The sequence below is a fragment of the Acartia tonsa genome, chromosome 7, assembly GCF_053477335.1.
Source record: "Acartia tonsa isolate MP-2025a chromosome 7, ASM5347733v1, whole genome shotgun sequence".
In the NCBI taxonomy this organism is placed as follows: Eukaryota; Metazoa; Arthropoda; class Copepoda; order Calanoida; family Acartiidae; genus Acartia; species Acartia tonsa.
Window position 1 is genome coordinate 27,042,895 of NC_137266.1, and position 115,927 is coordinate 27,158,821.

At 31.2% G+C, this 115,927-nt stretch overlaps 1 protein-coding gene across 1 annotated transcript; it reads left to right on the top strand.

Annotated features, from left to right (window-relative positions):
* The first annotated feature begins 3,229 nt into the window (after positions 1-3,229).
* Positions 3,230-82,842, top strand: LOC145325171 (protein amalgam-like). Its single transcript, XM_080168036.1, has 16 exons — positions 3,230-3,336; positions 17,316-17,711; positions 29,538-29,643; positions 38,095-38,206; positions 38,756-38,845; positions 39,599-39,683; positions 47,076-47,152; positions 51,965-52,062; positions 56,622-56,707; positions 57,546-57,636; positions 58,415-58,517; positions 59,221-59,302; positions 62,369-62,486; positions 67,941-68,048; positions 80,787-80,869; positions 81,034-82,842. The coding sequence occupies exons 2-16, from the start codon at positions 17,654-17,656 to the stop codon at positions 81,126-81,128; spliced, it is 1,392 nt and encodes a 463-aa protein (XP_080024162.1). The 5' UTR covers positions 3,230-3,336; positions 17,316-17,653; the 3' UTR covers positions 81,129-82,842.
* The last annotated feature ends 33,085 nt before the right edge of the window (positions 82,843-115,927 follow it).

The window sequence follows — 115,927 nt, forward strand, 5'->3', positions numbered from 1 at the left end:
TACATTTGATTCACATGTTGTGCAATTAATCTTTTACTGCATTTTATTTTAAATAAGCTTGTTGTTGCTGCACTTTTAAGGAACAAAATTGTCCTTGTTTTAAATACGGAGGTTGAATTGCTGGAAATTAATTTTATTATTTTAATGATTACTTTTCAAAATGATAAACAAAAATATTGTTGAGTTTATTCAAAGAGCAATGATAAATTTTCCATTGATAGAAGGTTCTTTTATTCTTCTTTAAATAAACAAAGAGATAGATTGATAGAATAAAAAAGTCCATTGGATTGTTAAATATTCATAGACAATCCAATGGACCAATTAAGTTGAATACTGGATGCTATTCGTAATGGCTATATTTACAAAAAAAACAGAAGAAAACAGCTGGAAGCATCACATTCCCCCAATAGCTAGACTGTTTGACAGAGAAACGGACGGGAATTATAGAGTAGCTTCGCTACATATAAACAAGAATTGAAAATTTACTTTTTACTTCATTTATATTTTTTAAAGAAAGGGATTACTATGAGTTGAAATTAAATCTTACCTTAATCAATTCGGATTAAGTCAAAATACCCAATTTAGATTTTTCTGGAATATTCCATTAAAGGCTTGAAATATGAAAGAAAACAATTATTTTAGAATCACAATTTTTTGTAATGAATGTTGTGTCCTCATAGCCTAAAACATGCCTTGCAGGGACTAAGATTGACTTATATGTAAAAGTGAATTTAGAAGGCCCTGCCGTTCATAAGATCTTGAGGCTAAAACTTAGCTTCACTTATAATATCAGCCGTTTTAAACATTTAGATGAAGAATAAAATCATTTCTATAAAATAAGAATTAAAAAGAAATTAGATTCTAAAACAAGGATGATAACATCCATAATTAACGGAGCAGAAAAAATTCACTGAGAAAAAAAAATTAAATACTGGATGCTCATTCAATGCTTAATCTAAGCAAAATATTCACCTGTCTATCTCAAAAGCAGCTGAGAAAATCAAATCAACCCCATAACGTTACGGAATGACGGACGGACGGTCAAACGGACGGTCAGACGAACGAACAGAATGACGGACAGACGAACGGACAGACGAACGGACAGACGGACGGACAGACGGACTAGAGTAGCTTCGCTAATAAAATTATATTTCTAATTTTCTAATATTGACAAAAACATTCCAAGATTAATGAATAAAATTCTATAATCCCTCAAAATATTACTTCTCCCCAAAATATGTTACAACTAGGACAATTATATATTTTTTTTAAATCAATAAAATTTAATTTTTAACACATTACCAATTATGGCTAAACAAATTCGCAATTATGTTCGTAAGGGACAAATTATCTCTATAACGGCTGGTAAACTGTTTATTAATATGTCAGGAAAGCTAATTATGCTCGAAAAGTTTTTATATAGAATACAATAAGACAAAGAATAATAGATCGTTTCGAATTTTATTAAAAACAATAGAACTAAATACAAAAAACACACCAAATCTAACTATCCGAATATACCTTCTTAAAAATGCATCATAGAGAGTATTTAGAAGATAATTATGAGTATCCCACCTCCCCCATAATCCTTCTTTCTTATATCCAAAACTTAAAAAAAAAGTTTCCCATTGTCACATATAAAAATGTTCTTACAAAATCTAGGAAAAGTTATTTCATAATTGGTGGACCATCTAAATAATGATGTTTATGAATTTACTAATTTGATTGCATAGTTTGTTTTTAATCATATTTTCACAAAAATGAATGTTAAAAATATCAGCAACAATTTTATATTTCTATAAAAAGTAACTTCTGTCTATGTTTGATGTGAAGGATCTCGCTAACCCCTAAACCGATATGTTTCTCTTTTAGATACATTGAATCTTCTCATATGTCTAGGGAAGGTTTATTGCAATTTTTAGGGAGTGTACCAACTATCCATTGAGATTTCGACCCTACGAAAAAAGACTCACTTGACACTTTTTTCCTTTTTATTTTTAAAACTAAAATCACACGTATAAGGTCGACTAACCTCTCCTTTATCACTGAAGTACCCCTAGATGCCTCTAGGGGCGGAGCCACTAGCTTGCTATAAAGCAAAGGAAAAATTAGCAAGATTGTAAAAACTATGTTGCTAAGCACGTGTTAGTGTGACATATATTAATATTTTTACACCTTCAGTCTCATTTACTCATTTCTTTATAATAATATTTTTGTAATGTTAGATCCATGATTATTTTATTACTTTACTTATCAATCAAATATCCACTTTCTCTGAAAGAGTTACTCGTAGAACATTAAAACAGCCTAAAATCCTACAAGTTCAATCAGTTTAGTGATTTTAAGGAACAAACAAACTAAAATCATCTCAATACCTAATTACAAGGGACAAACATAAGCTTCTCTGAATAGAAGATTGAAATATGTATAACTGCATGCATTCTTCTCTAAGAAATTCAATTTAAAAACATACCTATTATTTTTATATTCTTCTTGAATTAGGTAACATTTTATAGTATACTAGTAGCTGCCCCCCCCCCCCCCCAATAATCTAGAGGCCCTGTATTGGAAAAAATAACCTAAAACCATTCCAAGACTTAAATCAAAAAGCTTAAATAGCCTAAAACCATCCCTAAACCTATGTGAAGCTTTTTTAAACCTAGTAGCTCAATCGGTTCAATATAGTTCAAGCTTCACACAAATAAGCTTACTTTTTTATATAATAAGATAATCTTATATTTTTACTTGTATGTTATTCTCGTGTATCGCGTATGTACCGTATGTTACAAATTCGCGTAGCGAATTCACGGTGAAATTAACAGAGTCAATTTTCATGTTTATTAACAATTTTTCCGTGTCTTTCTTTGGGATAGATAGATAAATAGCGCGTAATTCGGAGCTATTTTTCGTCCGACTTCTTTTTCTCTCGAACGGTGACACCCCTTAATTTAGTTTCCCTCCCTTTTTTCCCAAAAGAGCAAAGCGGTATTAGGGGAAATTAGAGGGATGAGAGAGGAAGAGGGGTGGGAGACAAGGTGGTTTTGAACGGAGAAAGTAATGGGGTCGTTAACGGTGGTTCATACATTGAAATCCGGTCAATTAGCGGCCCCGGACGTTGCGTATCCTCTTAACCCCCCCCTATTCCTCTTCCCTTACTCAACCCTATGTCCTTTTCTCTCTCTCTCGCTATCTAATTTCTCTAACTTCCTACTATTCTTACTATTAGATTAGTATAGTTTTACTACTATTCACCGTAAAGTGTATTTGCGGATTTATTTTTAAAAAATCGAACATTTTTGTGTGAAAAAAGTGAATTTGAAAAAGCAACTAAGGAAAGTGTGGTTTAAAAATATGATAAAAGTTTAAATCAAATGAAGCATTCAATTATATGTAATAGTTTGGGTCTGTTCTTAATTTTTAATTGTTAAAAAAAAACCAGTAAATCACATTGAAGAAAAACATTAAAAACACATTTTTATATAAGGCTGTTAATTGGAATTATTCCCCCATTTCTCTATATTCAAAACAGTCCTATTTTTTGGTTGCACAGCTACTCTATAACTTGTAAGAAAGTCTAAACGTACGAGTTAGTTGAGATAATTAACAACATCTTCAAATTAATTGAATAACTAAAAAATTTACTTTCTTAGATTACTTACACACTAATAAACAACCCGAGGAATATTACTTTTAAGTGATTTGTTCACAATATTTTTGTATTTGATAATTAAACATATCATGTATATTTGCCTTTTCAATTAATATTTTAGATTGTCATTGCTACGCTACTTGTGGACTTTATCATTCTTGATATGATATGTTTTTATAGCTGCTTTATAACGATAATTCCAATAACAAAATTAGGTCTTTTATTGAAATATTGTTATTTTAGTATTTTTATAGTTGTTTAAAAAATGATTTAATACAGCTATAAAAATCATCTTTTTACATCTATTATTAACTTATGGTTAGTTTATTATTTGTTAAATTGTTTCAAAACGTTTGTATATTCTTAATTATATTTTTATGCTTGTGCTTTTAAGCAATAGATGTTTTAAGATTTTCGTTTTCTCTAAAGATCTCTGAATCAATTAATTTTTACAGCTTAGCAAATATCATAAGATTGTTTGGGAACATTTTATATAATTTCTTGGGATTTGAACTAATTTTTGTACCCCTTCTCTCACCCTATGAATACAAAGCCTCTAGATGTTAGGGGCGAATCCTCTAGTAACTTTATAAGTCCTCGTACCAAACAACCTATAAATTGTATTTTTTTTTTTTAAATTTTAAATTCATATCAATAGCATTACTACCTTGGGCAATAACTTAAAAATGAAACTAAAGTGGATTTAATTAGATTTCAATACTATACTAGTAGTAAATTGTGTGAGCTAATGTCTGTTAAGATCTCTAAATAGCTCGGTCGTTCATTACATTGTCTTTATTGGATTGTATTAACGGAACAAGGAAGGTTTAAGGCTATTTGGCAGATAAATGAAAACCAAATCGCATCCTTTCAATTTTAAGAGTTCCAAATGAAATAGTTTTATGTAATCTAGAGAATTGTTATGATGCTTTTAGAATTTATAATCCATCTGACCTTCTTCAAAACTAGAAGAATAAAGGGTTCAAGACTTCATTTAAAGAAAGAATACTTTGCCTCTAACATTTCAACAAGTTAAAATTAAACGTTACCCTATTATTTCTTGGTTAATAACAATCATATATAAATCCTTTAAATAAGTGTTTTGATACTCATTTTAAAAGTATATTAAAATAAAATAAAAAATCGTCTAAAATAATTTAGGTAAATTTTTCAAAAGTTTTATGTTTTAAAAGAAGAAAATAACTATCCATTGATTCTCATTTGTTTCTTTCCAGATTAAAATTTATTTCGGTGGCCTAGGCTGAATTTTAAACTAGGGAATCAAATATCAAAGCCTAGTTTTATTTCGGTTTCCTTTTACTATTCTCTTCTTTTATATCACATTGTATTTTATTGTAAAACTTACTTTTTTAACAGAAAAAAATTCAGTTAATATATATTTTAAAAGATGCTTCAAAGTATTTAATGGATAATTCCTGTAAGTTTTTTAAAAGCGAAGCTTTTCTATAATTAGGGTCGGTCCGTCCGTCCGTCCGTACGTCCGTCCGTCCGTCCGTACGTCCGTCCGTCCGAGATAGATAGCTTTTATTCGTTAATTTAGTCATGTTAGAATTGTCCTATCGATTTCAAACTTTGCATGATGATTCCTGTAGTAGTTGGGTACGATTTAGAAAGCGTAGCAACTCTATAATCATTACCAGAATGTCCGTACGTCCATTTTGAACATGTTGATTTTTCTACTTTTTTAACAACAAATTTTCAAGTGTTTTAATTATCCGTTTGATCTGATTTTTGGTATATTGATTCCCGGGACAACAAAGAACAATATTATAGGCGAAGCAACTCTATAATCAAGTCCAAAAATGTAAGTATGTCCATAAACATTATCCTGTTTTTAAGCAGTTTTTCAACAAATTTACCTACAATTTTGATTCGACATTTATACATTTATGTTCCAATTTTTCAGTTCAGATACTATACAAGTGTTAATGTCCGTTTGTCCTACCGTTTCAGTGCTTCGCTTTTATGGATGTTGTCATCCTTGTTTTATCTTAAGCTTAGGATCTCGAAAACTCGAACTGAAAAATCCCGGGATGGTTTTAGGCTAATTTGGATGGTAGAGGCCCAATTGCTAATGTAAAATAGTAAAAGGTTTTTTAAAAAACTATCAACAAAGCTTCATGGTTTTTAGCTGTTTAATTTTTGAATTTATGTATTTTTGCTTTCCCCCTCACAATTCAAATAAAGATTCCATAGACTCTGGGGGTGCAGCCACTAGTAATCGATGAAATAAATCAAATAACATCTTTTTGCTGTTGAAATAATGTAAGAAAATGCAAACAACGTAACTTTTGACAGAAATCTAATCCCTTTTGATTTTTGGATTAACGGAAAAAGAATTATAATGAAATGACTGTGTCAGCATTTTTTGACCAGTCAATTGTTAACTTAAAAATTTATGTAAATTTCTTTTTAATTTCAGTGTTTATATATCAATTTATATTTTCTACACATAAAGAATTACTGATGTATGACTTTTTGTATTTTTATTTGTAAAAGAAATTGAAAGTACATTTATTTTTTTTGATTTGATATGTAATTAGTAGCTTAGAATATAATTTTATTGTCATAAAATGACTTTCTAAATTCTATTACTAAATTATCTTAGACTTAAGGTTTTTAAATATTGCAAAGAATATTTGAAGAAAAATGCAGCTTAGAATAATCAAAATTTTATCAGTTTCAATAAAAATCTGGAAAAAATTTGAAAAAGGAAAGAAGCTTGGTTTTAAAAAAAGTGTTAGTTCTTTCTAAAATCAAATAAAAACATAAGAAAAATATACTTTTTATGATAATAAAGAAAAGAATAAAAAGTTTACAGGAAAATATGAAATTATAAGTTATTTATGATTTATTACTATGATCAAATATTATTGGGGGAATTGTAAGAAAAGTTTTAGTAAAACAAAGAAAAGTATCATAGTAGACTTATAACAAGGATTAAACTTTCCAAAGTTAGGGATTATCCTAACATTTAAGACAAATAAAGGGTAAATAAATACATTGAAATCATATTTAGTATCATCCAGTAAAATACCGCAGCTAAAGTCTTTTCTGCTAATAAAAATAACAGTTCATTTAAAACCTCAAAAATATTTACATGCCAATTTTTGCAAAACGATGAATTCATAATTGGATTTTTTTATTAAAATAAAGCTCTGAGATATTGAATGACAAGTGATTGTAATATAAGTTCTAATAAAAGCTATACCTCCTCACAAAGAAAATTGTAAATGTATAACTTTTATTAGGGTAAAGGAATGAGTAAATTTTTTTTTGTGAAATGAATAAAACTTTAAAAAATATAATTGTAATCAATTAAGTAAATAATTCTAATATGTAAGCTAGTTCATGACTAATGATCTCAGAAAATGGTGGACCGAATTGATTGCACTTTTTAGGAAAGCTTTTCAAATGTCTAATGGTTTATGCTATTTTCCTGACCTACCGTACCCTAGAGGGTAGGGGCGGGGCGAAGCAGCTTTTATTAAATTTGAATTGAAGATATAAATTTTTAGCATCATTAGTATCAACTTCTGATCAATTTACGTATCCCTTATTCTATAAATGTATAAAAGTCTTGCTAAAAAGTAAAGAAATATATCAGAGCTGTCAAACTTAATAGACCAAACCAGACGCAGTCAGAATTATGGACGTACAATGGAATAAAAATAAGGTTCTTTCACGAACAAGAAATGCGCTGTCCAATCTGTTATATAAAAAAACCTCTGCACGCATTTTGGTTTGAGTGTTTTCTCTGTTGTATTAAATCCTAGCCTCATAAGTTTAAATCATGTTTGTTAATTTTCGTTAATATTCATGGTAGTTCATATTATGTGCTAAGCTACTGTAGGATGTTGTCAACCTTGTTAAAATCAATATATCTGCTGATTGAAAGCAACTAACCAACCTACCTACAATCTACATGTGTTAAAAGATTCATTAATGAAAGAATCTTGCATGATAATCTTGATAAAATATCTTGTTTACATTATCTACACACACACACATGCACACACACACACACACACACATTCATTCCCTTTAAATATTTTCATCTATATTTCCATCTATAACTCTTTCACTATTGTGTAGAAATGGACTAGATTTTTAAAAATATTAAATATATAATGTCTAATTTAACCAATAATTATATAATAGTTCGAAATAAATAAAAAAGAAAATAATTTGCACTCATTTTAGCAGTGGGGGTGGATGTTCATTATTTTCAAAAAAATGTGTTTATTTTTTATGCAATTATGATCTAAAGTGGGGGTAAAAATTATGTAATTTTTATGAATAATAGAGTTTACCAATAAAATCATTATTAAAATGGGTTGTTTCTATAAATGAGTCACATTATTTTTTTGTTATATTTGTTATATATTTTGTCCCATATATGACTTATAGTGCCAGCTATGGATCAAGAGGATGAATACAATCGTGGGCCAGATCTCTGGGAATTATTCTTAATTAGGCCTTCTCCCCTTTAACTATTCATTAGTAGCGCAGCTACCCTATAACACAATAAGTCTGTTAGTCTGTCATTTTCTTTTAAAGATAGACATTTTATTTTGTGTTTAAACATTTTTTTCATTAATGAGAATCCTCTAAAACTCATTTTGTTCGTTCTAAGGTTAGGTTATTTAAATTTCTTAAAAAGGCTCTCCTGACAAATAGGCATATACCCTTTGTCTGTGATTTAAATATGCTTCGCTACTTTGGATGTTGTCATCCTTGCATTCATTATTTTTAGCTATTAGCATATTTTCTGAAGATTTTGTGGTAAAAAATATTTATTTTTAGCCACAAAGCATGTTTTTAAAAAGTTTGGTATTCATTAATTTAGCTTTCTCTCAAGATGTATTAAGTATTTATTATTACAGAATAACTTTATTCAAAAAATAATTAAAATTTGAAAAATTTAATGTTTTCAAATTTAGTTGTCTGAAGAAAACATGATGTTCTGTGGTTTAATAGCATTTTGGTAGTTTTTATTTCTCTAAAAAATGTGTTTCATTTTTACTGTTTAATGGTAATACTTTATTTCAAAAGAAAAATTAACAGCTTGTACAGAAAATCTTTTCTAAAATACATTTTTTTAATTGACCAAAACTTAACCATTACCACTCTGCTCGCCAAGTTGTTTATGATTTTTCCCATAGTCAATTGAAATTTTCTATACTTCTGGAAATTTTCACTTTAAAAGTTTTAAAGCTTGCTAATGGTCCAACAAGGTTTATTTCAGGTATGTATACATCATTGAATTAAATTTCTTGAAGCTACATAGGGAATCATTTACTTTTATTTTTGTTAAGGATGCTTTCACTTAAACTGTTTATCTTGACCATCAACTCACCCACCCTTCCTAATATCTAGACCATGTGGGGTCTTGTGTACTATCTCAATGGGGCTTTTCTAAACTTTGCATAACCTAACCTAAAATAAGCGTAAAAAATTGTTTTCTTCTCCAAAAGATGCATATGAGGAATTTATCTATTCATGTTAAGTAATGCTATTCTAATAATGACAGTAGTTTTAATACTAATTAAATACCGCAAAAGTACAAAGTACAAGCTAAAGTTATCTAAAAGTACAAAATAAAATTATTGGAAATTACTTTAGTTGATCTGCTAATGACTTCATCATATATCTTTGAATCAAATTTTTCACATGAACTGCTTGTGTTCAGGGATAGGACACTGATGCTCAAATTAATATTTACTCTAAATTCTATTTGTGAAATTTTTTCTTTGTTAGATTGAAATTATTTGGAGAAAAAGAGATTATTTTTTCATCTTTTGTGCTATCCCCGTATCCCCTTGTCCTGTAGCTGCTGCTCAGCTTCAACTTGCCATGCGGCTTCGAATCAAGGTTTTGTCATTAAAAGGTGTAAAAAAATTATGTTTATACCTCTCATGATGGGACATTGGACTTTGATAAATATTGGTACCCAAAGTATCATAGCCATGTTATGGTTCCAAACATGCAGTGTGCAAACTTTTTGATCAAAAGGGTAATTTTGTTTATCATAAGGGTGGATTTTTGGAAATATTATCCTGGAAAACCGTTAGGATAAAAAAATCTCAAGACAAAGACTTAAAAGAAACTGTGTTCTTATACATTATTTATTTCTTCTAATTTCTAACTTTTAAGTACAGCAAACAATCTTAATTCTTAACCAAATGTTATTTTTTTCTAACAAAGCAATTGAAATAGGCATGAAAATTGTATTTCAACTTAATTACTGGTGTCATCTCACTTCCGTACAAATCATAATTATATCAGATCATAAAAGCAATCATTAAATAAACAAAGTTTGCCTTTGTTAAATATATCACTTAACACTTACTTTAATAAATTTGTGAACGTGTATTTTTGCAGTTATAAACACTTTGCAATTATGACACTATGCGGAAGTGATGAGACGCACCATAGCAACTTTGTGTGGCTGTGAGCCACTAAATCTATTAAAGATTATATCTATACAAATGTTATTAATAGTAGCGGAGCTACTATAATAATATAATATGCCCATCCGTTAGTCTTTCAGTTTCTTATTTAATAATAAAATATAAACAGATATGTCAAATTTGTTGATTTATTGACAAAATATACTAAATTTTGTCCTTATATGTATTTTGATGTAACTATTTTTGTGTCTTTTAAACTTGGAGGCAGGGAGGGAATACTGGACTGTAAATTACACTGATCGCTAAAATTTTATATACACGTTATTCCATTCGTTGGCTTAAAAAAAGTTAAAGTACTATGTATAAAAAATCAAAAGTGTTTCTCTCAATATGCAAGTTTAAATGAAACGCTCTTAGGTAAAAAAACACCCTATACAGGTTATTTTTTAAAATTTATTTCGTATTGAACGTAATCATCCTTGTTTTGTTTACCCTGCAAACTTCCCTTTTAAAAGGTCAATTTAGCAAAATGTTAACTTTTACCTTAATTACCAGTCTTTTTATTAAATTTGTGCCTGTGTCATTTTGGTTCATCTGCGCCGACAATTAAGGTTTTTATAACAGGTTGCGCATTTTTCTTTTCATAAAAATAGAAAATATTTCGCAATAAGTTATTAAATCAAGGTTTGTTGCAATAAGTTTACTTTCTCCCAACATTAATGGTCTTTGCTTACCCCCTCAATTTTTATAACCCCATGGAAAAATCTCTGTGTACGCCACTAATGAAAATAATAGTTATTTCTCGCATCGTATCTTATGATTGTACATTTTTATATTCGTAGAAAGCTGGATATAATACGATGCTAGACATAGTTTTTTCGTATGGATGAGACCGGTTCCTATCCACCGGATTCGAATGAATACGAGAAAAACCTTTCTAATTAACAAATCAAAATTTGATAAATGAACTCACGGAAAGACCACAACTATAGAATAGCTTAATTTCAGTAAATTACATTAAAGAGTCAAAAAAACAACCTAGTTATTTTGGCAAAATTTAGTTAAGAAATAAATACATCTAATTTTCTTATCTAGGGGAAATTAATGGTTTTTAGTTACATTTTATAATATTTTAATGAAAAAAAACAGCTGGCTCAAAAAAGAGGATATGAATCAAATATGCGGTAAAAAAATCAATAGAAGTATGAAATAAATCATCTTATTGAATTTCAAAATTATCAAAAATATATTGCTATGGCTTCTCAGCTAAGTAAATTATAATATATTTTTATTTTATTTTTATCTTCCAATATGTTTCAAAATGTATTTCTGATGGATTTATGGTTTTTTTTTTTGTAAAAAAGTATATCTGATTTTCCAGATTTAAGTCAGTTTAGAGATAATTCTTAAAAGTGAGAAAACATTAAACTTGCCCCTCTTTAACAAAAGTTTTATTTTTGCTTTACATCCCTTAAAATTTAAATATTCAACGTTCCCCCTCTTGCATAAAAAAAATATGAAATTAAGTGTTTTTGTCTCCCTTATAAAAAATTCTTAACTTTTAAGTGAAATATGTTAGTGGGTGTGTACATATCCTTCTTCCTTACTGGCTATAAATCTGATTAAAAAGATGGATAGCCCAATACAACAGATTAATTTTACACCCCCTAGATACTATTTCTACATTATTTCCCCCATGGGGTAATTTCTCACCCCTTAATTCTTAATTTCCCCTTCTATGACCTCCTCCATTCATTTAAATATATAGAGGTGTCTGTATGTGTTTAAAGAGGATTTTATATCCCCCCCCCCCCCTCCCTCGTCTATAACTTGAACCTTATGTCCAATCTTAATATCCCCCCTTCTCCACCCTCCCAAAGGACTAAACCTCAGTCCCGTATTTGATGTTGTAACCTTTCTTTTGTGTAATTTTCTTTAAGTGAGACACTACATCTTTTGGGTGTGGTCAGAAATTGGAACTTTATTTATTCTTATTTCGATATTTAGATACAGAAAAATTCCTCCAATAAGTTCTTAAATCAGCAAATAACACTTTTTAAGTTTATTTTTTTGTTAGTTTGAAATCAATCAATAAACAAGAAAGTGGAGTCAAAATTGGTACAATAATCTTTAAAAATACCTAATTGTACCATTTTCTTAAGGCAAGGGAAATAATTGTTCAAGATTACTTTTCTCTTGAAAGAGATTGTTCTTCGATTTATTGCATTCCAAACTAAAGTAAAGTAAAATACGTCACAGTCATAGAAATTGTTAGGCTAAATCACTTTATTGGCAAGTGGGGCAACCTCCAAATATGTACATAACCAGTAGAGGGACAAATTGACTAAAAAATCAGCATGTGACGTAAAAAAATGAGGGAGATGAGAGGAGAAGTGTGAAATAAAGGACCTAAAAAAGAGATGAATAATCCCTCATTTTTATGACGTCACATGGCTTATTTTTGAGTTACCTTTTCCTTCTACACATCACTACCCTCCACAATTTTGACCCTAAAGTATATATACTTAACAGTCTGACCGACATTCCGACTGCTGGAAATGAGGTACTCGTTACCTGTACAAAAGAGGCTCCTGTATTTGCCAGAAAACTTTGCACGTATAGTAACTTGGGGGCTATGAAATACATGGGTGAAAAAAAGAGTAATTACCCAAATTGTTTTTACTATTAAGATTAAATTTATTACTATTAACACTTAATATTGTACTTTAGGGGAATATGAACAAAAATTTGTAGCCTTAAAAGGAAAGAAATAAGGCCAATTATGTCTGTAAGAAGCGAAGCAAGAAAAGCAAAGAAATTTTTGCAATAAATCACATTATATACAATTTTGTTTTGATATCTAAATTTGTTTCAATCAAAAAAGAAGTAAAGATGTTCTTAATTTTTTTTCTGAATATATTTTGATCTCTTTTTATTTATTAATGGTATTATTTATATTCTATTAAATAAAGAAAAATAATCTAAAAGCCTTATTAATTATTGATAAGATATTATTTACAGAGTTCCTTTGGATATGGTTATTTGATAATCTTTAGTAGTAGCACATCTACTGTATAATTATGGTTGCCTCTAACCTTCTTTCTTATGGACATTACTGTTCCTGGGATAAAATAAATAAATTAATGTGTAAGTCCAGATGTATAATCCAGACAACTTCCTCGCCCAAGTGCTGGTGACTCTGAAAATTGATTTATACTCTTTTGTAGGAACTCGACTGTGTTTATATTTCCGAAGCTATTATGTGATTTCAAAGACCCATTACAAAACCCGGCCCTTTGGCAGAGCTACATACATATAGCGCATGTTCCCTATATTCTTTTACTTTAATAAAATAATCTCTCTAAGAAACCTCTGTAATGTCCATTTAAAAAGTCAATATACAAATTTTGAAAATGAGATTTAAACCGGATGAGGTGGTTAGCTAAAGGAGTGGGGGGGGGGATTAATATCCTTATAGGGATTTTGTCAGAAGAAGGGGGGGGGGGGGGCAGACCCTTCATGCAAAAAACCCTTGAAAATCCCATCCCTAATCTTGTGGATATGTGTGAACTTCACTTTACATATCATTATCAAATTTTCATATCAGACAAGGGTGAGAGTAGAGGGGGGGGGGGGTAGAAGCTAGGGTTGACCATATAATATATGTAAATACCAAGGGGAAGTGGTGGTTTAGGTAAAAATGGAAATGCAACGGGGAAAATGGAAGTGATAGATTTCGCGGATTTTGTCGCCCTTTTCCCAGATTTTTTTTACAAAACTAAATATTCATTTTTGTAAGTACAGCTGCTCTGTAAACATAGTATGTCTGTCAGTCCGTCAGTAACTAAGATATCTAAGATAACTAAATCTAAAAACATGAAAAGTAAACTTGATATTTCTTATTTGTCTTAAAAAAATCTGTTAACTAGCAATTGAGCTATTTTATATTTGCAGAAAAGCATCCTTGGTATATGCTTTTTCTTTCATGCAAAAAAGGCGTGTATGGGAATGTGGGCTTTATATATGTATATGTATGGTTTTAGAAGGATATAAATGTAGTAAAATACTGTACAAGCTTTGTATATTATTACTTAAAGATAGAAAATAAGTTATCTAAATGTACGATTTTAAGGACAATTGAAGAACATTGAAGCAAGTAATACAGAATTGGTCTATTTATTTTGATTTTTTTGCTTGAAAACTGTAAGATGATCTATTAAATAAGGATATTTTCATATCTCTCTTACCTAGACGTGAAAAAGTTTTTTTTTTATAATGGCCGTGCGGCTAAAAGAAACTTTATGTACGTTATCCTGTCATTGTGTGCTACCGGTATATAAAAGGTTAAATTCATTGATGCATGTAGGCATACACAACACACATACACACACACACACACACACACATATTCAAGCATGCAAACCAAAAGGGAAATGGTTTCCAAGCCGGCATTACCCCTACCCCCCCCCCCCCGTTCACTGTAAACCACGTCCAGTTAGCAGATGGTGAAAGCTTTTATAATGGACTTATAATTTATATAAAATTATATCCATTCATTAAGTTTTTAATTAATTTTTGCTTCATTATATGTGGGTTTTATCTGAGAATGAGATTAATAATTATGAAAAAAATAATATTAAACTGATATACAGAAAACTCTTAGAAATTTTATGTTAAGTAAAAGTGTCAGTAAGAGTCTAAGAGAAGCTGAATAGATGCTGTATTCAAAAATGTCAAACCAAATGAGGGTTTGACATACAGAATAATTTTATTAAAAAGTAACTTCTTTTTTGTTAATTAGAGTTGTAAATAAAACCTTTTTTTATTTTGATCTAAAACTGTCCCTGTTGAAAGCTAAAGGACTGTTTTATTCTATTAATTGATAAGGATCCATCAAAAATAATTCTATGTGTAAACAAAAGTTATTATAATATATTGATCTTTAAGTCTACATTAGTTGGGACTACTAAACCAACTTTGAATAATAGTAGAAATGTAGTATGTACACATTTTCCCCATGTGTTAAAACACATTTTTGTCTAGGCATAAACAATTTCAAGATGTAGGTAAATCAAGCATTCTTTAAATTAATGGAAATGGTTTATTATAACTAATATAAAAGTAGTTTCATGGCCCCAACTTTATAATGTTTCCCTTTTGTATTTACTTTATTTACATTATTTATTAAATAGGTATTTTATTAGTAGCGAAGCTACTCTATAATTCACTATGTCCGTCCGTCAGTCCGTCAGTCAGTCCGTAACGCTATGGGGGAAATGGGATTTACTCAGCTCCTATAAAAGATAGGATTCTGAAATTTTTTGACAACATTCCCATCATTAAGGAGCACAATTAACTATAAAACATCAATGGCGGTCGGACGGCTTTTTAGCAGGTTTTAGGCTATTTTTTAATTTTGCACATTTTCCCCCATATCTTTGGTGTTTATGGTCCGATTTTCAAAATTTTTTCAGTTAAAGATATCAAAATTAAATTTTCCGTCGTTTGGAGAAAACAATAATGACGGTCAGACTGCCTTTTTGCAGGTTTTTGGCTATTTTTATATTTTTTACATTTTCTCCCATATCTTTGGTGTTTATGATCCGATTTTCAAAATTTTTTCAGTTATACATATCAAAATCAAATTTCACATTGTTTGAAGAAAACAACTATGACAGTCAGACTGCCTTTTTGTAGGTTTTTGGCTATTTTATATTTTTTACATTTTCCCCCATATCTTTGGTGTTTTTAGTCCGATTTTCAAATTTTTTTCAGTTAAAAATATCAAAATTAAATTTTCCGTCGTTTGGAAAAAAACAATAATGACGGTCAGACTGCCTTTTTGCAGGTTTCTGGCTATTTTTATATTTTTTACATTTTCCCACATATCTTTGGTGTTTTTAGTCCGATTTTCAAAATTTTTTCAGTTAAAGATATCAAAATTAAATTTCACGTTGTTTGAAGAAACAACCATGACGGTCAGTCTCATCCACAAAATTTTGTGCTTCGCTACGTATGGATGTTGTCATCCTTGTTTATACTATAGATATTATCTTAAATTACATAAATATCAAAGATACGGGAATAACATATTAGATGATAGATTTATATTTTGTAGAATTATCAATAGAAAAACTGTAGATACCAAATTATTCCTATTCTTACTAGGAATTAATTAATAGATTACGCATTCCAAATTTTAACTTATTGTATCAGGAATCATAAGGCTAACTTTGGATTTTCGATTAAATATTTCCATGAAAATTATCTAAATTGTCAAATAAAAGACCAAGAGGGATAAAAAAAAGGTTTTCCTGTAAGAAAATAAATCCAATAATATCATAAAATTCTAGTTTACATATATTTTGCATAATTTCTTGTCTACTTTTTACATATTTAAATAATAACTATAAGTTGTTTAAATTTTACATACTAATTTTATAAAACTAGCTATGTACATACCTAGTAATATTTATAGTGCCCAAATCATTATGACTTTTATAGCTTGTTTTGTTTGGATAAAAAGGGATGTAACATTTTCCTGTTTTCCCAAAAAAAAAGAAATAAAAAGGATGCATTTATATTTAGCTGTATTTTAACAGGAAGGAAAAGGATGACATTGATCTGCTTATAATAATTGAAGCTACCAAAAGCAGAAATTTCCAAATAACAATTAGGAGAAGAATCAATATATCCCCCATTGTCCTTTCCCTAATTTTAACAGATTTTAAAACATGTTTTTTTATTTTCTATATAGATAGATCAATAAAAAGGGATATGGTATTAGAAAGAAAATAATTTGCCTTTAATATTTTGCATATCAGAAAATTGTATTTAAAATATACTTAATACATACCAGTGTTCAAGTTAAATTAATATTATTTAGAATAGTTATATAGGAATCGAATTGTATTACAGACAGCTTTCCGCGGATATTAAAATGAAAGGTTATAAGATTAAAACCGAACGATTGAGCTTAAAATACTGCTTTTATTTCAAGATTTTTATTTTGATATCTGTGAAAAATTGTCTGTAATACGGTGCTTTACATGATTTTTCAGTATAGCTGAGAACCGGCTATAATCCAGCGGATGTTAATCGGTTTTAAAGCCATACTGAAAATAAAGAGAATATTTAGACATTTAAATTTCAATTCCTAATCCTTAAAATGTTTGAAAATTTCTTCTTTCTGCATCTAACATTATTAAACCACACACACATCATATAGGAAGTATGCACTAGTGACCACATCCGAGCTTCCCCCCCTCTGCATAAACCTACCTCATCAACACCACCAGCCCCACCAGACAACCAACATTCATTGTCTAAAAAAGACAATCCTTTCAACCCTAATTTGAAATATAAAAAAAGAAACGTCGGTGAAACTGAAAGAAGATAAAAAAGTTTATAAAATTATGTTGGACGTCAACAGTGATAATTACAGTGAATAATATACAGAAACAGTTGGACACCGCAGTTAAGTGGGAATTAAAGTTGTGTCTTTAAGTGATTGTAATTTGTTATAACTTCAACATATATTATTGGTAGTTGTTACTGTAAGTGGATAAAAATGAAGTTATTGGCGTCTTGCGCAGTTGTTCTTGTGGCTTTCTCGTCATTTTCAGCAGGTTAGTAAAACTATTTTGTTAAAAGCGAAGCTCTTATATTCTCATTAAAAGTAACAGGGTGTCTGTCTGAATATAGTGCAAATCTCTTTAACTGCTAGACCAATATGGGTCTCCTTTTACAGTGAATCTTCTCATAGGTCTGGGGAAGGTTCTAACTATTTTTGGGGGACGGTAGCCCAATCCTCCCAAGTGAAATCACCCCAAGCAAAAAATACCCCTTCCAATTTTTCAGCTAGTAAATATTTATAATAGCTCGTTTTGATGAATTGTCCTATTGATGTCTAAAATGTGCATTTTATAGTTTTTATGTTTAAATTATTATGAACTCTGTAATGACTTGATGCTGGTAGATCGTTTTTTCATAGGTGTTGTCATCCTTGCTATTTTTTTTGGATCTTGGACAAAGTAGCTTCGGACAAAGTAGCTTCGGACAAAGTAGCTTCGGACAAAGTAGCTTCAGGACAAAGTAGCTTCCGGACAAAGTAGCTTCCGGACATTTACTTAAGAAAAGTAGCTTCTAATAGTAATAAAGGTTATGGCCGCAGCGCTCGGCCCCCTGGCCTGCCTAGCCGCGGGCGCTCGGCCCCCTTGCCTATAACCTAACCTAACCTAACCTATGTAAGAATGTTTAATGTACATTAACTTCTAATTTTATTGAAAGCAAACAAAACTTTAACAATTTTAACAAAAAGTGGATCGTGGATTTTACTAAAAAGGGTTCGGCGATTTTTTTATAAGTTTTTAATTCGTTTTAACATTTTTTTAAATTTTTACAATTTCTGTCCGCCTTTCTGTCTGTCTGTCTGTCATTTTGTCTGTCTATTTGTCTGTCTTTATGTCTGTCTTTATGCCTTTTTCTATGTCTCTCTTTCTGTGTAGACATTTCTCAAGTAAAACGTCCTAAAATTTTTCAAAAGTTATTAAATAAAAAAATCTTCCAAATTTAAGGATAAAATCCACCACTGCTGTTAAAAAAGTTGAACAATAAAATCCAATATGGCGATAAAACACACAGGGACGAAATTCAAAACCGAAATTTCTTTCTTGAATAACTTTGTCTACAGGGTGAAATTTAAAAATCCGTCCGACAGTTGTCCCAAAGTCTGTGTTGGCTACCCAACGGCATGGTTTCGAACCCGATACAACCTTGCATTAAAAATATCGACCCTTACCTCACACTTAATAAATGTGATATCACTTGAAAAGTTTTTAGGGGGTTTTACTTAAAAGATGTCGCATTAGGAGGTTTGTCGTTTAGGAGGTTTTTTCTATTTTTCTAAGGAAGCTACTTTTCTTAAGTAAATGTCCGGAAGCTACTTTGTCCGGAAGCTACTTTGTCCTGAAGCTACTTTGTCCGAAGCTACTTTGTCCGAAGCTACTTTGTCCGAAGCTACTTTGTCCAAGATCCTTTTTTTTATAAAAAGAAGGATATTGACTACTTTTAAATAACAAATTAAAAAGTAAATTTTGTAATGCAATTGATTAAATAAATTCATAAATGCATTTCCTGCTGGTAAAAGAAAACAAGGGGAAGTAGTTGTTAACTATATCCGGATGTTTGGTAATTCTTGTTAGCAGCGCAACTATCCTATAATTAAGGGTTGTCTGAACGTCCGTTTCACATGGGAAATATTCACATATATATATATATTTGGAGCTGTGTTTTTTGTACGTTGATAGTCTACACAAACAGGAAGTAAGAAGATTTGTTTATCAAGTGGCTTTGCTTCTAAAGTTCTACAAAATGATATTCTTGATTCTTTGTTTACATGGATATCGTCATCCTTGTTGAATTACAATTATCATATTATTATGTACATGTGTATGTTTAAATATAATTTGGATAACAAGGATGACAACATCCTTACACAGCACACAATTTCATATTTAATATTATTTGGACGTTTTTTGTTATTGTAAGTTAGCAGACAAGGTGTGATGCAAAGCAGTCAAACGAGAAAACTTACAGAATAGCTGCGCATCTTCTCATTTATTTGCATTGCAAGGTCTTATTTTATGGCTCTTTAACCCCCCCAACAAACAACTACGGCCATCAGCCCCCTTTTCCTTTCACATCCAATCAAATGGAAAAGTTTTTATATCAAATGGATTCTCCAAAGTTGATGTCTATAAAAGTTTATAATGCAATTGGAATACATCTGGCCTATAGGGATAGAGCAATGCACGGTAAATTAATCTTTCCTCAAGTTCCTACCTTTAAATCGTGTTTGCAAGGCCGATTTTGACCACAAATAGAGAAGCCATAACTTTAGACTTTAATACAGTAAACACCAAGGATCTTAAGGAATAAGAACGATAAAATGCTGTAAAACAAGAATATCCTTTCTGTTTAGACAGTTTGGATACTGCTAGTTGAAAACCCTATTAAAAATTTATTAAAAGTTTTTATCCCAAAGAATGAAAGTTTGAGATTTTAAAGCTTTGGATACAAATAAAATTTGCAGCCTAATGTCACCTCCCTTCCTGGTAAAACTAGAGTAAAATAATTACTTACAATGTAGTCTATAGTATGTGTAGATACAATATTTGTAAACAGCTAAGCAATCAATCAATACATTGTAAGTTGGTTTTCTCAATAAATTTTTATATAAAAACAATTATAACAGCTTTAAATAACCAAAATTACACGTTACATATAAAGAACAATAGAAAATGAATGTGTGTTTATTTCAACCAGGGTTTAATAGATAAATAAGATACCACAAAAAATCGAGATTGGGTTATTGTTATTGGTAATTTCATGTTAAATGTGACCATAATGTCAACGTAAATAATAGTCTAATAGCTGTCATAACAATATTTTTTGGCTGCTTCTCTTATTCATTTATTTTGTAATTCAAACACTAGAAGGGAAGTGTAATATTGGCAAGAAACATTAGTTGAGTTCATCAATAATTTTAATATTTAAAAACTTTTATTAGCTGCGCTCTCAAATTAATAATTTCGTCCTTGTCTGTAGCGTGACTACTAAACTGTTAGGTAGGGATAATCCGTCCGTCTGACCAATCTTCTGTGAATCTTATGGACCGTATTGTCCTTGTTTTTATTTAATTCTGAGCCGCAATGTCTATAAAATATAATTGGGAGGGTGGTGGATTGATTAATACAAACACAACATGAAATTTTATTGTTTAAAAAAAGCCATTATCACATGCTGATTAAATAACCCTGCCTAGAAAGGACAGTCTTTTACAAAAATAATGTAAAAGAGATGTTATGTCTATAATCAAATAAGAAATGATAAGATTACTATGTTTTTATATGAATTACATACAGTTTTAAGATAAAGATTTTTTTAAAAAAATCTTACATAACTTATTAGTTGATAAAAATATTGCTAAAAAAGGCATTACTGAAATGAAAACAACCAATAAAAGAATACAACAGTCAGATATGCAACAAAAGAATCAAGTAAAATAAAGACGTTGATTGTCTCTTTAACAAATTTAGCCTGAGGCCCCCATCAGTATATGATTATCAAAACTAACTACTTATTTCCGATTTTAACAGGGATAAGTACAGGAGAAATTAGGTTAAAAATTAATTTCTCTCAATGTTTAAAAATGTGGTAAAGTTTTAAAATGTTTTGAGATTTTGATTTTTAAAAAAAATCTGGGCACAAAAAATCAAAAAAATATTCGAATTTTATTATTGTTTTTGAACATGTTCAAATGTTTTGATGTTATTTTTACTTATCTGACTACCCTTATTCGTGGATTTCCTATGGATTTTAAAATTTAGAATTGACCAAGTCCTGTCGACAAAACTGCAAACTTGTTAACTGAAAGTTGAGTAATTACAAGGTTTATTGACAATACCTACTATTTTCACCAAGAAATAATTGGATGAAGGGATCAATAGGAGATCTTAGTCTTAATTACTCTAAATGTTTTCTAAAACCATAATTCTTCAACCCTTATGTATATTATCATTGGAGATACATTAATCTTACATTAAAATTTGAAGTAGCAATGATAATCTACAGTTCATCTGTCTGTCCTTACATTTTTTGGATAAAAAACTTGGAAGTAATCGCATTTTTGTCAACATGTTTATATTATGTACATTTTGAATAAAAATTCTTAAAAATGTAAAATGTTAAAAATATTTCAATGACATTTCAAAGTTACTTTTATAATTAATTTCAAACTTTTAGACATATCTGAAAAGGAATAAAGAGAGAAAAAATAGAGAGAGAGAGATAGACGGAGATAGATAGATAGATAGATAGATAGAGAGAGAGAGAGAGAGAGAGAGAGAGAGAGAGAGAGAGAGAGATAGATAGATAGATAGATAGAGAGATAGAGTGAGTGAGTGAGTGAGTGTGTGAGAGATAGATAGAGTTAGCGAGAGAGAGAGAAATGTAGAGAGTTATATAACAAAAGAGAGATTAAAGAAAATGAGATAAAGAAAGTTCTAAAGTTATTTTGGGATAAAAACATTAAAATTTAGTTTAAACTTGTAACTTTAAACCATAATTCATGTTAAATTTAACACAATTCTAATATCTTTTTAATTTTTTCTGTTTTTAAGATCTTTTCAAAAATAATTCAAATGATTTTAAGATTTATATTAGTTCCTTATAAAGTTCGAACTTATAGTAATTAGAAATGTTAACTAAAAAGACTAAAAGTTTGCAATATGACTAAACTTGCAGTCATTTCTTTCCGTTACTGAATTAAAGACAACCACATGCTAGTTATAGAAAAGCATCGCTTATGAAAAAAGTAATCGAAGTTTTTCCCCAACCCCTCGTACCCAATAAACTTTACTACTTTATAACGACTTTATAATGTAATAATAGCAGAAGTTACTACTTTATTACTATGTACCATTGCACATGGATGTTCAGCTTTGAATTTTATCATTTAGACCAGTTAGATTTTAGGATTTTAAATTAAAAAAAATGCTATTTAAATACCCGGGCCTATATGAAGCTTTCCGAAAATAGAGAACTCAATCAGTTCAGAGGTTAGGGAAATCTAATAGAACAAACAAAAAAAACCTTGTTATTTCATATGATAGAATGTTTTTTTTCCTTTTTGCATAATAAACTCTTAGGCTGATCTACCCTTCTCACTGATTCCATATACATGAATTATATTTGTATAATGTAAATTCTGTTTAATGACCCCTGTACTTTATGATTTTGGTTCCAAAACTTAATTTCTATATGAGGTCTACATGTGAAACTTTTAGCTATCATTGTATTGACACAATACTGTATCCTCATATAAAAAAAAACAAGACATCTGTGTGTTTATTTGTCTGTAATTTTTGGGGAGGATACCAATACCCTCCCAAGATAATTCTACCATGAAAAAAACTCAAATGTACAGTGGAGGGATGACTATCGTTAATTTTAAAATGTAAAAAGAACAGACGGACATTTGTAATTATAGAGTAGCTTCACTTCATGGTGTTATAAAGGAACATTAAAAAAAATTATATCAATTCGACAAAATCCATCGATAGTTGATGTTAACATAATGATTACTGGTTGAAAAGGGGATAAAAATGTTAATCCAATTTTGATCTACTAAAGTTTCAAGCCAAAGTATTCACATCAAAAGGACAAAAGAAGCATTTACATAATAAATATGCAGTTTAGTTATAAAATTAATTTATGTGATAATATAAAGAAGTAAGGTTTTTTTTTGAAGGTCACAGAAATTAGTGGTTCAATTTGGTTGTCCTTTACCCATAATCTTTAAATATCCTGGAAAAGTTTTCAGCCATTAAGTTGACCTTCCCTGCTCTCCCCTAGAAGCAAGGGGAGAAGAAACCAATAATATTATGAAGTAGTAAGTTTTGTTTATGTCCCTTAAAATCAATGCTGCCCAATTACACAAAGGATAATTTTACAGTCAAATATATTGGAATCAATTTTATGGAAGTCTTGCTTTTTCAGGATATTGAAAAAACAAATAGTTTCTAAGCTTAACTTGCCGATGATAAAACTTTTTTCAGTGCAATTTCTACAACTCACAGATTATATAGGTTAAATTAGTATTAGTAGTTAAAGATACATCAAACTTTATCTTATTATAAAAGTAAGCTTTTTTGTTTGAAGCTAAAGATCTCGAAAGTTGTCGCTTCAAATAATTTGTATTCTTGAGGAACTTTTAAATATATTAGGATGGTTTTAGGCTATTGTTTCTGACCCCAACTACTATCCTCTGTTGGCTAGTTTTATAGAAATATAGATAAATTGCCTATTAGAATAAGTATTAAGCTTACTTGACATAAATAAAGCCTTTAATTATAGAGTATTGTCATTACAAACTTGGTAGATAAAACTAAAAGTTATGTAGTTCGGTACCTTCCAAGAGAGGATACAGGGATAGGATATTGGTTTGTAATTAATCTTCCCCCAAATTCTATTCTTGTGCAATTAATCATGTCTTTTGTATCTTCCAAATAATTGGGGAAATGTTATTTTTTTTCCCTGGTCCATTCCCTGACTATATAGTAAATGTTTCTGAGAAAATTATACTTTAGTCTGGCTCAACCAGATAATGTTTAAACTTTGGCCAGTTTCCTAGCAAGTTTTTTTGGTCTGTCGATCATATTTCTGTCAGTAATGCATTCAATTGCATGTTTTTTACCTTAATTTTACCTTATTATTTGTTAATCTTTCTTCAGTTTTTTTTGTAAAGGCACTTCTTGTTTTAAATACTTTATGCTTTCGTTTCTCTATTAATCGTATGGATTTGTGATGAGATAAATTTGTTTGTTTGTGTATTTCAAAATATTTTATGAAAAGCTATTATTAGAATAGTGCAGTGTAGAGTTGAAGATATAGGTATTTTCTTGAAACGCATAGTTGTGGTAATGATTTTGATTTTAATATGATTAGCAATTATTAATTACAATAAAAACTTTTGTTTGTCCAGAAAATGGCTCCAGGTCAAAGAGGGGTCAACTTGTTCACATGGAAAATTCTGAAAGTTTTGAGTGCAACAACTCTAAAACTAACTTTAACTTGCCATTGCCTTTCCTTGTGTCAATAATCCTTTTGCATATTTAACCAGGGAGGGAAAGGACAATAGCGTTCAAACTGATCTACCTCTTCTACACATATTATCATTTTTCAATGATGTATTTGAGGATATTAAATTGTCATCAAATGCAATATCCTAGTATCCATGATATTTAACAGAAAACTTCTCAAATTCAGAAAACTTTATTATGTATATTAAGCGTTATTATGCTTCCTGTTAGGTAGGTAAACCAAAAAGTAAAATAGCCTAAAACCTTCATTGTTTTTATCAAAGCACTCCTAAAAATGTAGACTGTTAGGTTAAAAGGTTTTCTATTTTATATATAACTACCGGCTGTGCCTCTAGCATCTAGGGGCTCTGTATTCAAAAACTATCCCAAGACTTAAATCTAAAAATTAAATATTCTAAAACCCCAGAAACCTAAATTAGAAAACCCAATCAGTTAAGTAGTTATTGAGATCTTAAGTTTCAGACAAAATCCTTTACTTTATATTATAAGATAAGCAAAAAAATACGGATGACTTTAGTTTAAATCTTTTTTGCAAGCATTATTTTTGTGTTCTAATTTGCTAATATGAAGCAAATTTACAATGTAGCATATACATGTAAATAAATTATATAAATTGCACAATACATTTGGTTTTGACACTCGACCTATGAGTAATTTCTCAGCCTAGAATAATACTAAAAGGACACTCTATGCTTTATTTTATATGAAGTAATAAAAAAGATAAATATTAACGACAATTTTTTTTAAATCTTAAAAAAAAATCTAGCTGATTACAAGAAAAGTAGGCAAAAACCTTTAAAGGTTTATGCTATTATTACATAAACATAAGACAGACATTTTTATGTCAGTTTTTTTATGATTTTCATTATGTTTTTTTTCAAGCCATATCCCCCTAGTCTTTAGAAGCAAAGCTACTATATAAGTGTTTGTGTCTATTTTCATGTTCCTCTGCCTGTACTAAACTCTCTCTTTACTCTCTCCCTCCTCTCTCTCTTTTTCTCTATTGCTCTCTGTCTGTCTCTCTGTCAATCTCTATCTCACTGTCCTTCCCTCTCTTTCTTTCTCTATCTCTCCATAAAGGACCATATTATTTCAAACTGCTTTGCTTTTTAGAAATAATTGTTATTATTCGATAAAACCAAAAAAGAGCGTCCATTTAAATTGGCCTCTTTATAACAATTGGTGCACAAGGTTAATAGAATGGAAATTATTATCACACATACAATTTTAGAATTTCCTTAACACATAGATAACAAAATACTTATGTGAGCTGATTTATTAATACCGATTAAACCAGTGAAAAAGACAAAAAGCATTTTAGAAATACTCTTTTATGATATCAATGTTTCTAACAGCATTTAACAGTTTTTTAGCAGGTACTCTAAAGCCTTTGGAAATCCTTATCTTTTTATAATTTAAAATATTGAAGGGAGTATTTTAGGTAAACTTGAAATATGTCCACTTGAGATTTGAACTTGGATGAAAGGGAAGCAGCAGAATAATTGAATATTATTAACAAGAACAATTATAATTATGAGCATCGCATTAATAACAAGCAAATAACATAATAGAGGAATTATAAAAAAAATATACTAATTTTCACATTTTTGGCATATATTTCCTTAAAATAAAACCTTTTTGTTAAATTTCTCTTATGATTTTAAACGTTTTGATTTTTAAAATCCTTCGATAAACAAGAAAGTTAAAGTAAAGTACATACATACACTCCTAGTTATAGTGTAGCTGCGTCGCTTGCAAGATATTCAACTTCAAAGCCATTACAAAGCGTCCACAAATAAAAGCCATTATATTCAAGGAAAATACATAAGAGGACGATTTCATTCAAATTGTAACCATGACATAAAAAACGACAACATCAACATTAATTTAGACCTATAGAGTAACAACGCTACTAAAACATTTTTTACTCATTTTTGGCTAAATAACTTTCTTTCATTATATGAACTCAAAAAAGATAACTTTACTATTTCCCACTCTTGTTTAGAGAAAATTGATATAAATGGTTTTACCTAGCAGACTTAGTAACCACGAGGATAGGAAAAAAAACATAGAAAATAAGCAAATGGACCTTCTGTGAACCCCGTTCCACTCTTTACATTTTTATGAAATTTAAAGATTTGATTCCATTCCTTCGAAAAGCTTTTTATAGGTAAGTAGTGATGAAAAAAATTAAATCTATTGTTTATTTAGGCCTTAAACAACAAAAATATCATATTCTACAATTAAAGAAAACCTTATAGTAAGAAAAAATGAGAAGATGATGGCTAAGGATGGTCTACTGGCAAGAAAAAAGGATATTACACATAATATAATATATGTTTGTTCCTTAATACAATTTACTTTACATGCTTCAAATTCAAATAGTCTGGCCTTCCCAGGGATAAAGGGATACAGTAATGGATGTTGATTTCCTATTTATGCTTCAAAATTAAAATAGGCCTTCCAAGATACAAGGATACAACAATTGTTAATAATATGATTTACATGCTTCAGTATCTAACAATCTGACCTTTCCAGGAATAAAGAGATACAACAATGGATAAAAATTTCCTCTTCAAATATATGATAATAAATCAAAAAACATTTAAGAATTCTTTTAAATCATCTTAAGTTTGAACTGATATTCTACTTTAATATTAAAGAAGCATGCTCTAATTATTAGCAATGAAAAATATAATAGGAAATTTAATGTAAATATTCACTGGAGGATAAACTGGAGGCAACTTTGCTTGATCCCTTTTTGTCTGGGTATTGCGAAAACGTCTAGACCTCGACAAATAGCTATTTTAATTAAATTTTATTCTCTCAAAATTATTATCAAATTAAATTTTCATATTTTAAGCATAAAAAGAACATTATAAACAATATCAAAAACATATTTAAAAGCTGAGCCACTCTATAATTTGAGAATGCTTGTAATTACGTTGGAAGGAAGACTTTTCCTGAAGATCATTGAGAAAATTTACAGCTTTTCTCTATTGATTTGTAGGTCTAAAATTCATAAAAAGAACCATAATATTGCTTCATTACTAATGGACATAATTCTTTCTTGTTTCATGTAAAAAAAACTTGGATTTTAATTTCTTATGTTTTTAATTTTGATGAAAAATTACAAAAGCCATTTATCATCTGATTTTAATAAACTTTTTTCTCAAAATTAGCTGCAAAAAAACTTAATTAAAAGAAACTATTTAGATAAAGATTTCATAAAAATGAATCAAAGTAATTTTTTCAAATTAATAATCGAGATATTCCTTTCAGGGAAGATTCACATAGGTTCTGGAATGGTTTTGTTATTGAATTTAAACCTTTGGATGGTTTATGGCTATTTTTCTGCCTTTTCCTAACCTTCAATTATAGAGGTCCTAGATGATAGATTTTTTTTGTCTTAAGCTTAAGATTTCAATAAGAACTGAACCAATTTAGTTCTTCATTAAGCTCCTTAATGTAAGATGCACAGCCGATAATTTCTAGTATGAAATAATCTATAATAATTTGAATTTAATAAAGAAACTTACAAAAAACAGTAAATGTAAATAATGAAAAATTGTGGATATACAGACAAATGGAAGGATAAAAAGACCCGTAGAGAACCCTTGCTACTAAAAAATACATATTCAATTTATCAAAAATGATAAAAAGTAATTATTTAATGTGTATGTATTAGCTCTCTAAATTACAAGCACATGTTTCTTATTAGTGATGCTTTCATATTATTCTCTTTAACATGACATTGCTCTTATTTTTATTATTATTAGCGCAGCTACTCTATATATATATATTTGTAATATATAACTAGTACATGACTGTATTTCTAAGTATGTAAAACTTTTTAGCATATATTATCTATAATACCGTCTGTCCGTCTGAAGCTTAAGATCTCAGTAACCGCTGAACCGATTGGGCTATACTTTTCAGGGATTATACCTACTGGTCCTGTGATGGTTTTAAGCTATTATCTTGAGGGGTGGGACACCCCCAACCCCCCAAAAACAAAAAAAAATCCCCCCTCCCTTTTTTTTATTGCAGAAGATTTCCTTGGTCCTTTTACGAATTTCACCTTAATTTTTTTTATCACCTCTTGGGGCAAAGCCCCTAGTGGCTAGGGGCGTAGCCGCTAGTATTACATAAAGTAGTAAGACTTTTAAAAGGGATATTACCATGCCAGGGTTACATAGGTCCCAATATGGTGTTATGCTATTTTAGAATTTTTAAAAGTCTTTTTTTCTAACCTTCCCTAGCTGCCATATAATTTTCTATAATGGAGAACTAAATCGGTTCAGTGGTGGCAAACAAAATAAAACGTACTACTTTTATTGATATTAGATTTTATATTCAAAAAGTACAATTGAAACCTTTTTGATTTCTGATAAGGCTTTCTAAGTCAAATTCTAAAAGCTATAAATAACAATAAAAGTATCATTTTTTAGAGAGGAGTGTCCAAAACTAATTTTGTTTGATATTAAAGTCAGAATTTTTATGTTGTTTGATTTTAGATTGATTTTTTTGCATATTCTTTAAGAGGACTTAATTTTCACTTTAAATTTAACTTTCTTTAAATAGCATATAAGTGGCAATAGCTGAGGTACTATCGACTTGGTATTAGAAAATCTAATTTACTTTGTAGTTGTATTGATGTGAAGCCTATGTCTTGGGATGGTTTTAGGCTATTTTTGCACAGCTGTTAGAGGTATTAATAATGTAGTTGTAGTCGTAGACCAATACTATTACTTTTATCAGATTTTTAAATGAACTTAAATATTTATTTAGGAGTACCATACAAAGCTGTAGATGAGCTGTACAACTCCGATGTTTATGATGACGCTATGGCGGACGAACCAGACGTCACCGAGACCGAAATATTCAGAATACCAAAGTAAGTCATATGTTACTGCGCTCTACTCTGATATAGATTAATGGTGGATATTGAATATGTGGATATATTGACAGGGGAAAATTTGTCATTAATTTAGGTTGCTAATATGGACCTCATTTATTGGTCAGTTCGTTCATTCAGTAGGAAGCGAGGGGATAAAGAAAGGGGTGTGGCTGTGGGGTATCTTTATTTCATCCAGCTGGGAGTATCACTAAGAGAGAGGGCATAAAAATCAGGTGCAACATCCAAGTTATTATATATTGATGAAAAGAGATAGAATAGTTATTTTAATCCTTAAGATTTCATAAATAGCAGAAACTGAATATCTTTTCCTAGATTTTTTGTTTCTATTCTTATTAAAACGACATATTTAGTTTAAAATTTTTATTTCCTAAATCGTCAGAATTATGAATGGTTAAGAACCATATTAGGTTTTTCTAGTGTTATCATAGACACTTGTTGTGTGTGTGTGCATGTTGTTTGAATATAGAGATATTTATAATAATATAATTCATAAAAGAGAAAAAAATTAAATGTTTTTTATTAAATTTATTCGTCAAATTTGTTATTCCTGTAACCATAAGGAAAATATTAATTTATCTCCTTTTTACCTATTCTTTTATCCCTGTGTATTTTAAGCTTAAAAGGTGTGTATGTCTGTGTGTTTTTCTATACTAGGGTGTGTAAGTCTTCAGGGATAAAGGGAACATAATTAAATCACTTTTTAAAATCACATTATACATTAACTAATAAACCCGCAGCTGTCATGCAAGAGTGGCGTATCCGCTTGTTCTAGTACAGGTGATTGGGTCGAATCTCAGCGCAACTAAACGTTAGAATTAAAGATGGTAAAATGGTTCTATTGCTGCTATGTCAGGTGCAAGAAATAGATAGTCAAAGTTGGAGCAATGCCATGCTCCAAATATGCGCAAATCATTACCATGCACAGTAAGAACTTTAAGTCAAAGAGTTGGTTGTCTGTTGAATGTTAATTTCTAGTTACCTTTATTCCTGTATATAGTTGGTTGTCTGTTGAATGTTAATTTCTAGTTACCTTTATTCCTGATTATAGTTGGTAGTCTGTTGAATGTTAATTTCTAGTTATCTTTATTCCTGTATATAGTTGGTAGTCTGTTGAATGTTAATTTCTAGTTACCTTTATTCCTGATTATAGTTGGTAGTCTGTTGAATGTTAATTTCTAGTTATCTTTATTCCTGTATATAGTTGTTGGTTGTCTGTTGAATGTTAATTTCTAGTTACCTTTATTCCTGTATATAGTTGGTAGTCTGTTGAATGTTAATTTCTAGTTATCTTTATTCCTGTATATAGTTGTTGGTTGTCTGTTGAATGTTAATTTCTAGTTACCTTTATTCCTGTATATAGTTGGTAGTCTGTTGAATGTTAATTTCTAGTTATCTTTATTCCTGTATATAGTTGTTGGTTGTCTGTTGAATGTTAATTTCTAGTTACCTTTATTCCTGTATATAGTTGGTAGTCTGTTGAATGTTAATTTCTAGTTATCTTTATTCCTGTATATAGTTGTTGGTTGTCTGTTGAATGTTAATTTCTAGTTACCTTTATTCCTGTATATAGTTGGTAGTCTGTTGAATGTTAATTTCTAGTTATCTTTATTCCTGTATATAGTTGTTGGTTGTCTGTTGAATGTTAATTTCTAGTTACCTTTATTCCTGTATATAGTTGGTAGTCTGTTGAATGTTAATTTCTAGTTATCTTTATTCCTGTATATAGTTGTTGGTTGTCTGTTGAATGTTAATTTCTAGTTACCTTTATTCCTGTATATAGTTGGTAGTCTGTTGAATGTTAATTTCTAGTTATCTTTATTCCTGTATATAGTTGTTGGTTGTCTGTTGAATGTTAATTTCTAGTTACCTTTATTCCTGTATATAGTTGGTAGTCTGTTGAATGTTAATTTCTAGTTATCTTTATTCCTGTATATAGTTGTTGGTTGTCTGTTGAATGTTAATTTCTAGTTACCTTTATTCCTGTATATAGTTGGTTGTCTGTTGAATGTTAATTTCTAGTTACCTTTATTCCTGATTATAGTTGGTAGTCTGTTGAATGTTAATTTCTAGTTATCTTTATTCCTGTATATAGTTGGTAGTCTGTTGAATGTTAATTTCTAGTTACCTTTATTCCTGATTATAGTTGGTAGTCTGTTGAATGTTAATTTCTAGTTATCTTTATTCCTGTATATAGTTGTTGGTTGTCTGTTGAATGTTAATTTCTAGTTACCTTTATTCCTGTATATAGTTGGTAGTCTGTTGAATGTTAATTTCTAGTTATCTTTATTCCTGTATATAGTTGTTGGTTGTCTGTTGAATGTTAATTTCTAGTTACCTTTATTCCTGTATATAGTTGGTAGTCTGTTGAATGTTAATTTCTAGTTATCTTTATTCCTGTATATAGTTGTTGGTTGTCTGTTGAATGTTAATTTCTAGTTACCTTTATTCCTGTATATAGTTGGTAGTCTGTTGAATGTTAATTTCTAGTTATCTTTATTCCTGTATATAGTTGTTGGTTGTCTGTTGAATGTTAATTTCTAGTTACCTTTATTCCTGTATATAGTTGGTAGTCTGTTGAATGTTAATTTCTAGTTATCTTTATTCCTGTATATAGTTGTTGGTTGTCTGTTGAATGTTAATTTCTAGTTACCTTTATTCCTGTATATAGTTGGTAGTCTGTTGAATGTTAATTTCTAGTTATCTTTATTCCTGTATATAGTTGTTGGTTGTCTGTTGAATGTTAATTTCTAGTTACCTTTATTCCTGTATATAGTTGGTAGTCTGTTGAATGTTAATTTCTAGTTATCTTTATTCCTGTATATAGTTGTTGGTTGTCTGTTGAATGTTAATTTCTAGTTACCTTTATTCCTGTATATAGTTGGTAGTCTGTTGAATGTTAATTTCTAGTTATCTTTATTCCTGTATATAGTTGTTGGTTGTCTGTTGAATGTTAATTTCTAGTTACCTTTATTCCTGTATATAGTTGTTGGTTGTCTGTTGAATGTTAATTTCTAGTTATCTTTATTCCTGTATATAGTTGGTTGTCTGTTGAATGTTAATTTCTAGTTATCTTTATTCCTGTATATAGTTGGTAGTCTGTTGAATGTTAATTTCTAGTTATCTTTATTCCTGTATATAGTTGGTTGTCTGTTGAATGTTAATTTCTAGTTATCTTTATTCCTGTATATAGTTGTTGGTTGTCTGTTGAATGTTAATTTCTAGTTACCTTTATTCCTGTATATAGTTGTTGGTTGTCTGTTGAATGTTAATTTCTAGTTATCTTTATTCCTGTATATAGTTGGTTGTCTGTTGAATGTTAATTTCTAGTTATCTTTATTCCTGTATATAGTTGTTGGTTGTCTGTTGAATGTTAATTTCTAGTTATCTTTATTCCTGTATATAGTTGTTGGTTGTCTGTTGAATGTTAATTTCTAGTTATCTTTATTCCTGTATATAGTTGGTTGTCTGTTGAATGTTAATTTCTAGTTACCTTTATTCCTGTATATAGTTGGTAGTCTGTTGAATGTTAATTTCTAGTTATCTTTATTCCTGTATATAGTTGTTGGTTGTCTGTTGAATGTTAATTTCTAGTTATCTTTATTCCTGTATATAGTTGGTAGTCTGTTGAATGTTAATTTCTAGTTATCTTTATTCCTGTATATAGTTGTTGGTTGTCTGTTGAATGTTAATTTCTAGTTACCTTTATTCCTGTATATAGTTGTTGGTTGTCTGTTGAATGTTAATTTCTAGTTATCTTTATTCCTGTATATAGTTGTTGGTTGTCTGTTGAATGTTAATTTCTAGTTACCTTTATTCCTGTATATAGTTGTTGGTTGTCTGTTGAATGTTAATTTCTAGTTATCTTTATTCCTGTATATAGTTGGTTGTCTGTTGAATGTTAATTTCTAGTTATCTTTATTCCTGTATATAGTTGTTGGTTGTCTGTTGAATGTTAATTTCTAGTTATCTTTATTCCTGTATATAGTTGTTGGTTGTCTGTTGAATGTTAATTTCTAGTTATCTTTATTCCTGTATATAGTTGGTTGTCTGTTGAATGTTAATTTCTAGTTACCTTTATTCCTGTATATAGTTGGTAGTCTGTTGAATGTTAATTTCTAGTTATCTTTATTCCTGTATATAGTTGTTGGTTGTCTGTTGAATGTTAATTTCTAGTTACCTTTATTCCTGTATATAGTTGTTGGTTGTCTGTTGAATGTTAATTTCTAGTTACCTTTATTCCTGTATATAGTTGTTGGTTGTCTGTTGAATGTTAATTTCTAGTTATCTTTATTCCTGTATATAGTTGGTTGTCTGTTGAATGTTAATTTCTAGTTATCTTTATTCCTGTATATAGTTGGTAGTCTGTTGAATGTTAATTTCTAGTTATCTTTATTCCTGTATATAGTTGGTTGTCTGTTGAATGTTAATTTCTAGTTATCTTTATTCCTGTATATAGTTGTTGGTTGTCTGTTGAATGTTAATTTCTAGTTACCTTTATTCCTGTATATAGTTGTTGGTTGTCTGTTGAATGTTAATTTCTAGTTATCTTTATTCCTGTATATAGTTGGTTGTCTGTTGAATGTTAATTTCTAGTTATCTTTATTCCTGTATATAGTTGTTGGTTGTCTGTTGAATGTTAATTTCTAGTTATCTTTATTCCTGTATATAGTTGTTGGTTGTCTGTTGAATGTTAATTTCTAGTTATCTTTATTCCTGTATATAGTTGGTTGTCTGTTGAATGTTAATTTCTAGTTACCTTTATTCCTGTATATAGTTGGTAGTCTGTTGAATGTTAATTTCTAGTTATCTTTATTCCTGTATATAGTTGTTGGTTGTCTGTTGAATGTTAATTTCTAGTTACCTTTATTCCTGTATATAGTTGTTGGTTGTCTGTTGAATGTTAATTTCTAGTTATCTTTATTCCTGTATATAGTTGGTTGTCTGTTGAATGTTAATTTCTAGTTATCTTTATTCCTGTATATAGTTGTTGGTTGTCTGTTGAATGTTAATTTCTAGTTACCTTTATTCCTGATTATAGTTGGTAGTCTGTTGAATGTTAATTTCTAGTTATCTTTATTCCTGTATATAGTTGTTGGTTGTCTGTTGAATGTTAATTTCTAGTTACCTTTATTCCTGTATATAGTTGGTTGTCTGTTGAATGTTAATTTCTAGTTATCTTTATTCCTGTATATAGTTGTTGGTTGTCTGTTGAATGTTAATTTCTAGTTACCTTTATTCCTGTATATAGTTGGTTGTCTGTTGAATGTTAATCTATAGTTACCTTTATTCCTGTATATATGTTATGAATGAATGGCTACGCCAATATCAAATCAAAATTGACAGCTCTTGTTACAAATTTTTTTATGATTTTTACATTGGCGTGGCTTTAGGCTGGCAAGAATAGATAAAAAATGAATAAGAATTTCCAGTATTAATATCTAGAGCATTTTACAAATGCAGATGCTGTTTCCCAATGATGATATGTAAGGTGTATTATTTTAAAAAGAATTCCATAGTCCATAAAAGGATTAAACTTTCGGACAAAGATTGTTTAATCAAAGAATTTTGTACATAGAGTCATGGGACTTAAAAGCATTAAGTGTTTGACTATATGAAGTTAGGATAACTACCAATTAATCAAAGCTTAAAATAAAAAAAAACAATTTTAATTGCCAATTAATTGCTTTGCGAATTTTAAATTGATGAAGTTATAGAGTAGCTGCGCTTATATTATTGTTACACATGAATAGCACCACATTGCAAATCTAAAACATTTAGACTTGCAAATAATGTTTTCATTTATTAACATCACAAACATCAGTTTTTTTGACACTTTTTGCAAAGAAATTTCAAATTCATTCGGAGCGATTCAACTCTATAGGTTTGTATTAATACTAAATTATATCTTAATAAAAAAAATTAAAAGCTAAACTAAGGCATAATAAAACTTGGCATTTATCTAGAATTACATATCATTTAATTTGGGTAACCTAATGTTAGTTAAAATGGCATAAATTTTATGTTTTGAGAATTGTGATTTTAATTTTCTGATATTATGCTTATTAATTTTTTTATTTCCTTTTATTTTTTAAATATTTTGAAGCTTGTTAAAGAAATACATTTTAATTTTTGGATTCATGAATAACGACATAACGCAATTTATAACTTTAATACATAAACGTTTCTGACATCATAAATGATTGGATCAATTTGTTGAAATTCAGCGGAGCTAAGCTACAATCAGAGTAGTACGTCCGAGTGTTAGTATTCTTTATTCAACATAAATACACGGTTTACAGATACACACACTATCATCAGCACACTCAAATGTTATTGCAGTAGAGATACTCTATAATTGATGGCACAACTTTGTATTTTCAAATTTATAATTTGCCGTCAAATTAAACCAATCACGTCTTTTTTTTGCTGAAAAATACGCTGATAATTTACAAGGAAACATGTGATTGGCTGATAATAGCGGCAAATATAAAAATTGTGTAATTTAAAGTTGTACTACCTTCATAATTTACTACTACTAAACTTAAAAGAATTAAATTTAAGGAATTTGTATAATGATATATTACATTCTGTATCAAACTTTCTTTAATTCATATTCTTTTCAAAAGTATAATATTACAGAATTGCTGTTTCTGCTTTACATATGAACAAAACTATTCTTGTTTATGGTGCCCGTAGCTAAAAATAGCACAAAATAGTTTGATTTGACAATTTTGTAATCTGTGGGAAGATTATAATCTTGATAAGAAAAACTTTCAAACGACTTTTTTCAAATGCTTTATTATAAACTAGCGACTTTGCTAATAGCCTTTGAGGGCTTTGCTCTTTGGAAGGAGTGCAACCTTCCCCCCCCCCCCTTACAGGCATCTCTAAAGCTTCCCTGCTATGAACAACTCTATTTAAACCGTACTACTGATATTATACTTTTATATTGGATGTATAATAATGAATTTAATTTCATAATAAAGCAAATTATGTAAAATCTAACAGTTTATGCATTAGACTGAAATAAATAAGGATGACCATTTCCTTAAAGGTAAAGCTCTAAAAATCAAAATTATGAACAGTTACAATCACGTTTTATACAAGCTATTTTTATACGCTAAACTTTCAATATATTTAATAATTGTTCTAGGAATAATCAAGATATTATGAAAAAACCTTTATGTTTAATAAGAGTATAGACTAATAAGAGTGCTTCATACTAAATTTGAAATCAATAATAATTTCAATTAACATGTAATTATTAAAAATAATCTATTACGAACATACGGACGGATTAATAAACCCCCTAATAAACCAAGAAGAGCTTCGCTCTTAAAAATATGAAGAAAAAAAACTTGTTGAACTTTGAAAAAAGTTTTTTTTCTCCAAAGGATAAATGTTAAATTTGCATGCAAAGGGAAAAAGTTGTTTTGGCAGGGAATGCCATTACTGTTAGGTCATCCAAGGAGCGCAGCTACAATACAATTTAATTTGTCCGTCCTGACAATGTATGATGTACAATATGATTATTAACTTGAAGAGGAAAGCCTTTTCCCCAGTGAAAAATGTATATAATAGTCTAGACATAAAAGTAAAAGAATAGAGTGGGCACGAGCTATGTAACTCTACCCACTGGGTTGGGAACCCTATGCTGACTTTCAATTGTATCTTTAGATATTAGCCAATAGCGTCGTAAATATTAACAAAGCAAAGTCGCTACACAAAAAAACAGAAACCAATTTGCTATACATCTAAACTGTTATTTTAAATGGCAACAATCTGTTACATCAACAAAATTACCATTATTAAGTTCGTGTTTTGCTGCGCTACCTTTGAATATAATTAATCATGTTCCTGTTTTTGTCGTAAAATTAACATTAATCATCAAGTTTTTGTTATTTATGAAAATGAGAAAAGGGTTATCCTTAATAATTGGATAATTTTCAGAATACAGGTTAAACACAATTAAGAACGTTCTTTTTATAACTATTTAGTTTTTTTTTTATCATAGATGAATTTTATAATTGATGTGAAACATGTTAATGACGATTAATTTGTTCCAAAAAAAAATATATAATTTTTTCCCTTTAAAGCTCATTATTCACTTATGGAAGAAAAGGAAAACTTAGAAGGTTTAATATAAACCAAAATTAAAGCATACATAATACAGGCTATACCCCATCGGCCTATCAGAGGTATGTACTCTAATTGTCTGTGGACAACTGTGTATGATTTTATATTACAAAAGTACAGGATCATATTGCAGGAAATTAGGGATATAACCATGTATGATAACTTCAACTTTCCTTCCCAATATATGTACGAAATTTTGCCATAAGTACTTCTTACAAATTAGTTGTAAAAAATGGCAAATTTATTCTTCATCTTTGTAAGATTATGTAATTCATACTTTCATTTGTTTAGGTTCATTACCGACCAGTTGGACATGTTGGTGAACGAGGGAGAGACAGTAAGACTGCCCTGCATAGCAGACAAGCTGCAAGGGTTTGTCATCATGTGGAAACACGGACCAGGGGTAAGCTAACAAGTCTTTTTTGAAGACGTAAATTTATATTGTTGTCAGTATTACTTTCCCATTTCCCTGAGGGAATCCAATGCTTATAGAATCAGGAAGGAAAGGGAGAATGGGCTGTTTATTACACTAGTCCCCAAAGTTTTTTAATAACGTTTTCTTATTCGTTGAATTAACACCTTCGGGGACTTCAAATAAATTTTGATTGGTTGGTTCATTTAGTTAAGTGTCAAGGCGTTTCAACCACTAAATGTAATACATAGAAGGGTCAATTTTGTTTATCATTAATAAGAATGTAAATTAAGTAATCGTCCATTGGCATAGCCCTGTTATAAAATACTTTAGCAAACTAAATAATAAGAGATAATAATCCATTGTACATTGTATACTAATATCTTTAAAAAAATACATTTTTTAACTTCTTAATACACAATAAGATGTCCGCTACAACATTTTTTAGCAAAAACATTTTTTTTTAAATTTTTGCATTTTATCCTTATCTGTGAATTCCAATCATTTCCTAGTAAGTTAATTTGATAAAACGAATTTCAGGATCAAATTTTGACAATCTCAAATCAAACAGTGAATACAAGATACAGAATGGAGGCCCTGCAGGATGGAAATAATCTTATCATTGATCAGGTATACAATTTATATCTTTCTATCATCAGTATATCATCTCACTATCTTACTATCTTTCTATCTATCTCACTATGATCTATCTTACTATCTATCACAGAGGCTTTTCAGGATGTTAATAACATTATCATTGATCATAAATAAAATTTATATCTAGCTATCGTTCATATTTTCTTATTATCTTTCCATCCATTAACTTATTTTCTTGCTGTCTGTTTATATATCCACATTTCTTGCTTTCTATGTAGTTTATCTATCTATCTACCTGAACATCTACCATTCTAACTGTATATATATCCATCTCTCTGTATATCTGTCCATCAATCTGTATATCTATCCATCTATCTGTATATTTACCCATCAATCTGAATATCTATCCATCTACCTGTCTTACTGCGTGATCTCCACCCCTGTCTATTTATCTATCTTACATTCTATCTTATATACTATCTATCTCACTATCTACCTGTATATATAGATATCTCCTGATGATGGAGGAGAATATTACTGCGTAATCTCCGCCCCTATCTATCTATCTATCCTACTATCTATCTTTCTAGATATCTCCTGATGATGGAGGAGAATATTACTGCGTTATCTCCGCCCCTGTCTATCTATCTATCTTACTATCTATCTCACTATCTATCTATCTGTCTAGATATCTCCTGATGATGGAGGAGAATATTACTGCGTCATCTTCGCTCCTGTCTATCTATCTATCTTACAATCTTTCTTACTATCGATCTATCTGTCTAGATATCTCCTGATGATGGAGGAGAATATTACTGCGTAATCTCCGCCCCTGTCCCCAAGGTTCTCAAACACAAGATTTCTGTTAGAGGTAAACATTAAAACAACACATATTTACTAAGCATAGCTACTATAAAACTAGGGCCAGTATGTTCTTGCCCCATAGTTCCTTTATCATTAATAGATTTTTAAATTGTCAAGCAAAATTGAATTTAATTTGTTATAGATTTGCAAGTATTAAAGGATTTTCTGCTGTATAAAACCTTGAAATGAATAGATCTTTTTATATATAAATATGTCTAATAAAAGTTTAATGTGTTCTTATAGGTCTGTATTTATTAAAGTAAATATCCTATTTTTTTATTTTTGTTAAATTAATTAGCTTAATATAAAAAAACCTTTAACCTTGGTAATATTTGCTATAAAATATTGAAATAACTTCTTTGCAAAGTTCAGGAAGGGTGAGGACAATGGCATTTAAATCATACATAAAACACTCTTCACTTAAAATTTTTACTAACTGCTAATAACATAATGTCACACTAAGGAGGGGAGAGTAGATTAATTTATTGTTCATTGTTCTATACCTGTATTCTTTGCAAAAATAGATTTGCAATTTTCTCTCTCAGTGTTTGATTAGCTATCAATAGTTTCAAATATCAAACTTTCAACGCCCAGGGATGAAAGGACAAGCAATATTATTTTAATAAGAGTTACAATTTGCCTTTGTCTTATCAGTCAGTCAAAATCAGTTGAATGGGCATAAAGGCGAAAGATTAAACTTTCAAAATAACTATTTTTTGCCTTTAGTTGTTAGTAAATGTTTTAGGGAAAGGATCATAATTACGACAAAATGTTTTTTTTTTCACTGTGAAACAACTTCGCAAGTTTAAAAGGCTGCAAAAATATATATTCTTTGGGAGCCATTTAAATTTCTAAAACTAATGTTTGAGCACTCACAACTTACTTCTTGGCACAAAGCCCCTAGAGGCTAAGGGCGAAGCCACTTTTGTATAATAATGAATTAGATAAAGAAGCCTTATGCCTTTGTTTCTGATAAAAGGTTGAAGATAAAGAAAGATTAGCTTGACAATTGAAAATGAAATAGAACACTTGAGTTTTTTAAATTCATTAAACAAAGAAAATACAATGAATTCTTAAGTTTTATTGTAATATTAATCTTTTAATATTATTATAACCTAATTTCAACCTGTAAAATATCTTTACGGCCTAAAATTTGCTTGTTTTGAATCGGAATCATAATGTCTCTACACTATATAGGTATTAAAGTCATGCATGGTTTTAAAGACAGCCTATAGAAAAGAATAGATATTCAACGCATCGTCTTATTAACAGCTTTCCGTGGACATTACAATTAAAAATTATTAGATTAAAACCAGTGTTGTTAGACCCGAGAGGCCGTGGAAACAAAATAATAATTTAAGAATTTTATTTTAATGTTTGTAGAAAATTTTCTGCAACACGATGCTATACATGATTTTTAGTATGCCTGATAACCGGTTCTAATATAGCGAATGTTTAATCGGTTTCAATGCCATACTGGAAATAAATATTATAGGTTGTTAAGTTTTTTTTTCTAGTCAACCTATCTTGTTTTATGTACAACTGTCTTAAAGATCATGAAAAATTTAATTTTACAGGCAACAAAATGATAAGTTCCTTTTTCCCTGTATTTTTATGAGAAACTCAGCGCTCTACGACAGAATATTAAGAATTCATGTTTATTTAGAATTTCATAACTTTCTATCTTACAGAAAAATTCATCTTAAAAAGCAAACAATTTTAGCATTATTTCCCTCTCAAAAATAGCCTAAAACATGTCTAAACTTCATACAAATCTCTCATAAAAATCACAGAACTGACTGTTTTAGATTTCAATAGGTTCACACAATTAGAGACAATTAGACTACATTAGTGTTTAGTGATTAAGTGTAACTTCATTGCAATTCTCTTTAATACATTTAATACAATATGCAAAAATAAATGGTATTAATTTGAGTCTTTTCATGGTGGGAAAAGACAATGATATATAAATTAAATTCAAAATATTTTTATTCTAAAAATGTCAGAATTTTACATTAAAAGCTGGAAGAAGGTGGTTTGAGACTGTTAACTAGTCGATGTATGTATGCCCCCAAAAGATTTATATTAATCTTCAATTATCCTATCCCTGTAGTCTCTTGATCCAAGATGATATATAGATGTCATTCCGACTTGCATTTATTCAGAATAGTCATAATTAGACACACTCACATACACACGTACACACACACACACACATACAAAGATTAAACATATTCTTACAAGCTAATTCAATTTCTATTATATTTTAATTTGTATAAAAATTATACCTCTCTTTAAAAAGAAGGGGGTTAATTGCCTATGGTAACCCGTCCCCCAAATAAATTTTTTGGAAAGGGGGGGTGTAATTACCAATAACCCCCCCCCCCATTGGTGGTCCCTGCTTTTCAATCAGTTTGTTATGTGAAAAGTTAAGGGGGCCATAAACAGGTCAAATAGAAGTTTAAAGATATTGCCTTAAAATTTAACTGCTGCATTCAGTAATTTATGAATGTATTACATTAAGACACTTTCAGTCAATTTATTACAGAAAAACAACTAAATTACTGTTGAAAATAGTCAAAATTTAAACATTAGTTTTCTTAAATACATTGGTAAAAGATCTTCTAAAATAAATTTGAAAAATCCTTGATTTAACATTATTTTGATTGCATTCAACAGGCGTCAAAACTAAATATCTGCCAACATATTCCATTTTTGTAGTGAAGAATCTATACAATTGTATTACCTAAATTTGTCATATCGCCTTTTAAGTAGTCTGTTTCTTACAGCCAAGATACCATATCTATACATACCTACATTAGCGATTGTAAAAGAGATTGCCTCAACGCCTTTTTCATCTACTAAATGTTTCACAACCTCCATGGTATTCACTGTGCACGCCACTGCAAACACATAAATATATGCTAATATTTTACGATATTTTTTACTTCCAAATATTACCACATTTAATTGTTGCTGCGCTAACTGTCCTTGTTTTGAAAAATATCACGAAATAGTGACTGTTACTCAGCTTGTCATGAATTGCTAAAATTTCTCATGAACACGGGAAATACAAAAAATAATACAGTTAGAAATATTATATTCATATTTTTAGTATTCAAGCCACTAAAATTTACTTTTTTTGGTAACTTTACAAAGTGTCTCAGAAATCAGCCATGTGACGTCATAAAAATAGGAAGATGAGAGGAGATGTGGAGAAAACCCCTAAAAAAGAGATGGATAATTTTATTACGTCACATGGCTGATTGTTGACACACTTTGTAGAGTTACCTTTTTTTGTAATTATGGTACATTTTCTATCAAAAAAATTTGTTTGACTCACTTCCACAAAGAATTGTTAAGGGGGGTATCGACCTTTCTCCTGGGGAGCAGTAGAGGGGGGGGGGTCCACCCCCCCCCCATGTTGTGCACGTCCTAAAAGGTCTGGCACAAGATATTCCGTTTTAATAAAAAGCTGTCAAATTTTGATGGATAGATGTAGAGTAAGAGATATAAGTTTTCCGGAATTTTAATGTAGGGAGTAGATTTGAAATCTGCATCAAATTTTAAGGATTTTTTATAAAATTCGTTTTTTGTAAAATTCTTTATCTAAAAGCGAAAATACATTTTAAGTTAATTAATTTTGACCAATAGGATAGGTGGATTTTAAACTACCTGCGCTCTAATTGGTTGAATGATGTACGACATCCAATCAGAGCGCAGATTTTTTAAATCCACCAATCACAGATGCCAAAATTAATTAACTTAATTTGTATTTCCGCTTTTAGATAAAGAATTATACAAAAAACGAATTTTATAAAAAATCCTTAAAATTTGATGCAGATTTCAAATCTACTCCCTACATTACAATTCCGGAAAACTTATATCTCTTAATGTAGAGGGCAATACATGAAAGAGGACAATTTAAACTTAAAAGGGAGACTTTGTCACCTTGATTTTTAAATTTATTATAGTAATGGTATTCATATTTCTTGTGCGTGGCCTATGCTCTGGAAAGAAGAGATAAATGGCGATGATGATGATTCTTATTTCTTACTTGCTGGGATGAGAGGGGTAGTATCCCCTCCTTCACTTCCCTAGACGTTTTTAAATTAAATTTCTAGTATGGCATTCAAACTATTCAATATCCGCAGAATTAGTACTGTTTCTTAAAGTCATATCTAAAAATCATGTATAGCATCGTATAACAGACAATTTTCCACGAATGTTAAAATAATAATCTGAAATAAATGCCAGTTTTGTTAACACAGGTGGCATTCAACACTTGTAGATTAGATTTGCTTTAAAAAATAAACGCAGTGACTATCTTATGAAATAACACTGTACATAACTTCAATAAAAAGAAACAAAGAAAAAACGAAAACGAACTCAAATCTAACAATATTCTTACATTTGTTATTTTATCCAATTCAAAACATTTACATAAAGAAATGGAATTTTTTAAAACTTAATTCTATTTTGTAAAATAGAAAAGAAATATGAAACCAACTTCAAATAAATAGAACGCCTTTTAATCCATATGATAACAGAGCTTATAATTTAGATTGTTTTGGAGAAAAACTAAAATTTCATAATTTTTTAACAGTTTTTTTTCATGAAAAGATTGACTCTAAATTGTCTAAAACTGTCTTAAACAAACAATCATACGAATATTTAGGGTTAAAAAGTTGTCTTTTGCATTATAGGAAAAATAAACTCGTTTTAGTTATCGTTTATAGAGGATTTTTTCAAATTATGGTTGGCGGATTTTCTATGTTACTGGAATCTATTAAGACATACATAAGTAACATACCAAACCAATTCAATAGTATTGCTTATAATCTTCTTAAATAAACTCTCCTCATATCCTAAACTCACCCCCCCCCAAAAAAAAAAGATATATATATATATATGAAAATTTAAGAACAATTCAAAGAATAAAAATACAAGTAATAGTGGAATTAAGTTTATTTTTAATTTTAAGTATTTTTTGTAATGTTCTATGAAAACGTTCTAACTCTATTTCAAATTCTATATTCATGAAAAAAAGCATTTTTTTGCTGCATATGATGAAGAACTAATAGACCCTTGATAAAGAGTAGCTTCCCTATTAATAAGTATGCTAAGTAAACATGATGATTAACTAACAACCCCTTGATATAGAGTAGCTCCCCTATTAATAAGTATGCTAAGTAAACAAATATCTCTATTGGCAATACAAATGTTTTTCTCCTTGTTTGTTTTTATAAGTAGCGCAGCTACTCTATAAACGTTATTTGTCCCTAAGCAAAATCTTGATTATAATTTACGACTGAAATTTGCTGACATAACCTGCCTATCATAAATATATATTTTTTTTAAATTGTTGTTAGCTGCGTTACTTATGAACGTAACTAAACTTGTATATACATACATATCTTATTATTTACTTCAATTGTATAAGCGTATGTAAAGAAATATTTTCAAGGTTAGAATTTTTTTGTTTTGCGGACTTAAAACGCCTCTTTATGCCAAAAGAAAGATAAAAAGGTTTAGGAGACTGACATACCTACCAGACTGATAAACTAGCTTTTTTTATGAAAAAGCTATTATTTTGTTTACTTGAATAAAAGTGTTTTAACCTCAGAAAATGACAAAAACATTGAATGGCAGAAATAAATAATTTGATTTACCAGTCAAGACTCAAGACAAGGTTGGGATACAATAAACCATAAGTTTTGAAGATATTCTAAATACCTGAATACTTCATTATATTAAGTATTTTTTTCTCATAAATTCAATATTTAAATCAAGGTCTTGAACATTTGTTATCTAAGTTCAGAATGAATGGAAAAACGCTAAACTAAATTTTTGTAAATTAAAGCACAGTACTTTACTGTTCTATTTGCCATTTGGAAACTAAATTTTGTAGGCTTTCTATGACTGCGTTACTTATAGCCATAGTTCTCATTATTTTCCAAAGCAACATTTCTTTTGTATTTTTTGAAGTAAAACTTTTGTGACAGTTTAGATCCAGTCTTTTGACTCGACAAAGATCTATCAACCATCATTTTAGTGTCATGATTTTATCAGGGGTCGACACGGATAGATTTATTCGATTTTGATCAATTCCAGTTGTTAAATTTTTGTGTTAAATTAAAATATCCCTCTTCTTGACCATATACCCTAATATTTAAAAATGGTTAAAGGCTTACCTGTAAGGATCTCAAAACCAATGGGGCTCTCCATAACTACCTAACCATGCTAAAAAAGATTACAAATAGTTTTTAAATGCAAAAACAAAAAGGGTGGCTTATATGAAAATTAAAAAAACTAAGGAAAGTGAGCATAAAAGAGTATAGCTGAATTATTAACCCAAACATAGCATGATTCAAAATAACAAAATTTCTGAATGGGTGTCCATGTCTTTGGTTATGCCAAGTTACTTGAAAACAACACCAAGAAATACAGGAATGAAAGTTATTAGGAATAAGTTCTGAATTTACTGAACCAAGAAGCTTAGTATATTAATTTGATTGTTATGGTTTGATTTGATCCTGTCCCAACAATTCTAAAGCAAAGCTACTTTGTAAGTCTAGTGGCAAAGCCGCTATTGTTTATTTAAAAAGAAAAAAAGGAATGTCAGAATTGTTAAACTTACTTTTTACATCAAAAAGGAATTCTAACATAAACTATTGAACCCAGTATTAGTGTCGGACTGATTATGACGTAACAAAAAAAATTAGCCAATGAGAGGCCACTATGAATTTTACCATTGGTCAATAATGTCCTCTCATTGGCTAATTTTTTTTGTTACGTCATGATCAGTCCGACACTAATACTGGGTTCTAAACTATTTATTTACTTCATTATAGTATTTCATATGTTTATTAAGGGCATAATAAAGACATTATTTTCAATGCATTATATTTAATTACATTAATTATTACCCTTTTTATAGCAAACAAAAAACCCTTTAGTTCGTGGAAAAAATATATTTACTTCCTGTTTTTATTTCCACAATTTAGGATTCATATTTTATACACCACCTGCTTTTAGTTTTATGTTTAGTTTTATCATTTTTTGCAAGATTTATTACTTTGGCAATACTTAAGAACTATAATTAAAGTTCATACAGATAAAGTCATGAAAAAATTAAATAAAAACCAAACTTATAAACTCAATTCAATAAAATATTTTTTAGTATTTTTGTTGTATTGTGACTAGAAATCTGAATATATCTACAAAAATAGATTTAAATGAGGTTTAGAGACATTAATTTTTCTATGATATCAAATATATGAAAACATTTACTGAAAAAATGCAGCATTCTTTAGTCTTTTGCCATGAAATCAAAATATTGAAATTGTTGTAAAATTTGTTTTTAAATTTGTTATTGATACTTTGTTTTTGTTTTCAGTGAAGCCTGTTATTGAAACTAAGCCTGGAGAAGTTCTTGTTGTTAGAGAAGGAGAGCCAGCCAGTTTGACATGCCAGGTAATTAAGATTTCAGCTACCTGCATCGAATTGTTACCCCTCTACAAAAAAATATGTTACTATGATAAATCCACCTATTTCAAGTACTATAAGTAAATTTTTTTCTTAGTTTGTCCGCAAAGAACTGACTAACCACTGAAACTAAAATTGTGTTCTCCTTTTTGATGGTTTCAGGCCGGCTATTTGTTTTATTTTTCCTGCACCCCAGTATACAAAGTACCCAGTTACTAAAACCTATTAGACTTTTATGCTGTTGTACTATCAACTTCATATTCCATTATAAATCATATACTGAACATGGCAACGTAACAAACTTACAGGAAATCCTTTACAAAAGAATTGTATGTTTAAAAAATCCTCAAGTTCAACTTCAAGAGTCTAAATCTTAATATTTCTCATTCATTCTTAGTAAAAAATAACAAGCCATTTCATACGTAAGCAAAGTAATTTAAGATTACTTTATAGAAAACAGAAGAATAATTACATAGAGTGTTAAAACCCAGAACTTTGGTTTAGTCAATCAATGTTTATTTCAAGAGTTATTTTGCCCTTCATTTTAATTAACCACTTTGAACTAAGATGAATCTTGTAGCAGAATTTCATATTATAATAATCAAGGAATAAAACGCTATTTGATAATGAATAAAGTCTTGAAGTTATGAAAGGTTTTACTCAATCTAATAATTTTCCAAAAATAAATCCGTGAATGTTTTCACTTTTGTCTGAACATTAATCTTTACCTTTCAAAACATTTCAACGCTCAAATAGTATAAGATAGATTTTTATGAAATTTTTAGTGAAAAAACAAGGATGCTAACATCCATTGCACGTTTTTAATTACAAGTAAATATGTTCTCAAAGAAGTCTTACATCTTTAAAATTAGACAATTATTAAGATTTAGAAAGACAAAATATATAAAAAAAATTGCAATAACGCTGTTAGCAACATTCTGCGAGGTTTTATCATCAACCAATCTTGAACTAACATTGATTTTGGTTTATTATGCAAAACGGGTGGTTCTATTAGATTTACTTTAGAGTAATCTTTATTAGTTTTCCCCTAATTTAAAATTTGAAATTCTGTATGTATAACACTAGTAAGAAAGAAGACTATGGACGATCAACAATTTTACTTTTTATAGATAGTTTGAAATCTTATTGTAGAAGATCTATAATTCATAAGTCTAAAGTGGGGTGGCACAGATGTTCAATATATCGGGCTATTAACCATTTCTGGTGTGCCCTATCTTTACTATCTATCTACATGGATATCTTACTAAATATCTTTCTACCCATCCTTATAATCAATGCAGGGAGGATGGGGCCAATGATGTTTAAATTCGTATTCTTTCTTCTCTCAATGTTTACTAGCTACATCATAAAGCAAAATATCACATATTTGTATCGCGGGAATATTAATAATCCTTCATTGCTCTATCCCTGTAACCTTGCATAATTGGTATATTTATAAAAATATGTGTGTTTCTGTATATTTGGAACAATTTGTAACACATATTCATTACAAGGGTTAATGTCCGTAGGGATAGCAAAAAAGCCTCCCTAAATAGTCAAAATAGAAAAAAAATTGCGCTTTCACACAAAGCACCTTGTTGAGCACTGATAACCCCTACCCCTTATCTTAATGAATTTAAAAAAAAAACAGGGAGAAAAGTAGGTCTTCATTTGTTTGTTTGATAATAAGGTTATGAAAGGTTAGGTTATATTGGGTACTGGATAGCCACGCAGGGACAGGAACAAAAACAACCACCCCTTCTTTATTTTTAAAAAGACCAATTATTCAAGGATGCTGTACGTATTGGTGCAAAAAATGGGGACAATTTTTAAATTGATTTGACGGGGCTGTTTATTTACGTCACAAGTGAGGGGAAAGAAAAGGGAAGGAGGAAAGAAACCCCCTAGAAAAGAGATGGGGGTATGACGTCACACGCCAAAACAATTTGAAATTTGTCCCCATTTTTTGCACCAATACGTATAGCATCCAATTTTTCAAGTGCCCAATTTCGCTTCTTTTTTTTAAGTACCTATCCAGGGAAGGGGAAAGGTTTTTGGCAATTTTATTTTCTATAGAATTTATAATGTTTCTGCGGAAAACTCCGTCCACCCTTTTTTTGGAAGAACAAATATTTAGCTTCTGTAGGCTGTCTGAGTCCTAACTTCAAAGAATCATGGCTACAACAACAACAACTTATTCCTGTAGTGTGATTTTAACCTTTACCTAACCTACAATAAGCGTCAAAATACGTATGTGACCCAAATGAAATATTTGGGAAACAGCCAATAAATGCAGGGGAGGGGACAATCATATTTGTTTATCATCATCGGATAGGTACATCAATTTATCGACCATTGTCTTATCCCTTGAGATCCCTGAATAAATGATTCAATTTAAAAATATTTTTAGAATATATGTTACCCTGTTTAAGCACCTTTATATATTATAAGAGTAGCTCATATTAAGATAATACACTACAATTACAAATTAGACACTTGTACGTACATCCTTTTTTTAAGAAGCGTAGCTGCTCTACATTATAAATGTTTTTTTTTGTATATTGTGTACCTTTGGAAAACTTTATTGCTAAAATAGATTTTAAATGTTGTCATCCTTGTTATACTAAATTTAGTTCTCTTAAACAACTGTTGTAACTTATAAAGACGATTTGTTTAATTTATTAGACATAATTGTAAAGAAAGAATAGTTCTTAACAATAAAGCATTTTTTTTTCTTCAAAGTATAACATTATTTATCATAGTGAAGTCATTTGCATAGCAAAGTAATTTTGCTAATGGTTTGTTTTTACAACAAGTAAAAACATAAAACAATGCTTCTTAATATAAAAGTTAATATAATATACATAAAAGTTTATTCATAAACAAGTAAGCAAGTTACATTTTTAATAGGGATCTAAAGGGATAGGACAATGACCGAAAAATCAAGTACATTTCCAATATTAATACACAAATATACCGCTTCTGTAGATAACAATTAGTGGTTGAAACGTTTAAAAACTTAACTTAATAAACCATCCAATCAAAATCCTCTAAAAGTCTTCAATGTTGTTAACAAATAAGAAAATGTTATTATAAAACTTTGGGGACTAGTGTGATAAATAGCCCATTGTCCCCTCTCTCTCTGATTTTAAATGTCTTTAGTATCAACTTAAAAGCTCTAACACGACTCTCTGCACTGAGGGAAAACTATCCTTTTTTAAGACAGTCAAAAAAATTTCATCAGTTGCTATATCCCTTCTTTCATAAAACTCAATTATTCTGAATATTAAAACTTTTCTAAAAGCCAATTGTAAAATTTTCTGTAATTTGAATTGATGGATGTAAAATGGCGGTTTCTGTAGTTTTAGATTCATAAATATCACAATACAATGTTGAGTGTTATAGATTTTTGATAGTAGCATAGCTACTCTATAGCTAGTTTATTACTAAGTTTCATCCGTCTCAAAAGCATATTCCCTTTTTATTGGTCGATTAAAAAAATCTAAATTAGCAATTAGGACAAATATCTTGATTTGATGTGATTAATCATGGCAGAAAGACTTTAGACCCCAGGTTTATTCATGGTCTAATAGTCCACAGGAGTTGAAGCGTTATAATCAATTTCAAATGCGGTGGTGCCTTTAAATTGGAAATCTTTATTAAAAATATTCTGCTTTAAAATTAGCTATTTTTGGGATAAGACAATGGATGATGAACTAATGTACGTCCACAAAACTATAGCCCTTAGGCTTCTATAGATTGGAACTATAAGTCAAAATGTTTGAACACTTCTAGTTATAACAAAGCAATTAAGAACCAATAAAAGTACGTAATGTTTTGAAAGCATAAACGAATAAGAGAACGTGAAATTATAGAAGTTTAGTTACTAGTGTATTTAACAGTTCAATGTCCCTTCCTTCCTTGGAATTTTTAACTCTTTGGCGGACTGCAGATTTAGTATTAAATAAAATATAGGCAGCTGCCATCCTATTTTGGTATGCCTGATAATTGAGGCTGCTGAACCCTGCTAATAGGCTGGATTTATATGTACTATAATTAAAAACTTTAATTTGCATATTTTGTATCACCCTTCTTCTGAATTAATCAGGTCTGAGTATCCAAAGTCCTGATCTCTAATTAAAAGTTGTGACACAATCTAAGCAACTCAGGATAAACGGATATGGATACATACTTTTGTGTTGCTGTGATTATATCATCATAAGACTTCACCTGGTATAATAAGATTTTAAGCAGGGAAATCAACTATTTACAACAACGACAAATCAGATGGAAGTCTAAATTTGACAATTCATCTTTCCAAACAACTTTTCAAATCAGCCAAACGGGTTTTAATTTGAGGCTTAGCACAGATTTCAAGTGAAAATGCACAAGTATATGAAAAAGTCGACTAAAATATCAAGCAAATTAACTCTTAAAACAGCCATGGCACTTTTATAAAATGCAATTTTGTCTAGAAAACATTTTACTAATATATCCAAACCCCTTCGTCCCTGTATTCTAAGCAGTAGTAAATTTACTCAGTATCATGCACTAATAGTATTGTAGTTTTAATTCTTTTTAATTAAACTGTTCTTTTTAAATCAAATGTACATTCTATAAAGTACAAATAAATATTTCCAGGACCTATGAGTAACTAGCTACATTGTAAATGAGAAGCATATCGGTTCAGTAATTATCAAGATCCTTGGTATAAACAGATAGCCATCCTGTTTCTTTTATAGAATTAACGTTATTCTAATAATGAAATATTTCAAATATTTAGTCTTTTATACTTTTTAGGCTGTGAAAGGGTCCCCTGAGCCAACTATCAGCTGGGTTAGAAAACACAAGAATCAGATCATTAATAACAATGTTGTGCGTTGGGATTCTGTTTCAAGGTAAATATTTCATCAAGATAGATGTACCTATGTGTTAGGTATACCTTATAAGCTATGCTAAAAATATCAAAATTTATATTTTTTCAATATAATAACATCTAACTGCTTATTAAAAGCTGATGGTAGGAGGGTCGAACGGACATTTCCAATTTAAAGATAAGTAGAACCACTAAAAGAGAGAAGCGGGACAAAGAGTCTAAAAAATTAGCAATGTGACGTCATAAAAATGAGGGAGATGAGATGAGAATTAGCAAAAGAAAACCCTTAAAAAAGGGATGGATAATCCCTAATTTCTATGAAGTCACATGGCTGATTTTTGAGACACTTTGTCCCGCTATAAAAGGGAGGATATACTAGCCGGCATAGAAAATAAATTCTGCATATTAGAAATTCATATTAATTCAACGACATGTTAGACTTTAATAGAAGCTTTGCTTCCATAAACACATATAAAATGTAGTTAAAAGCTGTAAATGAAAGCTAAAAATTCAAAACATTTTCTATCATTGATTGATTGAGATTCTAAAAATCCTTGACTTCAATTAAAAATTGATAGATTATAGTAATGTTAGTAGCGTAGCTACTCTATAAATAATGTCCTTTTATAAATATGTCAGTCACTACTCCACTTCTTGCTGATAATTGGAGTTTAAATTACACAGGTACCCAAAGTTTTATAGCCAATAGGACTAAAAAACTTTTTAAAATTTCTATATGGTTTTATTTTGAAATAGCAATGTTCAAATTTTACAACCAATAATTCTAATCTACAAATAGGGGAGTATTGTTTAACCTCATTAAGGACGTATATCTATTTTTTGTCTATTGTCTTATCTCTTAAGATTTCTGTCTCGTGATACATCACGATTATTATAAAAAGCTTGTAATTGCTGCGCTACTTATATACATAATTATACTTGTGCAACGTAATATACAAAAAGAGTTTTATAACCTTATTAAAAAGTTGTATTTCTATTTTCCCATGTCTATAATGAAGGATTGAAAAGATTAATATGGTAGATAACATAGGTGGGGTAGTTTTCTTTATTCTAACAAGGAATATTATTCCCATAAGTAGTGCAGTAATATTTAGTATATTTATATAATTAAGAGATAAAGCTAACATTAAATCCTTTAGCTGGTGTGATATACACCATTGTAATTTAGACGTCTTTTAAAACAGTTGGCATACTATAGTTTTACTACAAAAAAGTGTTTTCTTTTCTCTAAAATTAATGATTGATCTATATTTCTTGACATTACTTTTTCTAAGTCACTTGTTTATAAATTTACTAGCGGTTACGCCCTAGGATTTTCTAAGGACATTTTATAGCAAGAGGGAGGGGTCGGGGTGTACAATCAACCATCTTTAATTTTAATTTCAGTTTTTCGTTTGTCCTTTAATAACTTTAATACCCACCAAATCAAATAACTTCTTCATTTTTGCTTTGTTTTATGCTTTGTTTAAGTCAAAAAAAGCTCTTTAACTGTATGACCCTGCCCTGGTTGCTGGCATCCTGTGCCCGCCAGGATGGAGATATTCAAAAAATTCCAACTCTTAATTATGTGTCATACCAATACTTAAAAAGTCATGCAGTTTGGGCTCTTTATTTTCAAACACAGAAAATGAGATATAAAAAACTGGAGGGGGGGGGGCGCGTTCACCCCCCCCCCTCTCCCGACCGTTAAGGGTTAAAACTAATGATTGATCTATATTTCTTGACACTAGTTTTTCTCACTTTATAGCTAGGGTGGGGTGTACAATCCACCATATTTAATTTTAATTTCAGTTTTTCATTTGTCCTTTAATAACTTTAATACCCACCAAATCAAATGACTTCTTCATTTTTGGGATATTTAAATTTAAGTGTATGATGGTCATCCAGAATACAGAGCCCAGATAAGTTAAGGGGCGCAGCCGCTAGTAAGTATATAAAACGAAAAAAAATCTAACTTCATAAACAAAATTTTTTATATTATTACTTAAAATTTCTGTCAGAACTTTTGTTAAGAAACTGTTAAGGACTTGAGATATATCAAGAAAACTGAATTCAAGTCGTAGAATTGGTCAGGGTTATTTATATAGGTTGTCAATATAAAGCAAGCTTTATCTAATAATAATTAGCTTTCCAAGATTGAAATCAATATAGCTTGCTTTAAACACATAAATTGAACTTTTAAAAATATGTTTAAAAAAAAATATTTTCATTACCTTAGTACACATAAAAAGGAAAACTAATATTAAATTTTTCCTCTTCCCAATCATAATAAACAAAATTTGTCCTATTTAAATAAAAATTGTTGGATTTAAATTTTAATGACTAAAAAGTCATTATTGTCGCGCTTTTTTCTGAATGATTTAATTGTATACCTCGAATAGACAGCCTTGACCAAGATCATGATATAGTCCACATAGATATGTCCATCCTTATATGGTTTTCATCCATTGTCATTCTAACAAGAGCAAGTATGTCCATTATAGCATAGTTAATATATAGATATGTCCATTATATCATAGTTAATATATAGATATGTCCATCCTTATATGGTTTTCATCCATTGTCATTCTAACAAGAGCAAGTATGTCCATCATAGCATAGTAAATATATAGATATGTCCATCCTTATATGGTTTTCATCCATTGTCATTCTAACAAGAACAAGTATGTCCATCATAGCATAGTTAATATTTGTATGTATCTATATGATAGACTGAATAACATTTTTCTTTCTCCCTTTCCTCTCCCTCTCTCTCTCTCTCTCTCTCTCTCTCTCTCTCTCTCTCTCTCTCTCTCTTCTTCTCCCTTTCCTCCCCATCTCTCTCTCTCTTTCTATCTCTCTCTCCCAACCCCCTTCCCCCCCTCTCTCTCTCTCTCTCTCTCTCCCTCTCCCTCTCTCTAGCTCTCTTACTTGTTCTATCTCTCTCTCGCTTTCTCCTCCTCTCTCCTTGTCACTTTCTTTAATATCTCCTTCTGACGCTATCCTTTTCAATCTTATGGATGACTTGAAATAATTTTCCAAAACACAAAGAAATAGAATTGGTGATTTTAAGAATTATATAGCAATTTCTGCGATGTAGAAACCACTTTTTAGTTCATAATATGTGAGTGTTAAAATACATAGCTTGGTTTATAGGGGAGAAAAGTTTATTCAGTCGATAAATTTTCATCATTATATAAAAAGAGGTAGGATGTTTGTCCGTTTATGCAAAAATCCGTAGTTTAATTTACTGTTTTAGGTTATTGGTGAAGCCACTATTTAAAACTATTTGATTTTTTATGACTTTTATTACTACTTTTTGCTATCATTTTAATCAAGCAAAATATTTGATGAATAGACTTTTGATTAAGCTTCAATAATGTCAATTTCTAGTTTATATCTAAAATGATCTTTTTTTATCCATCTCTTTCGCTTTTTCTTTCCTTTTTTGATAGATATTATCTTGAATCCTATTTCCATTGAATGGCTGTCAGTTTACCACTTTTTGCCCATACAAAATAATCCTTCAAATTCATAGACATACCATTTCTAGAAAAATTCCTTCATGTCTAATTTAACCCTTTTGTAGAGATCTCTTAATATGTGTTTTAAAAAAATATTTTGTTTAAGAATGTCCTAGACATTTTAAAAAGGTTTGATTAAACGCTTAAATTAGACTAAACAACAGACACGCAGTCATAGAGAAGGTTTGCTTTAAAAAAATCAAAAATGAAAATGTTAAGAAAGTCTAGATATGATATGATATGTATAGGAATGTTATAACCGTCGATATTTCCTTATTTGTTGACCTGTTCTAGTATTTAGAATGGACTAAAATGTATAAAACAAGGTTGTTAACATTTAAGATAGGAAATGTTTTGGAACATTCAAATAAATAAGATTAGATAATATACACTTCAATTTTAACATATTTAATAAATTCAATGCAAATTAGCTTCATTTGTTTTCAAGGGTATAAAACGCGGACATTTATAACCGAAAGACCAACAGATAATCAGACTAACACAAATATTTTATATAGTAGCTTCGCTACTTAAAACAAGATTTTCATTAGCGGAGCCTCGTGTTTTGTTGTTTAATTAGACACAAAAGCAGATTAAGTATTTAAGAAAATAGATATGCAACTATGATAATAACTAATTAGTTAAATCGGGCGTAGCAAAAAAACAAGGATAATTTTGTCTGTAAGTAGCGAAGCAACTACAAAATAAAAAAAACCTAAATGCATCAAAATATAGAAAATTTATTTTCTGTAAATGTAATGTTAACGTAGAGTGTCTAGTCGAACACAGAAACCTTATTTTCAAACAAACTTAAAATAAAGGGGAGGGGTTAGTTTTTGTGTTTTTTATAAGTTGTAGGTTAGGTTAATTAAGGTAAATAAGATGAAGGATAGCCCTGGGCCTGCATGGTTAGTCTCCCCTCCCTTTTGTTAGGGAAATGGGGAAAAGGTTTTCTCTGCTTGTTGGTCACTTTGGGGGAAAGCACCAGCAGTTTCCAATACTCACAGGGATGTCTCAAGACAAAAATGGCGAGGGCTAATTTATGATTTATTTTCAGACACGACGGAGGTCACTATATTTGCCAGGCGGACAATGGCTTTGCTCCCAACCCTGTATCCAGAGAAGTCAGGCTGGAAGTTCATCGTAAGTGTCATTTTTGTAGCGCAGCTACTCTATAACTATACTGTGTAAATACATCCGTCGGTCTAACGTATGACACTAAGAGTTTAACTGAAATGTCATTGATAAACTAGCAATGGGTTAAAATACATCCTTGTTTATTATAAAAACAATTTAAAAAGTACTTAATTTAGATATTTATGCAATTTTCAGGACGTTTAAACTTCAAAATTATACTGAAGCCTTTCATTCATTATTTAGCTTAAAACCCTTGACGACTTTAATTGAATCATGATTGGGTTGTACAAACCAGTAGTGTTTCAAGATATCTGGATATATTTAGACGTCATAATAGTCCATGTAATCTATAAAAAATGTATTAACATGTTTTTATACATTATTATGTACAACAATATTATACATAAGATAATCTAATTTTGTTTAATCTTCAAAGTTATTGGATTTTTTATACATGCAACATCAAACTTTCTACATTTTTAGTTTCTGAGCTTATCTATGATTTAAAATGTCCGTCTGTCCGCTAGGTTAAGTTGGAAATGTTATTGTCTCGACTTCTAGTTATACAGAAGTCTAAAATTGTATGTAAAGACTTTAAAGAGATTTGCTCTCTGTGGATGTTGTCATCCTTGTTTTCTCATATAAATAATTAAGATTAAGTTAAAAATGATAGATATCTCAATAATAATGATAAATTTCAGCTTTAATAATCTTCATATTTTTTATTCTGGCAATACTTTCTATCTATTGATAATACTATTTGTCTATCTATCCATCTATCTATCTATCTATCCATCCATCCATCTATCCATCTATCTACCTATAAAACTTTCTATCTATTTAGATGTGCCCCATGTTGAGATTGGCGAGGAGCTTATTCACACATCTGATGGAGAAGAGGCCAAGATTATGTGCACTGTTCACTGCTCCCCCAAGTAAGGATCGTTCTTGTTTTATAAAAAGATGTCGGTTACACCATAAGGTTTAAACTAGTGTACCATATTCTTTGTAACCTTTGAAGGACGTGTAGCCATAACATTTAAAACTATTTCACCTGAACCTGGATAACCTCTGGAGGTCGTGTAACCATAAGGCCTTGATCTAGTTTTCTCTACCTGGATAACCTCACACAATGAGGTCTTGAATTAGTTTTTTATGTACCTAGATAACCTCTGGAGGACTGATAAATAATAAGGTCTTGAATTAGTTTTTATGTACCTGGATAAACACTTGAGGACGGGATCACAATAAGGTCTTGAATCAGTTTTTCTGTACCTGGTTAACCACTGTAGGAAGGGAACACAATACAGTCTTGAAATAATATACCTGTACCTGGATAACCGCTAAAGGACTGGTACATAAAAAGGTCTTGAATTAGTTTTTAAGTACCTGGATAACCTCTGGAGGACAGGTACACAATAAGGCCTTGAATTAAAATATCTGTACGTGGATAGCCTCTGAAGGTCTTGAGTTAATTTTCTCTACCTGGATAACCTCTTGAGGTCAGACAACCACAAATGTCTATACTAGTGCACCTGAACCTGAATAACCTATGGAGGACTGGTACAACATTTGGTCTTATTTTAATGTATCTGAATCTGGGTAACCCGTGCACACCATAAGTTCTTGAATCACTGTACATGTAACTTGATAACCCCTGAAGAAGAGGTACACTAAAATATCTTGAATTTCTAATTTTTATTATTATTTTAGATGTGACGTGGAATGGACCAAAGATGGGGAGCCAGTAGACTCCAGCAATACTAACTACTACTTGACTACCATTGCTGCTGAAAGAAGCTTAACCATTCTTAAGGTAAACCTTAACAATTACAGCAAAGCTTTTCTAACTCTTATCTTGTACTGAAATTGGTTCAAGGTCAGTTTATGCCAAACATGAAATTAATTCGGAAAAAATCACGAAACCTATACGTGTTTTTCAGCTGTCATTAGGGGGCAACACATCGTAAAATTGACGACCTCTCCATTTGCCCCCAAAATATTATTTTACATTTATTTCGCTTGTTGGTTACACCTGGTTCAAGGTACTTTTGCTCTGGACATATATTAAGTGTGCAGATGGGGTTATTAATATCCCCTTACTTTCACCCTTTAAACAAAACACACAATACCAATCAAAGAAAAATTCACGTTGAATAGCAAACTTTGCTTACAGATAATTGTCCAGATAACATTAGGTTATTACATAATTCGAGCTAATTTGATTAATATAGTTTTTGTTTCTTAATTAATTATTAAGGAAATAAAGTATAGTTTCCATATCATCTGAGATTTTAAAAAAATATAAACACAAAATTCATGCAAAAAAAAACATTTAAATTGAAAAAAAAACATTGTGAAATAAAATTGAATATATCTGAAAAATCTTATTTTGGAAAATGTGTAGAAAGCGGCCTAGCGGCATTTTTTTAAACTATATATGACAGAATTATTTTACCCTTAGTTGCCGAAACAGTCATAATTCTAATAAACCTAATCTTAAATAATTTGCTTTGCAGATGTCGCGTGAATATTTTGGTGAATATTCTTGCACAGCTAAGAACCAGATGGGTGCCTCTAGCGCTGCTGTCAAAGTTTCAGGTAAGCTTTACATTTTTTATTCAAACTTTTTTATAATTAGTTATTAGATTTTAATTGTTCGTGTCATTCTATGTTACACTAGCTGCTACGCCCTAGAGGCCCCAATAAAATCGACCCTCTCCCTATTATTTTAAAGCTTTAATTTTTTTATTATTGAGGTGTTGGGAGAATTTTTCTATGGGTAATTTCTCTTTGAATGTTGGTGGTACCCTCCCAAAAATTGGTTATAAACCTTCCCAGGATCTATGATAAGCTCACTGAGCAGGAAAACCTTATCGGTTCATTAGTTATGGAGATCCTTTGCTACAGACGCAAAAATGCTTACTACTTTATAAAATAGAATAAAAAAGTGATCTCGACTGACCCAGTATCAAATGTGTTAATGATATTAATTATGTCTAACACTCGGCTTGAAATTTACTCCCATTCTAAAATTTCACGATTTTTTATCATAGTTGACCTAGCAAAAAAAAAGGAAAATTTCTGCAAAAAATGACAAAACAAATAATTATATTGATTATTTCACGTTTTAGGTTGTTAATTTATTGTTTATTGAACCGTCAAACTTAATTTTGCACCACTTGAGACTAGGGATAAGATGATAGGAAAATGAAGGATAGATTATCTTACATTCAATTGAAAAAATACGAAAATAATTTATTTGTTTAGACAGCTTAAAAACACAAAAAAGAGTAATTAAATTAAATAAATGCTGGCTGTTTGTAGCTTACAAAAATTGGAAAAGTTAAAATTTTATTGTTTATCCTTTACCTCTCCTTTTATCTCTGTATTTAACCAATTTTGAAGGGTCATTCAAGTACTTGAAGTGATTAAGGGGGGATATTTTTATCTCTACAATTTTTCAGTTCACTAACTGACTTAATACTTTTAAGCTATTTTATCTCTTTTATACTTTTTCATTCTATATTTCTTAATGTTTACCTTGTATTACAAATTATCACCAAACAAAACTAAATTTATTATTTTGATTTTTTCTTCCTTGTTTTCTCTCAACAATTCTAATTTTAAACCTTTTCTTAATTTTATTCACCTCAATAATAATCAATTTAATCGATTAATATTTAGAATAATTTCTAAAAATAGAATATTTTACTTTATTTACCAATATTTTTTAAATAGGATTATTTTTTTCTTTTTGATTATGAAAAAATGAAATATAATTGTAAAACATATTTCTGTCATATAATAAACTAAATTATGATATCTATTACATATATAAATGCGATAATTAATTGATAAGAGAACAAGAATAAAACCATACAAAAAATTAAGCAACGAAAGAGCAGTAAAAATTTTGATATTTGAGGTATTTTTAACCACTTACAGAGATATTTGTTTAACTCTTACTTTAAGTGGAATGATTTTTTAATGTGAATATGAATTTATTAACATTATACTTTATTATCCTACTAATCAAAATTCAATTATAGAGCCAATGTAACAATTTTTTTTATCCGAAATACAACATGAACGGACAAACGGATCTTTTAATTTTGAAAAGCCTTGCTTTCATAAGTATCATCATTTGTGAATAGAAAAACATATGTTTTACCTATGTAAGTCTATGTTATGTAAGCAATAATTTCATGTACAGTCAGATTTAACTTATATTATGTAGGAAGGGAGGGGACATTTGGATATTATATTGGTACCCAAAGTTTATAACAACGTTATCTCATTTGTTGACTCAAAAACGTTGAGTACTTTTACAGAATTTTGATTGTGTTGTTCAAAACTTATAGGGTCAAAACGTTTAAACCAATAATTGCAATCTACAAAAGGGGTAATCTTGTTTATCATCATTGGGGATGTATAACGTTTATTTAATTGTCAACTATATGGCTTATTTTTTATAACTTAAACTGTAGCATTATTAATATTACTTTAGTTGTTTGAGGTGCCTTTTGAGGTGGGGGGGGGGGGGGAAGGCTTTTAAACTTCAAGCTATCGTCGCATTTCGAAGAATGAATTAGAATATCTGTAAGAAGCCGAGTGTTTAATCTGTGCCTAAGTAACTCTTGAGGTTACAAACTTTTCAATATTCTCTCTCTCTCCATCAACCAGGGATTAAAGGATTGATGATTGGAGGATGAATTAATCTCCCCCCTGAAATATGTTCATTCACATAAGATAAATGGATAGGATTTAAATTCAATGCATGACAATAATTCTGTTAAGCTGGTAAATGTTTTGAGGATAAATGGATGTAGAGTCATACATGCAATTAATAAATCTTTTATTACCTATACCTGTAACCCCTACCTGAACTTAAATCAAAGGATGCACTGCACATACTAGCTCTGTACATATATAGTATGCTTAAACTTGATTATGTGGGTTTATCTTATAATTGGTACCTCTGATTTTTGGCTAACTCAGATTAAGTAAATTTGAAAACAAATAATTTTTATAATAATTAAATATTTAAATGCAATCTAATAATTGTTATTCTTAATTTTTAGCTTACTTAAATAATGATTTCCTTTGGATTTTATATTTTATTGAGTATTCTTTTGTTGATTGTCTAATTTTAATAAACTTTTATTTTACCTGAAATTATTGTTATTGATCATTTAAAAATAAAAATCAACAATTAAGCAAGTAAAATTTGAGTTTAGCCAAATATACATAGAACTAATACTTTAGGGGTTATAAATAAATTGGGAGGGTTGGAAGAATGATTTAAGTAACTTTGTTGCATTATTACATCACCTCAATATTACCTACTTTCAAAACAATGTAAAAGTTCACATTAAAGTAATTTCAACTATGTTGTAAGGTGATTTAAACTTTACTTTAATGCACAACCCCACTTTTATGAAATTAATAATTGAATTATTAATTTTTATCATTGTTGAAAAGTTTGGACACTTCTAGTTAAGAACCAACCAATCAAAATTCAAGATAGGTACCCAAAGTCTTTGAGCCATTATAGCTTTAAAACTTTGGGTACCAGAGTACCCAGCCTTCTTAGATAAAATGTCAGTTATGGCCATATATTTGGTCGAATTAGATATCCAGTATTGATAATTGTTTTTTTTTCAGGGCTGGCGCACACCGCCGTATTCCAGGACAACACTCTGAGCCCGTGGCTGGACAAATTCTTCCTGGAATGGAGCTCTGTCAGCAAATCCCCCGTTGAAACTTTTACTGTTGAATACAGGTATGCATTGTATAATTTTTGTTATTTCATTTTATAATTTTAGTTATTATAAACAATGTCTATTAATTCTGGAGAAAGGCTAAGTATCTTTTTTTTTTAAAGAGAGGTAAGGGACATACGATGGTAAATTTCATTGGTACCAAAAGTGTTATATTAACACCATCTATTCTTTGGCTTAAAAACTAGTATAGTTTAAACATAATAAGAAATATTTAAAATCTATAGGAGAGTAATTTTGCTTATCATCATTGGATATTTATATCAATAATAATATATTGAATAATATAATTGTCTTGTAATTTAAGATCTCTGAATCACTTTACACATAATTTTGTGTTGGTGGTTATGTTTTCTGGGGGGGGGGGGGGGGGTTGTCCCAACTCCCTGAAAATAGCCTTGAACTGTAGTATATCCCGTAGGTATCAATCCATTTAGTCCAGCTAAATCTGGACAGATAAACCGGCAGACACCCTTTAACTTTATATTTTGACTTACCTTTAAAGTAAAGGAATGTTTAAAATTTTTAAATGCCATTTGCCTCTCCCTGTTATCCCCTGAGCACCATTCATTGCCACAAAATGTCCGAAAGTGGTGGCTATTTGTTCGCCTCCAATGATTCGGAAATTTCGCTATTTTCACGCAAAACAGACGATGAAAAGAAAAAAAAACAGGATAATGATATCCCAAGATTGTAGAATTTCTTTCCATAGTATTTAAACTCAGAACTTTCTTAAGCACGTAACACAGCTCCATGACTTCTAGGAGGGTAAAAGGAAGGGGAGCGAAATCAATTTATATAGTCATTAGGCTTCCAAATAGACGCTTGCGCGCATAACAGACAGACAGACATATCAAAAGTTTCCCTTATAGAGTAGCATCGATATCAAAAGGTGAAACTGTGCGATTTCTTTTTTTTATTGGGATTGAAATGATGTGACAGAATTTTGCAAAAAATATTTGCAATTGTCTTGATTCTTTTTGCAGTTAACGGATTTTTAGAAACGGCGAAGCTTAATAAAAAGTGTTTGTCCGCTCATCTGTTCATAGTACTTCCTAGCTTTTTTCTTAACTGATTTCTATAATTAATTTTAAAAAACTTTAAATTATTTGAAATTTTCAGTTAGTTTTAAAAATCATCTGTTGCTTATAGTTCAGTTCTTTTTTTCGTGGATTTTTTACACTCATTATTGCTGCGTTACTCATGAAAATAATTATCCTTTTTAACAAAGATGAATATGAGAAAGGCACGTTATGTTTATCATAAAATGTGGTTTTTAAATAAGAAGAGTTTATTTCATTGCAGTATAACCGTAATTATGTCGTAAAATAGTAGTAATATATCATTCAAAATTATTTTTTAGAAGCATCTCTAAGGATTAAACTTGTCTGTCAGTCTGTAATGCTCTTACCAATCTCTCGATGTACTTCTCCTTTCCTTTCTTTAATGTCCTCCAGGAGCATTTACAAACTGGGAGAGGATTTCAGGGATAAGGGATAGGAAACCTGGCCATTAATTAGGTCCCGGCCTAGATTCTAAAGGGATATTGCAACTATTACAAATTACTATCAAACTGGCGGACGCTCCCAAGTAGCTATAGCTCTAAACCAATAAGAATTGGCCTGTTTTTAACAACCAATCACCAATTGGCGAAAATTTTAGAAGCAGACAATTATAGAAAAAATAATGATTTCGTCTGCTACTAAAAAATAAATATAAATGGTGTTAGATCACATTAGCTTAATTATTAAATCTGTTTAGAGTTAAACATTAAAAAAGGGCCATATAGAAAAAACAAAAATAACGGGATTATTTTTTGGAAAGGAGGTAGCTACGAATTTTCATTTGGTAGTTTATAAATTAGATGTTGTATTTTGAATTTTAAAAATTTATTACGGAATTGATACAACACTTTAACCCTAATATATGTACAATACACAATACAGCACAGTACAAATATATCACTACATAATAGAATCCAAAGAATACTTGAGAGAATGTTACCCAAGTGCATATTAATTTATTTATTTTGAATTTTAATTAGCAATGAAATTTTCAAATAAAATTTTTACTCATTAATAAAAATGCAAATAATACAAACTAAAATCTGTCTGAGGGAAACCCAACGATAGCTTTCTGACAGTTCAAATTACCAAAGTAAAAGATAAAAAAATTTTGGGAGAGAAAAAACTTCATTTTAACAAAAGCCATTAATATATAGGTTTATAAAAAGTTATGTTTTTTACTTTATACTAGCTACCCGAATTTGATTCTATACTTTATCTACACACACGGTGAACTGAAATTAGTTTCCGAATGTGAACACATTTTCCTAGGTGTTTCCCAATCCTATTACAATATTTGCTACTAGCTAAAAAACCTTCAAACTTCCAAAAAAAAATCTAAATTTGAAAAATTAAAACTTTGAATGTATAATGTATAAATCGTTAATACATTCAAATTTAGATTTTTTTTTTGAAGTTTAAAGGTTTTTTAGCTAGTAGCAAATATTGAGATAGGATTGGGAAACACCTAGGAAAATGTGTTCACATTCGGAAACTAATTTCAGTTCATCACACACACACACACAGCTTTTTTATTAGCGTTTCATACGAAGCACTGCGCCATCCCAAAACTGGTTTATTAGGCTAGAAATAGGCCTGAAATAATATTTTCCTACGTTTCCCATCCCTTATCCCTGTAGGATTTCAAGCTACATAGACATCCTGTTACTGATTATAAATATTTTTATTGAAATACATGTTTCGCTTCTACGAAACATGGATTCCTTGTTATTTAAAAATGCATAGAAAACTGTCAACTACAAAACTAATCCAAAGGGAAGGGGGGAGATGTGGGGCGTGAAAACCCCCTGAAATTAAATTTATGCCCCCCTAAAAATCATTATATCACTATCTCTACATCTACTTTAGTCAAATAAAACCCCTCAGTGTGTTAAGTTTCTTGATGCACCCCCTTGGCAAAATCCTGTGCACGCACGTCTCTCAGCTAATCACATAATTTGAATCTATTTAGTTTTCATTAGATTTGTATAGAGAATAATATGCTGTAATAGGATTAAGATTTACATATAAAGAGGGAAAATTATGTAAGCTTCGGTATTAAATGCATTTAAAATTCAAAATACTGAATGCTAGGGACTATATTCACACATATTGTAAATTATAGCCTAGGTTAGATTGGGTACCCTTTAAACATAGGTGAAACAGAGCGTATAGTATTCAATAAGCTGAATAACGTCATACAATAAAAATTACCAATGATATGCCGGTGTACAATTTACCATTGGTTAATTACAATGTATACTGGCCTATCATTGGTCATTTGTATTGAAAGGCGTTATTTTATATTTTGTACTGGACTCTATACGCTGTTTACACACAAGTTTAAGGTTTAAGTGTTCGATAGGCACTTCGAAGGAAAGCACCAATTATTCTTAGTAAGTAACTTACTTTTTTTTATTACTTCAAAATACTATGTTATTGAGTATTGATCTTCTAGTCAAAAATACTTAGAGATAAAAATCTATAGAGAAAGTAAGTATAGACATTTTAAAATATAAAAAGTTCGTAAAAAAATGAAGACAGTAAAATCTTTAATGTCTTTTAGCACGAATTGCTAGTCTTAAACTTTTTAGAAATTTTAAAACCAAAATAGAATAATTGTATATCAACAGTTCATTGATTTCCAATGATCCACAAAAGCAAAAATTCTAATTCTAATGTGCATTTAATCACATTTAATTAATGACAATTTTTCAATTAAAATAGTTTAAATTGACGGTTTGGTTACATATTTTGTTTAGAATTTCTTTTTTTGTCTTGTAGCGCAGCATAATTGTTGATTAAGATTAGTAAATTCTTAAAAAAAGAATTACAACATCCATACATAGAGCAATGTTTCATGAATAGACAAACGGACAAATTGATTTATAAAGCAGATTTTCAGAGGTCATACAAAAATATCTGGAAAGTATAAAATAACGAAAACTTATCAAATAATATATTTATAGATCTTTTGCATGCAGACAGACTGACGGACAATGTAAATTTATACAGGAAATCTTCACCAAAAATTTGATAACTTAAACATCTTGAACATCACTTACTTTGACGAACTGTCATAGGTATAGAGTAGTTGCCCTAAAATAATCTAATTTCATTAAAATATGATGAAAACTTTAAATCATTTTTTAAATACTTTTTCAATGCCTTGGGCCATAATTTTAAACGCTATGATATTAAAACATTTAAGACTTTAAATTGTGATTTTAAATGGTGATAAAAAAGACATAATAGAATAGATCAATAGTTATTTCTTAAATTTAAAGTTGTATACCAAAATAACCCTCAATGATAATAGCCTAAAACCTGCTGAATATGAAAAAGAGGATTCCCTGATGATTGAAGCTATCCCAGTTAAACTGTTATTACAGAACATTTTTGAGTTGTTTATGCTCCTTAGAAAATAGCTTAAAACCATGATGTGACTAGTATATTCCCTGAAAAGTAAAGCCCTATAGGTTCAGTGGTTACTGACATCTTAAGCTTATGACTATTGTTCTACTATGTCTCTCTCTATGATATAGATCTGTAAGAAATTGATTCACATAAATGTATAACTCGTGACTCTCGTGTAGTATTTTATTTGCTCACGGCCCCCTATATAACAACCTGCCCATACTATTGTCAACAAGGATGGTAACATCCATTACAATGAAGAATGGATGCAAAATTTATCTACGTCTATAATGATTATAAACAAAATAACCCCTTCTGTAGATTAAAGCTATTGGTTTGGACACTGCTAAATTGGACCAACTAATCAAGCTTTATTAAAATTGCTTAAAATTGAGGTTTTAAAGTAATCTAGGCGATTTTAATATTTCATCTTTAAAGCCAAGCACATTTCCCCTTATACTGACAAACTACTGAAAGCAATGAAAGCTTATATAGAATCCACGCATGCAGCAAAGTATTTATGTTGTGTATAAAGTACGGAAAATAAGCCAAATTTGAAACAATTACGACTGTGGAGGAAGAACTTGCGGCCGACCAAAATATAGATTTTTATTATTTCTAATTGGACTATTTTTCTATAATTCATCATGGAAAGGAAACGATAGAGATATTATCTCGTAAAAATATACAGTAAACTGTAAGTATAAAGAGAAAGTACAATGAACGTTAAAATAATCTTTTTTTTTGTAATATTATTTATATTGTTTTTGGTTGCATGTAATTTTAGGAGTAGAGATAGATTATATTATTTATCGTTTTTCTTTTCTTCATTGGAAAATACCCCCCCCCCCCCCCCCCAACTTTTTTTTTATATATTGGGTGAACTATACTTTAAATTTATAGATATACAATAAACATATTATATCGTTTTATATTTGCATTAAATGTCATTTCACGGATTTTTCTTATTTCTAGAGCTGAACAGGACTTCAGGTGGAAGAAGAGGGAGGTGAAGGCCATTGCTAAGGCAGCCAACGAATGGCAAGGATCTATTACCTTGGACGGACTTACCCCAGCTACCAGGTACGCTATTTATAAGGATGCTTCGCTATATTTAAAATAAAACGTTTAAAAGCAACATTGATTTAATCTATAGCTATAATTTTATCAACAAATAACAGAAAACTTAAATACAGTAATACAGTTTATTTAGTATTAAACAAAAGTGAAATTTTCCAACTTTATAAGCCTTGAAAAGTTGATGTAATACATTGCACGTTTTTTAAATAATGTACATTAAACTAAATAGACATTAATAACTCGAAGAATGGTGTAAAACAAGGATGATACACATTTGGCTGTTTATTACAATAGTCCCCAAATAAGTTTTACAATAAAGTTTTCTTAATCATTGTATTTTATTGAATTTTGATTGGGTGGTTCATTAAGTTGAGTGTCAAAACTTTTCAACCACTAATTTTAATCTACATGTTTCGGTACGCATGCCTTGCCGTACACGAAATCTTAATCTCCAAGCCCTCCGAATGACCAACATGTGAATGTTTACAAATGTGTATTTATTACCATGAAAACGGTGAATCTAAAACAAAAATATAAAAATTAATTACATAGTATTAATGGTTTATTATTTTTGTATATCGAGGTTGCGTGATTTCAATTTAATTAAAAATATAAAATTTCTAAAAAACTTTAAATTGGCACGAAACATATTAAATAGCATCAGAAATTGATAATTTTAGATTCAAATGATCAATAAAATTAAGGAAAATATTCGTATGTCAAAAGTTAGCAGTTAAATGGTCTATTTGTTGAAAAATTAATGTTTTAAATTTCTTCGTAAAAATATACCATACTACACTTTATTATTAAGAATTAAGATAAATTCTTACCACATTATGATGTCAAACTAAGCAGGAAGGCTTATTTGAGATCTTCCACGGATTAGAGCGCATGTATATCCATCCAATACATTATTTTTATTCACGTAGCTCTTCACATGGGAATCAACAAGGAAAAAATGTGCGCGCCTTTGTTTGTTTACAAGCGAAGCGCGGAGATAGTTAGGAATGCCGCGTAACACACTCATTCTCTGGTGTAAGGAAAAGGGAATTAATGGGTTCGAACTTGCCAGGGAATACAAGAAAATCATTCCAACACACACCCGTCTAGTCACTGGGAATCGAACACAATAACTCATCTTAACATCATGCGTGCAGACAATGTCCACAAATCACAATCTCATAACGCATAAATTACAAGAGTTTAAAATGGCATGGCCATCAGGCCTAAAATTAATTATGGTAACTTACGAACACCACAATAACTCAAACCGACTCCACTACCACATAAGGATAGGAATAAGGAATGGGAAAAGCATTCAACATTCATGAAATGCACATTTACCACTCACACATCTCATTATATCATGGCCTCATAATCTCAATTAAAGTTAGAATTACAGACCATGTAATTGCGAATACATGAATTAATAATCAATAGTACCTAAACTTTGATTAGGTACCTACATAATAATAGGCAAATGATTTTTATATTAAAAATCGCATCAATAATTAAATAATCAACTCAAACTTTTAATCAAAAGAAAGAAAGATTAAATAATGACATTTTTTCTACTAAATCTTTTTGCTAAAAAAGAAAAGTAAAAATTTCATAAAAAACTTCTCAAAATTAAGCATTTTCTCCAGCGGAAAAATACTCGGGCTTACATCTAGACATTCTTAGATAAAATAGGTAAATCCTTGAATCTAACATGTTTAATAAAATAGATACTTAAATCTAAATAAAATATGACTGTAAAAAAAATCATCAAACATCGGAAAATTAAAATTTCATAATTTTAAATCTTCATGAATCAAAATTGCGTAAAATAAAATTGCAATTGAAATATGCAAATTAAATTACCAAAATAAAATAAAAGCTCAATTATAAGAAAAGAACTTCTCTAAATGCTGAGTTTGCGATTTCTCTCTGTTTTAAGAAGAAAGCAACTTGTACATATTCATACAGTCAAAATTAAGGCAATTTGGGGCCTCAGTTAGAATGAACCCCTCAAGATACAAACTAACCAATCTTTAAAATATTAATAATGCCATGTTCCAGCTATCCTGACGGACGTTATGTCTTTCCATCACAATTTTTGATACTGCATAATTTCCGACAGGATTTCTGGCGCAGGGCTCCATCAACTGAAAATAAACATAATTAGTGATGTTTAAATCAAATCAAAAATTAAAAGAATCATGAATAATTCAAGAAACTTTAGAATCATCAATCAAAGCAATCAAAATAAAATTATCTTATGCTTTAGTTTTGCCGTTCTGTAGTATATCTGGCCGAGGTAACAGAGCTAAGATACACTATAGAGCGGTCTTATTAAGCTTAAATCTTCGAACTCAAAGAATCTACTTAATTCAAGACGAAAAAAATCTGCATTTTTCTTTAGGTACATCCGTTAAAAGGTAAATAGAAATAATTTTAATATATATGTAATATTAAATTATCTATGTGATTATAATAAATCTTAAGAAATATTTGTATGATGTAAAAAATCTCATTGTGTTACTTTTTATCATATCGAATTTCAATTAAACAAGGATAAAAATGTTCGTATTTGCGTAGGTACCTAGGAAAATTTCCGCGAAAAAAATCCCTGGTCCCGGAAAGACTTAAATCATTGAAAGAACTTGCGTAAACGTATAAATAACTTAAGTTTGCTTTTCAAATGAAAAAATCTTGCGTCGATTTGAAAGTTTAAACGAAATTGAGTCAAAATTTGCGTTTTTTGTCTTTCGAAAAAAAAATATCTGATAAATCTACCGTAAAAATAAAATTCAAAGTTAAACAAGAACGATACTTATACTAAACTTTGGGTAGATTGATCTTGAGCAGACGTCTTGCGGAAGTCTCGTTACTCGTGGCGGCTGCGTCATCTGATAATTTGAACTTGCAAACCACGGTCCTCCCACCTGGGCGCACTTCTTCCACACGCCCCAATCTGAACTTCTTCATCAAATTTGTGCTATCGACGATCAGCACCACGTCTCCCGGCTCGAGCAGCACCTTGTTGCTGCGCCACTTGACGGACTTGAGTAGCTCAGGCATGAGCTGCTCCTTGTACACCTGATGGAACTGACGGGTCAACTCCTCCAAGTTCTCCAGCCTCCTGGTGATGGGCTCTTTACAACCTGTCTCAAAGGTGCAGATTGCATCGTTGGTCCTGCCGCCTAACAGATCAGCAGGTGAAATTATTCTCCAGCAATTGACGTCATCTCCTTGGGTGGCATAGGTCAATGGCTTAGAATTCAGGACTTTTGCAGTCTCAGCACACAATACCAATAAATCATTGAAGGTTACAGTAGCACCAGCCAACTTCTTGTTCAACACACGCTTGACCAGCCCAACCTGCCTCTCCACAGTACCCACGAACGAGTGTGCTGCGGTGGGCACCAGATGCCATTCAAAATGCATGCGGGTATCCTTCAAAAGTTCATCCATAATTCGCTTGGCACCGGCCATATTGGTGCCTCTGTCTGTGGTAACCCTTCTAGGCATATTGTAAAACGCCTGAAGTTTTCTCAAGCCGACCAGCACGGCTTCAGTTGAATAATCAGTCAACACATCAACAAACACAGCCTGTGTAAATCTACAGGCCACAATCAACAACCAAACTTTGTACTTGGTCTTGGAACTCCTGGTACCAACGCCAGGCTTCGTAACTTCGATCGGCCCCGCAAGGTCCATATGCACCTCCTTGAAGGGCACAGAGGGCTCGACACGATCTGGCAGAATATTAGCAATTGCGGGACTCGAACGCTTGGCATATTCAATGGAACATGCAGCACAACTCTTGACCACTTTCATAGCCTCCATGCGGCCATGTGTGATCCATGCATACCTGCGGCTTTGCGCCAACGTCTTACGATGGCCTCCATGCCCCAATTCATCGTGGGACTGTTGAAGGATGAGCCGCGCCAGCCTGTTGTGGCGGCTGAGCAAGACAACACCTGGGCTGTCCTTCATAATCTTCCTGGGGCCTCCAGCAGCGGCCTCAAGAGCCTCATCTCCTCTCCCGGACATTTTCAATATTGTAAATGTCCTAAGAGGATAACATCCATCATGACCCACAATGGGCCAACAAACCTGGACCTTGTGATGATACGGTTGAAGGGAGTCAAATTTCCCCTCGGCGTCCATGGTCATCTCCTCCTCTTGGTTGAAGGAAGTCAAAAACAGGTCACAAACAGAATCCATGTATGTATTTGTGAAAGTATAAATCTCATAATACTTAGAACTATCATTGTTGCTAACACCATCCTCATTTGCTGCAACGCCACGTTTCTTGATAAGCAGCGTTTTAAAGCAGTTGGCAGCCTTAAGAACTGCGGCCACAGTCCTCCTTGCCTGCCTGTAGGTCCTTCTTGCCAGAGACCTCCAAAAATCATTGTCCACTACCTGTGTGAACATTACCTTGAGCTTCGCCATCTTGGGATTTAGCTCGCTCTCGGGAATGGATGCATTTACCTCACCCGCCGTTTTAACGGGCCACTGGTCCTGTTCCAGGCGCAACCAGCTTGGACCTTCCTGGTATGTAGATCCAGGTTGTACATCCTCAATCGTACACAAACCACGCGTTGCCAGATCGGCAATGTTGTGCTGGGTTGGAACCCATCTCCAATCTTCAGGGCTCGTCAACTGTTGTATCTCGGAAACACGATGACTGTTAAAAACATTTAACATAACACTGTCACTGGATAGCTGAGCTAGGGCGCAGCTGCTATCACTAAAAAACACTTTGCCAGAAATGTTGAAAGGTAGAGCTCTGGCAACAGTATCCACAAGCCTTGCCAAAATTAGACAACTAAGCATTTCTAACCTTGGAATAGACTCAATCTTCACTGGTGCGACACGTGACTTGGCGCAACACAAAACTACATCATATCCTCCAGGAACTGGCCATCTCAGGTAGGTGATGGCTGCATAGGCCTGGTTAGATGCATCGCAGAAACCAACAAGCATTGGAAGCCCCAACGGCTTATCAGGAACCATCGAACGTCTGAACGACACATTTCCAAGTGCCGAACGGTCCTGGAGGCTGGACACGAGCTCCGACCTCAACTCTCCAGGTATAACATCATCCCAGTTACATCCATGTATGCAAACTGAGCGCAGACAAAGCTTGGATTTAAGCAGCAATGGCGCTGCTAGACCCATTGGGTCATAAAGTTGTTGCACAATTCTCCAAACTTCACGTTTAGTTATCAACTCAGGTAGACTTCTCCAGAGATCCTCCAGGTCCAGATCCTCTAGTAACTTTCTACCCTTAATCTTCTCGCCGTGGTTGGCTCTGACAGGTAGGAACAACTTATCCTGTTTAGGGTCCCATACAAGGCCCAGAACTTTTACACTGTCAACATCATCTCCAGAATAAACAACAGATTTAAACTTGAAATTGCCAGGTGCAATCATATCTTCCAGCTCTTGGACCAGCTGGACAGCTTCAGGTTTGCTGTTATGACCGCTCAAACAGTCATCCACGTAAGTACAAGTCTCCAATTTGACCTATGGAGGATCTTGATACAAAATAAATTCAGAACTGAGTGGTTGCTGAACATCTCTCCACACATCCTGCTGGGCTACAACGTCACAACCTCTAATCTTCTCAGATCCATAAACATCTTGAACATCCTGCTGGGAACGTCCACCAAAAATACGACCAGTGAGTCTGAGGGCGGTCACGGCCATATCTCCAGCCAAGGCCTCACCAAAGTTGATGGTTTTGGTAAGGTAGACCTCTGGCTCTCCATCAACTGTATCAGCGAAAAAAACACGTTTCAGCTGAGAATCTTCATAGGTAGCTAATAATGAATTATAGAACTTCTGAATATCAGCCACGAATGCACACTTATAACTTCTGAACCGGATAAGATTGTGCATCAGAGTATATAATGGAACTGGGCCGTCCATCATAATACTATTGAGGCTTAGCCCCTTGCAGCAGAGGCTAGAATTAGCGCATATCCTCAACGGCGTGGAAATAGACTCTTTATATGCGCAGACTAGGCTCGAATAATACACGGGCTTAGTATAAGCAAGGTCTTCTGGCGAAGCTTTCTGATACACTCCACGAGACACAGCTTCTTGAAACACTTGGCAGAAGGTGCTGTATTCACCTTTTTTAATCATTCTCTGCCGGTCACGTAAGCAGATCTTATAGGCCTGCTCTGAATTGTCAAATAACACACTTGGCGGCTGCTTGTAGGGATATGAGGCCGTCCAAATATGGTTCTCAAGATCTAATGTTAGACCTTCTTCAATCAGCTGCCGCTTACGCACGTCCAAGGCGGACTGCCCGGCGGCAATGGCGGCGCAATGACGGCAGTTCTTACAACCGCTGCACATTGATGGCGGCTGTATTCCCAAACTCTCAGTACTCAGGAACTCCATCTTGCTGACCTCCAACTTCACAGCTTTACAGGCAACAGGATTAGCAACAGTCCTGCCATCTGCAGACACAACTAAATAGCCTGTACCAAATAAGCTTCTGTACAGTCTAGAATCACCAACCATTTTATCTGCACACGGGAACATAGCTGGTGTTAAATGGCCGATTAAAACATCAATCTTGCCGTCGACCATAGAAAAATTATCAGGCTTCATGTTGAAAATGTCGGCGGCGGCTGTAGGGTCAATAGAACGCAACCCTTCTTCAGTACCAATGCTGGGTACTACCGCCGCCTCCAGAATATGTGAATTCCGGTTGCGGTCAACCAAACAAATCTTGACTGTAGGACATGCTTGGCTCTTTCCATCTGCCAGAGAAATAGTAGCTGTTCGACCAGTTGATGGCAACTCTAACTTCTTGGCAATACTTCTAGAAATCAACGTCAAATTTGCTCCACTGTCCCACATGGCATTGACGGTGACTTGACGTTTGTCAGCCGCCAACGCCGGGACCTGCTGCAACATCAGCATAAAATTGTTCTTGCTAAACAATTGTGATTCATACACTGCCGCAACTTGTCCACTAGCAACTGATTCATGTAATAATGAATTATGAGGCTGGTTGCAACTGTCAATGGTACAGCTGCCAAGCTTATCGGCTCTGGGACAATCGGCCACCCGATGCCCTTTTTGTAAGCAGAGCAAACAGGCGCCTATCTTCTAGATGAAGACTTTGCGTTCAGGAACAGACATATCCCTAAACTTGGAGCACTTAAACAACAGGTGATCAGAGTTACAACCTTCCGACGGGCAAGGCTGTTTCTTCTTGGTCTTAGCTGGAGACCCAGGTTTACCAACGGCTGTAGCTGCGGCCGCAGGATTACCTTTCTTCTTGGAGGGGGTGTCTACATCGATTGAACACCTCATCAAAATGGCGCCACGCTGTTCCTCTATAATCTTCAACAGCTTAGGAATATTTGGGGTATCCATCGAGCCCAACGCCAGGTTGAGCTTGTCCTGGAAATCACGTGGCAACTTTTTGGATAACATTTCCAAAAGAATAATGGTCAACCACTGGCTTGTGGTGACTTCCTCATCATCATCATCTTTAGTCAGCTGCTCGAGCTGGCTAACTGCACCACCAAACTCTGCTAAGACTGTCACAATCTGGTTGGAGTCCGACGGTTTAGGCTTCTTCTCCCATTGGTTGAAAAGGCAGAGCATCTGACGTGTTTTGGACTTAAAACGTGCGTCAAGGTAAGCCCATTGAGATTCATGTGATTGAATCTGAATTAACTGAAGTCTTAACTCTTTATTTTTGCAGACCTTTTCACTGCTCAACAATAACTGTAAATATGACGGGTCCTGTCCTACGGTAAGCTTTTTAAAATTGTCCTTGAAACTTACGTAGGCTGACTCTGAGCCGTCAAAGCTTGGAAGAAGACGTTCGTCGACACGATTCATATATCCTGGCGTGAACATAGAACCGGTGCCGAACTGTGGTGTGCCAAACGGCGACACAAATGGCGATGCTGTCGAAGCACCCGCCATCGTTGTAGGCGGCTTCACAGGTTCAAGCTTAACCTCGGCCAGCCGTTTCATCAAAGCAGACAAAGTGTTTATAATTGGTTCTGGTAAGGGAAAGTATGACCCTTTAATAACTTTCACAATCTTTATGCAACGATCATATAGTTCAGCCTTATGGTCAGGCAAATTATCACCAACTAAATCAACAACACTTTGAATGTCACTGAGCTCCTCCATAGCATCTAGAGCATCTTTCAGAGCGTTATAATCCTTTTGCACAGTAATTATATTAGAATAAATGTCACTAAACTCCTCAAGCTCTTGGATTCTCACACCAAGCTTGCTAAAACCGACCATAATGCTATCGAATGTCTCGAACTTGTCATGGACAAGGATTGACTCCTTAGTGAAATGTCTAACATCAAGCTCTGAAGATTCACTGACCAACTTCATCACTTTATTTAGTTCACTGGTTAGGGCCTCGACGGCTGGGCGCAGCCGTAGTCCCAGTTGAGCGCCTTTATTCTTTTTAGGACCCATGATTGTCACAATAATTAACTGTACTGATTACGATTATAATAGTGTGTGGTAAGGTATCACAACCAACACATTCACAAAACTTCACAGATATTTTCTTAGCCGCATCTGTTCTGTCTCGTTTTCATTGTTTCGGTACGCATGCCTTGCCGTACACGAAATCTTAATCTCCAAGCCCTCCGAATGACCAACATGTGAATGTTTACAAATGTGTATTTATTACCATGAAAACGGTGAATCTAAAACAAAAATATAAAAATTAATTACATAGTATTAATGGTTTATTATTTTTGTATATCGAGGTTGCGTGATTTCAATTTAATTAAAAATATAAAATTTCTAAAAAACTTTAAATTGGCACGAAACATATTAAATAGCATCAGAAATTGATAATTTTAGATTCAAATGATCAATAAAATTAAGGAAAATATTCGTATGTCAAAAGTTAGCAGTTAAATGGTCTATTTGTTGAAAAATTAATGTTTTAAATTTCTTCGTAAAAATATACCATACTACACTTTATTATTAAGAATTAAGATAAATTCTTACCACATTATGATGTCAAACTAAGCAGGAAGGCTTATTTGAGATCTTCCACGGATTAGAGCGCATGTATATCCATCCAATACATTATTTTTATTCACGTAGCTCTTCACATGGGAATCAACAAGGAAAAAATGTGCGCGCCTTTGTTTGTTTACAAGCGAAGCGCGGAGATAGTTAGGAATGCCGCGTAACACACTCATTCTCTGGTGTAAGGAAAAGGGAATTAATGGGTTCGAACTTGCCAGGGAATACAAGAAAATCATTCCAACACACTACAGAAGGGAAGATTTTGTGTATCATGATTGGGGATGTACATCGATTTATATGCCATTGTCTTATCCCTTTAAATCCCAGATGATAAAGCTCAATGGTAGCAACGAATTGGTTTAATATAAGATAACAAACAAGCTACAAGCACCAACCAACCTAATGTAAGACATGTATAATGTATATAGTAGCTTCGATTCTAAAAAAAAAATTATCTGTAAAATAAATCATGACTTGTCATAGGGAGGGAATGGGCAATGGCAGTTTTAAATATATCACCGTTTCTTTTCCTCAAATGCATTATATGAAGAGTAGATTAATCTAACGTCCATTGTCTTACCCCTGTATTTCCGGATTTTCTAATACAGATGGCTTTTGAACACGATGTAATTTTAGCAAAGGTCTAATTATCTCGAAAAATCCTTTTTGTAGCCAATGAACCACCAATAAACCCTCCTCCTTATCATAATGTTGACATAAAGATGAAGTGAATTAGGAGGACTATCTGATTAAATGAAAGAGTTAAATTGACTGATTTTCACGTTGAAATTATAGCCAAAATTCCTTTTTAGTCTCTTTTTAGCAAATAATGTCTTTTTAAAAAATTTTATACTGTCTTTAGAATTAACTTAATATAATAACACAAGGTTTGCCTTTCGAATATTAAAAAATTAGTATAGGATAAGAAGTAAAGTGGGGAGTTAAGGGAGGTCTATTTGTGGTTTAAAAGATCCTTCAAGTTTCTCAGTAAAACACATGCAGGCGGTTGATACTTCAGGAATAAAGGAGAGGGATTAGACTTTTGTGCTTTTATAATATCAACATAAAAATATGTTCCTATGTTATTAGAATACATTATGGCAATGTTATATGACAACTTTAAGATTAATTCACTATATGAATTACTCCATGACGATAAAATCTGTCTCGGCTAACTTGACATAAACAGTATCATCTAGCCATCTATTAGCATTTTTTAAAAATTATATAATGTATCCTTTTTTCCTGAATCAAAATTATATAGACAAAATTTTCCGTGTGGTTTTTGCAAAAAGTTTTGCAAATATTGATGATTTTATTCTTTTACGGTTTACAATTAATGATTACAATTAATTTCTCTGGCAGAGCTAGCAGCCCAGTGAAAGGGGTTGCAACCAGGAATGAGGGGGATAGGGCTGTGAACAAAATAATTATCTACCCCCTTACTTTGACAGCTGAAGAATAGGGGGAAATATGGATCTAGATTAATTCAAGATTGTCCTTTTCTTCCTGGGGTTACAGTATACTTCGTACACTGTGTTTAAAATGTTTTGGCAATGTTTATTTTTGCAAATTACAGGGAGGAACTGTAAATTACACTGGTACCCATAGTTTTTTTTTACTCACTGTATCTTATTCTTTGGCTATTAAATGTTGGGTGTTTTATTGAATCTTGAAAAGTCCAAACTTTTAAATCAATTTCTTCAGTCTACAAAAGAGGCATTTTTGTTTTTCATCAATGTGAAATAATCCAATTTTACACAAATTTCGAAAAAATGCACCAAACTTGTGTTATGAAACATCTTTTGTAACAAATTTTAATGACCCTTAAAGTGAAAATTTTGATACATTAGCACTTTTGACAAATTGACACCCTTCCAACGTCACACGCACGCACCATACAGTTAAAACAAGAACAATCAAGTCAACAAGTCTAGTAGCGGAGCGACAACAAGCTTGCAATATTTTTTTTGAATAAAACTCGTAATTTACAATTGTTCCTACTAGAAAGAATGTGCTTGGTAAATGTCCTATATATGATGTACTAGCCTCTAGGGGAAGGCGGAATAGGTCAGGAAAATAACATAAAACCACTCATATTTAAGAAGCCTCCGATCTAAAGTACGACCACTTTAAACCAAAAATTTCTGCAGCCTTTTAAGTTCAAAAAAAATCTTGCTACTTTACATTAAAGGATATATGTTTTCTCAATTGAAGAAAGTCCATTCAGACGGACATACTAAAGTTGCTTAGGAGCTTCGCAACTAAAAAATTGTATTTATCGGTTGAATGCGCCTGTGTGTAATTTCTTTTCCCCTATATGACATAACGTGGTCGTAATGACACAATACAATTCTCATAAACCATGCAGTTACACGTGGTCAAGCTACTCTATAATTAACTAAATAATGTCTGCAAAGTTAAGTTAAACGTTATATCATTCTTCTAAACAAGAATTAATGTTATCAAAGCTTTTTGATAAAGTTTAAGAATGATTTATGGTCTTTTTGATAAATAAAGTAGATACAGAATTTTAATTCATATCATTTTACTAATATATTTCCAAACAATTTTGTTTTCTTAATTTACAATAATTGAAGCATATACGATGCAAAAAAAAAATAATAATACCTATAAAGATTAAAATTTTAGAAGTTAGTAGTAGCAATTTATTTTAAATGTATTTTATTATGTATTTTAACGGAGTTTAGTGACGTTGGGGAACTGATATACCATTATTATGAAGTTGCTACGCAACCTAAAATTAAATAAATAATAATTAGCAGCCAATTAAGGCATATTCATTCATAAATTGTAAAGGGGAAATCTTAAATTATATATATTTTAATAAACTTCAACGTCTTAATACTTTGTAATTACTCCAATGTGAATAAATATTTGCTTGGACTAATAATTAGTATAATAATGATAATGAAAGTTAATAATCTGCTGAGAGTTTATGTCATGAAAAGCAAATTATTTTATGTTTATAAGTAAGTGGTCAATTGCCAGGTTTATGATTTATTAAAACAGTATATTATTATAGTAAAACATAGATATTTATATCCTTAAGCCGCACACCACTGTAAAATCAAATCTTGGAATCTATTCTCAATATTAATCTCATATGAAAATTTCACAATGACTGGACTTACTTAATCCATATCATTTTTAATTTGTATACCTACCCATCAATAAATAGAAAGTTTTTCATATTAATTCAGAATAAAAATACTTCTGTACTAAAATATTGGCAATTGGAAAAATTTGAGAGCTTGAAGTTCGATTCTGAATTAAAATTTTATATTTGTGACACAACAATTAACAACTTCCATGACAAATTAAAATTTTCATAAATTATAGAAATTCCACATACAAAATTTATTTTGACATTTCTATTTATCATTTATTTAATATAGGTTATTTATTAACTAAAGGAAACTTTCAAGAAAGTTAAAATTTTGCAGCTAAAAAAATTGGAAAGATTCTTCAGTAAAAATAAAAATGAAGCACACGTCAAAGCTTTTTAAAGGCTAAACTTTAATTTTTATGCCGCTTTTTTCCCAAATATTTTTCAAAATATTTGTATGCATATAATGAGTAAATTCTTTGAAAAAAATTAAGATAGATAGATACATCTACCAAAACTAATGCAGACAAATGACTAATTCATACCAATTTCAACAATTATATTTTGTTCAGGTATGAAGCAAAGGTGTCTGCCAGAAATCAGTATGGTTACAATGACTTCACCAAGCCTTTCCACTTTGCCACTAAAGGAGCAGGTAACTGAAGTTTAAAATAATAAAGCATTCTTATCGGTTTAGTAAATTTTTTGCTTAAGACATGCCGTAGGACATACAGACAGACATACGTAGAGATAAACAGAATCAAGTTACTTTTATTTAAGCCTTTGTATATATTTTTATTAGTAATATATTTTTTTCAGAGCCTAGACAATCTCCCTCAATTTCTGGAGGATCCAGCATCCTGTTGAGCTCTGTTCTTCTGGCGGCTGTACTGGTACGTCAGATCCTTGGATGAAATCCCTTACCTGTATCCTATTCATTTTAGGATTTATAAAAACTTTTAAAAGAAACTTTTAAACATTAAGAATCTAAAGTGAAGATTGAAAAAAAAGTCGATAGAAAAAATCACAAATAATTTTGCTATACCTTTCTATTAAGATAGGTTTACCTACTTATGTGATTTCTGCTAATAACCGATGCTAGTGAGAAAACAAAAATATTGCAAAAAATCATTCCCGTACAAATTGTACACTCTGCTGTACAAAATGTACAATTTTACCATGTTGGAATTAGCAACCATATAAACCACTGCCATTTTCAAATCAAATTTCCTTAAATTAAAAGATTTTCAATTTTTAAATATTTAAACATTTCAATTGGCTGCTAACTTTAATATTAAACAATGCATCAAATTTAATAAACAAAATATAGCTGTATATCTAAAGCAATTAGTAATTTTAAGTCATAAAATTGTTTAAAATCATTCTTTAAATTAATATTTATTGTTACTAAACAGCTTTGTCAAAAGTTGTAAAAATAATGTTTGAAATCCCAGTGATAAACCAAAGAAATTTTTCCTCAAAAATAATCTTTTTTTGTGTGAGTTAGTGACACTTGATGTGAAATAAAAACAAAAGAAAAAAAAACAGCTGGTTAAAAATTTATGATTGCTGTTGAAATATAAATGATACTTCGTCGTGAGACTGGATTTTATACTTTTTTTCTAATATACAATTAAATAATATGTTTTAATGTTACACAAAAAATCCACAGTCTTAAAATTAATGAAATTATTTACAAATAGTTATTCTTGTAAAGTTAAATTTTTTACAATTTTCGGTTATTTTTGTAAATTTGCCACTCTTGTAGTTTAAGAATAATTCGACTGTTAGTAAACCGCTTATGTAACTTATTAAAAGTTGTTATTTTTAATATTAAAACAATGATCTTTAGCATTTGTAGAAAATCTAACTCAAAATACATATTTGATCAACATGTTGCCCTAAAACATTTAAGATACACTATAAAAAAATAATATTTGAAACTTTTAACATTTTCATGAATTTTGAATTATCTTATTTTAAGTCATGTTAATAGTTTCAATTTTTATATTTTTTACAGTGTAAAATTGGATGTAAATTTGACTAAAATATTTTTTCTAAATAATAGGGCCTAGAAGATTAAAATTGGAGTAAAAATTGACCAATATAAATATTTACCTATAACCTAAAACCATATTATCTCGCCCAGAGCTTAAAATAAAAAAAACTGAACAATTTTAAAATTCACGCAAACATAAAAGGAGGATAAGCACTGGCACAATTTGGTTGAGGAGGGGGCTGGGGGGTACTGACTTTTCCTCCACGAATAAATAAATCTCAACTTGTAGGTTGATTCGTTTGACAATTGTTTGCCCAATTAGATAATTTTGAATTATTTGAGAACTTGAAAAAATACCTTTTTGTTGTAATTTTTAGAGCCCCCAACCCTCTTCCTGAAATTGACTAAATGCCAATCCCCCTTTGATGTTATAACCCATGAAATTTTCAAATAAAATCTAAATTTAATTTCGGCAATTATGATTTAAAATGTGATAGTTATAATTGTAATACTTATAAAGACCACTTATTATTATCATTAATTATTATCAAATGTAATTGTTTTTTTTTTAATTATTAGCTGTGTATAAGTTGTACTACGTGAAATACATACCCGTTCTTAAAATAAAATAGAATTATTTTATTAACATCAAAGATACTCTATAGCTTATAAATATCCGTCCCTTTGGCATGTTTGAAAAAAATAATTACAAAAAAAATAAGGCTCACCTGGGTAAAAGGACTCTAAGATAATCTTTATCATTTAATCAGTTTACAAGGGCGTTTCCAAAGATTTAAAAACATAATAACATTTTATAAATTTTTGCCTCGACAGTCAAAGCTGCATCAAGCCTAATTTTCAACAGTAAGCAAACAGCATATTGCCGCTGTTTTAAGCACTGAAAGTTCTGCATCCGCCAAAAAGTCAACAACATTACACAAAAAGATTTACATTTCGCCGCTTCCAGTCCATGAACTTCCGACTTTTTCTAACATCAAAGTCATTCAGTCAAAGATTATAAAAAAAACTAATGGTTGGTTGGTTGGTTGCCTTTTTAGAGCACTTTGATTTAATTGTAGCATTTAATTAATTGATTTAAAAGCAGTCTATTTTTTATCGATTTTAATTATGTAATGTTTGTTTACGTACTTGATCACCTACTTCATTTGAAATTTGTAATTAAAGAAAACAGTAAAAGTGTCTGACTATGACGTCAGAAAAAAAATTAACAATTAACCAATGAGAAGCCAGTATTCACAATGGTAAAATATATAGCGGCCTCTCATTGGTTAATTGTTAATTTTTTCTGACGTCATAGTCAGACACTTTTACTGTTTTCGTAATTAAATCAAAAAGAAAACCTAAACATGATCAATATTTCAATAACATACATTGAAAACACAAGAATGATAATATCCATGAAAGCGAAATTAATCAGGAAAAAAACATTCCAAGCGCTTTTCAAATTAACAAAATATATAGAAGTGCAAACAAGAATTCGATGGAAGTGTTTCTCAAAATCTAGATAGATAATGCATATTAATTATGAATGTTTTTACATTTCAATACTTGATTACAGAATTTCTTATCTTATACAACTTAAAACTGGACATACAGACATTTTGGTAATGATAAATGGTTTAGAATTAGTATGTTTTTTAAATTATATCCAACTGTAACAGGAATCATCATAAAAAGTTTGAAATTCATAGGATGATTCTTACTTGATAAATTAGTGAATTAATTCTTTACAAATAAGCACACTTACCCTAAATGTAGAAAAGCTTCGCTTTCAAAAAAGTATTGTATAAAAAGGTTGGACAGTGATCAAGTAATCAAAACTAGTTGTTTTTTCCTCCCCCACTCAAGTTAACTAATTAGTTCTAGTCATTTAGTAAACTGTTCTAATCAAACTAAAAGTTCTGGAGTATTTTGGGGTGGAAGTATCATTCTCATTCCCCCCGGCCCTCCCAACCCCCCAAAATTAAACTAAAAGTTTGTGTTTTCCCGAAATCTAGCAAATATCTTTTGTCCCCTTTTTGGTTAGGTTAAACTTTCCCTAGTTCTCTTTTTCTCAATCCTAATTTTGGTAACAAAATCTTTCAATACAAGCCACTCAATAAGCAATTCAGGTTGTCAAGAAAAATATAAAGGACTATAAATGACATTTCTATTATATTTGTTAGATTAGAAACCTTGGGAGGGGAGGTGGCGGGGGGGGGGGGTATTTTGTGCCTTGAATGACTAAAAACCCTCAACCGTGGCTAAAATGATTCTGCTGCTATTTAAGATGCTCGATATTAATGGACAGAGTCGGGAGAAATATTCGGCGCAACTCATTACCTTGCACAGTTAGCCCAGACATTTTAGAGTGTTTTTAGGGTGTTGCTAGAGCCGCTAGATCTCTAAAAGAGAGTGTAGTTTTGAGGGACATTTTAGTATTTTTTTTTTTTTTAGATAAAATTGTCTTTTTTGTTAGAACTTAAACGAATTGATTATGGAAATTTATTCCCGGACAACTCAGAGGAATCTTACTAATTACAAGAGCCTACTTAACATTTTATTAACTTCAGACTAAAATAACAATCATTTCTCAATTAAATTGATGATTTAGTTTCCTTTAACTTAAATCAGAATATTTAGGGGACATTTAATTCACATCACAAATAACGATAAACAAAATCACCCCTTACGAAAATAAAACTTCCGCAAATGAAGTTTGGAAAATAATGGTTTGTACGAAACAATAAAGATTAAATAAATGCTTATTTTATGTGTGCATTTATATATGGTTGTTAAGGTACTCAATAGCAAAAGACCTTCGATTGTAAAGAAGCTTCATATTCATCCAGACTGGTTGCATGACTTTTTGTGCAGTATTTTTCATCAAGACAATTGAAAATAAACAATAAATATATGTAGAGTAATTTTATATATCTACTTGTTTTGAGGATTTCTATCCAACAAAAAATGTTTTAAATAAAATATAAGAGACATAAAAACAAAATTAAATTTGAGATATTTGATATTATTTGGTATGTCAAGATTTGAGTTGCGCAACTACTCTATAATTTCATGGTTGGTTGTCAAAGTCAATATTAAAATCTGAGACATGAAAATTGGTTTAAACGATTAATATGATTTTTGAATGATTTCCACCTATACATAAATCTATGATTACATATTTATATTTTTTCTTCAAAATGTCTGGTTTATTATCAAATTAACAAATTTATTTGGGATTTTTAAAAGTTTTTTACGCTTTCTTAGGATGTTATCATTGTTGTAATAAAAATTTAGTGAATATTTACATAAAACTAAAAATATTTAACCACTGATAATCACTAATAAATCTTAATGTTTGTACAATATCATTATTTACTATAATTAATTATTAAATCTTCAGGGATTAAGAATAAGTAAAAAAAATGAAAACATTCATGAAATGTTTATCTGTTCTGATTTTAGCTTACATCATTATCATAGTTAACTAGGAAAGGAGTGGGCATTGTACTTTAAATTTCACTGGTACCCGAAAGTTATAAAACCATGTTAGCATTTTCGTTGGGTACTTTTATTGATTCTACATTTTTTAATTTACATGGTAATCTATTTAAGGGTAAAAAAGTCCAAACATTGAATACAATTAAAATAAACTCAATGAATTGATAGTAGTTTTAAAGAATAAAAAAATATTTAAATAACTTATGCATTGTTTAAAGTAGGCTGAATTTTGAAAAGCTTTAGAGAACCTATTTTCCTGAATAAAAAAAATCATTGATTTGGAACCATTTCTCATGAATGCTTTCACCCGATACTAACTTATTATTGACCAAAGGTGTTACAAAGATTCTAAAATGATAAGGATATGGAAACTGATATAAAAAACAATTTGTTTATATTGAATCATTGACAGCCATGAAAATACAGTGTGTTTTTTTTATGAGAACTTTTTTGAAAGCAATTTTACCCCACTTATAGTTATCAGAATTTAATGATGAATGGCTTATTATCTTCGTTTTTTAAGGCAATTAATAGAACAACAAAAAATATTTCAGTTTTTATTTAAAAAGTACAGTAAAATCTAAATTTCAAAACTTAGGTGTCAACATATAAAAATAGAAACGTTATTTTTAATTTCTGAATTATGCATAGAAAATAAAACAATTATATAAAATGCTTTATATATTTAGAAAACCTATTCTGGGACATTTATGTTTCAAAAATTTAAAATTGATTTTTTCAACAAATTATGTCTTAAAAACCGGTTTTTCTAAGGGCCTTATTTTTGAAGATTTATGGATTTATAGGTTGTGGAAAAAAGGTACACATTTTTAAAATTCAAATTGCGCGGCTTGTATTAATAGTAGAAAAAAGTTATGCATATGGTTAAAATCGTCATAAGCTCTAGTTTTTGGATATATAAATACTATTTTTGTGTTATTTGTAGTTTAGGAGCTACGTTAAAAAATGTGAGAAATGTTGAAAAGTTTTAGGTAAGTTGGAACATTTTACCACCTAGCTCCTATGTTATATGAAGCATAGGAATTTTACTTACATATCCAAAAACTAGAGCTTATGATGATTCTAACGGTATGCATAATGTTTTTCTACTATTAATACAAGCCGCGCAATTTGAATTTAAAAAATGTGTGCCTTTTTTCCACAACCTATAAATCCATAAATCTTCAAAAATAAGGTCTTTAGAAAAACCGGTTTTTAAGGCATAATTTGTTGAAAAAATCAATTTTAAATTTTTGAAACATAAATGTCCCAGAATAGGTTTTCTAAATATATAAAGCATTTCATATAATTGTTTTATTTTCTATGCATAATTAAAAAATTAAAAATAACGTTTCTATTGAAACACCCTGTATAACCAGATTTGATTCTGTAGAATAATAATTCTTTTTAGTTTTATCAACTATTTTCTAATCTTATATGTGTGTAAAGAAACTTTAAACATTTTAAAGCAAAGTTTTGTTAAAGTAACGCGTATAAAAGACATTATCATAGAACAGGATAAGATAATAATTATCATTTTATGACCTAGAATCATATTACACACTGTAAAAAAAATGGCTAATTTTCATAATGATATTCTATGTACTAGTTGGCGCGCCCATAGTATACTGGAGTTTTGTATGCAAAAGGGAAAAAGGGATAAAAAAAAGCCAAAATCAACCTTAACACTGAAATCTTACTATAAATTAGCCATAAACCATCCCAAATCTAAACAAATCTTCCTTTCAATTTGATGAATGATATATTTATTTGATGACAAACAAACAAAAAACTTTTTTTTATTTATGTAATAAAATATTCAACAAGAATGATATGAAATTCAAAATACCTACTATTCAGATTTTCATAAAATATGTTTGATACTTATATTTTTTTACTTGTTAGGGTGATTTTTACCGTACCTTCTTACCAGCAGTAAAAAGATAACAAAATTGCTAAAAAAAATACAATGAAATGTGAAATGAAGCTACTATACAACTATAATCAATAAGAAGATTAGTTGCTGTAAATTGAATAAACTGTCAATTTTATTTCAAGAGTTACTGATAATAATAAAAAAAAGATATAAATTGATGGTTTAAACAAATGTTTATCCAAACAGATTTACTGTCAAGATATTAGGGATTTAGTTGCACAGATTGAGAGTAACAAAGTATTGATAAAAATAATAATATAAACAAGATTCACTGATAAAAATATAAAACTTCTTACCAACTTAACTTTCCATTTATCCCAGATTGAAAGTCATAAAATTCACAATATTACAGATATGATAAAGTTACACAATTATCACAAAATGACCTGGCCAAAATTTATTTGAAAGAAGCTGTTTTATTTTCGTAAAAGAATAAGAAAAAGAGACAATTTTTTACAATTTAAAAATATTTTTAAAAAAACTTTTTAAAAACTCAAAAACCAAGAAGAATAGTTAGAGTATTTAATTTTCATATATCAGGTGATAAAAACAAAAATAAGATAGTTAGAAAATGGAAATGGAAAAATGAAAATGCTCACCATTACATTAACAACAAATAAAGCAACATACACATATAAATAGATATAGAATATTCGTATGAGAAGGGAGAAATTGTCGTCAATTTAGGTTGCTAACATGGACATCACTTTATTGGTCAGTTTGTTAATCCAATAGGTAGCGAGATGATGTAAAGGGGGAGGATAGGGGGATCATAATTCTAGCCAGCTACCCCCACCCCCTCCCCCAAATAGTTATCAACTTTCCTTGGACCTGTAAGAAGCTGCACTAAAAAATAGAATAAATTCGGTTCAATGGTTAGCGAGATACTTTGGTAAAAAGACAGACAGACAGACGTATGTGTACATATGTATATGAACACTTTTTTTTATATAGAGACGGACAAAAACTTTAATAAAAGTTAAGTTGGGATTGGTTATGAATATTACATAACTCATTTGAGATCCTAGACCAACAAAAAGAATTTTCATAGATAGATTACCATAGAGAAAATATTTTTATATTGGCTATGTTTTGTTATTAATATTATATATCCTTCTCCAATTAGAAAAACATTAGTTTTTGTCTTATAATTTGGTTAGACATGATATAATTGTCCTATCGATTTGAACCTTTGCATTATAATTTTAACAATTAGGTACGATTGAGAGAGTAGCAGCTCTATAATCGTTCCAAGAAAATCTTAACGTACATTTAAAACATTTTTCAACTTTTTGTATGATATAATTATCCCATTTATATGATTTTTAGAGTAATTATTCCTTGGACAAGGTACAAGCGAGAAATCTCTATAATAAAATCCTAAAAATACATACATCCTTTTTATTGTATCCTGTATTTATTAATGTTCAATTTTGTTTAGACTTACATATTAATGTTAACTTCTGACAATCTACAATGGTTTCTTTATTCTGATTTTAGCGCTTCGCTTTTATGGATGTTGTCATCCTTGTTTCTTGGAGAATGATTTATACAAAATAAAATTTGGTGTATGATTCTATCGTAGGCTAACAGTGTAAATATAAAGGTTACCCCCACTCTAGAAATCTCTATTACCAGACGCAGATATCATCGGAGAAAATGAGCAAAAACTAAAACTATCACTATTGTATATTCAGGGAGGAGGGAGGTGATATTGGACTGAAAAAGAAACTGGTACCCAATCTAATTTATTCTTTATATTAAATATTGACTGGTTGGCCAAATCTAGAATTGTCTAAACTTTTGGATCAATAATTTTATTCTACAATAGGTATATTTATATCATAATTTGGGGTTTAAATCAAATTATCCCTTTTTCTTATACCTCGAGATCACTGACTTTTTTCATTCCAGTATTATTGGCAAAACCGGACAAGGTATATTATGTTTTGTTTAGTCGAATGATAAGCTCTTAGCCAAATAAAAATATAAACTATACATCTAAAGAAAAGAAATTTAAGTAAATGAAAAAGTGCTCCCACTAACTAAGAAATTGGAAAATTGCTTTCCGCTTAATCCGACAGTTTTTCCACAATTTTTTTTCATCAGCAGTAGGGGGGAAAGGTTTTTCTTTTGCTCTTTCTATTTTGCAGTAGCGAAACTTCTTTATAATTAAAATATCTGCAAGTATGTCTAGTTCCAGGAGGGGATGAACGTGTTTTTCATGGCTGCTATGAAAGTGAGGAATCGATAAGTTCGTCTAAAGATTCCTAGGATAAATGAGCATTTAATCTTTAAATTCACTATACCTATACTTTCTCCGTAAATATGTCATACAAACCATTCATTAGGTTAGGATGAAAATTAAAACTAGTTGGAGATTGTGATTTTTTTGGCTCCACATAAGATAGATATCTGAATTTACTTAAAAGGATCATTTTGAAATATATCCCTAATTTCATCTTCCACTCTCTTTTCTTACATTTAAATAAACATTTTTCCGGTTTTAGTTTTAAAAGCTTCGCCACATAAGCATGTTGTCATCCTTGTACTATGTACTTTACCTACAAAGGCTAAAGTTTTTAGTTTGGTTGAAGAGATAAATGTTTTTACTTAATGATGTCAACCTTTTTACATGAAAATTTACTTTTTTGGTTTTCCATTTGGAATTAAACAAAATTTATTATAAGGTATATTACCATTTAAATCTCGTAAATTGCTGGATCATAGCAGTCTTACTTTCCTGGGAAGCTTTATATAGGTTCTTCAGTGTTTTTGTTGTTCAATCTTCCTGTCAGATATTCTAACTTTTGTTTATTAATTATTCAAATCAAAATGATAAGATTATTTAGTTATTCTTCCGTTCTGCTTTTCAGGAAAGTTTCATATACTGTAGCTTAACAAGGCTAATGTTAAAAAATTATCTTTTATAAATAATAACGTTTTTTTCTATGTTCATTGAAGATAAAAACTGTTGACTGAAAGGGTGGCGATAATGTGTATGAAAATAATTTGTAAAATAACAGACCAATACTACAAAATTACCCCCCTAGCCACCACAAAAACACACACACACGTATTTCATCAAATCATTCTCAAAATTGTCACAGTTTTTATCAGAGTGGTGCAACTTTTATATAATAAAGATTTGTTCTTTTATCCGTTAGGCACATCCTTTGATAACTTGTTAGAAAGATATATTGTATTTTTAAGAGTCAACTAATTGTCTGTTATTAAACACAGGAATACATTATTATATAAACATAATATGATTAAATAATCTGTTTTTATTATTTTATCTAAATGTTTAGATTCTTTCAATGATTAGGGATAATTAATTATACTAAATCCTATTTGATTTTTATACAAGTAGTGTTTAATATTCGTTTGCTCCTATTTTAGATTTGTTAAGCTTTGCTTTTTTCGATATTGTCATCTTTTTTTTTCTAAATGCTGACTATTATTTTTTGTGTGGAATTGTTTTGACTCGTTGAACCTGAACATAAACTAATCTGCAGGGAGGGAGTAGACAATGGCAGTTATAAAAATACATTATTTTCTTTACCTAAATGTTAGAAGGTCAAAAAGCTAGATTTATAAGTTATGATAGAGTAAACGGGGATTAAATTTTGTCTTGTGTCCTATCCCTGTAGACTGGCGCTAGGGCTGGGACATTATTAATATACAGGAAACAATGACAGAATTTTTTTTTAAATAAGAAATAATTTTTTTCTACAACGAGATTTTTGGTTTATATATCATAACCTACTTTATATTGTACTTTTCTCTATGTTAATGATAAGATAATGTTTTAGACCTTATATCAAAGTTATTTTAGTAGCGAAGCTACTAAAAAATCTCCTTGTCTGTAGGTCCGCCAGTCAGTGCATAACGCTATAAGGGAAATATAATTTTTCGGCTGCTATAGGATGGAGTGGACATCAGAATTTTTGAGCGAAGATTTCAATGACATATCTGCATCCAATCTATACATTGTTTTGTCCGTCTGTCAGTCGGCCATGCTTCAAAAGATGAATTTTTTGGGGTTTGTGATTTTCTTCGAGTTTTTTTTGCACATTTTTTCTCTTTGTTTGATCTTGTGATCCTTGTTTATTATCAAAATTATTTGAATTATAAACCATTGAGTAAAAAACCTGGATTAAATAAAAACAATAGAATAGGATGACAATGCTGTCTCATTCTTTTTAAATTTATTCAAATTTTTATCCATTGTGATTAGGTCAATAGAATTTAAAGTAATGTAGCTTCTCTGTAATTAAGGTCTGTCTTTTAGTAACTCTAACCGACTACTTCTTAATAATACAACAAGAGGTCTATCGATATAGACACTCGAGGAATATAAACTTTATGCAGGTAATATAGGGCTCTAACCCTGCGGGGCCAATTACCTAACCCTGTGGGGCACTCACCTAACACAATATAACCTAACCTAACCTAAAATAACTTTAAAAAAGCCATTTTAAAAATACGACGAATCGCTCCTTATGGAGGGATGTCGTGGAAAGGACTATACCCTATTTTTTCACTAAGTCATAAAAAAAAATAACATTTTCTAAATATGCAATGAGACTGCTAATGTTATATCTATTACTAGCTGCGCCCCTAGCATCCAAGGGCTCTGTCTTCAAAGATTTGAATAAGAAAGGGACAGAAAAATAGGTAAAAATCATCTTAGGGCTGAAATCTAAAAATAAATATCCTAAACCAAATTCAGGATTTATATGAAGCTCTCCTTAAAAAAAACTAAATCGGTTCAGTGGTTATTGAAATCTTAAGCTTCAGACACAAAAACTTAACTACTTTATATAATTACTAGCGGTTACGCCACTAAAGGCCTTTAGGGGCACTTGAGGAGGGGGAAGTCGAATTTGATAACACGAGAAAGCCCAATCTGTCCCGAGTTTGTATCACTTTTAAAAGTGCGATTCGGGAAAGAAAAAGGGAAGGGGGGAAGAAAATCTCTTTAAAAGAGATGGGAGAAAAGGGAAGAGATTTTCTTCTCCCCTTCCCTTTTTATATGACGTCACAGGAATCGCACTTTTCAAAAGTGATACAAAATCGGGACAGATTGGACGTTCTCTGATAACCCAATTTCATATTTTAGATTTTAAAAGAAAAAAGAAAAATAAAAATATTTTGGGGTGTGGAATTTTTTTTTTTTGGGGGGGGGGATATTTTTCATTTTTGGGGGGGTTAAGGGTATCCCACCCCCCAAGAAAATAGTTATAAACCTTCCCGGGACGTATGAGAAGCTATCCTGTTATGGAGAACCCGATCGTTTCAGCGGTTAGCGAGATCCTTCTGTACAGACACACAGATACACAAACAGACAAACATCCTTTTACTTTAGTATAAGGATTTTTTCTCTATATATATTTCAACCCTACTTTTGGACATAATTATTTTGTTAAACTTTATAAAGAAGAATGATAATAGTTTTATAAGCTTATTGAATTCAAAGAGAAAACAAGAACAATTCCTTTCACAGGAAGGACAATAATTATATCCTAAAAGGATTTTAAAACTAAGTTGAGTAGATTTTAAGAATGTTTTTTATTTCAAACATTTTTTTAGAATAAGTTTATATAATAAGATAATAAAATATAAAATTGTTTTAAAATGGTATAACGTAAACATATACAGTATAACTAGTTTTATAGTAGCTATGCTTTAAAAACTAATTGTATTATTTATGTATATCATTTTAGATAACTAGATTAATTGTGATTCTCTCCTTTCAAATTGAGTAAGATTTTGTAAAAAATTATGTTACGATGTAAATATAATTTTTTTTTTAAATATGTATTTTTCTTTTGTATTTAGTTAGCTTTAAAGACTAAAATGAAATTTTCAAGAAAAAAAATTGTACTTTCTTAATAAAATACTTTTGCAACTTTTTTTATGTTTAAAATTTACTACTTTATTACGTTTAAAAGTTACTTTTGTTCTCTGATTATATTTTTATTGTGGTACTAAAATTAAAACTTGGTCCTACAAATGAATGTTAATATTCAAGTAAATATGCAAGGACGATTATATCCAATATAAAACAAAGAAAATCTGAGGCATGCACAGGGTTTTGCCAGGGATATTTCAACATTGACTGGGTGAAAAAAGGGATGGAATTTACAGACAAATTTTAGATATTACAGCATGCAAATGTGAGGTCCCCGTTTTTTAAGCAGGTAATATCATGTTATGGACAAAGTTTCCAGAAAAATATATAATCAGGGGTTACATGCAGTAGTCTTTTGATTTGAGACTTCGGCTTAGATTATACAGCTGAGTCTTTATTAACCCTTACAGATCGGGGGGGGGGAGGGGGGGGGGGGGTGGTCATATTGACCCCCCCACCTCTAGTTTTTTCAATGTCATTTTTTTGTAGGTAAGATAGAGAGTTGTGACTTTATGACTTTTTAAGTTTAGTAATTATACGTCGGCAAGAGTTGATCTTATAAGGATATCTGGTCTTTGCATAGAAAAAGGAGGAATAGAATTGAAAACCCTAAAAATTTCTGGGAAATTTGAAGGGATCTTTGACTTGCGCAGTAAAGACATTAATGCTAAAGTACAAATCACAATGACTAGTTGGACAAAATTCGAAAAATTCAATTTGTATCAAAATCTAATAGATACTGATAAAATTTTTTTTGATCTTCATAATTAAAATTATGTATTGTAGTGTAACACACATGACTTTCAAACAATTTAGAATAATTCTCTGTAATCAGAAGGTAATTAATAACCCTTAAATATTAGTATCTGATTGAGACTGTCACCTCTGATATACACCTCTTATTGAAGTGAAGACAGCATAGCTGATGGTCGTTTTAGACAAAGAGGAAAAGTCACATCCTGATGTTTTAATTTTGGTAAGTACAATTGACCACATTTGTAATTTTCAAGGGACAGTTAAATGGGTACAGCCCCTTCCTCCCCCTCCCCCCCCCCCCCCTACCACAAGTTAATGTATGGATGTAGTTGCTATCATGTATAAATCAGCTGTTTAAAAACATACATAAGAGCGCAACCTAGTTTTATAATATAAATACCAAGACCAATATTTTTTGTAAATTTTCTTACATAATTAAATTTTTTAAGGCTTAAAATGCACATCAAATTCATTTTTAATCCATTGTGAATAGGGAAGAGAAAGCTGGAAGCTTGGCTACAAGACTTTTAGTAAATTATTGCAAAAGGTATTTATTTTGAATATTTTTTCTGAATAATTACTGAAATCATGTTATTTACTAACAGCCTTATAGCCGTTTTGGTCTTTCAAATGTTCCATTTTTACTTCAGGCTAGCCAGGCAGAATCTTCTACCTGGATTCTATTCTATACTTTATCTTCTTTGGGTCTTTGTTGGTCGTGGCGTCGGGTCAAAGTCGGTTAGGTGGCACCAAATTTAGAAAAAATTCTAAATAAATCTTAATTTCTACATTATGACTATTGTGTATAAGGTAGAAACCTAAAATTTTTTTGGTGAATACTTAGATATCAATGACCTTCTGAGAAAAGTGGTGTTATGACCGTTTGACCGCTCCCTGACCGTCTTTATGACCGATTTTTGTCCGGCTTTTACTACAGACATATGTCATGAATATCGTGGCTTCTATTACAGCTAGAGACCTATAAATTTTTTTGGTAAATCCTTGAGCAACAATAAACAGATAAAAATATAAATTGGCGCCGCCAACTGCCGGTTTACCGCCGTAACCGCCAAAAATGGCGGTTTCCGTTATTTGCCGTTTTTCGGCGATGATCAGAAAAAGTAATTTTTTTGTTATGAAAAATAAAAGTTCGTCCTAAAATTTGGTCATCCTAGCTGCAAAATTGGCCGCTCTACAGCTGTTTTAATATTTAGCGGCTGACCGCTAAAAAGCGGCTAAGGAGCGGTCTGACAGCTATGGGGCCCGATCTGTAAGGGTTAAAGTTGATGAATTGCAATTAATTGATGGCTGACGCAAGGTTCATTATATATGTGGCGTATGACAGTCATGCAGATGATGGTGAGGCTTCTGTAAGCAACAAGGCTGATAAAAGGCTGAACCTTAAAAAATGTTATCACTTATTATTGCAGATTAAAAGATTGACAAAATTTATTTTGAAACACCATCAAATTTTGCAGGGTGAAATTGAAACTGGATAGCCTGATATCTAGTTGCCGAATGTGTACGCAGTTTCCTGGGTGTTTCCTCATCCTAGCTCAATATTTACTACTAGCTAAAAATCTTCAAACTTCCCTCAAAAAATTCAAAATTTGAATGTATAAACGATTTATACATTATACATTATAAATTTGAATTTTTAAAATTTGGATTTTTTTTTGAAAAGTTTGAAGCTTTTTTAGCTAGTAGTAAATATTGAGCTAGGATGAGGAAACACTCAGGAAACTGCGTACACTTTCGGCAACTAGATATCAGGCTATCTGAAACTGTTTTACAAGGAGTTCCATCACTTCAACATATCCACAAAATGTTTTTAAAAAAGCAAGAAGATACAAACAAAACTACAGGGTGCCCATATAAATGTGTAACAGCCATACAAAAATCTCTTTTAACAATATTGTCCTGATACTTTAGTCTTTTAAACATTGCAAAAATCCACCATCAATTTATTACTTTGTTGATTTTTCAAAATAATTTTCTAAAACAATTATCATTGATCAGGTGATTTTTAAAAAATAAGATGACTATAATTCAAGGGCAACTTGTGCTGTAGTAATAATTTGCGGTGCAGGTAATTTTGTTGAAGTAATAGCACACCTTTTTACAGTCCTGCCATTGAAATGATCCGACTAACCAGTTAATTCTTCATTTGTGGTAACATGAATTTACTAAGGATACAGAGATACATAAATGGAAGATCATGCTAGTCACATAGTTGACATACTTTCAGGTTTGATATGTAACTATTGGCGTGATCAAAGTTCTGTATGAAGTTTGTAAACCCTAAAGGATTGATAAAAGGCATGCTTTTCCAATTTCTATTTAACTCTCACTCTTTTGGATATAACTATGTCTTTTTACAGCTATTGAACTATTTGGAAAAACATTATGAATAACGTCTATTTATCTATCCTTCTTACTCTGCTCAATTTCTCAATTTAGCATTTCTCAGTGGGATAAGGCTGTCGGTTAATGTCGGCTGAAAAGCATCCACAAAACCTAATATTTTTTACTTATTTTTAGATATTTTAATTAATTAAAGTCTACTACATGAGACGTGGGTATTGAATAAAGTGAAAAAAACCAAAGCTTAAATTTTAAAAGTATAAAAGTTGAATTTTTAGTATTTTTTGAATCTTCAAAATTAATTTAGTCGCTAAAATTAATAATTAACTATAAGCAAAGTTCTTCAAAAAAAAATTCCGTCTGAACGTCTGTATCGGATAGCTTGAAACCAACTTAGACAAGTTAAGCCCTTCTAGCTCTATCAGAAGCTGAGATGATAGTATCAGAAGTGGGCCCGAGGATTAAACGATTTACATGTAATTGAGATATTCTTGAAAAATTGAAAATTCTAAAATCTTAGAATATTACAGCTGACTAAACTCTTTCATAGTGTGAACAAAGTTGTTCTAAAAGTCTAGAAGTTTGTTCTGAAAAGGTTTACAACTAAAGAAGTATTTAAGTGTTGAAAACTTAACAAACTTTTAGGATTATTAAATACAACATTTTAAATATGTAATAGAATTTTCCTTCTAATATTAAAAAAATATTTGATTATTTTATAAAATAAATATATAATGTAAGATAAGATAAGAGATAAGATAAGATTTATTTTCCTCATAAAGGTACAACATATTTTTTATTTTAAATAATTTATACTAGTTACTATGTAGTTTGATGCATTGGTGTCTTGATATGCTTTGGTTTGTGTTTTTTACATAGTCGCAGGTTGATATAGTACCTTGCACGGGATTGAACACATCTCCACCTAGTTCATTTAATAGCAATACAAATATATATTTTATTTTATTATTGAATCCCATGCGACATTGCACCAGTTGGATGGCGTAACCCTCTCAGGGTTGTTGAGCCTCTGGTAAACTTTGGCGCTTGCCAAGCCAGTGCAATGTCCGATAGACATAATGACATAATAAGGAATATAAATATAAATGACAAATTATATTCTACTGTGTGCAGCTATCCTCCTACCATTGGTCGCGACCTCTCCAAGTGTAAGTTTGGAACAATTAAGGGAACCAAAGCCTTCCTAAGAAGTCACTATTCCCGTCGTGATCCTTGGCAACCCTGCTAGACACTTTTCCTTTTAAACATCTATTTTAAAATCTAGTGTGAAAACTCCCATTGTAAATGGGGTGTATTCACACCTGACCCCAAGATAACGGCGCGTATTTCGGATAAACCAGCCAAAAACTCAGGAGCCATAGTATAAAAACAAGGTATATTGCTGAAAAAATCGCAAAAAAATCGCAAAAAGTCGCAAAGAGTCGCAAAAAATCGCAAAAAATCGCAAAAAATCGCAAAATCGCAAAGATCGCCACAAATCCAGGGAGATTTTGGAAATATCAGTATAAATGGTATGTATGATGTGAGCGATATATAAAATGGGGGTATGAACAAGGAGTTGATGTATAGGTTCGATTCCTACGGAATCTGATTTTGGTTTTTTGAGTATGGGTATAATTCCCAGTATGTATGGGTTCGATTCCTCCGGAATCTGATTTTGTTTTTTGAGGCTGGGATATAGTCCCAGTGTATATATATATATGGGTTCGATTCCTCCGGAATCTGATTTTAGTGTTTTGAGTATTTTTCGTTGCAATCGTATTGCATACGTAATTACAGACATATAGTTTTTTCAATGTGCAGTGGAGAGACAATAGCGTACGAAAAATAAATAAAATATTAAGTAATTATTAAGTGAGAAAGTTTAATGTAGGAGACTGCATTGACAAGGTTAGGTTTGAGAGACGTTTTCAAAATAGGAGGTAAAAAGAGAGGGAAAAAAGAGGAGGGAAAGAGAGGGGGAGGAAAGTTGGATTTAGAGGATTTGACTTCATTGATGCGATTGGATAATATATGATTTTTAATTGTTGTAAAAATTTTGTAATATTTAAATAAGTAAATTTTAATATAAGCTAAGTTTATGAGGTAGACAACCGCTTAAATGAAGAATAACAAAATAATAATAATAAACGGTAAGAGGTTAAGATACTAATTTAGTTTCTTACGTAATTCTTTGATTCTTTAATTAGGCGCTAATTTGTGCTTATGGGGAGAATGGGAGCGGGGGAGAGGGGGGAAACGGAGGAACTGGGGGAGATAGGGGAAATCGTCTGTTGATGCTTAGGAATTTCGCGCGTTTCCGTTGCGGAAGGATTTAACAAGTGGGTAAAGAATAAAGAGGGGGGGGGGGTGGTTGTTTTGATGCACGGTCAAGGGGGATGGTTTGATTTCTTAGGTCATATGAGAGATATGATTGGGGGATTAATTATTAATCTTAAAATGGTTTATAAAACACTTGAATATGACACAATTGGGGTATAAATAGGGGGTTGTTTGACTTGAAATTCAATTGTTTTAAAATGTCCGACCAAGAAGAAGTTCAAATTATACAAGTTGAAGTTGAAGCGCCGGCAGTTCCAGCGGAAGAGGTGGAGGGAGTCCAAGGCGGCGGAGGTGCTGGTGCCCCAGAACCTCCTGTTATAGATTTACTGTCCAGCAGCGACGAGAACTAGAACGAGGGCGACGAGAACGACGACGAGAACGACAAGAACGACGACCCCGTCATGCCCGCCGTCCAGGCCGCTTTAAATCGCGCCGCCATTCCCGACTTAGTCCCTCACCCCAGCGTAGATTTACGCGTTGTGGACCTCTGGTTCACCCAGAGGCGCCGGGTGTTGGACCTGCTTCACGATGGGGACCTCATTATGTTCCGGAGAATCCGCCATGCTGTGTGCGACGAGGAAGTGCTAAGGAACGTTCGTCGCAACTATGAGATTGTTGCTGCCCTGATTAGAGCGCTTCCTGTTATTACCAGGTCATTTCAAAGGAACATGGACATCCTGGCGCGGGTCAACCAACAGGTTATAGCCCAGAGGGAGATCATCGACGAGCTCCAGGCACGAGAACCGATCTATGGACAATATGGGGTCTGGAGCGCTGATGAAATGGATTAAAAAGATTGAGATTTTGGAAATTATAGAGCTGTCCAGTTGTCAAATAGTCATTTTATTATTTTGATGCAAATAAATAATAAATAATAAATGTTGTCCTCAGAAATAAGATGTTTTTTAATATATTAGATAGTTCTTTAAAATATTATGTAAATTTATGATCAAATATGAAAACATGTTGGTTGAAAGGAAAGATTAAATTCTAGATTATTCGTGCGTTAAAAATATTAAAAAATATAAAAAAATAACATGAAGAGTAGGGGAAAAAAATTTGATTTTTAAAACTGTTCGTGCGTAAAAAACAATTATGGGCGGGGGGGGGGGGGGTGAAAACATTGTGTGGTTAGTTATAAGTGCAGGTCCTACTTAGATATCATTGAGACAGAGTTCACAAAAGTTAAAGGTTAATGTTAAGGCTAAGGCCAAGGCTAAGGCTACTCTACACTTTGGTTTGTGAATGCGGTTCCTACGGAACCTATGCCTGTAGATATGAAAATAAGGGGGGGGGGGGGGAAGTCATCTGTGTGATAAGATGAAAAAATTGCCTAAAGGAAAACCGCATAAATAGAAACTGTATAAAGAAAATTTGCATAAAGAAAATTTATATAAAGAAAAACTGCATAAAGAAAAAAATTGCATAAAGAAAATTGCATAAAGAAAACTGCATAAAGAAAACTTTCCTGCATTTATTAAGAAGTTTAAGAAAATTTTAAGAAAATTTTGGTTAAGATATTAGTATTAACCCATTAATGACAATAGGGTCTTAAACGACGCACAAATTCAAACCTATACTATCACTCTATTTTTTTATGCTGTCCTTTTTAAATGTTTGTAAATAACTGAATAGAGCTTCAAGTTTTGTCCTCTACATTGCTTGGCCTCTCACTTCATTCGATGACCAGATGAAATCATATTTTCATGGCAGAAGTGGAAAAAATAGGAAAAAATTTCCACACCAGGCCTAACTTTTTTCTTTTAAAGAATTTAAACATACTTATTTATAATTAATTATAGCATTTGTTATATATTTTTAGTTTCTGCTAAGTTTTCTTTAATTTTAGTTAGTTTACATACTTTTTTTTGATAAATTGTTGTGCGTCGTATTCGACGCATTCGGACTAATCATTTTAGCCATTGCGTCCTTTTTGACCTTATAGGACTAATCATTTTAGGATTTTACTGTATAATCTCCTATAATCTACTAGTTGCTACGCCCCTAACCTCTAGGACGTGTGGGGGATGTCAGGAAAATAGCTTAAAACCATCCCAAGGTATTTATAAAGCTTCCCTGATAAGTAAAACCAATTTAGACCTTCAATTAATGTAATCTTTGGCTTGAGCCAAAAAACCTTACTACTTTATAGTATGGAATACAATACAAGCAGCGGCTACGCCCCTAGAGGCATCTTGGGCCCCTTAGATTGCAGGGGGAGTCAAATCCCCTCTTTCAATTACAATTTTTTAAAGAAAAAGTTTTTTTTTTATTTTTTATTTTTTTTATTTTCTAGGGATGATTTCTCTTAAGGGATGGTGGTGGTACCCTCCTTCAAAAAAGTTCAAAACTTTACCAGGACCTAGTAGAAGCTACCATGTAACGGAGCACCATATAGGTTCAGTGGTTAGCAAGGTCCTTTGGTACACACACAAAGACATACAATAACATGTTACTTTATTTTAAGGATATAAAAGTAGTAGCGCAGATAATCTACAACTAGGGTCTGTCTGTACGTCCACCTGTCTGTATTTCCATAATTGCATCCAAAGAAATAATAGCTACCTTACAACTAGGGAATGTATGTATGTCTGTCTATATATCCAAAATTACAGCCAATTAAAGACTGTAAATATGTTTATACTTTCGTAATTTTTATTGCAGCCTAGCTGTTAATATATTCATAAAAATAGCGCAAATACTCTACAATTATGGTCTGTCTGTACATCCGTCCGTCTGTATATATATAATTGCATCCAAATAATTAACAACTACGCTACAACTAAGAAATGTATTGGTTAGGGATCTAAAATAGTAAGTCAATGGCCGATAAATTGATGTACTTACTCAGGGATATTATACCATAAAATCTTTCTGTAGATTACATTTAGTGGTTGAAACATTTGGACACTTAATAAACCAACCAATCAAAATACAAATACAATTCCCCACAGTTGGTAAGACAACAAATAAGAAAAAGTTATTATAAAACTTTAAGGATTAACAGGGGCTGGGGGGGGGGGGGTTGAGGGGTTGTCATGTATTGGGTTGTTCAATATAATTGTCGACAAAATCATATTTCTTTGCTAAACATTGTAATAAAGTGAAAGGGTATCTATCTGTGTATCTGCTTAACTGATATGCTTCTTTTTTTACTTTGTAGCTTCTCATAGGTCCTAGGAAGGTTTACAACTATTTTTGGGGAGGTTACCTCCACCCTCCAAAGAGAAATCGCCCCTTGAAAAAGACCCCCCAACACAAGAAAAAATAGAATTAACTTAATGTATTAATTCTTTTTAAATAAAAAATATTGTTGTTGAATTCAATGACCTCTCCCCATCTCAAGTGCTCCTAAAGGCCTCTAGGGGCGTAGCCACTAGTACTAAATAATTATATTCTTAATTGTTTCATACAGACGAATGGACGTACAGACCGACACTGATTGTAGAGTATCTGTGTTATGTATCCTTTTAATAAAGTGACAGGATATACTTTCTACATGTGTCTGTGTGTTGTGTACCAAGGGATCTCACTAACCACTGAACCGATATGGTTCTCCTTTACATGGTAGCTTCTCATAGAACCTGGTAAGGTTTATAAATATTTTTGGGGAGAGTACCACCACCCTCCAAAGAGAAATCGCCACTTAAAAAAGACCCCCAACACAAGAAAAAATAGAATGAACTTAATGAAATTAATTCTTTTTAAATCTAAAATAAAAAATATTGTTGTAGAATTCAATGACCTCTCCCCATTCCAAGTGCCCCTAAAGGCCTCTAGGGGCGTAGCCACTAGTACCAAATAATTATATTCTGAATTGTTTTATACAGACGAATGGACGTACAGACAGACACTGATTGTAAAGTATCTGTGTTATATATCCTATTAATAAAGTAACAGGATCTAAAACATTCTACATACATGTGTCTGTGTGTACTAAGGGATCTCAATAACCACTGAACCGATATGGTTCTCCTTTACATTTTAGCTTCTCATAGGACCTGGTAAGGTTTATAACTATTTTGGGGGAGAGTACCTCAACCGCTCTAGGAGAAATCACCCCTAGAAAATAATAAACCCCTCTCATTATTTTTTAAAAAATTTTCTTTAAAAACTGTAATTGAAAGAGGGGGTTTGACTCCCCCCAAACTCAAGGGTCCCTGGATGCCTCTAGAGGCGAAGCCGCTGCTAGTATAGTGTTCCATACTATAAAGTAGTAAGGTTTTTGTCTAAAGCTAAAGATTATAGAAATTTCGGGTCTGAATTGGTTTTACTTATCAGGAAAGCTTTATAAATATCTTGGGATGGTTTTATGCTATTTTTCTGACATTCCCCACCCACCCTAGAGGTTAGGGGCGAAGCAACTAATAGATTATACAGTAAAAGCCTAAGATGATTAGTCCGATATGGTACATAATAGACGCATGGGAAAAATGATTAGTCCGAATGCGTCGGAAACGACGCAAAAAAAAAACTTCTTTGGTATGCCACAAATCAAAAAATCTAAAAATACAAATGTCTTACAATCCCTTAAGGTAGCTGTGTTTAAAATTTCAAGTGATTCTGACGACAGGGGGGAAGTTCGGCACTAATGGGTTAAGGTTTTAATTTGCACATGTAAAAAAGTTTTTTAGAATTCAATTTTATTTAGAAAGTGACTAAAACATTTTTTCTTGAAGAGATTTTTGTTTTCAATAGATTTTATTTCATTTGGTAGGTTGTTAAAAATAGTTGGAAATGTGTTTAAAGGGGCGTGCAGGAGGAAGTTTCTATTTACATTCGGTTCGTAGGCAAAGTTGTTTCTGTTCCGCGTGCCATATGTATGCCTATCTTGGATAAAGTTCCAAGTCCCATCAAAAATTCTAGGGTAATTTCCAAGTTTGTAGTTATGCATAAATTTGCATACATTAAATTCAATCAAAAGGTTAAATGGGAGGATATTGTTTTCTTTAAATAATTGCGCTGTGTGCGCTCTATTGGGGAGGTTTTCAATTATCCTTAGGGCTTGTTTTTGTAATTTGATTATTGGTGTAAGTAAAAACATAGGGCAGGCGGTAAACAGAAGACAACAGTATTCGATATTCGACTTCACGTAGGAAGTGTAGAGTAGCCTTAAATGTTTCTTGTCTAAAATGTGTTTCATTACTTTCATGCTATAAATTACTTTGGATACTTTATTGTAAACTTTGTCTAGATGATATGAGAACTTCATTTTTTCATCAATAAGTACGCCTAAGTGTTTAATGCTTCCCTCATTGGTCCCGTTAACCAATTCCAACTTAGTGATCTTTGATTGGTCATTTTCATTGTGATTGTTCATATTAATAAATACTTCAAAGTTGGTTTTGGCTTCGAGCTCAGTGGGGGAAAGCACTTCTCGGGGGGAGGAGAAGACCATACATTTGGTCTTGCGGGGGTGTATAAGTAGATTATTGGAGTTATACCATTGGGTCAGCTTGGGTATGAGGTCTTTTGCTAGATTAATTAATTGAATAATGTTTTGTTTTTCTAGAAAGCCTACGGCATCATCTGCAAAAAGGTTAATTAGGATTTCTTCACTGCAAGAAACAAGATCATTTATAAAAATAAGAAATAGAATTGGGCCCAAGACTGACCCTTGGAGTACTCCTATAATAATGAATTCGACCGTGGTGGAATATAAGCCTTTAAAAAATACACGCTGCTTTCTATTAGCATAATAGCTTTTAAACCAACTAAGTGCGACCCCTCTAATCCCTGAGTTCTCGAGTTTACTAAAGAGGATTTCCCTATCTATCATATCGAAACACTTCCTTATGTCCAAAAAAATGGCCATACAGGAAGTGTTCCGACTTAATGCTTGTGTAATCAAAGTACTTAAATTCAATAAGTTATGATAGGTAGAAATCCCCTTTATAAAACCGAATTGACGCTCACTAAAAAAAGATCTATCATCGAGAAATGTGACCAAAGAGTCACAGATATGTTTTTCCAGAGGTTTCAAGAAATTATCTATTAAACTAATTCCTCGATGATTGTCTGCCTCGCTGAGTGAACCTGATTTATGAAGGACAATAATCTTTGAAGTTTTCATATTTTCAGGAAAGATGCCATTTTGGATTGATAAATTGTAAATGTGTGTAAGGGGAGTGGCTATGGTGTCAGCACAGCGAGACAGAACAAACATCGAGATATCGTTGATATCTGTGGAGCGCTACGGTTTAATACTTCTAATGATATTAATAACTTTAAAAGGATACAGAGGTTCAATAAAAAGAGAATCTTGGCATGGGGGGGGTAAGTATTCATAGAATCTTTTGGGTGTTTCAGGAATTTCAGGGGTTAATGAGGAGCCGATTTGGCTAAAATAACGATTGAATTCATTGGCAATTTCTTGTTCATTTTCTATTTTATTTGGCCCTACTTGGAGATAGGAACATTCAGAAGATATTTTATTAAAGCCTATTACTTCTTTTAAAGTTTTCCATAGTTTTTTTCCATCACCATTTGCATCCCTAATTTGTTTACGATAATAATCAGTTTTTGCTTTCCTGACCTGCCTATTATAATTGTTACGATAGACTTTATAAATTTGTTCGTTTTCTGGTGAAATATTTTTTAAAAAATTCCTATGAAGAGAATCTCTATGTAATTTGCATCTAAGTAAGTGGTCTGACATGAAAGGCTGCTGGGGCTGGGTCCTCTTATTTTTACGTTTTTTTCTGACTGGACATTTTTCGTTAAAAAGTTTTAGGAAAGTTTTTTGAAAGTTATTATAGGCTAAGTTAACATCATCTTGGTTTAATACATTGTTCCAGTCAGTATGATATAAGGCATAGTTTAATGAATCAAAGTTTTCGTCGTTGAGTTCTCTTTTTTCAAAAAAATCAGGCAGTTTTGGCTTATTTACTTTGTCTATTCGAAATACATTTAAAATAAGCAGGTGGTCGGAAATTTGTGTTGTTAAGACAAACGAAGACATCAAATTTTGGATAAAGTTTCCTACGCCAAATAAATCTAAAAGAGTTGCTGAATGATTGGTAATTCTGGTTGCTCGTGTAATAGTATTAATAATTCCGTTAAATGAAAAAGCTTCAATTATTCTCATTGAATTACTATTAAGGTTATTTAGTTTAAATAAGTCAAAATTAAAATCACCGGTTATGAAATAAGGTAAATTCAATGCGGAAATTTTATCAATTAAATCAAGGAAAATTTCAAAGAACTCTTCAATTTCATCATTGGATTGGTTGGGAGGGCGATAACAATTTAATACACAAAATTTTGAATTTTTGTATGTTAGTTTTAAGCAAATCGACTCGAGGATATTTTCTTTAAAACAGAATTTGTCAAACAGTTTGTCTACCTTATAATATTTGCTTACAAGAATGCCCACCCCTCCCCCCCTACTTTTTTTCCTAAGTTTTGTATACCAATCATAATTATTAATCCTATAATTATCCATATTTGCATCGTTATTAAGCCAAAGTTCTTGGAAACAGAGTGCATTTAAGTGTATTTCATTTGTCGAGAAAGAGTCTATTGTAGAGACGATATTGTCGAATTTAGAATGTAAAGACTGACAATTTAGACTAAATATTGAGAGAAGATTTTCATTAAAAGTTTTAATTTTCTGTATAACTCCTTGTTCATCCGAAAAAACGCAATTAATACCAAATTCATTTTCGAAATCGTTAAAGTAATCTCCGTATATAGGGCTCAAGAGGTTTAGGCTGGGGTTATCGTTAATACTACCGTTATCCTGATTAAGTTGTTCATTAGGGAGGTCGGTCGTCGTTGGGTTGATTCTGGAGCACTGCAGGAGGATTAGTTTTGACGTCTGGTATGGACTTCTGAAACACAGTAGTTATAAGTATACATATAAACAAAAATAATATAGATATGTACAATAAAAAAGTTATCGCTTGCGAAAATATATCAAAGATATAAAAGATGTTAATATCTTTTGGGTTTAGTCTTGGCGTGTGTTGGGGGTGGCAACACATATGTGAGGCTCATATAGTGAAATCCCCTTGCTCATTACTGGTGCACTAAAGTAATAGTTTTAATACAGAGGTTAGGAGTAATCAATTCTATAATTACAATTTAATTTAATTTAGTTACTATCTCAAGCTATTACTGTTTTGGAAAAACGTTGTTTTAATCAGTTAATATTTTCATATATCTAGAAAATACAAAAAGAAAATATAAAATATGTCCAAGAGAAAATTATACTTAGACAGTTGAGTATAGCAATAGTAGCAATAATAAATAATAAAAATAGGGTAGGTACCTAAAATAGGATGATACTTTTCCTTATTTAGATATTACCGGCTTGGATACGTTACGTTTGGGCTTTGCATCTTTCGGCTCCTTGGTCTCCTTCGTTTTTGCTCTTGTAGCAATGGAATCCTCGAGTGTTGGATTCTGGTCAATGATGACGGCTCGTGTCGGCTGTGTAGCGGAACTGGTGGCGGCTGTATCGGTGGCAGCTGTTGCGGCTGTAGCGGCGGCAGAGTCAGGGGTATAGACGTTAGCAGTGGCTGTGGTAGCGGCAGAGGCTGCGGTGGCGCTAGCGGTAGCGGCAGCAGGATTAAGATCTGTGACGTTAACTGTTGTGGCAGCAGTGGCTGCGCTAGTAGTAGTGGTTGCAGCAGTAGCAGTAGTGTCTCTGGTGGCATTTCCTTCGTCTATGACGATAATTGGTGGAAAGGCAACAGGATCGTTAATGGAGGGTGCTGATGTTGATGTTGATGATGACGGCGGTGGTGGTGCTGTCGTTGATGGATGCTGGTAAGGTAGCTGGAAGTCTTGTTCTGTCAGTTCTTCTAGGTCCGAAAAAAAGGTTGATCTCTCGGCTGGGGGTAATCTGCTGAATTGTAAGACTGGTGGTGTGTCGAGTAAAAAGAGGTCTTGGCTTCCAGGTATTGGTTGTGACATTTCTTGCAGGTTCTTACCAAAGGGGTTCTGGACTCTGATCCACCTACTTCCGGACTTCAGCTGAAATTGGACATGCTGTCCCGCAATTTTTGCACGTGATACCAAGTTCGTGGCGTATACAAAGGTCATCGTCTTGCGGTTTAAGTCGGTCATGTCTTGCTTGACCTGCACAAATCTGTTGGGGTAGAATGGAACAGGAGAGACGTTGTTCTTGGCGTTGAATCGTTTGATGTCGGAGTTGTAGCGATCGAGTATGGCTTTTTTATTGTTCATCCATGCGTCCAGGTAGCATCTTGATGTGAATCTGAATATGAAGGTGGGGATCTGGCCCTTTGAAAACGGGAGCATATGAGAGCGCTCGACGACATCGTTGAAATGGGTAGGGATATACTCGAGTTGGCCCTGCTTGGCAGCATCTTCTAGCGTCGGTCTGATAAGATTTCTGAAAATAATATACTCGGTTATATTTTCACGACTCCATGGCTGTTGAAAGTTGGTAACCCTGCAGGCCCAGTCCCTATCACGCTGTTCCCTTACCGAGTTTTGTAGCATTTGATACTTTATAAAATTCTCCCTAGACTGTTCAAATGTGTGTAAACGGTCTTTTTGAATATTTATAGTGTCCCTAATCGCTTTTTGTTCACTGTTTATGGTTTTGACGTCGGCGAATTTTTCGATTCCATTTAATGATTCCAATTTATTATTAATATCAGTAACTTTCGAGTTTAAAACATTTATTTCGTTTTTGTGGCTGGCGAAAGTATTATGAATGAGATTGTCTCTTACCTTGGCTGTTTTTTCATCGTATTCACTAAATTTAGTGTCTAAAGTTTCGTTCAAATTCATTTTAAATTTTGCCCAATATTCTGGGTTGTCACACGCGTTGCAGGCCATGATGGAATGAGTATGGCGGAACTATTCTTGGTGAGAAACGTGGGGCAATTGACCAATGGTGTGGCGCGTACGATTGTCAGCCAATAGGGTTAGGGTTTGGTTTCTTTACAGCCAACCAGAGAGTTGTACGTTTGCGGTACTAAGATTGTTGCCAGACCGACAAATTAAATTGGAATCGTTTTCACTATTTAATGTCTTAAAAATGTTTTTTAGCGATTAGATAGGGTACACGTATATGCTAGTAAAAAAAGCATTTTAATTATATAATTCACATGTTAACAATTAACCGATACGTTAACATTACACATTGCCAGGCCTAAATACGAGGTGCCCATCTGGCTACAGTGTCTTCCCCTTCCACATCTGCGGAGTGACCACGGGCAGTGGGGAAAGGGGGACCAGTTTGAGAGAGGGGGGGGTAGAGTGAGCTAACACATTTAGGGCGGGGAGAGGACGAATGCTAGATACGTGTGCTCAGCCCGGCTCTCTAAACTAAGTACAGTAAGATGGGTAAAATAGCTTTATTCTCCTTGTAACAAATTACACCTAAAAAACTGTATAGACCATTACAAACAAACACAAAGTCACTAAGTGGCTATTCTTTAACATTGCTTTTTTCCCATTAAAATTGTCAATTTTCATAATATTGTTTGTTCATATGTATAGGTATTACAGAATACTGATTGCTTAAAAAAATTAGTTCTGCTATTTATGAGGTACAGAGGTAATGCTTTTTTTTGGTATATCTATTTACATTTTTATCCCTAAAGATTTTCCAACTTTTAAAGTCAGTATTCTTCACATAAGACTTTGATGAAGAGAAGGTTACAATTAATCTTTTATTTTTCTAAACTTCGGATACTTATGGACATTATTGTTCTTGTCTACTTTGATTTAATGCATGATTTGAAAAAAAAATTGGCAAACTGTTCAATGTTTATTTTTGCAGAGGTGCAAATTACTTTTCAGTTTTTGCAAATTTCAGGAAATAACAATACATAGTTATCAAATCTTTTTAGTGACAAAGCTACTCTTTAGACAATTTGCCTTGTGTTTCATTTATATTTTTATATTTTTGCATATTTTATTAAATGTTAGTTAAACTTTTAATGGCTATTTAAGGGAGACATAATTAGATCAGGAAAAAAGATATTAATCCAACAAAAGTTTTTAGGGTTCATTCTTTTATAAAAATAACAGAATGTCTTTCTTTCTGTATGTCTGTAAATTAAGATCTGGCTTACCACAGGACCAATATGATTATCTTTTACAGTAAAGCTTCTTATAGGTCTATTGAATATTTATAACGATTTTGGGTGAGGGCACCTCCACCCTCCCAATAGAAATTGCCTCTTTAAAAAATACATAAATCATTAGTGGATGGTCGAATGCCTCTCATTTCCCTTCCCTTAATTGCCAATAGATGTCCCTACTATTAGGGTCATCTAGTAAATGAAGAGATCTGCATAAATTTTGTTTCTTTTTTTCAAACGAATTAACATTATTGTCCTTGTTTAAAAATAAACAGTAATATTCCTATTAAAAATTAAAAGTGTTATTAAAATAAAACCATATCGTTGCATGATTAATAAAACAAACACACGCACACAAAATAATGATAAGTCACAGAAATAGTCAGTAGAATATTAATAAAACCTCTCTGTATAATTTATTTTACCCCCTAAGGACCTTACTTATAGCTCAAGCTTATAAAAACTTACTTAATTAAACCTATATTTGTTCATATCTTCGTACATTTGAGTCTTGGTAACATTAACTTAAGGACAGATTTTAAAAAAATATATTATCCAAACATCAAACTCTTTAATTGATCAACCTTTGTGATAGTCTGAATGTCCTAGCTGTACAATTACATGGAAATTGATTGTGCCTTTTGTTAAGCTAAGGCTTTTCCTTTTATATTAATACCAAACAGATGACAATGTAGAAGAAGCAATTTTTAACTTGTTTAGTTATAAAACGAATATTTCGAGACTAAAACCTGTCAGACATCTCACGATTTTTTTTTCTTTCAAGGTTGGGAAAGGTGGTTTCTAGTGTTTTAATTATGACGGAAGGGATTTTTCCAAATAATCTTTCAACTTTCTAATTATAATATTTAAAATTCATAATTTCAAATTGTGTAGGGTATGTTTAATTTTAGAGTTTTTAATTTAATCATGAAATGTTCCAGTCAAACTTTTATAATGTCATCAACATATTACTATGGTTGTCATTATTAGGATAGCGTTACATGCTTGATATAGGTCAACACAAAAATTATAGGTTTAAGAGTTGATGGGCAAATGAATAAATTTTATTATTTCTATGATGAATGATTTAATAACAAGGGCAATTATATCCAATAATAACTAGCAATTGCTATTATTGAGACATATATATAAAAGGAAAATTAATATTAAATTTAAGATTTAAAAGTCTAGTTACAGACCGAATGCGTTGTACAAATCGACGGTAACTTTCATGTACGATGTCAGACTATAAAGATCGCAAAATTGAATGGATTGAGGTATATACAGAAATGTCCATCTTATGATTTAATGACCAATCAAGACACAAGTTTGAATTTAAAAGTTTAAGAATTTGCCGCTAAGATGATCTAATTGTAGAAATTCAAGCGTTATTATTGAATGTCATTTGACAAAGTGAAACGTGATTGGTTCATTTTAGCGGCATATCATAAATTAGGAAATACCAAGTTGTGTCGTAATGGATATGGAATAAACGAGGATATTATGACAGGGAAAAATTTGTCGTCAATTTAGCTTGCTAATATGGACCTCATTTACTGGCCTGTTTGTTCATCCACCAAGAAGGAAGGGGATGGGACAAAGAGGGCAGATGGGAGGTATCTAAATATTAGTTAGCTGCAAGCATCCTTTTATCAGAGTAAATGAAAATCTAGTGCAACAGTAATAATGTATCGATTTGTGCTTTCGACTCTATTTATAAAAAAAAACATTTTAAAACTACAAATAATGATTATTATCGACAAATTGTCTATTTTATCAAAAGTGTATAATTTTAATGTTAAATATATAAAATAAATCACCAATCTACGATATATCCCAATAACAATTTCCTAGAATACAAAAATTTCTTTTCAGCTTTACATTAAGGTATTTCATATATATATTACAAGGATATTTTAACCTCTACAATCTAATTATTTAACTCTACTTTTTCTCCCCAAATTATACCTTTGAAGCAGTTTTTTATACCCCTTCCCATACCAATACCAAGATCCCTTAATTGTGTGTTAAAAAATGCTGGATCGGATTCTTTTTATGTCTAACCTAAATTTCTGGGTATGTCTTTTTATCGTAGCCACTCTATAAACAGTAAGATATATAAGTTTTCCGGAATTTTAAAGTTAGGGGGAGATTTGAAATCTGCATCAAATTTTGAGGATTTTTTATACAATTCGTTTTTTCTATAATTCTTTATCTAAAAGCGGAAATGCAATTTAAGTTAATTAATTTTGGCATCTGTGATTGGTGGATTTAAAAAATCTGCGCTCTGATTGGATGGCGTACATCATTCATCCAATTAGAGCGCAGGTAGTTTAAAATCCACCTATCCTATTGGTCAAAATTAATTAACTTAAAATGCATTTCCGCTTTTAGATAAAGAATTATACAAAAAAATGAATTTTATAAAAAATCCTTAAAATTTGATGCAGATTTGAAATCTCCCCCTAACATTAAAATTCCGGAAAACTTATATATCTTAATAAACAGTGTTTGTCTTTGTGTCCCTTTCCTAAAAAAGGAAGGTAGAGTAAATATGCAATTTCGTGTATTCTGTGTTTTATCTACAACTAGCGGCAGTGCTCCTAGCATCTAGGGGCTAGAAAAATAGCTTAAAACCACCAAGAGACCTAAACCTGAAGATGAAAAAGCCTACAATCATCCCCTGGCATATGTGAAGCCTACCTGAAATAAAGAACCCAATCTGTTCAATAGTTTTGGAGATTTTAATCTTTAGACAAAAAACCTTACCTACTACTTTAAATGATAGAACACATAAAAAAATAATATGCTGTTTTTTCTGTTTTATTTACTTAATAGATTTAACTGTATTGTTTAGAGTGTTATAGCTAATTAGTTTGGCAGCATAAAACGAACATTGAACCAATATTTTTTCTTGTAAATCAATAGAACATTAAACATTTTTTAGTCGCTACTCTCTAATCTTTCCCCCCTTTTATTTTATTCTAGTTAGTAAAATGTTAGGGTTATGTAGAATTACAAAAAAATATTTATTTGACTACATAAAGTAAAATCTTTCTTTGTTGGCGGATTTTTAATCTATACAAAAGATAAAACAAAAATAATTTTAATGAAACATCAAAATAAGCGATTTTTTGGCATTATCTGCAAAATTTATTTTTCAAATGCATTACTACTTAGGCCAAACCTTAGAAATCTTCCCAAGCTAGCGTTAAAGTTAAGGTATCAATAGCCTTACCTATGTAAGCTTATTTGTAATTACCACAACCCTAGTAATAAATTCTATTTACCAATATATTGTATAAAATAATATAAAATTAGTTGTCATAATAATATGCGCTATAAACTATCAACCAGGGATCGATAGCTGTAACTGCAACCCGAAAATATTGTACACTCTATAATTCAGCTTCTATGTAGACCTTTTAGAATGTATATTTCTAGCTTAATCACAAGAAAACATACCTTTATTAGCCTAAAAACATGTTGCTTTTTAACATAAATTTTTTATGTAATATATTTAGTCTATTCATCTGAAACTGTTTTCTATTACAGCAAGGTACACTGTTATGGGCAAAGCATTTCTATAATCAAGTCCTAAAGATGTAAGTATGTCCTTAAACAGTACCCTATATATTAGCAATTTTGCAACAAATTTACTTAAACATTTATATTCTGACACTCTACAAGTGTTGGTGTTCGTTTGTCCTACCGTTTTAGAACTTTACTTTTATGAATGTTGTCATCCTTGTTTTATAAATGAAGCCACTATACACCAGCGGCTGGCTATCCCCCAGTCAGTAGATAAAATATGTGCTTGGGTGTATGAATAATTAATTAAATGTTGTCCTAATATCAAGCCATGAAGCCATACAGATCAATATATTTTATACAGGGATAGGGTAATTTAGGAAAATTTAATAAGTGGTGAGCTAATTTAAAGCCACAAAGCCATGGAAATCAGGACTTTTTTCAATGATTGATAGAACCAATAACCAAATCGGTCCAGCGATTAGCAAAAACCTTAGATTACAGACAAAAATACATCTTTAATACTAGATTAAATTATATTTTAATGTTTTTTCCTGATTGTTTTTTGTAAATAATATTTAATAATATGTAAATATACATAAATGTAATTAATGAAATACTTAAATATTAAACGTCAGGTTCAGATTATTGGTTAATGATATGTATTATAGTTAATAGTGATATAAAGAGAATTATGCCAATAAGTAATAGGTAATAAGGTTATAAAAGACAAAAAAAAAAAATATTGTAAATCTGATTTTAGTTAGTATCCCATTATATAAAGTAGTAAGTTTTTTCGTCTGTAGCGAATGATCTCACTGACCGCAGAAGTGTAATGGTTCTCCTTTACAGTGAAGCTCATTATAAGGTCCTGAGATGTTTTTATAATAAGTCTGAAGGGTATGGTTTTAGGCTATTTTTTGCCCTTCCCTATGCCAAAGAATGACCAAACGTGTTTTTAAACAAGTAAAGTTTACAACCCTCTTTACCCTGCCTCCCTGTTTATGTAGTTAAGTTCTGAAATGGTGAAATTGCTTAATCAATCTAAAACTGCAATTCTTAGCAATATTTTGAATCAAATGTTGGCAATCATAGGGTTGGTTGTCTGATAAGTGTTACCAGGTGTTTGAACCATGCTACCTACGGATATAATTGCCCTTGTTTGATAACACTTTCTAATTGTAATTTCCACTTTGTTTTTGTGCCAAAAAAAGGTAAAATAATTTTTTTGGCAAAAAGTTGAAATTATGCAAAAGTTGCAAGTAATCCATTATGGAATTCAAAATAGAATGAATTTTGAATTTTGCATGCCTTAACAAGAATGAGTAGGACCATCTTTGTAGATAGTGTGGCTTACCATAATCAAACAAAAAGGAAGGAGAAATTAAACTGTAAATTTCACTGGTACCCATCGTTTATAACCACGTTATCATTTGGGGTACTTTTTTGAATTTTGATTGGAAGCTTTTAAACTATATAGTAGTTTCTAAGTTTTTTCAACCAATAATTTTATACCTAGATGGTAATTTTGTTTATCACCATTGGGGATGTATATCTAATTATCGTGCATTGATGTATACCTTAAGATCCATAGCAAGACACAGGCAGGGTCAGCTTAATTTGTTGATGGGTGAGAAATAGAGTAGCTGCGCTTTTAGAACCAAAATTTAGATTTCTTACTTAACAACTTTATTTTATAATAGAAAGTCTATCAAAATACATAAGGAATTTACCCCCTAAAAATAATACAAAAAGCACAATTTAAAGAATTTTTCTTAGATTCGTAGATTTTAGAACGTCAAATATAAAACAGGTATGAATATAAACATAATTGTAGCATAGAGTAGTAAAAACACAATTTTAATATTATAATTGAAAAATAATAGTAGAAAAACTTGTATGTCAGTTAATCTGTACAATGCTTTTTGTGTGGAAATGTAAAATAGTTGTACTGTACTTTAATGTGCAAAACTAGTAATTTTCTTTTGTCAACCATTGAATAGAGTGCTAATCACACAGTTTCTGGTAAAAATAACATTTTTCTCATTTAGTCTGTTCACGTCTTACTTGACCTGGGGGTAGATTCTCACAAAAAAAGGTGACGAAAGGTTTTTGTTATATGGAGCCTGAAATATGTGTCAGATTGAGATATCCAGGTCAAGGTTGTGTGTTTAGGGTAGATTAATTATTCTAAATCTTTTGTGCGCTCATAGAAGTAAAAAAATGGGGGTTCATTTTTTCTAGGGGCAATTTCTCTTAGGAGGGTGGTGATACCCTCACTATAAATACTTATAAAC

Coding starts and splice junctions, on each gene's coding strand:
- LOC145325171 (XM_080168036.1), top strand. CDS start 17,654: ATGAAGTTATTGGCGTCTTGCGCAGTTGTTCTTGTGGCTTTCTCGTCA. Junction 38,207..38,755: donor TGTGGAAACACGGACCAGGG/GTAAGCTAACAA, acceptor AACGAATTTCAG/GATCAAATTTTGACAATCTC. Junction 62,487..67,940: donor ACTTTTACTGTTGAATACAG/GTATGCATTGTA, acceptor TCTTATTTCTAG/AGCTGAACAGGACTTCAGGT.